The sequence below is a fragment of the Patella vulgata genome, chromosome 4 (genome assembly GCF_932274485.2).
Source record: "Patella vulgata chromosome 4, xgPatVulg1.2, whole genome shotgun sequence".
Lineage (NCBI taxonomy): Eukaryota > Metazoa > Mollusca > Gastropoda > Patellidae > Patella > Patella vulgata.
This window is the reverse complement of record NC_065882.2, coordinates 54,517,877-54,630,008: the sequence shown is the minus strand read 5'-3', so window position 1 is coordinate 54,630,008 and position 112,132 is coordinate 54,517,877. Positions and strand designations below refer to the sequence as shown.

General features: G+C 34.5%; 8 protein-coding genes across 9 annotated transcripts; 5 read left to right on the top strand and 3 right to left on the bottom strand.

The window, feature by feature from the left end:
* Positions 1-7,184: 7,184 nt before the first annotated feature.
* Positions 7,185-14,519, top strand: LOC126817595 (histone acetyltransferase KAT6B). Its single transcript, XM_050544666.2, has 8 exons — positions 7,185-7,895; positions 8,423-8,612; positions 8,955-9,067; positions 10,162-10,243; positions 11,570-11,665; positions 11,761-11,827; positions 12,032-12,203; positions 12,410-14,519. Exons 1-8 carry the CDS (start codon positions 7,284-7,286, stop codon positions 12,539-12,541), a joined length of 1,464 nt encoding a protein of 487 aa, XP_050400623.1. The 5' UTR covers positions 7,185-7,283; the 3' UTR covers positions 12,542-14,519.
* Positions 14,520-18,813: 4,294 nt separating this feature from the next.
* LOC126818721 (histone acetyltransferase KAT6B) lies at positions 18,814-26,977 on the bottom strand. The gene is made up of 8 exons (XM_050546261.2): positions 26,305-26,977; positions 23,776-23,944; positions 23,200-23,312; positions 22,931-23,012; positions 21,418-21,507; positions 20,836-20,902; positions 20,056-20,212; positions 18,814-19,813 (listed from the first exon to the last, which is right to left on the bottom strand). Exons 1-8 carry the CDS (start codon positions 26,860-26,862, stop codon positions 19,679-19,681), a joined length of 1,371 nt encoding a protein of 456 aa, XP_050402218.1. The 5' UTR covers positions 26,863-26,977; the 3' UTR covers positions 18,814-19,678.
* Positions 26,978-33,003: 6,026 nt separating this feature from the next.
* On the top strand, positions 33,004-52,319 carry LOC126818725 (uncharacterized). Of its 2 annotated transcripts, none has more exons than XM_050546265.2 (12): positions 33,004-33,110; positions 36,952-37,054; positions 37,816-37,888; positions 38,355-38,458; positions 39,184-39,265; positions 39,515-39,725; positions 40,360-40,427; positions 40,746-40,807; positions 40,987-41,096; positions 45,728-45,837; positions 46,201-46,386; positions 48,502-52,319. In XM_050546265.2, exons 2-12 carry the CDS (start codon positions 36,989-36,991, stop codon positions 48,603-48,605), a joined length of 1,176 nt encoding a protein of 391 aa, XP_050402222.2. In that variant the 5' UTR covers positions 33,004-33,110; positions 36,952-36,988; the 3' UTR covers positions 48,606-52,319. The 2 variants fall into 2 exon arrangements, with proteins under 2 accessions (XP_050402222.2, XP_050402221.2); XM_050546264.2 differs by having other exon boundaries at positions 38,307-38,458.
* A 7,835-nt stretch (positions 52,320-60,154) lies between these two features.
* LOC126818722 (splicing factor U2AF 50 kDa subunit) lies at positions 60,155-62,459 on the top strand. The gene has a single exon (XM_050546262.2). The coding sequence runs from the start codon at positions 60,304-60,306 to the stop codon at positions 61,645-61,647; it is 1,344 nt and encodes a 447-aa protein (XP_050402219.1). The 5' UTR covers positions 60,155-60,303; the 3' UTR covers positions 61,648-62,459.
* Positions 62,460-65,582: 3,123 nt separating this feature from the next.
* On the top strand, positions 65,583-84,884 carry LOC126818717 (uncharacterized). The gene is made up of 17 exons (XM_050546252.2): positions 65,583-65,929; positions 68,234-68,369; positions 68,969-69,215; positions 72,227-72,385; positions 72,566-72,653; positions 72,867-72,991; positions 74,526-74,584; positions 74,907-74,979; positions 75,637-75,721; positions 76,004-76,079; positions 76,600-76,671; positions 78,555-78,674; positions 79,176-79,345; positions 80,443-80,593; positions 81,229-81,302; positions 82,305-82,409; positions 82,726-84,884. The coding sequence occupies exons 1-17, from the start codon at positions 65,669-65,671 to the stop codon at positions 82,858-82,860; spliced, it is 2,136 nt and encodes a 711-aa protein (XP_050402209.1). The 5' UTR covers positions 65,583-65,668; the 3' UTR covers positions 82,861-84,884.
* Positions 84,885-86,760: 1,876 nt separating this feature from the next.
* Positions 86,761-87,734, bottom strand: LOC126818730 (COMM domain-containing protein 10). Its single transcript, XM_050546274.2, has one exon. The coding sequence runs from the start codon at positions 87,678-87,680 to the stop codon at positions 87,078-87,080; it is 603 nt and encodes a 200-aa protein (XP_050402231.1). The 5' UTR covers positions 87,681-87,734; the 3' UTR covers positions 86,761-87,077.
* Positions 87,735-88,003: 269 nt separating this feature from the next.
* LOC126818729 (uncharacterized) lies at positions 88,004-99,022 on the top strand. The gene is made up of 6 exons (XM_050546273.2): positions 88,004-88,234; positions 89,336-89,519; positions 89,786-90,004; positions 94,799-94,880; positions 95,224-95,334; positions 96,181-99,022. Exons 1-6 carry the CDS (start codon positions 88,142-88,144, stop codon positions 96,260-96,262), a joined length of 771 nt encoding a protein of 256 aa, XP_050402230.1. The 5' UTR covers positions 88,004-88,141; the 3' UTR covers positions 96,263-99,022.
* Positions 99,023-106,677: 7,655 nt separating this feature from the next.
* LOC126817940 (transcription factor Sox-7) lies at positions 106,678-111,437 on the bottom strand. The gene is made up of 2 exons (XM_050545112.1): positions 110,969-111,437; positions 106,678-107,537 (listed from the first exon to the last, which is right to left on the bottom strand). The coding sequence occupies exons 1-2, from the start codon at positions 111,129-111,131 to the stop codon at positions 106,678-106,680; spliced, it is 1,023 nt and encodes a 340-aa protein (XP_050401069.1). The 5' UTR covers positions 111,132-111,437.
* Positions 111,438-112,132: the final 695 nt, after the last annotated feature.

Here is a 112,132-nt window from a genome sequence, read left to right as displayed (position 1 = left end):
CCCGTCATACATGTTTAGATATTGTACCCACCTGAAATTGAATTAAACCTACAGCTTTCATTGACTTTAAAGGTATAAATAATTACATTGTTGTTGCATGATTCATTTTCTAAGAGAAAAAAATGATTAACTGTACAGCATTAACTTAATTATGATACATTTGTAAAAGCACAGTAAAGTTTTAAAATATCCAGTCATCCCGTTAAAGTCCGCATCTAATGTAATGAATTTCTAATAATCTTCAGGTTTAGTAAGACTATTGTAGTAAAGCTAGAGCGAATTGTGAAATGATTTAAATGCAAGCTTGTTATTAAATAAACGATAAAATGAAATGGGGTTTAAAATTCAAATTTTCTGCGGCGCCGGGGAGGGGGGGGGGGTCAAACCCGGTCAATGGGGTGCATTTGCCCCCCCCCCCCCGAATTCGGGTCAGTCCTCTGTTTGCCACCTCCCCCTCAATAATTTAAAAAAAATTAAAACAATTATTTGTGATATGTTTGAGGAAGAGGGGGGGGGGGGCAAAGGCTTCGGGGGGCGCCATTATTCCAATGGGGCTTCTGGGTGTGCCGATGTACCTACACTTGACGGTTCACGGCGAACGGTATGCTCTCCCCCAAGAAAATTTTGGAAAATAGGGTTTGCACCTGAAAATGACGGAAAATTTCAATTTTAAGACTAAATTTGCGATATTGGCGTATTATGATATATTGATATGAACATTATAAAAATTTGAAGGAAGGAATACGACTTTAACGTACCTATAATAATTTATGGGAAAAACGAAAAAATCTGAATCCCGCTAGAAAGCGACTTGTTTGAATTTTGAAGATTATCACGCCGTTTTGGGCGTCCAATTCATTCGTGGGTACCTAACCAATCTCACTCGGCATTATGGGCGCCCATACTCTCGTCGTGGTCGGCCCACAAATCTCTGCATTATGGGCGCTCCTCCGGGATAAGACACCCCACAAATCAGGTCGTTTTAGGCGCCCCATTGATCAAGTCGAGGTTCGTTTGACACTTTCCGCTCTGCTGGTTTATCTGATTAGATCTATTTATTTCAACGATCTGTGCCTGAAATCCTGTCTCACCGCATTTCGGAGAGTCTAGTCTGGTTTTTTTTAAATATTTTTGGTGGGGGCATGCAGGGGCATACCCCTGGTTGAAGTTCGCGCCTTTGCAAACTTAACCATGAACTTTGCCCCAGCTTTGCCCCTCCAATCACCGGCGGCTAGCGCCTCCAGCCCACCACTATCTGCACGAACCGGAATAATGAAGAAGGGGTCTGATTGATGTATCAACGAGTATCAGAACAATTAATTCGGCCCCTTAATAATTAATTACGCATACATCTTCCGCTAATAATATGGTCAATTTCTCTACGATCTGCAAAAGTAGGATTTGTAAATGAACTTATCTGAAATTCGACTTAGTTTGTGGTCTCATATCCGAAAAGGCCCGGACGGGAGGCTTGTAATAGTTTTTAATTCACAAATTTTTACAAAAAAAATGACATACAGAACCCGATTCTAATCCTATCCACGCCACTAGATACCCACTTTCTGAAAAGTCACCGGTTTTCTTCTACTTTACGATCAAGTAACATGTATTTTTTCTTGAACGGGTCCTGCGTACGTATTTTCACTATTATCAACGTAATTGGCGCCAAATTGATTGACCCACAATTACATATTTGTATTGATGATAAATTATTGTAAATGTTATAGTTCTTAAACCTTCGGTCTAACATGCAATTTATCGTGTATTTATGTAAATGACCAACAATTAATACCTATCGGTGTCAAAAGTGACAGCAGCATTATTCAATAAGGCAAATATCACGTACTTGTTTGGTTATTTAATAGGACAGCACTTTTGGCATGAATATATTATATTAGTCATGGTTGCTTAGGACTAAATTATTAAATTCCTATGGGTTTTACTTACCTGCATGGCTATAGACTAATGAGGGCGGACGTAGACTTTTCCAATAAACTGTTCACTGTTTCCCCATTCAATGCCAATGTTTGCATGGGAAGTACATATTAAAATTTACAGGAATGGACTTTTTTCCCACCAATTGCTTAAGAGTTGACAGAAAAAATGACCAGTGTTCATGTTCATGTGACAAAGACGCCTTTCATCTTTAATGATTTTCGATAACCCAAACAGATAAATTCGTCATCATAGTATATTTTTCGTATAATAAAAGTTAGCATTGGACATGATTCAACTGATGATTACTTCATCAGTTTTTAGTGTCTGGTAAATGCTTCCATTTCCCATGTGGACTGCGCGGACTGCCTCTGGAACATTCACATACTTTGTAAATATTTCACATTTTGCGTACAAGGCCGGGGACATTTCTCTGAAACGAAAGGTCTGATGCACAGTTCTTTTGATCCTTAACACATATTTCAAGTTTCATCTAAATCAGAAAAGAATTGTGCGGCCTCTACACGCTAAACCCGCGAAACGCTAAAATGAACTGAAACAGGAAGTATGCAAGTTTATACGTCTTGCTTTCAGCCTCCATCACATAATGTTCACAAAAAAAAAAAGATTTTTAATTATAAGTCTGGCGTTCAACACAGAACACGTCATGTTCACAAAAAGTAATACTAAACGTTCAAATCTGAACAGTGATGGACGCGTTCCGTAATGAACACAAAAATGAAGCAGATTTTGAACACTAGAAAGCGTCCATTTGCTGTTTGCTAACACAATGAACGCAAGAAAAATAATCGATTTTCATCTTACAAATATTATCAAAATAAGAGAAAGATAAACATTTGAGGGTTTTTTTCTTTCGTTCTGCTTGGAGTGTCAGATTATTGAGGATGTGCCATTTTTTATTAATTTTTTTCAGAAGAAATTTAAATTTTTGGTTCGTTGATATATGAAATACTTCTTGTAATAATCCCAATATTGACGAATCGTTTTTGGGGTAATTGATATCGAAGATATAGTATAAAAACAATAATTTTCTGAAACACCCCTTTCACAATACAATTTATTTTGCAGGTGTCGCTGCAAATAAAAAGTTCCACATACGGAATCTCCAGTTTTAAACACTTTTAAATGAAGCGATTCTCCAGCTTTGTTGCAAGGGACCTCTGAAGTCATATTCCTGAAATTAGAAAAAACATAAGCCCGTAAATAAAAACATATTACATTGTTGAAACGCAGCTTAGATAAAAATCAGTAATTATTGACTTGCATAATAAAGCGTGGGGGGTTATGTCTGAATGTGCATGGGGTCGGACTTATATTGAAACGGATTGGGGGAAAAGGGAGTTATTGACCACGATGCCCACCCCACTGACAGAGGAGTCCCCACTATACTAAATATAATAAAGTTTAAAAACTGAAAATTGTTGAATAAGGCGGCTTCTGTTTGTAAAGTTATTTTTTCTACTTTTAATGTTAACAGGGCCTGCAATGCTCTGAGCCGCCAAGGTCTACTATCTACCATTAGGTTTTTATTTTATAGGGGGTCGTGGTGGCTCAGTGAGTAAGACATTGGCTCGCTAACCATAGGTCTTTCGGGTTGGCCTAGAATGTTCCTTGGCTTTTTCCGACATGTTTTTTCTTGTCAGTGTGGCTAGGACAGAGGGCCTGACAAGGAACAGTGTCCAGTCATTCGAATGGGACGAAAAACCGAGGTCGCATGTACACATTCTTATATCGAATTCCAACTGTCAAGGAATCTTTTACGTGCACGCCAATGTGTACACGGGGCCTCGGTTTTTCGTCCCATCCAAACGACTAGACAGCTGTCCTTGTCAGACTCTCCATCGTGCATCACTGACAAGGGGGACCACGCCGGAAAATCTGGATGAACTTTCTCGGCCAATGCAGGGATCAAACACCCGACCTCCAGGCTAGCGAGCCAGCGTAACCCACTTAGCCACCGTGACCCCCAACTTTAGTTCGAAATGGCAAAGAATCCTTGGACTTTATCCAGTATCCACGAAAGCATCTGGACCTCACTGATTAGTCACATGACAAAATGAATTCCCACCCAAACCATTCAACCTGATCTCGAGATTCTGTCCCATTGGCTCACATTTTTGGTCCTCTCGTCCTCAAGACTTTCTCCCAGCAATAACCTCATATGCTAGGATATTGACTCATTTTTCAAAATTTTCTCAGGTTGCTCAGTAGGCACAATCATCATATATGACATAAACTTTATGTCAACTTAAATGAAACTGCTTTCCGGCGAGACAACGATTGGCGAATTGTGGATAGCGCCATAGATTTGGAACCACCCCCACCCCACCCCTATTCCCAGCTTCTAGACCCGCTCTGCACATGGCCCCTAGAAAACTCGCACCTGTGGTGCGCGGTTCCTGACTGCGTCACTCGTACTGGGGGTATGTGCATCAGTCGGTCGCATTTTGGCTAAACACCCCTCCCCAACAAACAAAATCGTTATGTACGCCCCTGAGTAGAAGTATCAAAATTCTAAATTTGTTTGACTTTCATGCTTAACATGTAAAGCGACAACCAAGTAGACATTTTTCGTCTTAATAATAGAAATAAGAATAGGGACTACATGAATAGAAGTTAATATTTTGAATCTAATAATATAGCCTACCGCCATAGAACGGACTTGCCAACCTGACAACCTCAACGAAGCCCGCGAAATGCAGTCTGGCAGTATTTAAGGCACTGATCGTCGAGATATAGAGCTTACCAGATAGGCCTACCGCCTGGCGACAAATCACTATAGGCCTAATAGTTTATCCGACCAGAGATAACGAACGGAGACAGTAAATCAAGGTGAATGAATATTTTCGCCACGATATTTTGAGAAATAGATTACCGGAAATGCAGCTTGGCAAAATCACTAGTTTATCTGACCAGAGAGCAAAGTGTCCAACGAACGAAAGGAGTGAGTGAATAAAAGTGAATGAATACTTTCGCCACGTTATTTTGAGAAATAGACTGCCGGAAATGTATGTCGCCAAATCACAAGCGAATAAAGAGAGAAAGTGAATCAAAGTGAATGAATAGTCTTGTCGCGTTGAACCTATACCCCAAAACTGAGGATCGTAAAAAGCACTTCTCAAGTTGTTCAAGTATTGATTATAGTAAGTTAAATTTACAACTGGGACTCTACAACATGCAAGTTTATGACTGAGTGGGAATATGGGATTTAATCACCGTAGAGGGTATTGATTACCGAAACATATCACAAATATATATACATGTATATATATATTTTTTATTAATTATTGGTTTGTGGGGGGGGGGGGGGCGGGTGGCAAACAGAGGGCAGAGCATATTTAGTGGGGGGGGGGGGATAATTAGCTCTCTGTATTAACCTTATTTTAAAATACTTCTGAAAAGGTATATTTGTTGGAAGTACAAATGTATGTCTGGATAAAAAATATTTCCTATTTGGTGTAAGAAGTAAAAGGCACGTACCGATACTTCCCTGAGCAGTTTGTGTTACTACGTCCGATTGAAAACAACGCGCGTGTTATCGAAGCCGTATGTGACGTCACACGTAGACTTAAGCTGCATTTCCTTTAGTGCGGATCCGTTCCGGCTCCGGTCCGATTGCAGATACGGAAAAAATCACTTTCATAGAACTTAGTAAGAAGTGATCCTTATGTGCGGGTGTGGATACGGTTCTCTATGCGGCGTCCGGTACGGTTATTCGAAACGGGCCATGTCGCGATCGGTACGGAAACGCATGCGGAACGTGTCCGTAAACGCACATAAGGAAACACAGTTTGGGAAGCCCGCACGGCAAAAAGCTAAAAATAGGTAGGGAAATTCCAATTTTCGCCCTTTCTTATGGACACGTGTTCATGGAATCTAGAAAAAAGAAAAGATGAAAATCGAAAGAAAAGGACATAGAGAAACTGATTGAACTTGTAGCCTACGTGGCCATCGATGCCTGTATGGTGCAAACTGTGCAGACTATATGTAATTCCTGAACGAGATTATTGAATGCTCCTTGTTCCTTTCGTCCTTCCAAAATAGGGTGCACCCACCATCGGTGTTTCCTTTTGTTTTTCCTTTTCTTTATGAGTATGTATGCTGCAGCCAATTATCAATGTTTTTCTTCTTCTACGAACCTTGACAATGTCGGTGCCATGTTAAAAAGAGAGCCCTTCCTCTTGAATAACCACATAGGATACACAACCTGCCGTATGTGTGCCATGTCTGCTCCCGGACCTGCAGAGCCGGACCGGAGCCGATCCGGATCCGTAGGCCTACTAAAGGAAATGCTGCTTTATGTAGACCTACATGTCAGTCATCTTGTACATCTTGTAAAAGAAGGTTTTCGCATTACCACTGTGAAAATGATGGACTTTTTTTTTTCTTGGAATGTTTTTTAAGAAAAGTTCCAAAGTAATTTTTGCATTGTGCAGCGCTCGACGAAATTCTACTTTACACCCCCTCCCCTTTTAAAAATTGTTGTTGTTAGTTAGTTGTATTTTACGTCCGCTTCCACCGAGGTGATATCGCAGACTTTTAAAAAATCCTGTAGGCCTATATATATCCGCCTCAGTTATTTTGCGGTTATGTCTGTAGGCCCTATTGGCTAAATACTTTTATACCAACATAGATAATTAATAACGATACACCACCCTGCTTGATGTCGTAATTAGTCAGATTTGTATTATAGTTTCGTTTTCAGCACACTCAAGTTGTGTAAGGCATTATTATTCGAAGTGTTCAATACGGTACCACCAATTAAATGGTATGCGAAAGTGACCCAGCGAAAATTTACTGCGGATCAGTTTGGGCGTTGCTATGAACTTAAACTTAATTGTGCGAAATTTGAGGATATATATCTAGTCAAATATATATATATATTAAAAGTGTGGACTTTATGTGGATCTGACAGGAAAAAACTTCTGGTACGATCCTAGACCTAAGTCACGATTATCCAGTAATATTATTAATTTATTTTTAACAACCATACACAGAACAACTTTTCGGGGAATGAATTAAATTTTCTTCTGTCAGTAAGCTAATGGTGGATATTTAAATTCTGGTTTCATATACTTTCTGCTTTTGTGAAAAGTGTGTGTATTTTGAGTGTACATGTCCATTGCCGAAAATCAATCAAGAGCGTCTCTGACATAGTTGTAGAAAGACAGGTTACCGAAATATTACCCATAATCCACCACTTTGACCTATTACGCCTGCGCATTAGAGATTTTGCGGAGAAATTATAGACAAAATTTCTTCGGGTTCTTTTGATTTAGCGATAAATTGACTGAAAAGCTACAGAAACACATGTAAAAGATATACAGATGGCACCGATAAAGCATAAGGATTGGATTCTTTCCTCGATTGACCAGCTGAGGCATAGAAAAGCCCGACCCGATCTCAATCGCATTTGCCACATGGTGCGAAGGAGGTACGGGTTGAGTATTCAAGAAACGACGGCAAGTCTGGAGAATTTAGTTGATGCGCGTATTGTTGTGAAAGTCGAATACAAAGGACACACAAGCTACAGAAATGCTGCAAAATGGAAGAAGAGTGCAATGGGAGGACAAGTACTTAACTCAAATGCATTCATTCAAGATATCCAAAAAGCTGTAGCAGAAATATGCAAAAATAACTCCAGTGGTGAGCGGGGGGCAAATATACGCGATATTGAAACATGGCTGGCGGCTAACGGTTCAGAAGAGACGGAGAAAGAATCGGCGAATCTCGAAGACGCCCTCAATAGGGAAGTAGAAAATAAAAGATTGAAAAGACTTTTCTTTAATGGTCACTATATCATAGCCAAGAAGAACACAGAAGATAAAGAAAAGTCCAGACCAAAAGGAGCGATTGCGACAACAAGTGCGAAATCTACGGCCGAAAATACGAATCCAACAACAGTGAAGAAACGCGGCCGTCCCCCTTCAAAACGAATGGTGTGTTAACTATTGTAACAATAAATATTGAAAACGTCTAGATCTAATGCAGATAGCAACACATTTTGTAATTTGTTTTGCTTTAAGTCATAATAAATTTTTTAAGTAGGCCTGCTATTAGACAACGGTACCTCATTTGACATTGCAAGTTTTTGTTATAGGCCTAATACAAGGGTCTCCAATTAAGTAGGCTAGGTGCATTTTAGAATATGAAATGATTGTCACTAAGTGACAAAAATGTTTATTTTATCTTAGGAAATTCATACGCAATTTTTATGAATCTACGTCAAACGTGTGTTAGAACTTCTTTGAGTGGCATTTAGTAACTGAACAGTAACACACTAAAAACTATTTATAAAATGACAATTACTGGTTGATAAACATGCGAGTACAATAAGCAAGTAATTGTTGTTCCATAAATAGTTTTTAGTGTGGTACGTGGAGCGGTCTCAACCATAACGCAAAAACAAAACAAACTGATAAGTCATCTGCCTACAAATTGTAAATGGTTTTGATTTCTTTTGTAGAAATTTAAAAAGACTCATGGACCCGATTTCGAGATGCTTGATCTGGTTGGGAAAAAATCCAAGAATATTGATGCTGGTTTTTATGACGACGATGTGAATGCTGTTTGTGATTTTTGTAAACTTACTTCTTCAAAGAATATAAAAGGAAAACCAGAAAGACTATTATTTTGTCATGATTGTAATGCTATAGGTAAACCTTGAATATGCCTTTTTGAAGTAATGATTGTCATATTGCATCCATTCGTCACAATACCAAGTATACCAAGTTCAAATTTGTAGACAATGAATTACTATGTGAACTTTGTTGTTATCAAGGCCATAGAGCCTGGGTCAGGAAAAAGGTCCAGGAAAAGAGGACACTACCCCCAACCCAGCAAAGGCCTACCAGTACTGAAATTTATTATCTTCATTTTGCCAACATAAAAAAGAAGTTGGCTAGACAGTGAACATAGCTATTGATAGATAGCTATTAATAAATTGGCAAATAGATTCTTTCACTCCTTTTATTTTATTGAAAAAATTTTTTTTGTAGCTCATCCATCTTGTATGAAGTATTCACCTAAACTTGCTAAGAAAGCATATAAAGGAGAATGGCAGTGTATAGACTGTAAAACATGTTGTGTTTGTGATGATGCAGAAGCTGCAGTAAGTATTCAAACATTACTTTCGACCAGAAAGTAAATGAATTAACTTGCCTTAATATCAACAACCAGTTGTGAGTCTCAATGATGGATTAACAGAAATGAAAAGGGGTTAACGACTGATTTTCTGCTCCATCCGGGCTAACGAGGACATGCCATACGGTGTACTATTGAGGTGAAAATTTTCATTCCATGACAGCGATGCTATGAGTTGCTCATATTTCAAATTCCCACTATACACAGAAAATCCAAAATTGTTTGGCTAGGCTTTAGAATATGTCCACCACTCACACTAGCTGGATTGACAATGTACAGTGGTGACCTTAGGTCATAACTGAGAAAAACAATCAGGATCTTTCAAGACCCAAGTCCCACATCTTTAGGATGAACACCTGTGGGGTGACAATGAAAGTGCTTTTGGTAATGCACATAAATGGTCTCTTGAACCATTTATTCTGTGAAGATAAGGCATAATCACTGCTGTAAGGGAGAAATATATTTCCCTTTTATCACACATTAAAATAGAAATAAAATGTGCCCATGTCAGTCTCCAAATGAGCATTGTGTTGAGGGAATCTGGTATGGAACACTTAGACATTATGATATCCTCAAAATATATAAATTGGGTTGTAGATTGCCTTAGAGAATGAATAAACAGTTCACTGATTAATATACATTTTCAAATTGTTAGTTTTGTCATGTAACTTTTCACCCTAATTGTAACTAATGATTTGATAATCATGTCAAGTTAGACCTATCACTTTTCTTTTACTCACCTTATTGAGTAAAATCCAAGCACTGAACTACTTATAGTAGTGTGTTTTTCATGAGCATCTGTTAAACTCCTTGAAAACCACTGAAAATCTATATCCTAGCTATGACTTGGCAGATTTATCTCAAAAGTTTCCTTACAATCAAATTTGACAATATTTGATGTAACTGTATATTCAAATTGATAATTACTTTTGATCAATCTTTGAAGCACTGATAACTCTAATCTTTTCAACAAGCAACATGTCCAAATGCCATTTAGTGATCTGGATGCTTCAGTTTGGTTACTGGGATATTTTGAATAACTGTTTCATGTACATTTTTCAGACTATTATGTTATTCTGTGATTGGTGTGATAGAGGATATCATATGACGTGTCATAAACCAACACTTAAAGATAAACCTAAAGGTAGTTTTTACTTAACATCATCATCATAAAACTGATGGATTTTTTAAAAAATTATTTTACTGTCACAAATCAGCCCAGAGAAAAATTTGAGTGACACGATTTATTTTTTTGCTTTGTAAGATGACAATCTGTCTGTTTAAAAACATATTTACATACCAATGTTGAGATCTAGCTGATCAAAAGTTGGCAACTTTAGACAGAAGTAAAATTAGGATAAATGAACAAACAGCCTCCGCTTAAAATGTTCGAAATTAAAATATAGACGTTAATGTCTGATTTATACTAACCAAAATAACACCAAATTCAACAGTTTATTTTAACTTTAACGAAAGAGCTTTAGCTCCCTTAATATCAACACAAATTATAGTTAACACACTGAAAAGTGTTGACTTGTCAACTTAAACATGCATTATGCAAGAGCTAAATCTGATTATTGCAAGTCTTAATTTAGGCTTCAGATGTTATAGAAATTATAAATTAGATCTTTATTTAAACAACAAGACCAAAATCAACACTGTAGACCCACGGATGGCTCGGCTACAGCTCGGATTTAAATAGGATTTCACTAATTGATTAAATCAGATAAGGGGTAACCTGATGAAAATACGTCAGTTAGATCGAGGCTAAATGATAGAGTGTACTTAGCGAGGCCGCTGTAGAGCGTTTCTGCAAGCCATTGAAAACTTTACTTGATAATCGAGATATGTAGGTGGATTAACGTCTGTCAATCAAACGTTCGGCGAAGGTGAAGACACAGTTCGCTACCATTTCTAGGCAAATATTACAACGATGATAACTATGTTCAGAATAAAGTAATTTGACTGAATTTTTCAATATATTCTTCTTTCATCATCTACTTTTGAACTGTTATAGCAAGAATGGCCAACTCTCTATAAATATCTCCCATAATGTATCTTTAAGTCCGGTGAAACTTAAAGCTTTAGAGTCTGAAATAATAGTTAAAGGGAGATAAGTCATTTATCCATACCTTCTTAATTAACTTCCAACTGTTTCATTCTTTCAACCATGCAGGTCTCTTAATTATTTATGATTATGTTGAATCTATTCTTTGCCAAAAAAAGATACACACAGCAAAATGCAAAAATAGATCTTAATGTTGCTGTCAAATTATACAAGTATACACTGAAACTCATATAACCAAGAGTTAGTTTCAAAATAAGCTTTGTATAGTGTTGAGTTGAGACCATTACATTGCATTCGTAGCCGTTTTTCCATAAGTATGTGTTATATTTTATTTATCGACCCAGTTACTAAATGCAACTTAAAGAATACATTAGATTACTTTAAAAATTTCTTGTTGTTCAGGGAAATGGATGTGTTCTGATTGTGGAGGAGCAAGTGTTTCAAAGGTTCAGGAAGTAGAAGAAAGTAGTGGGAGTGAAAGTATCTGTAATGATAATTGTAAGTATTTCTCGACGAAAGCACTAAGTAATATTTCAAAATCATGAAAAAAAACCCAATAAACTTTTCATTAAAATATGTTTGCTTAATTTTAGATGGGTCTTTTCCACCGACACCATGTGATTCACCAGTTCAATGTGATGATGAAAAATATAGATATAAGTAAGTTTTAATTTGGGTATATACTTTTATTATGATTAAATGCTGTTCCACGAAATTGTATATTCAGAATGAGATTTGTTTTAAATAAAGGAAAAAACATTAGATAAAAAACTGTATTATAAAAAACGGTTCAAGAATTATTGCATAGCACAAAGAAACTATATCAAATTAACACTATTTTATTATGAATTTTTTTTTTTGCAGGTTGTATAAAAAGAAACAATCATCGAAAGAATCTTTAGCAAGAGAGCTATCAAAGGATCCAAAACTTGATGGCCAATATTATCCTGATGCTTCTGATTGGACAATAGATCAAGTAGTCCAGTTCTTCCAGTCACTAGGCTATTCTGATCAAGTAGAATGTTTTAAAGATCAAGTAAGTCATCAGGTTTTTTTTAATTAAATAATACTTTTTACTTGCCTATGTCATTATCCATCTGTCAATATTAAAATAAAGTAATTTAGACTTATTATGGCTTGGATTTTTTTTTTATTCCTCTTTTCATTCTCTTATAGAGTCAATTTTCCATAAATTCTAGCAACTCTTTTGTAACAGAATGTCCATACTTTTTTATTTAAAAGGAAATTGATGGTAAATCTTTATTGCTGATGAAGAGAGTGGATGTTCTAACAGGACTTTCTCTAAAACTTGGACCGGCTTTAAAAATCTACCAACATATACAAGGTTTACAAACAGCTGGTTTAGAATTTTAGAAGAGAAGATGTTATGTGAATGTATGATTGAGTGATATGTGATTTATTTGATTAGAAATTGTTTTATTAACGTTGCTGATTGTTGTGTCCATTTTTGGCTTGATCCATGCTAAAGTCTACTTACATTGATTTTTTAAAATTTAATTAAGAATAGAAAATTAAGATATCAACATAAGATAATATTACGTCTTTGATTCAGTAGCATTAATAAGAGGCCATCAAAGACTTTCACGAAAATGTTGGTGGCTTGCTTTGATTATTTCCCCTTTTATTGTCGGCAGAGGATGCCGAATGTTGACATTAGTTTCAATTCATCATATCTTTGTAAATTCTGAATGGAATTGAACCATTTCATTGATTTTACAATAGTGTAGTTCACTAGGGATTCAGAGTCCATCAAATGGTGAAAAGAATCTTTAAAGACTGATATTATTCAACTTGAAATGTAGAATGGATGTATTCACCAAATTATCATATAACAAATTACCACTGTAATCAAAATTTAAATGTCGGTATTTTTCTCTCGGTACTAAAGAGTACTTACTATTGGTTGAAATAAATGTATAGATAGTTGATATTGCTAAATAAGATCAAAGTATTTACCTAGTATATGTGCTGCTGTTGTCTGTTGATTTAAATGACTAAAATTGTGCCAAAGGTAATCTTCCAATTTAACCATTTATACAAATGTGCAAGTTAATGTCTTGATTAAATTTGAACAGTGTGGTTTGTTATGGGTATATTTTAAACTATTGTACACAGTTAAATATTTTGTATTTGTTTTTGGTTGTACTTGATGTTTTGAATATTTTTTAATTATAAGGAGCTTTAATATACACGTATGATAATAAATGTAGTAATGGTCATTTAAAACATATCAAATTTTTTAAAGAAATTAATTTATTTTTTTGAATAGAAGTATTGTTATGTATATGTAGGTTATATGTGATAAGAATACCGATTGTTAACAGATGTAAATATTAAGAATATAATAAATGTAATGAATGAACATTATAGGTTAACAAATTATGTTTCTAAGATAATTTCATTAAAGATGCATTATTCAAGAACTAATTCTGCCTAATACATATCTTTTATTTGTTGTCAAATGTTATGTAAATCATTAGACATTTATTTACATGTCAAGCCCATAATCAACTCTTTAGAACTTCGGATGGTTTTGGTTTTGAACAGATGTAAATATAATTGGCAGTTAATGATGATTTGATCTAATTAAAAAATGGATAATCAAGACTTTGTTCATTATCATAGCAATGACAATCAAGACTACACTGTTTTTCCAACGACAACTCCGCTCAGAATGAAGTAATTTGACTGACATTTTCAACATATGTCAGCTCGTTATCTAAATCTTACATAATGCATCTTTAAATACCATGTAAATATTTGTTTTGGTAACTTGTAAACAATGTTAACAATTATGAAATGTGATGATGAAACTGAATCCTGTAATACTTGTACAATATGTCAATATCCTGTAATAATTGTCAATATCAGTTGTATGAAGCTTTTGCTAACATGATGATTCCTATACTGTTTCAATGGCATTTAGTAACTAAATTGGATATTTACACATGGAATACAAATACTGTTAATTGTGAGCAACATTTTAACTAGGATTGTCTTGTCTTTATCAAGCCTTTACTTTAAAATGTTGCTCAAGAAATAAACATTTATGACATGTGTAAACTTGTTTATTTGAAGTGAATTATTAAAATAAAGACATGCCATATGTTAATCCCCGAATAATAAGTTAGTTTTGAGTCGAAATTAAGTTCAATTCCCTTTATATGACAAGGGAACATAGGTAACAGTTTAAGATTCATTTGAAAATAAATTTGATGGGGTTTAACAACCAGGATTAGTATAAGTGTATTGGATATCTACTGCTTTACTATGTTCATTCTTGTTCATTTATTGTTTCTGTATGCAATATTAAACTGCTTTTTTATTTTTATCATATTGTTATTAATTTTAAAATATACGGGTACCGAGAAGCAGTGAAAGCAAATTTGATAATGCAGCTGAAATGTGATTTTTGTCATGATTGTGCCAGACATTTACCCACACAAGAAAATCAACAACCTATTTAGGCCATAACAAATTTACAGTGAAATGTAGGCACAAAGGGTAAAATGGGGACCATGAGAGAAACAACGTCCAATATTCTGCCACATATGCTCGATTGATAAGAGTGGGAGAGAGGGCTAGCAATTAGAGTACTACCACATTGTTTTGGTTCAAGAAGTCCATGCAAACACATGCTATATAAAACGTTATTCTGAAATATGTGCAGATACGTTGTCCCTGTAGTACTGGGCGTTCATTCTGCCTCATGAGCAGCTCTATTCGGTGATGGTAGCTAATGCCTCTGTACACTTCCTCCAACGCAAATGATCTATTTTCACAATATGCAGTCACAGCTGTAACGTTCAGTACTTTGTCACCACTCAAGCCTTCCTGTCCGTGTTTCTCTGGTGTACAGTAATATGAATTCATCCGAGAAGCAGACACTGTGCCATTGTTATAATTGTCAATATCAGCACTGATGAAGCTATATGAACAGCAGCAGTAGTATAGGAAGCTGGCCCCTTATGATCCTTATTCAAAGCATTCACCCAAACCAAGTGTGAGCATTCTACCTCAATTAGAAGCAGAGTCATTGTGTTCCAAAATTGTGACAGATGGACAGAACCATCTTAATAATAATGGTAGCTCCCGGAATGTTAAACCATAACTATAGATCAAAGAATATTAACCGCCCTAAGGTTGATGGATGGACAGACAATATCACAACAATATGACAACATTATAACTTGGCCATTATATATCAATATTAACCATTGATCTTCACAATTTAATAAAAGCAGATATGCAGGTGGCACATTATAGATGTAGAGTGAAATGGTTGTATCTCAGTTGTGGCAAATTGTTCAGGAGAGCCAAAATATGCATGGAGGTTTAGAATCATGATATTGTATAGAAACATCACATCATAATGTATACCTGAAGATGTTCTAACCTATTTCTATAACAAATATATGTGTACACATTCAAACAACAGTAACTGTCTGAGGATATCCAGCTTAACATCCATGCCCAATATACAGAGTACATGTAATTGAGTAATTACAGTTTTATACAGTAAAGACACATTTTGGTAACGGATTCACCTCCACCTTTTTATTTCAAAGATATCACGCAGTAGAGGCACAGCAATAATTTCAACAGATATTTAAAAATTTCAACTTTAAAAATGCTTTGGTAAATCACACAGCTGATTTTAAGGAAATGCAGCATGTTTGCATTACATTTTTTTGGAACGCCTCACATACTACATCTTGAAACAATATCTATAAAATCCTGTGCACCCTTGTACACAACTGTTTTGACTGCAAAGAAGATTACTAGATGAAAAGATTTGAAGAAACATACAACCACATTTCCATGTGGACATATAAAGATAAGTTCCCAGGCAACAAAACATACGCCCACAGCAGTAGAAGTCATCCGGGCAGTCAACAAGGGGTGTCGCATATATTTTCTTTTGTCAGTATTTAAAACATTTACAACACGCTAAAATCTGATTACAAGTAACAACCCATTAAATAATTATCAGAAATCATTAGAATTTGTTTTGACTGTTTGTCTAATGACCTTAAACACTGTGTATAAATTTATATAAACATTAGCCTCTATTGCGTCCACAAGATATCTCAAGTGATCAAGGGCCATAACTCTTACAGAAATTTTTGAACTATAAAAAACGAAACGAAATAGGACCAGTGTTTTAATCAGATTGGCGGATGGGGGCGACGGCTATATACGACCATATTTCAATGTGGGCGTATAAAAAGTAAATTTCATTAAATATGCCAGATACGAATCTTTGACTGCCAACAGACGATATTCTACAAACCTGCATACCCCACATTTTATCTTAAGTAAATGAGATTTCAGATTTGTGGGATTCTATTTCTTCGTAAAAAATACAATTAATATTCATTATATTCAGATTTAATAAAGGCAATGAAATAAATCATTATCAAGGATGACATTTATTGCCAAAAATTTTGAGCATTGATCTAACAATTGTATTCTCTTAAACAAGCACTATGCAAGAACTAAATCTGCATAGGGCAGGTCTTTCTTTATGCCTTTAAATAATTTATTAATTAGACATTAATTAACATACCATGACCATAATCACCTCTTGATGCCATGAGATTCTGGAGAATTTCAACATATTTAAATACGAATGACAGTTAATGATTTAATTCAAAAATGGGTAATCGAGACTTAGTTTATTATCTACAGTAGCAATGACAATCAAGGCTACACTGTACTTTTAACGGCTATAACTAGCCTCAGAGTGAAGTAATTTGAACGAAATTTTCAACATATTCCCTTTTAATTATCTATATCTTAACTATTATAGCGTGAAATGTCAGTTCTTTATCTAATCTCACACGATTCCCCTTTAATAAATGTAGTTTAACACATTAAATCATCATTCAAGATCTTTATAAATATTTCAAGATCTTTATGATAAAGTATTTTGAGATAAAAAAAACAGTGGCAAACTTCATTTTATGATAAAGCCATATAAAATATAACATTACAAAACTCAAATGCTACTTTGAAAAGCATATCATTAAATACATAACAATTAGGCATAACAAATATATAACAATTTTTTTTACAAATTAACAAAATATATACAATTCAACAACCAGTTCATTAACATACTTAGCTTAGATCACTATTAATGCATGTTTCATCAACAATAATTGTTCATATTAGACTATATTTTACTTTTGAATACATACCTTTAAAAACCCTCTAGTAACCAATATGTTAATACAAGGCATGCAGGTGCTAACAATCCTATATTTAGTAGAATGTAACAGAGGTGTTCAAGATTATGACTGCAACGTGCTTCAAGACAGATTAATTCAAGGTGCCCAGGATCTTGACACACAGAGATGGAAAATGAATACTTCCAGGATACACAATGGTGCTTAAGATGGTGTTTGCATATAGACCCAAATAATCAATTTTACACATTATTTTTGCTACCTCTAGATATTATATAGATAATCATTCTGTAACTTTACCCCATTTCATTCATTAAATCATTTATTATATAGACACAATTTCATTTTAAGGAAAATCCACTACTTGGCACAATTATTTACAATTCATAGATGACATATACATAATAACACTGGGATGAACATTTTTATATAAATAATACTTATATTATATAAAACAAACTGCTACATAACTTCCAGAATAGAAGTCAAGCATTTAAATGTACATATGTGTGTGATGCAAGCCTTAAGAAATTTCTGTGATACAAAAAACAAATTTATACATGCATAAAAATACATTTAGTACATGCACATTTAATATAATATAGCTTGCAGATACACCCAGTGTCCCTAAAATATTTCATCTTGTGATATTGGGGTGGGTTTATTTTAGTCATACACCCATAATTAATGAAAATCATCCAGCCACATTAATTCCAGTACACAAGTAGTTATTCTGTAGATATGTGGTATTGTCAAACGTAACACCACTCAAAACAAGTAGTCTAATAAGTGTTGTTGAAAACACAATTATGATGTTATTATCTTGTAATTGTCAAGTTATATATTAAAATTACAAGAATCTACTCATTTCTGGCAAGGGTATGGCTGCATAAACTTCAAAAAAAAAAAATATAAAAATGCAATATACATTTTTGTTAACTCCCTTCTGGTTGCATTAAATTCTTGACATTAATTTCGTGCATTGCAGTACTATGTAGTATACAGAGTATAAATTAAGAGTTTATTTTATAAAACATCAACCTTCAAGCTATCTACATTACCTTATTATTTATAACCTATATATAAATCCAATATTAGACATCACAATATTTACAACCACTTAAAAGCAAATTAATATTAGTGTGTAAAACTGTCTGCTGACTAATTATAGATACATGGATTTCTATATAAACAAGAAGAGATCTAATATAAGGTCATACAAAAAAATGTCTTCTTCTCAAGACAAACATTTAAAAAAAGTCTGATGCAGGTTTTACTTTTTTTTCTTCTTTTTTCTTCAAATGCAATGAAAATAAAATAAGGTTAATGATGACGGGCATATGTCATGCAGTGTGCTTTGAGAAAAATTTTGCCTTACACTGGAGCTACATTCTATTCTTATTTCCAATCCAATCTGTCAAGGGTTCTTTAACAGAGCCTCCGGGTTTTTTTTTTGTCCCATCCAAAGGCAGTGTTAGTGTGTTCTAAAGTCTTAGACTAAATAGTTTATTTCTGCTTAGCCTAAGCATCAAACTCACTTGAATTAAAAGCTGTTTTATTGTGCCCCAAAGTCTCAACCAATGAAATTGCTTAACTCTGCTCAGCCACAGCTGAAAATGCTTAACACAGTCCTCTACATCTAGTTTGAACATTCTAGCTCAATTAGAAGCAGAGTTATTGTGTACCAAAAAGTTTGAGAGACAGACAGACAAACCTTTCAAATAGACCCTGATTTGATGGTTGCAATGTCCTGATAACAATTTGTCAGTTTACAATTATCAAGTGTTATTTATGTCAATAAAATTTATCAGGGTTGTGTACTTGATAATTAAGCCCACGGTTTAGTTTCAGTATCTGATAACCAGAATATGTTTCTATTAATATTTTCTATTCAAGTAATAGAATGAATTTACTGACATCAAGGAATTATTTCATATTTGAAAAAGCTTTTCTGGAAAAACAAGTCAACGGCCGTTTCCAGTCATGAATGGTTGATTCTAGTGATAAACAAACTGTTCACAAGAAGAATGCGAAAGGCAATTAGGCCCGGTATGTGGTATAGCACCATGGATAGGGTAAAAATGTTTACAATGCTTTGCCTCAGAAAATATTCAATGCATAAATAACAGGGTATATTCAGTTTATCGCCACAAGACTTTCAAGTAGAACAAAAGAATTAGCAAAGGAAAGCAGCACTTCGACACAATTTGCTCATTGCGTAAAAACTGTGAAATTTCTCATTACATCTTTGTAAAGTTCACTTTGTCAAGACATGATCTCCATTACAAGAAATAAAACACTATCTGATATCTTGGCTGGCTGTTTGAAGTTTCTGTACATGTTTGTATATTTTTAGAGCTGGCCCCAGTCTGATAGATAATCCAGTTAAAACATCACTCCTCTTCATCAATAACAGAGATTTGCCATCAATTTCCTATAGAAAGTAATCCACAATTACAAATAATCAAGTCAAGAGTCGTCAACAAACATAACAAGAGCATAATTATATATGGAACAAAGAGATGCCGGATATGCAAAATGTTCCAATACAGTCCAATAAAACCTGATAAAACTTGCAACATAGAACATATTAAAGGGATACTCCTTTAAGACACAGCTTTAGTCTGATGTTAGGTAGTTAAAAAGAAATGACCTATGTACCAGACAGAAACATACCTGTTCACGAAATGCCTGTGACTGTTCCAAGAATCCTACAGAAGCAATAAAGCTAACAACATCTTCTATAGACCAATCAGATGCATCTGGATAATACACACCATCAAGTTTAGGATCTTTAGACAATATTTTGGGCTTCTGAATGTGAGGTACCGCCCTGAAAATTACATAAAATACAAATACCGGGTACATTATTATTCTATAAAGTATCCTTAAGGACCAGGTATTTAAGTCCTATCTAATCCATTACAACTCAATCCGAGCTAAAATGTACCCAGATAGATTATGTAATATTTAATTAAGAAAAAAAAAATTAAAATATCAATGGTAGACAATCTCCCAACTTGGATTCAGTAAGATTAGAAAAAGGACCAACGAAGATTTTCAAGAAGATTGAAGATTGTTGGTGGCACTGTCCTGCATTGATCATTTTTGGTTTACATCTTCTACAGGAAGCTGTATGTTGACAAATTTTCAATTTATCATACCTACGTAAATACTGAACAAAACTGAACATTTTTTTAACTGATATCTCTTTTAAAGATCAAACTTTCACAATATTGTAGTTTATAAGGGAATAAACAATCAACGGTCACAACGGTCACAACATTTCAACAAATGTTCTCTTATTGTTATCAAGTACAAAAGCAATGTCGTTAGCTGTCATTTGTTATCTCAAATCAAAGGTCTGTATTCCACTGTATCATTCCAACCACATCATGTTCAATCTTGACTTGTGCAGACAAGTATTGCATAGTAAACACTCTACTGAATATTTACCTGTATGTTGGTTGATGATCAAATTGTGGTGACTCACATGGTGTCAGTGGTAAAGATGTTTCACCAACTATATAACATAAAAACATCAAACTCAGTAACACAATTTTGTAATCAAGTTTTAGCTAGTTTGACTAAAGGCTCATCATTCCATGTCAATTCAATACACAGCCTAAACCTGACTATCTCAGATTTTGATCAAACTGGGTACATAGGGTTGTTGTGCCAGAAAAACACTGAATTTTAAAGTTTTTTGCATGCTTTCGATAACTCCTGAACTACTGGCTCAATTTTCATGATCTAGTTTAGTTGTTGTTTTGATCTGATAGGATGAGGAATCATCTTCCATAATCAGATCAGTCACCAAAACATTTTTAAAATCAATAACCTTTTGACATAGTTTTGATCTAGAACTTGACCCCCTGGAAGATGCAATTTTGAAATGACATATAAAGTTCATCTCACTAACTACAACTTACAGGAAAATAAAGAGGTATTATTTCTAGTTGACCTCCTATAAGTAAATCAATGGATTTCATATGAAAAATAATTCTGCGTCAGTTTTTAAATGCTAAATGTCCTTACCATTATTTTTATTGGCAAGAATTCTCTCCTGCAATTCTAATATTTCCACAGATACTCCTTCAATTTCACATTCAGCACAAATCCATTTTCCTAGAATATGAATGTGAATGAAGACAGAAATAATATAAAGAGAGAGAGAGAGAGAGAGAAATGGGGTTTACGGTCCACTGACACAAACTAGGTCATTTCGGGACTAACATATGGTTAAATTTTATTTCAATAATTCACTTGCGCTTAGGGATCTTTAGCAGTGGGAGGAAACCTGAGGACCCGGAAAAAACTCACGAGGTTGGACAGACGACACTACTAATTGTCACGTACAACCGGAGAATCGAAACCACAGCAGTTGACTCAATGACAGACCTTATGATACAGCGTGCACATGCTAACCATTCGGCCATTCAACCTCCCTAGTGAGTTTATAGTTTTGGTGGTGGATTTTATATTGTATGGATCTGGAATTGTAATAGATGTATTATGGTGTGTTATTTTAGTGCCTGAAATGTTTTAGTTTTTATATGGGTTTAGATCTTAATATTGCTGGTATAATTTTAAGGATAACTCATTGAAATCTTTCAGTTCTGAAGGTGGTTTCTTCTGAAGGTTGTTTATCAGGTGATTTGTGATTCTTTGGTTATTTTTAAGTGCAGCTGGGATAAAACTAAATTACATTTATGCATGTCACACATCAGCTCTTTTCCACAAATGGGTAAGCTAATTATTTTATAAATATTTCATTTAATTATTTGATTAGATAATTTTGAAAGTGAAGTGTGAGAATGGTCTCATGTTCGTTTGAAATATGGTTATCTATGTACGTGAATTTGTAATACTGTAATGCAATGTTGTAAGACATATAGGCAATAGAAATATTAGTTATGTACACATGAATAATGGCAACAATTGTATGTATTTTCAGGACCAAACATAAAATATGTTTTTGTGTTTGTAGCTTATGATACAGCACGCACGCACACACTAACCATTCCCTCCCCCAGAAATAATATAAAACATCATGACATCTTTTACATTTACATTGCAGAATGACAATGTCAAAAGACACTATTATTCCATATAGTAATAAGTGAAAAGAACGAGTTTTGTAAATGAAATCTGTGTGGATTGCATTTCCACGCCATATTTAATTCATTCTAAATTAACTTTTAATGTACATATTAAATATGTTAAGTTGGGAATATATAACAATTAGAATATAGAGCTAATAAGTTCACCATGTTTATAGAACACAGGCCAGATGTTCACAAATATCAGATGCAATCATGTGTATTGCACGTGATGTGACATGACCATCCACTCTGATATTACTGTGATATGTAAATAGTCATATACAGGCTAATTCCGATGAGATTTGTGCGAAATTGGTGTATATCGCAAGTATAATTAAACTGGTTTCATGCACATACCACTTTCATGTTTGTTTTATACGCTCTTTAAAGATTGTAAATAGTAGACTAGATTTTTTTTTTTTGCTGAAAACCAGACTTGTACAAACCTTGAGGTTTATGTGGTACAGGTGGCTGATGACAGTTCATGTGATATCCTTTATCACATCCATCACAAAACAACATCAGATCCTACAAATATCATACATGGTAATGAGGGAAATAGCACATCAGTTAGCACTCTTAATTGTTTTTATAACAGTTGCATGTTTATTCCTTTCATCTTATGTCCAACACTTTATTCCTTTATTCAAGTCTAGTCATGTAATTGGAGAGTGCAAGGTAAACTGTATGTTGCAAGAAAATTACTTATACTCACTGGATCTCCAGAATCATCACACATACAACATGTTTTACAGTCTATACACTGCCATTGTGATTGATAAGCTCTCCGAGATAATTCTTCTGTATATTCCATACATGATGGATGAGCTGAAAATTTATTTTTCAAATAATTCTAGTATTAGTACACTTTCACAAAATTAGTCAGAGCAAGAAAAAGTTCAAAAGTGATTGAAAATATCAGAAATAGCAACTTGTTTGAATAGGGTTTAAAAGAGTTACTCTTCTTTGAATTAGGTCAAAATAAAATAATGAATTGGGCAAATTTGACCAAAACGTTATTTCTATATTTCAAGCTCTATCCGAATAAATTAATTTTTTTTTTTAAATTAGCTGGTCGACTTGTTCTATAATTCTAGTTTTGGCTTATGGTGTCCATAGTCAATCATAATATTGGTTATAAATGTATCTTAACGCTGGCTTTATCTATAAATGTAAAATTTTCAACATATAAAATCCAATGAATCAACAGTTTTTTGGTTTGTTTTTTAACCAAATTAAGGAGACAACTTTTTAAATGATGTAAAAGAAAACAAAACAATACTGCAGTTACCTTTAGCATTGCAGTCCTTACAAATAAGTAAAAATTCAGGAACACCAAGTTTGTTGAACTCTGCAGTTTGGCTACAAAAATCACACTTTTCCTCACCATACTGTTTCTTCGAGGAACAGGGAGGCTCATATTCCATGTCATCTTCATAGCTATAATTTCGCTTTAACTTCTGGAGATAAGACAATAAAAGAATCGTGACTTAAGACACACCAACAAAAATAACTGTTGAGAATTAGTCCCCCAATAAATTAATGGATTACTGCGGCTCGTCATGTCTTGAACCATTATCCAGGAAAAGTTGGGTTTTTTTGTTTTTTTAAAAAAAATCAAAACTTTTTAAACCTGGTAAATATTTTGACTCTTATGGATAACAAAATGTTAACTAAGAAACTGTTAGGATTTATTATTAATTAATATAGCTCAATATTCTGATATATTTAATCTATTCCTTTTGGCACAGCTCACTAATTAGAAATCACAATTTTCTACAATTTTTTTCATTATTTCAACTAATGAATAGTTTTGAATTGTTTTGTGCACCTGTGTACTCTTATAACAGACAAGGTTGTTTTCGTGAAATAATGTCAATATCTTGTTATAAATGTACAAGTAATAATCTCTCTGACACATTTAGTAACTGGACAGGTTAATAAACCATAGCACATAATAATGGAAAACAGCTACTTAAAGCGACATTAGGTAAGATTAGATAAAGCGCTGATAGTTTTTGCTATACTTGTTCAAAACTAGATAATGATAAGAGAATATGCTGAAATTTTCAGTCAAATTAACCGTTGTTACGATAATAAACAAAGTCTTGATTATCCATTTTACGGTAATCATATCCACAAGTAAACGTATTGGAATCCACTAAATATCGCAGGCACCGAGGGCAGCGAGAGTTGATTATGGTATTGGTAAGTTAATTAATGTCTAATTAATAATTTTGACATTATTTAAGGAGTAAAGATAGACCTATAATGGACAGATTTGGCTCTTGCATAATGCATGTTTTAATATATTCTGAGTCTTTTTCGATAGCTTTTTTTCCGTAAGTATGTTTTATAGTTTATTAAGTATACTGATAAGTAGATTTATTACACTATTCGAATGTAAAATTGTAAATAATTTTAATGTCGACAACAAGCTGATGGTTGGCAAGAATGTTTTATTCCTAGCAATTCTTCAAATTGTCACCTTCTACATTAATTTATTTGTAATTGTAGATAAGAAACCCCTTTGAAATTTTTTACCACCTAATACAGATAGGGGTCATTTTAAGCTTAAAATAACTGCGGCAGAGATTGTTCACTTTCAAATTATACCAGTATAGGAAATGACACTTAATTTCAATATACATGTACACACAACAGATATGCTATTTTTCAGGTTATTTTCAAAGTATGCACAAAAAAATCTGGCTTACATCCCATTGTTCTTTCGCTTTTGAAAACTTACATTTATAAGGAATACAGTACACATCTTCTAATAATAATGAGTTTTCTTTTCTATGACAATTTATAATTTCAGGAAAACATTTTTTTTTCTTCAAATTTGCATGTAGTGCATAGATAACAACATGTCAAACCATTCATTTTTTAATATGAATATATTATAATTGGTTGTGTATTCTGGAATTTACATGATAATCTCAAAAAGCCCAATTAGTTTCCTCAATATTTTTCTATATAACTCTTAACTAAACCCATTTATCTCCATCCATAAACAAATATTGAACTTTATAATAATTCTCTATTTGACCAATATCGTTGTCTGTGTTACCGACATAATTAATTGTTCTAATCTAGGTATAATACACAAAATAATAAAAACTGGACAGGGAAATACAGACAAATCTGAGTAACACTTTTTAGTGAAATTACAATTTATTTTTGAAGTTAAGTATTCATGTAGGAACCATTAACATTAACATAAAAATATAAAACAAAAACCCTCCAGAAGAATATGCATGGTAGGCCTTCTGTGAACGAACAACAATCAATTTTTTAACAGTGGCCTTTTATAGCTTTTTATCAATTAGGCAACATATTGGTACACAAATCAAAATTGAACATTCAAAAGAAATCAATGTAGCATATTTGGATTCATAAAATTATATTAGAGGCTCAATACAACTCTTGTTGTAACTGAATAATATGTCCCAATCTTTATTCTGGTCAACAAATTGTACTATTTTAGAATATTTCAATTAATTGATGATACAAATTTCATCTTAACACACCTTATTTAAAAATTTTGAAAAATTCAACATAATGGTTTGAAACGTCTAACGTAAACCTTTTCAAATGAAACTTCGATTTAAAAATATTTTTGAACCCTCTGGACAAGTAAAATAGGATGTAATGGATAATTTACACAACAGGTAAGACAGTTAAACATCTACTACTTAGATAGAGATATTATTTATTTTCTGGAGCTTTCAAGCCAGCAAGAGTGTTATTGTCCCTTTAAGTAACTTTTGGGAGAAAAGATACATCTGTGACACAGATGAAAAAGTCATAAAATCACCTTTTTATTTTTGGGAGGGCGACCTCTACGACTAGGAACTAATTTATCAGATTTAGTTGTGTTCTTGGGGGTTCTAGTTTTACCGATACGCACAGAATAATTCCCATTATTTAATTTTTCAATTCTCCCTGCGTCAATTTCTCTTTGCAAAGCAACATTTATTGGACATTTGAGTCTCTCGGTTTCATGAGTTTGAAACCATAGTTCTATGTCGCGAATGCTAGCACCGCGACTGAGTTCGTCTGTATTGCTCGACTCGCAATCCAACACCGCCTCAACTAAATTACGACTGGCTGATGTAGAATTCATGACAACACCCTTTAGGTGACTTTTTCTCCATTTGGCTGCATGCCGGTAGCTTGTATTACCCTTATAGTCCACTTTCATAACAATTTCACTGTCAACAAGGCGTTCCAAACAACTCTCTGTTACCGACGATGACAAACCGTATTTTCGTTCTAGCATGTGGCAAATGCGCTCAAGATCCGGCCGGGCTTTTCTGCCTCGAAGTTGGTCTATTGTATCTAGAATCCACTCCCGGTGTATAGGATTCTCCATGCCAATATCTAAGTTACATTTCCTTTGGTGGGTTGCATGATATCATGCCATTTTGAGCGAGTTTACAATAAAAATGTTAAAGTTATCTTCCTTCTCGAGAACGATTGGGGACACAAAATGGAAAAGTGCGCATGAGCGTATGCGCTGAAAGTTGCATTATGGGATGTATTCGTTAATGGAACTTGTGTTATTGGGGAATTTGTCTCTAAAAAATATATTGATCGATTCCTTTTCAAACATAATATTAACAAGAATGATGTTAAATGAGCAGTTTTATATAAAATTAACTTTACATTTAGACTGAAATCATTTGCATTGAGATGTATAAGCCGCGAAAAGCTTTTAAAAGAATACGCATGAATTTAATAGACCGGTAAATGTGGGTTATGTCTAGCCTTTCATACAGATTATATGGAATGTTGTACACCAAGATAAGGAAATATATTTCTTTATGTTAGGAGATCAGGGTGTTTTAGTTATCAAAATAGTGAATGCAATTTACATTCAAAAGTTCACACAGTATATGATAATACAAGATGTACTACCATGTACTGTGTGAAAATATTGTTAGCGGACACAATTATTGAAAATAATAACGACGAATGAAAATGTTAATGCAATTATATATCGGTATTTTTTCCTTGAAAATTGGAATTCTTTGAAATTTTCTCAAAATGTCTTCGGAGAAGTTATTACCTCATAGTCCTCTCTTTTTCTTAATAAAACTGGAAGGAATCTTGGCAAGAGACGGGTTATTGGGGTTTTTTTTCCATAGGTCCCAGTTGAAATTTCTATCATTTCAGAATTTTATGTATTAAAAAAGATTGAGAACAGGGGTTAACACAGTTGTACGTTCGTTGTATTAAATTGTAAAACAATACTCTTTATGAGAAAAGTGTTGTGTGCTTTATCCTATATCATCAGGCGGTGGGATGGGATGGGTATATGCCATTCAACGCGCGAGATAATAATAGACATACGTGATATAACAATTAATGGTTAACGTGTGCGCGCTGTATCATAAGGTCTGTCATTGGGTCAGCTGGCGTGGCTTCGATTCTCTGGTTGTACGTGACAAGGAGTAGGGTCGCCTGACCAACCTCGTGGGTTTTCTCCAATCCCCTGATTTCCTCCCACTGCTAATTAAAGACCTCTACGGGCAAGCGAATTATTGAAATAAAATTGAAACATTATGTTAATCCCGAAATGGCCTAGTTTGTGTTGAGTGGACGTTAAACTCTCTCTCTCTCTCTCTCTCTCTCTCTCTTCACAACTTTCGTTTATCTACAAATATTGTCAGTAAAGCTAATCAAGCGGTGTGTATAACAAAATTTGATCGGCAATTCATAATGACGGTGCATTAGCCGAGACACGCAGGGCCGAGAATGAGGTTTCTTATCCAGGTGTTGAAAGTCCTACTTTTCTGCGCTAAGTATGATATATAGCAATATTGTTTACCAAAGGCCGTGCTACTAAAACAATGGCTATGGGCATATTAATGAGCTGACAATTCACTATTCGGAAATATGTCAAATAGCACGCAATACCTTGTTCCAACTTATCTGTGCATTTTGTTGATACTGAATTGGAAACATATAATAATTATTTGAGATTAACCGAAGCACTGGAGATCGAGAAACGCAATCACTGAATGCACCATTTACTTAAAAAAAAAAAAAAAAAAAAAAAAAAAAAAAAATACCAAGCAAGGTGCAGGGGTAAGGTATCAATGTCTCAAATAATACAGAAAACATTTGAAATAATAAAAAAAATATTAAAATAAATTTGCTCATTTTATTTCGAATTTGAAGTCTTATGGGATTGGTGAAATAGACATTGGATCGAAACTCTAGAATGGCAGATGAGTTTCATCTAAGCCGTAGGACATTTCGGTACAATTCTTTGAATTAGAACTTGAATTAAAGAAGCTAAATCTCTAACTCAATATTTTCCACAATATTCGAAATTAGAATTCAATATTGGTCAATTTAAATCAATATTGAGGTTGTTATCTTGCCGTGAAAATATAGGATCGTAATATTTAAGACAATTAATTTTCGAACCATTTTCGTCTATTTCGAGGTTCCAACGAAAATAAAAGAGTCATGTCTACGCCCTTTAAAAGGTCCCAAGCGACGTCTCATTCTTTACTAGACAGAACAGCCAAATAGAATAATATGACTAAAGAGTACAAATTGAAGATGCCAGGATGGAAAACTTTCTTAACAATTAAGTGGCATAATGTTGTATTTTTCCAAATGCAATATTATTTATTTTTAAATAATTAAAATCGCCACATAACCATGATGTATTATACTGTACATATATTAACTTGCATATTTTTTAAACCATAAGTATAAGAAGATTCCAAAGACACTGGCTCACTAACCAGAAGGTCCGGGGTTCCATCCCGGTATGGCAGAGAAAGTTCCCCGGGATTTGCCAACGTGGCTTCCCCTTGTCTACGCTGGCAACCCAATAAGTAGCATCTTGCAAAATGACATTCTTCTAATTTTATAAAACAAATAGATCATATTATTTCAAACGATTTCTTTCTTTCCTGCCAGACAGACCCAGTACCGATTCAGTATTAGTTTTAAATTTGAAACATCATATTATATAAGATTATATAAATCGTGATTGACCTAGCTTTGTGATGGTTTGACGAGAGCTGAAAGTCATTTGTGATGTTTTGAGAAAGAAAAAACGATGCAACAATATTAAAGATACATTATGGGAGATAAGATAAAGAGATGGCAGTTCTCGCTATAATAGTTAAAACCTAGATAGTGTAAAGGTAATTTGCTGAAAATTTCAGTCAAATTGATCCACTATGATCCGAGCTAGAAGCGGGTGAACTTTTTTGCATAGTCTCGGTCATCATAACAAAAATCATTAATATAAACAGCATAGTCTCGATTATCCACTTTTTCTGAATTAATTATCAACGGCCGTTAGCGGCATATAGGAATGTATAATCCAGCCAACATCGAAGGCTAGCCTTGACATCGAGAGTTTATTATGGTCTGGATAAGTTAATTAATGTCTAATTGATAATTTAGATAACATTTCAGGCCTAAAGAAAGACTTGTAATAAGCAGATTTTGCTCTTGCATAATGCATGTTTAACTTTTAGTGAACAATATGGAAAAAACAAAAAATTAGAAAAATCATATATGGGGGCGCGGGGCCGGATGAAAGAGGGAACTAACTGGGCTGCTGCAGCCATGGGTCCCAATATTAAAAGTGCCTCCAAATTAGTTCTAAAAAACATTTTGTACCATAAATATAGGGACCAGTTCAGTGAAAATTGGACCGTTTACAGACTTTTGTATTACCTGTGCACTTTTATATAAAGCATATAATTTTAGGATTTTTTTTTTTTTACTGTTGTACAGTCTGTTCTGTGCCAATACATTTTCTATCTGTGAGTGTGACGGACAAAACCCGAATTTGCCCCCTTTTCACTGTTCATACAAGGGTGCTGGTGACATTTTTTAGCCATAGGGACACCATTACATACATACACGCCTAATCTGGACGGACGCAGGATTTTGATTGTATCTGGTTCTGAGAATATTTTGAAAAATTGTGGTGTCAATGGTGATTTGTGTCGTATATCTGGACCCGAATATAGCATTAAATTTTATCATTATGGTAAGGAAGACCATTAGGGTCAATCAAATGAAAAAAAAAAATATTCTGATTATCTTATAATTACAAAATAGCGTATCTTGTTATCAGCCCCGTATCCAGCCGACTATCGTTCTAAAAATACCCACGGTTTGTAATAGACAGCAGTCAGGAATCATCATGTGGAGTATTGATTTGTGGACGTGGCACCTTGCACTCATATTAGCCTATTGGTTATGTTCTGACATCTATCTGCCATATATTTTGTACTGACTTGCCCAATGGCCCACTGTCGTGGGGTCTTGTCACTATGTTTATTGTTCAGAGTTTGCAAAAGAACGATTTTCTGCAGGCTGAAAGCGCGTTTGCGGCCGTCCAATTTTCAAAATTTTCCGGGGAAAGAGCAGTGACGGATTATGGCGAGGGCAACAGAGGCGAATGCCTTGGCCCGGGCCCGCCGATTTGGTGACAAAAAAAAATATTTTTTTTTTATATTTGTTAGAAAAAAATAATGAAGACCCATTTCCCCAAAATCGTGAAACATAGTGGCCTTTTCTCCATGAGTTTTGAAATTATTAGGTAGTTGATATCAGAAATGTTTCCAAAACCTGAAACCCAAAATATTATTTCTGGTTGACAGGTAGCGGTCTTGTTAATTGTCCAATATTTCCGTCGGGCCCCCCGTTTCTCACTCAACCAGCTCGCTTGACAAGAATCGCGAATCGATAACATTGGGTCCGGTCTGGCAGTGGGACCCCTTAGGGTGTCATCTTGACAGCCTATCTTGTAATTACAAGATAATTTTCTTGAGGCTATCTTGTAATTACAAGATAAGGAGAAGCTCATTAGGGTCAATCACATGAAAAAAGTGTTTTAACTAGTTTATTTCAAGGTCGCCCTACACTAATTTATCGGATTGCTAGGCCAGCGAAGTACTTTTATATGTTACGGTATCGACACATTCAGGTCATGCTCCCATTGATATCATTCATTATTTCGTGCCCTCATTAAAAACCATTCATTAAGTTCATACTCTCATTAACTTCATAGTCCCACCAACTTCATACCCTCATTGATTTCATTTATTAATGATTCATTGATTTCATGATCTCCTTAAATATACTTTCCCGCGTGCAAACTGTGTGATTTAATGACATATTTGGTCTAAAAACATATTCATACTATTTAATCTATCAAAAATTTGCTTAAAATCCCTCACAAAACTTTGTATTCGTCGGGAGATACCGCACGCCATGTCAATCAGCTCATTTCATTGAGGGAGGGTCCATTTTAAAGAATGTATTTTTTGTTATTTACTGTCCATTTATCGTACATATTGAGACCTAAGTAAATTCTTAAATTATTTTCTGTCAACTACTTTTTCCGCTGTTTAATTACAGAGTCTTTTGTACGTTGATACCCTCAATGTTCTCAAAACCGACTAATCAAATCAAATTTGCTTTCCTTTATCAAGATTACTTATTCTAACATCATAAATTTCTTAAACTTGATTTATTGTAGAATCGTTTGGTTGAAAACCAGACTGATACTTATATAACAGGTTATTTTCTTTTATAAAATTATATAGATTTTTGAATAAGATTTTCTCTAATATTTTACATAATGAACATGTTAATGAAATTGGTCTATAGTTGTCAGGTAGTACGGATCACTCTTTCCTTTATACGCTCCAATGATATGTGAAGTCTTCCAAAAATCAGGCTTTTTTGAGCAGTTAAGAATTAGTAACTGGTCTTTTACTTCTTGTTCACTTATAACAAATTTCTGTAATTCGTTTTTACTGTGAGAAGCAAAGTTTGGAAGGTCGGGAACATCATTTAATTTGGAGATCGAGGCAAAATAAGTGTTAAGGATATTTCCCTTATCAAGTGGGTGTGTGTATACACAGTTTTCATATAATAATGGGGAAATGACTACCTTTTTATTATCAAAATTTGTAATACATTTTGCTATTTTCCACCATTTATTTGGAGGCAGGGTTTTATTTATTATTTATTTGTTTTTCTATTTTTTCTTTAAAATTATTTTCAGCTTGCCTTATTAATGTTACTACTTCATTTCGTATTTTCTAGATAATAGCCAATGATTAGGATTATTAGGAGGGTTTTTTTTGGCGCGTTTGTGTGCTCTATTTCGTTTTCGAATTTGTATATATATAATACGTATGGCCTTATTCATAAATGGCTTACTTATAGTTACTACTTTTGTTGGAATATACTGTATCATTGCTTTATCTAAAACATCTAATAAAAACTTGCATAAACATTATTGATATCGTCATTATTAAAAACATAATTTGTCCAGAAATTATGTAATGTTGGATTCTTTGTGGTTATAATGAATGAGGTTTTCGGGAATTTTTAAAAAAAAAAAAATAAAAAAAAAAGTTTGTAGGCTAATACAAGAAATGTCATGGATATGAAATTGAAGAATCACTAGTCTGTCTAAATCCAGAACCCTTTAACGTTATCTCCCTTGATTTACGACCTCTCTAATTCGCGAAATAAAAACGGTGCATCGGTTTGGAATAGCAACGAAACCATTGAACTGAACAAAGACGCCGATAAATGTATCGTGCCTGATAAATAAAAGGGGTAATTAACCTAAAATTTAATATGAGTTCATTATTTTGTCTAGTCCATGGGTCTAAACCATTAGTGGACTCATTTATCAAAAATGTAAATTTCTACTTAGTAGATTATACTACTAGCTTAAGGATAGGCTATTTTGTTTGAAATAATAATAATAGGCTAATGATGAATTGAAAGGAAAGGTTTTAGCCAGTGTGAATAAGAAGACGGGCAGTGTGCTGTGTGAGGGAAATTTTACCCTAACAACGGCGCTAAGGCCTACTCTTATATCGAATACAACTGCCAAAAGATCTTTTACGTGCGCCAATAATGTGTACATTGCAACTCGTTTTTTTATGTCCCAGCCGAAAGACTAGACAGCTTTAGGTCTTGTCAGGTCATCCGTCCTGTGCCCCTGGTAAGGGGAAACCAGATGAACTGTCTCGGCCAATACAGTGAGCGAATTTGAAACCTCCAGGCTAGCGAGCCAGCATCTTACCCACTTAGCCACCATGGCTCCTGAAATAATGATAAGAAACCGCCCCAAGTATAGTCTAACATTACATTAAACATTAGGCCTAGTGGTATTAGTATCACCCAGGCCCCGTGAGAGTGGTGACAGCTAGGACACTTGTCCAGGGACCCGGAGCCAAGAGCGGCCCAGAGGTATGCTGGGTAATGTTTTAAATAAAAGATTGTTGGTATAAATTAATAAACAAAATACACTGTTATCCGTGCCCTAACAGGTAATCAGGGCCTAGTTAATCTAGTTAATGATTTTGGCAATTTAATGAATAGTTTATGTGATGAAAACATTTTCTTTTTGATATTTTGGTGTCTTGTGGTGATGGTTTTTGTTTTTCTGTTTGTTTGCTTCCTTAAAATTTCTTTTAAAAATTATGTACCGTACATCTGATTATTATCACATCAGTAAATCTAAAACGTAGTACATATTGTGTAAAATCTCAGTATCTGTGTTTTAACAAAGTGACTTACAGTCACACTGGATGAATGAGGCTAGAGACCATGTATCTTTGAAGAATTTTTGAGCCCATGGAGACTTGTTGTCCCCCGCCTTTCGAAAAAAGTAGGGGACTATTAAAATGAGTTTGTCTGTCTGTCTGTCCGTCACACTTTTTGGGACACCATAACTCTTCTTCTAATTGAGCTAGAATGTTCAAACTTGGTGTAAATAGGTTGATGTCTTGATGGAGTTTGAAGATGAGCATTTTCTTCTTAGGGTAAGTAGGGATAAGCAATTTCATCAGTTGATGCTTTGGGACACAATAACATTAGTTCTGATTAAGTGAGAGTGATCAAACTTGTTGTATAGTTTCATTACATCAATACCTTGACTAAGTTCGATAATGAACATTTTCTGCTCTGGGTAAGCAGAGCGATAAGCAATTTGATTGGTCGATATTTTGAAACACAAAATAACTCTTCTTCTAATTGAGCACTTGGTGTAGGTGTTTATTAGGTGAATGCCTTGATGGAGTTCGAAGATGAGAATTTTCTGCTAAGGGTAGGCAGAGATAAGCCATTTAATTGGTTGAAGCTTTGGGACACGATAACTTTAGTTCTAATTAATTGAGAGTGATGAAACTTGGTGTATCGCTCGATACTTTTGAATAAGTTAAACATGCAATTAATTAATATGTGTCATCTATTTATTTTGGGATTTCGGCGGGAGACATCAGCCTCACTGTTGGCTTGTTTCACAGGGGTATATATGATTCCAATTGTTCCAATAAATATTGAGGAAAATAAGGTACAGAGTGAGGAAGAAAAGGTACATGACATAAGAAAAAAAAACAATTTCTCTAACTCCTTGAAAAACAATTTCTTTATCCTTCGACCATGACAACGGATATTATTTTCCTCACTTGGAACACAATAGACATGGTATGCAAAATTACCTCCAGTTACCCCATATATAATGCCAAAATGACACTAAAGACCATGTATCTTTTAAAAAATTTTGGCCCACAGAGGCATAGATGTGAAGAAGAACAGAAGGCATATTGAGGAAAAAAGGTATATTGTGGAATAATATAAACACTTGATGTCCCAGGGCCTGGAAGGCCCTGTCATAGGCCGTGGTATAACCTGTTATGGTACCTTTCGGTAACATTCATAGTAGCTTTTGGATAACCGATGAAGTCCTTGGACCATTCCTGTCCGTCCTTATATGAAGCTGAAATACATAATAAATAAAAATACTGGTACCACTCTGCCCCCACCTGGGGGGGGGGGGGGGTTGGATGGCTGAATGGTTAGCGTGCGCGCGCTGTATCATAAAGTCTGTCATTGAGTCGACTGGCGTGGTTTCGAATCCCCGGTTGTACGTGACAAGGAGTAGGGTCGCCTGTCAAACCTCGTGGGTTTTCTCCGGGTCCTCCGGTTTCCTCCCACTGCTAAAGACCCCTACGCGCAAGCGAATTATGTAAATAAAATTAAACCATATGTTAGTCCCGAAATGACCTAGTTTGTGTCGAGTGGACGTTAAACCCCATTTTTCTCTCTCTGCCCCCACCTCTCTAGTCCTAGAGTCTAACACTCTTCTAAGGCTATTTTAAGTCAATCCTTACCTTCTTGTTTTCTTTGTTCACCAAAAATAATAATTTCTTGGCACACCTGACACAAATTTATAATAATCCCCAACACTATTGTCAAGTGGAATTTTTAGATTCAAAACCTGTATGCTGTATTTAATATGTATACGTGTACTAGATCTGACTGGCTGTGATACTGATTATTCCTTAGTTTAAGAGCCCTGAGTAACCTGTTCAAGGCTGGCTAGGTACTGAAGGGATTGGCAAGTGTTAACCCCAGACGACCTGCGCTTTCTCAGACATGAATTGCCTTGAGACTGCAGATTTGTTATCAAGATTAGCATTCCAACGTTCCCTTTTCCTTTGATCTTTGGATGGTAACAACTGCAGGTTGCCACGACCTTCTTATGGACCCTGTCTCTGGGATTTCCTATTAAACAGGGTACATTTGAGTTTGACTGTTTTCTGACCATACAATGTTTGGCAGGTCCAAACCAAAGTCATGGGGTGAAGGTTGTAAGTCAAGATCAAATGTCTGAAAACTGAATTTGAACTGTATGAGTATAAATGTGCATTTTTCAATGCTTTGTGGCTCTTCGAAATTCTTTTATATTTTCATGTCCCTTGAACAAAAAAGTAACCTCATATGATTTGGATATTCTAAATATAATAAATACCTCGTGTTAGGTCTGGCCACCAATTCTTAAGGACAAAGAGGGATAAAAATATTAGTTTGATTATTAGTACTGGGTAGTTGATCTAAGTTTTGTTATTAATCCTTAGGGTAAGAACCTGCATGGGGCATAATCTGATAATTGACTAGTTATATAATAATAATCTTTCTTAATGGCTACCTTTTGACATGATTTGTATAGCTTACCTTTCCTTTTGGCTTGATAAAGGTTGTTGCATTGATTTTGAGCAGATTAATAGTTAATGGGTGGTTATAATTGGGTATGATCCATGTCAGACTACCGTATCTTTTTCATACTTTCGCCTGTTCAACCTCGTGGGTTTTCTCTGGGTCCTCCGGTTTCCTACCACTGCTAAAAGATCCCTACGTGCAAGCGAATTATTGAAATAAAATTAAACCACATGTTGGTCCCAAAGTGACCTAGTTTGTGTCGAGTGGACTTAAACCCCATATCTCTCTCTCTCTCTTTTCATACTTTAATCTGTTGGAATTCCACAGTGTTTTTCATATTGTTCTTCCTGGCAACAGTTTTCTTCAAACTTCAAGCTGTTTTTATTTATTTTCAAACCATTTTCCCTCAAGAAGGTTTAAGTATTGATAGATATTCTTATTTCAGATTTTGAAAATTTGTGAGAATCGTCGTTCAATGCAAGATGGATTGGGAACATAAATTTTCCTCAATCTTAGGTGAAACCGAGGAAAATTTAAACAGAATAAAGGTAAAATTCTGTAGAGTTGTATATTATATTCTTATACAGAATGAGGAAAAATCTGAAAATAAATATGACTATCAATTTCAGTTGAAGGAAAGTTGCTAAGCAAATAAACTGTTAACAATGATTAAACAGGTTCTAACTTGTTTGCAAGCTTGGACATAAGACACATGCCACAGATTCTGTCAAGTACAAATTATCACATAACATATTATAATATATAATACTACATATGTTGTATGATAATTTGTGTCTTAACAAAGTAAATGGCAGGTGCCTTTTGCCTTGCTTGTCAGGAGTAATGAGACTAAACGAGACCAATCTTTAAGGGAACCAATTTTTAATATTTCTCATATTGATATGAACAGGATACGGCATAATCCTTATCAAATGCAGTCAACATCCAAGTTTTCCTATTTGTGCAATTGATTAATATGTGTCATGTATTTATTTTGGGATTGAGATAGGTAACATCGACCTCACTTTTGACTTGTTTCATACTGTAGACAATGCAGACTTCATTAGGAGTCTAATATCTCTATAATTCGTCATAATAGAACTTCGACAAATCACATTGAGGCATGTAAACATATTCTGATGAAGAGTGAATATAAATATAATAACAATTTCGGTCTTCGGACTCAAATATTCCAATTTTATCGGGGTTTTATTAACCATTTAAAGGAGCTCAATCGCTAATATTTGTTGATAGATGATATTGACTTAACTACTTTAATCAGATAATCTTGTTTTTAAAATTTAAATAGTCCAAAATGAGATGCAGACATCCAGTTGGAAGTGCTAACAGAACATTTGATGATGAATTCTATTCAACAAGATGTAAGTTTGTCACTATTGTTCTTTCCCAATGTGAATGAAAAACTGTGAATGAGTTACTCTGCTGTAAGTTACACTAGTAACAGTATATTTTCAAATATGTAGATGATAGTCTTGTAACAGACCCTCTATCCATGGATAGAAATATTGGATTCCAAATTGGTTCCAGTCATCTTTAAATACCAAAAGTTTACCCTGTTTGCGTCCATTTACAAGTGATATTAGTTTTTCGAAAGATAATTTTCATTACCATATAGAGAGAAGAGAATGTTTGACTTAGTTGTAGTTAGTTCCTGAATATATTCATAATTTACTTTGAAGATAAATTAGAAAATATGACAAATTATCTCATGTGAATGATGTTAGTATTGATGAAGTTTCTACCACCACTCATTTCACTTTTTTATGTATCCGTCTTTAGATTCATCTCCTGTCAAATATTCATCTTTATCAATGACTGATTTTCCAGTCTCTTCAACACCTAAAGCTGTCAACTGGGAAACTACCTATGGTGGAACATCACAAGGAGCTGATACATATGCTTTATGTAGTAAACTTGAACAGCAAAATAAGGTAGAGTAGTCTAACAAATTACAGCTTATATTTCAATAATGTTTTATGCATTCTTGAGGTAGGAAGGTTATTAAAAAGTGTTCTAAGTTCTCTATTATAGCCTTCTGATCATGTAATAAACTTAAAACAGTCTAGTCAAAACAGTCTAGTCTCTTCTCTCCCTCTTAGAATCGACATAATTCCTGACAATCGCCCACTGCTCTGATGGTTTTCTACTCTTGGGTTTCGGCTATCTATTATTTAATTGGCCAAATATGACGTAATTAATTATAATGATTGGCTCTCGCTCATGCTTAATGATGTGAGTGCTATCCTTAAATGGACAGTAGGAATATTCCCCTCATGAGTGATCCAGACAATAGAATTTATATTTGGCCTTAGACCCCATGACCTGTTATTCTCACAATATTTCATAAACAATTTAATTTGTGTTTTCAAATTAACTCATACCATAGCTAATATTTCGACAATGGAGAAGGCAGATAAAATATGTATTTATCAAATTATAAATTATGTATCGTATTATCACAGATTTCCGTTGTTTTGCTTGTCTCTAAGTCTGTAACAATAATTATTCAAGGCCATAATATTACAATACATATGTGTTGCCCTGCACAAATCTCGCCATCAATATTATTACAACATCTTTAAGTTCTATATTGGGTTTAACCAATGGTACTACTCAGATCAGTATTAATTTGTTTTCATTTTTGTTGGGTGTACAGACAATAGACCAATTAAGTAATTTAGTACGAGTGATGGAAAGAGAACGAGATGAACATAAACAGCAGATAGCTGAATTACGGTGTAAGTATGATTTATAATTAATGGACAATTAACATTCACAAATTGGATTTAATTTGACTGCTATTTTGAAACGAAAAATGGGTATTTATTTACATGTATTTATGCAAATATATGTGTAACTTCTATTAAGTACACATTTAGTGATATTTTTTTTAGCATTAGGGATTGTGTAGAGTTGGGATTGTTTGATTATATGGGAAGCTGATTCTAATTTGTATAGATTTATTAACATTTTATTATATAAATCAGATGAGGTGCGAGAACTTTCAAAACAAGTGTCTGGTAAAGAGAGAGATAAACATTTACAACACCAAATAACAGTATTAAAGAGTGATATTTCTAAGGAAGTTCAAAGTATACGAGACCAAGTACAGCATTATAGAAATAGATTAGATGGTGAAAAACTACAGCATGACAGAACACTACTCCCTAGATCCTACAATACAGATATATCAGATATGTAAGTTGTATGTACCAGTAAGTCTTCCATATATTCTTTACAAATGGTATTGTATTAAGCTATTTCTACTGTTCAATACCAGGTTGTCTTCTGAATTTAAAGTCTAAACTATTTATAATAATAAGTGTAAGAAGACCACACCACATATAACAATTAAGTAAAATTGTGTCAATGTGTTTTCCTCATTAAGTTACTAAGTTATGCAGCTTAAACAAATTAAATAGAAACCAACAGGACAAAAAACCGCAGACATTGTAAGCCATAAGAGAACATCAAAATAAGTTATGGATATTTTTCACAAGCCAGGGTAATTGTGCTTTTTCTTAAGTAACCGCCTGATAACTTTTTACTGATTTCATAGGGTAGCAGTTTTTATACACCTACATGGATATGTGGGCGTATATTGCTGTCGCCCCTGTTCGCACGTCCATACATTTGTCCGTCCGCCGTTCACAATTTTTTGTGAACACTCTATAGACTACATATATCATCTGATTGCTTTGAAAATGTTGTTCACATTAATGAGATGCAATCTGTATGAAATTTATATGTCTCGTTTCCTGGCAACCTATCTTATTGTACTTTTGTTTTGAATTTATTCAAATAATCAATATTTATTGATATTGCATTTCAGACGTCAGGTTATGCGAGATGAACTGGAGTATGTACGTACAGATTTAGATGTTCTTAGACGTAGATTAGGTAAGCCAGAATCAAATTTTTATTCTGGTCACAAACTTTTCCTTCATTTCTTGATAACTGAAGTTTGTCTGCCTCTCCCAATAGCAAAACAGTTAAATAAATAGTTATGTACCTCCAATAACTATATCGTCTTTAAACACTTTTATTATGCCATTACTTTCTCCTAAACCACTCTCTTCACTCCTGCCATATTCTCAACTACTGGTCCCCACTTCCTCTCGCGCATGCATACACCTTTCTAGCAGACGACATACACACCAACAGTTCTACATGTAAACAATGCAGTTTTTGAACGTTAACAAGTTATATATTTTTCAGGTACATTAGAATCACAAGTGAAAGCTAGAACAAATGACGGAAATACAGAAAAATTGCACAGGGTAAAGAATAACATTGTCAATATATTCCAAACTACATTAAACATGATGGAGAGATGGGAGCGCCAAATAGCTTTTTTGTTCATGATGGTTCTGAATAACCCCATAAATTTAAGTTGAATAATTAATATTTTGATTGATTGCTTTCACATTATTTTCAGTGTTAAATTTTTGCTTTTTAGGTAATGGAGCGTTTGTCTGATAATAGACGGTTACTCCATGAAACTAGAGAAATATTACCTGATGTTATATCAGACAAAACTTTAGATCGGTGTGAAATGGAACAACTTAGGTTAGTATAAGTTATATTTATAGCACAGCTTTCAGGAGTTAACAGGTTTAACCAGAGGCTGAAGGCCGAGGGGTTAAACCTGTTAACAAATGAAGCTTGCTATAAATGACTTGTAACATTGACAACTGCTCAACATGCTTATTGTTATTGCACAGAAAACCCACCCCACTTCTCTATATGATTTCTACTAAAACTAGTGTAAAACCAGCTAAAGTGTGCAATAACATTGAACATGCTAGTTATTGCACGGTTAAGCTCCACCCAATCTACCAGAGGCAAAACAATCTGCTTATTCAACGAAAAGAACAAAGGAAGATTTCCCATCCATGTTACAATTAGAGCTTAACGACATAGCTATTCATGCATTAAACCAACAAAAAAATCCTTTAGATTACAGCTGATGATTACATTTTTTAAATAAATTTGATTGTTCCCATATCTCACATCACAGAACATTAGAGCTTAACGACATAGCTATTCATGCATTAAACCAACAAAAAAATCCTTTAGATGACAGCTGATGATTACAATTTTTTAAATAAATTTGATTGTCCCCATACCTCACATCACAGATCTAGAACATGTAAAGCTGTTAAATTGGGTCTTTCATCCATCCGTAACACACGCTAAAATACAGTAACTTTATTTCTAGTGAATGAATTAAAAATCATACCTGTAATCAGGTTGGTTGATTGTGTGAAATACAATAACTTTACTTTTAATGAACTTTACTTGGTAAAACTAGGTCATTAGCAAGATTATCCAGTCTTTTACATTATTGTGCACAAAATCTAAGGGAGGTACACAGCCCTAAAACAAGATGTTGAATCTCATGAAATTAATTCAAGAATTGCTATTTATTACCATTGCCTTTTCAATCCAACTCTTCTAATTCTTGTATTGTAAAATTTCTCTCTTCAAGGACCACATGTATGGTTTTTATTAATCCTAATTCATTGTGCTGATTCATGTTTGTTTATAATAATGCATGAATTATGGGATTTATTTTTGGAAGGGGTGCAACTCTTTCTTGACTTAAGCTAAAAAGTTCCATTGCCCATGCATAACCGGGAGTTGTTTTTTTTTTTATGTGATTGATTGTCCAGTAAAATTTCGCCAAATGTTGATAACTGACCCAGACCCTCCATACCTTGTAGTCTCTATCATTCAGACAAATATTCACCGAATAATAGTCTGGATGGGTTGTCAACATTTGAGAATAACTAAGTCATTGGCTAGATTATCCGGTTATTTTACATTATCATGAACAAAATCTAAGGGATGTAACTAGCCCTGAAAAAAGATGTTGATGCCCATTAAATTAATTTATGAATTGCAATTTTAAAAAATTCATTTGCCTTGTCAGTTTAATGTCCAACACTCCAATATCTATGGTTTTTTTTTTTATTAATCTGAATTCGTCGTCATGATTCATGTTTGTTTATAATAATGTATGAATTATGAGATTTATTTCGGGAGGGGAACAGCAGCCACAGCTCTTACTTGACTTACTGGATAATCAACCACATAAAAAAACCCCAAAAACTCACGGTTACACATGGGAAATTGAACTTATTAGCTAATGTTGACAACTGACCCAGACCCTCTGTATGTTGAAGACTACAAGGTTCTAGGTGACCAAGACTACATATGTTGAAGACTAGGAGGTTCTAGGTGACCAACACTACCATTCACATAAGTTCAAAAATCTGATTGCTTGAAACTCAATAACTTAACATCAAGTGAATGGATTTTGATGAAACTCCTAACATACATTCGCTATCACAGCCACTCACCAAAATTCAAACATCAATGATGTGTACATTTTTTTGATTAGTTTGCTGGGATGTTATGTAATAACTGTTGCAGACCTACCCTTTCCGTCACCTGCAATGGTGTGGTAAAGTAGTAGTTCGGGGGCAATAGTCAGACTTCTTGATTGAAAACAAGAGAAGGGGTTTTAGATGACTTATATAATCCACAAACAACACGATACAGTTTTATTACCTGTATATAGAGTGATGTAGTAAAACACATAAATAAATGCATAATAAGATGCTGGTTAATCTATCTACACCATAATCTGCTATGTGGCAAGGAGTAGGGTCGCCTGTCCAACCTTGGGGGTTTTCTCCGGGTCCTCCGGTTTCCTCCCACTGCTAAAGACCCCTACGCGCAAGCGAATTATGTAAATAAAATTAAACCATATGTTAGTCCCGAAATGACCTAGTTTGTGTCGAGTGGACGTTAAACCCCATTTCTCTCTCTCTCTCTCTCCATAATCTGCTCTACCATTTACCATAAAAACCATTAAACACAAATTATTATGACATTACTCATAGCTACAAACACAAAAATGTATTTTAGGCGACTTTTAAGAAAGTGGTCCTGACAAACTATTAATTAGATATATATTAAAATGACACAAAACACTTATTTTTCCAAAAGAACATATTCATTACCATTTTAAAATACCAAAATGTTATTGATAATTCATAAATTTCATAAAAATAGTTCATGATGGAACTGGATTACCCAAAATACCTGTTTTTACCATATTTTATTAAACATGTCTACAATACAAATTATCTTTTCCAAACAAACTCAAATGTAATCCCTAACAGACTTGGAGTTTTGTCTAAAATTCATTAGGTAAAAAGTACATAAAAGAAAATTATATTTTTAATTTTTTTGTAGATAACTGAAAGTTTCGTGTCACACACGTAACGATTTGGTAGAACTTTCCTTTCTGATGGATCTTATGATTACCATAAATCTATAATATTTGTTTTGATTACAGATTAAACTGACACAATAATTATATTTCAAGATATTCATTTCAGTCTAGACAATAAAATTGTAACGTTACATGTGTGACAAAATTTTAAAAACACAATTTAATATCACTGTTTTATGAAAGTAAAGCAAAATATGATAAATTACAATTCATTAACCATGTAAAGTTACTGTTTTAAAATATAATATCCAGGTACACATATTCAACATGTAAATTGCAATTCATAACTACTGGTACAAGAAGTCATATGATGCGTGATACATTATGCTTAATAACTATGACATTATAAGCCATATGTGATATTATTGATTTTTAACCAGTGGGATATTATTGATATTTCACTTGATAAGCATATTCTTTCAACAAAGTAACACATACTTTAAACTGGACTATCCTTAAAAACTGCACATACAAATAAGAAGAGTCTATTATAACTATACCCAATCTGGTTAAAACACAGATCCTATTTCGTTTCGTTTTTATAGTTCAAAATTTCGTTTTACTTGTCTTTACTACACTTGGATCTGGAAGAGTTGTTATTTAACTCGTGTTCTGAATGGTGTCGGGGATAAGCCAATGAAACGGTTTGTCACGGCGAGCTTTAGGCGTGTTTTGCACTGAACTGTGGGTAATCCACTAGTAACATCAATGCTGATTGGTTAATCAAATGTCTGACATCATAGGGTCATAAGTCGGTCTTTTGACCCGTGACGTGACCTATCGCTATAACTTGTCAGATCTTCATGTAGTGTAGGCCATCGAAAGTATAAAAAAACGAAACGAAATATAGATCTGTATTTTAATCAGATTGAACTATACCAGCAATATTAAGAACTAAACCCATATAAAAACTAAAACATTTCAAGCACTAAAATAACACACCATGCATACATACAATATAAAATCCACCACTAAAACTATAGACTCACTAGGGGGGTTGGATGGCCGAATGGTTAGTGCATGCGTGCTGTATAATAAGGTCTGACATTGAGTCAACTGGCGGGGCTTCGATTCCCCGGTTGTATGTAACAAGGAGTAGGGTCGCCTGTCCAACCTCGTGGGTTTTCTCTGGGTCCTCAAGTTTCCTCCCGCTGCTAAAGACCCCTACACATAAGCGAATTATTGAAATAAATTTGAACCTTATGTGTGTCTCGAAATGACCTAGTTTGTGTTGAGTAGACGTTAAACTCCATTTCTCTCACTCACTATAAACTCCTTAAATCAAAACTCCAACTACTAAAGACACTGTCCCAAAACACAACCCTAATACATAACTTTACATGTAAAATATGGACTAAATTTTGTTTCACATTTTTGTACCCTAACATGTTATCTGCACCTATTATGTGTTGCTAAAACATACATTATGCAAGAGCTAAGTCTCCCAATTGCAGGTCTTTCTTTAGGCCTGAAATGTTATCTAAATTATTAATTAGACATTAATTAACTGATCCAGACCATAATCAACTCTCTATGTCATCACTAGCCTGCGATATTTGCTGGATTATAATCCAATCTGCTGCTCAACGCTCATTCATGATTAAATCCAAAAATGGATTTTTAGTAATGATGACCAAGGCAAGGCCCAAAATTCAATCGCTAAATTCTCGGTTCAGAGTGGATCCATTTGACTGGAATTTTTAGTAAATTCCCTTTACATTATCTAGTTTTTAACTATTATTAGACTAAGGTATTGTTCACTAGTATTTATTTCTATAATATTTATCCATCTCATAAAATTTTAAGCAATCTGTATCTCAACAGTATGTGGCAAATTATTTGGTCAGAATTTTACATAAAGGCTTGATGTAACTATACAATTTTCTCTCTGCAGGATGAATGTAACAGCATTAAAAGAAAAGTTAGATACAGTTGAAGATAAATTATGTCACAGTTTATCATCTTCTGCATCCTCTAGATCTTCAAATAGAATCAAATTAAATAGTGAGTAGAATAAAGTGATTAGTATGTAATTCATTAATGACTAGGTCTGGGTTGAAATTGATTAATGAGTTAATTCAAATATAGTTATTAATAGATTCATATTTCTAGTGAGTAGATTCAAACTTAATAGAATGAGTAGATTTAAACTGAATAGAGTCAGTAGAATCAAATTGAATAGAGATTGAGTAGAATCAAATTGAGTCAGTAGAATCAAATTAAATAGTTAGTAAAATCAAATTTTGCAGAATGTAATTAAATGTTAATAGAATGAATATAAGAGAATAGCCTTTAATGTTAAACCTCGTAATATAAAATAGTTTGTTAGTATCTTCAGATACACATGCATTCTGTTGTGTTTTCAAGGTACTACTCCTACTGTCAAAGTAAAAAAAACCAGTAAATTCTATGAAGATGATGATGACGATCTTGTTTTGTCTGAAGATAAATTTGAAGACAGTGATGGTCTCGATTCAGATCTGGATAACCTTGTTGAAGATGGTGCTCCAGAATTAACATCAACAAGAAGAAAAAAAATTTCAAGGAAAACAGGTAATAATATGAAATACTGAATATAATACAACACCGATAGATTTCCTGACAATAATTAGATACAAGGGTGATAAGTTGTTTATAAAACATATTCTTTTTGGTTCCTCAGAATAACTGTGCCCAAAGAATATTATAAAGATGTATTATATGCTTTTAAAATAGAATATAATTATGAAGAATCTTGTGTACATGAAAAAAGCCACAGCTTAAAATGACTGAACCTCTTTAATTTGGGTACAAAATAAGTTCTTAATTTCATTGGTTTTAATTGCTGATAAGTGTTGTGGGATGACAATCTGTCATCATTGAAAATTTTACATCTATAGACCAAGCCAGGGTTAAACATATACTATTCAAAAAAAGTAGGGGATATTTGATTTTGGGGGCATAATACTAAAATATGCAAATGACTACGAAAAAAGTCACTATAGAACCTAACAGAAGAAACATTTCCAGTTACATGTGACGCCCAAACGCACCAATAGCTACCGCATGGAATGCAGGTGATGCTTGGGATCATCATGGGGGTCCAACCCAAGATTTGCACGACTCTGACTTTGAATGTTACAGTCATTGTGGCATTGAATTCCAGGGTGGAAACATCAGTTTAATTGTTTTAGTGACCAGAAAACAAATTTTGATATGCGTCGGCTTACCCAAAATGAAAGGTTACGTGCCCTTGGCATGCTACAGATCGGCACAACACAGGCGTTTGTGGCGCGGACGATGAATGTTTCTCAGTCTGTCATAAGCAGGCTATGGTCCAGATACCGTGATACACAATCTGTACAGGACAGACCACGCTCAGGTCGACCAAGGGCGACAACTCAAGCCCAGGATCGATTTATCTGTACCTTGGCCTTGAGAAATCGTGTCATCACAGCAAATCAGATCAGCGCTCGTCTTCAAACAGACACTGGTGTGAGAGTGAGTGGCCAGACGATTCGGAATAGACTGCATAGGGGTCACCTTCGCGCCCGACGTCCTCGCGTGATCCCTTGTTTGAGAGATCATCACATTCAGGCAAGACGTCGTTGGTGTAGGGATCGTCAACACTGGGATAATCGACGCTGGAGCAATGTGATGTTTTCAGATGAGTCAAGGTTCACTGTTGATTTTTTGGACAGACGTAGGAGGGTGTGGCGTCGTCGAAACGAGCGCTTCCAAGACGTTAACGTCATCAGACATGATCGATTTGGGGGTGGTTCTGTTATGGTGTGGGGAGGCATCACTGTTGCTGGAAGAACGGCTTTACATGTTGTTGCAGGGCGTGTTACAGGCCAGTACTACCGGGACAACATCTTGGCAGTCCATGTTGTGCCGTTCGCATGACGTCATGGCCGCCGTTTCATCTTCCAGGATGACAACGCAAGATGTCACAGGGCCAGGATCGTTACAGGTTACCTCCAACAACAGAACATCACCACATTACCTTGGCCAGCACTGAGTCCCGACCTCTCCCCCATCGAGCATGTCTGGGACATGCTTGGACAGAGGTTACGTCAACGTCAACGACGTCCTGCCAATGTCCAAGAACTTGCTGCTGCGTTGCAACAGGAATGGGACAATCTGGACCAAAATGACCTTAGACGTCTCATTAGGAGTATGCCCCGTCGGATCAATGCTTGTTTGGCAAACAGAGGAGGATTTACCCGTTACTGACTTGGTTGTGATGCTGTGGTAACTTTGCTGTTTGACCCCGGGTATCATTTTACCCTTATAATGGTCAGTCTGTGCCTTACTTAGTCTAACGATCATTTGGAATAAATCGATGAATGTGAACTTCATTTCATTTTGTCATTTGTTTCTTCGTCAGTTTCATTAGGTGACTTTAATAACACTTAAAAATCAAATATCCCCTACTTTTTTTGAATAGTATATTATGTAACCAATTTTATATTCGACTGGTGACAATAAGCAGATATGTAACTATAATTAGTAAACAAGTCGACTTCTATTAATCCTTCAAAAGAAAACTTTAATTCTAATAATCTTGCCCCATTATTAGTCAAAATACCATATCAGCTGATTAACCCAATTCAATGCTTTATTTTGACCTAAATCCATGAGCTCATTTAAAATTGCACAAACAGATTATGCCCATTTTCATTTCAGTTGATGAATTAGATCTAGATGGTTTAAATCTTAGTGATGATATTAATACTGATATATCAATAGATAGTGATGATGATTTAAATGATATTATTGATGATCTGTAACGATGGAGAGTGACTTTAATAAATTACCATTACATATTAATGACAGGGGTCAAATACAACGGTAAAATAGAATAACATCTGTATATCTTAATTAATATTATATTTCAATATTCAGATGATATAATTTTTTGATGGAGTTTGTAATGTTAAAAATAACATTTTAGACAGAATTGACCATTGTGTACATTGTGTACATGTGCAAAATTCCCCAATAATAGCAATCAGGCTAAGAACACCAGGCATGGAGAATATGAGTATTAAACATTTATTAAAACTATTGACTGAAATTCAAATATATATCCGTGTCTTGCAATTCATATATATCTTCATTTTGATAGTCAGATCATGAACAATATACAGTGTAGGCCTAAATGTTTCTGTATAAATTCATATATTTTAAATCAACATTTTTCCATTTAAGATTCATATATTTCCAAATACTGAAAATTTTTAATTTCAAGTAATGGTTTGTCCATAATATAAAATTCAGATTTTTCCATTTATAAAAATTAAGATTTAACCGTTTATCAAAGTTTAGATTTAGCCATGTATAAAAATTCAGTTATTTCCAAATGGAAATGTAGTTGTATTGAAATGTAGACGTATTCTGTCTTCACCCCTTTCCATTTCAGTTAGGCATCCAAATGACTTGGAATTCAAACAGTGAGATGTAAAATGCCTATGGATTTTTCAGCATTACTATTAATTAGTCAGAAATTCTAACCCTTGATCACCTAGAGCAATCTTGTGGACCCTAAACTGATCATCTGATTTGACTTGAAGTTAATACACAGTGTTAATTTTCATGAGAACATGATCTTTTTTGATTTTTCAAAAGATTTCTGGTAATTATTGTTAAAGAGTTGATCACTTAATGTAATTATAGATTTGAAATTTATACACAGTGTTTCTGTTTCTGAGACAACAAGCCTATTAATTTTAAAGTTTCTGATAACTCAAACAGCACATTATGGGAGATTAGATAAGGAGCTGGTTGTTCTCACTATAATAGTTTAAAACTTGATAATGTAAAAGGAATTTGCTGAAAATTTCAGTCAATTTGATCCACCCTGAACCAAGTATTTAGTGATTGTATTTTGGGCCTAGCTTTTTACTAAAGTCGGTACGATAAAATACATAGTCTCGATTATCCATTTTTTGATTTAATCAGAAGCAGACCTGGTTCTAATCCAGTAAATATCGCAGGCTAGCGATGCCATTGAGAGTTGATTATGGTCTGTATAATTTAAACATGCATTATGCAAGAGCTAAATCTGCCTATTGTAGGTCTTTCTTTAGGCCTGAAATGTTTTCTAAAGTATTAATTAGACATTAATTAACTGATCCAGGCCTCAATCAACTCTCGATGGCATCAGATTTTTCTGATATTAAATAGATTAGAATGGTTCAGCGATACTTTGATTTAATCAAATTTGGAGGACCGAGACTTAGCTTCGATCAACCAGTACGATGGTTGAAATTATTGCACACGTCTGTCAAACCTTCAAAGGCTAATATCTTCGCTTGCAATAGAGTAATTTGAATGAAATTTTTGTCCCCCGCCTTTCGAAGAAAGCAGGGGACTATTAAAATGGGTTCGTCCGTCTGTCTGTCCGTCTGTCTGTCCGTCCGTCTGTCTGTCCGTCACACTTTTTGGGACACAATAACTCTCTTCCTAATTGAGCTAGAATGTTCAAACTTGGTGTATGTGTTTATTAGGTCAATGCCTTGATGGAGTTCGAAGATGAGCATTTTCCGCTTAGGGTAAGCAGAGATAAGCAATTTGATTGGTTGATGCTTTGGGACACGATAACTCTCTTCCTAATTGGGCTAGAATGTTCAAACTTGTTGTATGTGTTGATTAGGTCAATGCCTTGATGGAGTTCGAAGATGAGCATTTTCCGCTTAGGGTAAGCAGAGATAAGCAATTTGATTGGTTGATGCTTTGGGACACGATAACTTTTAATTGAGCTAGAATGTTCAAACTTGGTGTATGTGTTTATTAGGTCAATGGGACACAATAACTCTCTTCCTAATTGAGCTAGAATGTTCAAACTTGGTGTATGTGTTTATTAGGTCAATGCCTTGATGGAGTTCGAAGATGAGCATTTTCCGCTTAGGGTAAGCAGAGATAAGCAATTTGATTGGTTGATGCTTTGGGACACGATAACTCTCTTCCTAATTGGGCTAGAATGTTCAAACTTGTTGTATGTGTTGATTAGGTCAATGCCTTGATGGAGTTCGAAGATGAGCATTTTCCGCTTAGGGTAAGCAGAGATAAGCAATTTGATTGGTTGATGCTTTGGGACACGATAACTTTTAATTGAGCTAGAATGTTCAAACTTGGTGTATGTGTTTATTAGGTCAATGCCTTGATGGAGTTCGAAGATGAGCATTTTCCGCTTAGGGTAAGCAGAGATAAGCAATTTGATTGGTTGATACTTTGGGGCACGATAACTCTCTTCCTAATTGAGCTAGAATGTTCAAACTTGGTGTATGTGTTGATTAGGTCAATGCCTTGATGGAGTTCGAAGATGAGCATTTTCCGCTTAGGGTAAGCAGAGATAAGCAATTTGATTGGTTGATGCTTTGGGACACGATAACTTTAGTTCTAATTAAGTGAGATTGATGAAACTTGGTGTATAGATTTATTATATGAATACCTTAACTAAGTTCGATAATGAACATTTTTTGCTGAGGGTAAGCAGAGTGATAAGCAATTTGATTGGTAGAAACTTTGGAACACAATAACTCTCCTTCTAATTGAGGTAGAATGTTCAAACTTGGCATAGGTGTCTATTAGGTGAATGTTTAAACTTGATGTATATGTAGATGTTCATTAGGTGAATGTCTTGACTGAGTTCAATAATTAACATTTCGAGCTGAAGCTAAGCAGAGCTAATCGATTTCATTTGTCGATGGTTTGGGACAAGATAATCTTGATTCTATCTGATAGAGAGTGATGAAACTTAGTGAAAAAAATAAATGTGCGATTAATTAATATGTGTCATCTATTTATTTTGCAATTTCGGCGGGGGACATCAGCCTCACTGTTGGCTTGTCAAATTATTCATTTTACATCATCTACTTTCGAACTATTATAGCAAGAATGGCTAGTTCTTTATCTAAATCTTACATAATGTATCTTTAATTAATGTCTAATTAATAATTTAGATAACATTTCAGGCCTAAAGAAAGACCTGCAATTGGCCGATTTAGCTCTTGCATAATGTATTATCAGATTAATGTCTTGTAAATGCTCCAGTTACACACAAAAGAATAAAAATGTGACAGCCTTTATGGACTGCTCAGATAGATACATCCATATTGTAAAGATATGGTCCTTGATTTTTAGATTATTCAGTATTTAACCATGGATATGGCTATACATGTACTGGAAAACAATATTCATGCATCAAACCAAATATTTGCATCGAAGTAATTTCTATTACAAATCTAAAAATACGTGTGTAATATTCTGGCCTCATGTTAATATTTTTGTACCTGTAAAAGTAAAATCATCATTGATAATAATGTGTGTTTTTCTATTTAATATGTTTAACTAATTATTAGTTGTATATATATATCATCTAAAGAGTGCAAATTTTAAAAAGAAACGCAATGTGTAGTAATATGTATTAATGATAAATAGCTTTCATCATTATATAAAGTAGACAGTATTATCACCTAATAAAGTATTTACTTTATATCTCATATTATAATATTTGTTGTTGAAATTATTCCATCGATAAAAATAGTATAGTGGATATCATGTTATTTAGGGCTCTCCTTTTGGTTCATGAAATGAAATGGGGTTTAACGTCCTACCCTTTTGGTTCATCATTGTTGGTCAGATTACATGCTATTATACATACTAATGTATTATGTGTTTTTACACCAGATTATTCAAACTAATTTTAAGCCATCCCTAAGATATAGGTAGAGGCAGTTACTTTAGTAATGAAGTCTTAGATACCCCAAGAGAGAGCACTAGGGGTCTCTAAGACTTTGTTACTAAAGTAACGAAGGTAGAGGTATATATGGCTATTATAAACATAATTTGGTAGGTGCAATGCTTTCATATTAACAAGAGTGTTAATTACCTTTCAACTCAATCTACTGTACTGCCTGCGTATATCTCAAGGAACTGGTATATTCGTGAATTTTTACCATTATATTACCACGATAAAAATTGTTACCATTATATTAGAAAATAACAGTTTAAGACATATTAGTGCAAAGTATATATATAATAGACCCCCCCCTTTAAAAAAAACTATTACTGTAAACATACTAAAATATCGTACACTAGACTAACTGTGCACGCAGAAAAAGGGTATGTTCACCTTGCATCAAAAAGTATTCAAACTAGCTTTCAAGGGATGAATAAACTGCGTGACTGCAAAATTTCAGAAGCCTCCTATGTTGCATTTTCGAGATATATATTACCGTAAACGTATTAAAAATATGCGGGAATCAGGTTGCTCCCCAATACTTAATACTTCTGGAAGCTGAAGGAATTGACATACTGAGGATTGGTGCATTTCCAAACATTGTACTTTTGACTTCTAGGTTTGTATTTTTATTTAATGAAACTGAAAATCCCCTACACAGATTTGTTTCTCTATATTATATTATGAACACTTGGTGACTTTTATTAAATATTTGCTTCTTAAAAACATGGGTTGTAAACTAAGTAAAGCTGTAAGAGATATGGGTATAGAGGATATGTGAGCTATGAAATGAAATGAAATGAAATGGGGTTTAACGTCCTACTGTTCTGCTCCTCACCTGGGCTAATGAAGATGGGCATACGCCATACAGTGTGCTATGAGGGAAATTTTGCCCGGACAGCAGCACTACGGCCTACTCTTAGATTGAATTCCAGATATGTGAGCTAATAATAATAATCATACTTTCAAGATACAAACTGTGTGATATTGAAACTAATTAATCTATCAAAATTTTGCTTTAAATCCCATTCAAAACATTTAAGAGCGTGTCCGCGAGAACACCGTGCAGAAGGTGCTAAGGCGTCAATCAGAGATTTCGACCAAATGTGGTTTGTATGTTGGGATAGTCCCAGAACACATAAATGTGCAATATCAGATAAATCTTTCAATTCCTGACTGAGAAAATTGAAAATACATTTTTCATATGGTGAAATTGCCAAAATCCGTCTTTTCTCAAATACTAACTTTGGCAAGTCCCCACACCTTTACTATACGTAGCAAAAAGACCAAACTCATACAGTTTGTAGATGACCTAGTGCTGTTACCACAAAAGTAATTTCAGACGATTCTGGCCGAGATCTGTATCTGTATACGGACTGCATATCAAAGCCTATCTAAATTCCCCATTTTCCGTCAACCGAAGTTTGACGCCCTATAGCTAAAAAAAAAAAATAAAAAAAAAACACAACACAGTTTATATGGAAACTACTTCTTTCATGGGGTGGGTTATTATATGCTCGTGTGAACAAGCAACATCCCAACATTTGATACAAAAAGTAAAAATGCCCGGAATCGACTTGATAAAAACTAGGTAAAGGAAACAATAACCCAGGAAATTAACCTGTAATTTCCCTATTTTGGAGATAATTAACTGTAGTAGATAAAAAAAAACCTAACCTTTTTTTTTCATTTCATTCATATGGTGTTACTACCAGCCCCTACAATGCATTAGTATCTGTTTTATAAAAATGTGTGGTTCCCCTTGTCAGTGATGCAGGATGGAGGGCCTGACAAGGACAGTTGTCTAGTCGTTCGGATGGGACGAAAAACCGAGGTCCCGTGTACACATTGGCGTGCACGTTAAAGATTCCTTGGCAGTTGGAATTCGATATAAGAGTAGGCTGTAGCGCCGCTGCCCGGGCAAAATTTCCCTCATAGCACACTGTATGGCGTATGCCCGTCTTCATTAGCCCAGGTTAGGAGCAGAACAGTAGGACGTTAAACCCCATTTCATTTCATTTATAAAAATGTCTTGAAAAACATACTTAAAAAGGCCTGTAATCGTTCATGGTTCATCTGGCGCCGATGGGAATTAGCTTCCGCAATTGTCCATGAGCTTCCATTGTAGTATCGACGTGCTCAATGAAATGATCTTAACAAAACATATCCATTACCCTCAAATAGACATTATTTTAAATAAAATAATCCAAACAAAAATGAAAAATTCACCTAAAAGTGAGATTCGAACCACCAACCGCACGATTGCCCCCGACCTACCCCCACACCGAGTTGCTTGTCCCAAGGTCCATGTCGCGGGCCCTGTTCAGGAGGACTGCCTAGGGCCTCTCTTATCATAATCCAGCCATGAAGGTGTAGCTGACGGCGTAGATATACCATGCTACACTTTTCAACGTCGCCCACTTCGACGCAAGGCTGCGTTGCCGTTAAAATTTAAGCTTCCACCTTTCTGTATTGTAGAAATCAGTGGATGTGTCCTAAAATGATTAGTGGAAGCATGCTCTGAAATTTAAAAGTTTGTAGCCATTTTCGGTAACCTATTGGAAAATGAAACCTTAAAGAGACAATAAAACAAATATGTTAAAGGGACAATACGACAATACCAAATATACAATAAATACAAATATACACTTATATACAGTACCACATGGTACAAATGATGGCTATGGATATGATAAAAACGTATAAAAGTAAAAAAAAAATTATTTCTCTAATTAAATTTGCAAAAACATGTATCACAAAAGCTTATTTTTAGCACTTTCCAATAAGCTGCATATTTACGTTATGTTGCATTCCGGTCATTTTTTTTACACCTATAAATACTATGTGCTTAGCACTTCAAAACCCGATGAAATTCTACTTGCGACCATGAAAGAAAAAGTTACAGTGTATCTTTTTCTGTATACTATAGGGACAAAAAAGTGAATATGGTACCCTAAAACAAGTCCACAAAAAATTAGTATGGACTGATTTTTATTTTCAAATTAGTGCTGGGTGGAATTTGCCACCCGCTTTATCAGACAGTGTCAAAATTAGAAGGTTGCTATTGAACCATAGAATGCAACCTGTGCTTGAAAGGGGTGATAAATGCACCGGTGAAAACCAAAATTTTACCCATAAAATGACTATTTCCAGTACAGTCCTGTATAGCGACACCCGGTTGTAACCACTTCAGCATGTCACCTCTTGCCCCTAGGGGGTGTCATACCATAAGTTTCATCAAAAACTTCCGACCCTCCATCTTAGTCACCTTTTGCGATTTTGGCCTGGTCTTCTCGCGGATACACTCTTAAATTTCAAGTCATAACAGTATATTTGAAGCAGTCATTGTTTGTCACGTAAATTGATTGAGGGGGGATCCATTCCAAATTGCTTTTGTCGTTACTCGCAGTCAGTTTACAATAAATATCGAAGCCTAAGTAAATTTTAAATAAGCCTCTGAAAACTTCCTTTTCTGCTTTTTATACGTCCACATTTTCGTGTGGACGTATATTGTCGTCCGCCCATTATTTATTTATGGGCACTCTACAGGTCTCAATTCGAATCCGATTTTGACGAAACTTGAAATATAGGTCACGATTTTTTCCGATTTAGATGAAACTTGAAAAGTATGTTTATAACCCAAAGATCTTATTTCTTTTCGATATTCGCGCCCAACGGACCTCAACTTCCTGGATTATGGCCACTGATTGTACAAAAAATCGCGTTTTTAGCTTGTTGTCCCCTGTCACAAGTTTTATCTAAAAAAACGTTCAAATATATCACTGTTACACCACAATGATAATTGAGTTCGAATTTCGTGAAAATCGGACCGAAACTGTCGGACAAAATGGCCGCTCTATGTACGCAAATTGGTTAAGTATGTAATTTTAAGGCTGTGTATACCTCTAGAGGTCACAATGTTGATTAAATTTTGATGAAACTTAAAACATGTGTTTACGTCCCAAACTGCCCAACAAAATGATCGCTCCTTGAAAGCAAATAGTGTAAAAGTATGTAATACCAGGGTTGTGGATCCGCTATAGGTCACAATGTTTTTACGATTTTGATGAAACTTAAAAAAATTTGTTTATATCCCAAAGATCTCTTTTCCTTACTATATTCACGTATATCGGATTGTAATTTCCTTGATTATGGCCCCTGATTGTACAAAGAATCCAGTTTTTAGCTTTTGGACCCTCTAGAGAGGTCAAATCTTTTTATCCGATTTTAAAAAACATATAACTATTTTAGTGTTACAACCTAATGATGGTTAAATTCGAATTTCGTGAAAATCAGACTGAGGCTGCCCGACAAAATGCCCGCTCCTTGTACGCAAATATTGTAAAAGTGTGTAATGCCTACCAAGGTTGTGGACCCTCTAGCGGTCAGCAGTTTTATCTGATTTTGATGAAACTTAAATAACTGTTTATATCCCAGAGATTTCGATTCCTTTTGATAACCGCGCATATCTGACCATAGCTTCCTGGAATATGTCCCCTGATTGTACGAAAATCGCTTGTTTTAGCTTGTTTTCTGTCCTCTTGCAAAATATGGGCGTATCTTGCATGACAACCACTTGTTATTCAATGGGTCTACTGCGCATTTGAGTTTATAGAAATGTCCACACAACCGCTAGCCATTCGGTCACTCGAGTACGCAACACAGGGACATGTTGCCTTTTTTTCGTGTGGGGGCCCCATGGACTTTTTCATTTCAGCAAATCTAGTACATATCCGGTAGGATTGAGTCTCTACTTTCCATAAATACCAAATATGGTATACTTTCATTTGAAATGATTACCCTATAAATACCTATAAATACTTTTGTAGAAATACATTTTTAAATCAGAAGTCCAGCGGTCCTACGTATCACCGACAAGGACCGACAAGACAAGATCCTTTTTGGTCAGTAGCGTCCAATGTATTGCAAAAAGTGACCGACAAGGAAAGGTATGTTATAGATATGCAACCCGACGATTAGGGATGTCTGCTCGAGTGACGTCAAAGGTTGTACGCGAAGATGGTCTGATTTCTTGGCGTTAGTGAGCGCTTATTGATAAACTAAAAGGTGAGCTTAAGCGTACAACAGTTTTTGAGATAAAAAAAAACACGGAAAAAGACCTGAGCAGTGGATAATCCGAGAATTTTATTAGGCTTCGATATTTATAATAAATGAACAGCGATTACAAGCAATATCGTCTTGTAATGCAATGAATTCTCCTCCGGCTTCGTACCCGATGCAAGGGACCGTGTCAGCCAAGTCACGTGACATAAACATGACCTCTTTCAGTATATTTTTATGGTGGGGATATTCCCTCGTGAATACAATGTGGTTTTTTTTTGTGTTTTTTGTTTTGTTTTTTTTTTGGGGGGGGGGGGGGCGCAATCCGCCCCTGACTCACACAAATACGATTTCTATGTCATTATCGTAGATATCGGTACATATGGCCCAAACATACACAACATAGTAATTGACATGACATATTTTTTTATAACTAACTCTGCAGATTAGCCTCACTTTCCCACTTATAAATTAAATTTTTAAATGGCGAACTGTTCTGATCTAGTTAAAATCTCGAGTATCCGATGCCGTCGAGAGTTGATTATGGTCTTGTTTTGTGAATAAATGTCTAATAGTTTACATCAAATTTCAGGCCAAACTGCACACAGCCTAAGTTTGGGATGATTTCGGGCCTTCAGAAAGACCTGCAATAGGCAGATTTGGCTCTTGCATTATGTATGATTAATGCAAACTTCTAAGAACAATGTTGCAAATATACAACTGAAGGATAACGATTTAGAAAATGTTTGTATTTTGTGCTTCATAGTGAACTTACAATAATAAAGTTACGGGTAATACCCAAAATAATATTTTAGAAAAGTCGACCGATGATGTATCAATGGGTATGGATCATAGAGTTATATACGGTTTAAATATAAAAATAGCAATACCATTAAACCACATACAGATGGCAAAGTCTAAAGAAAGTAAAGGCAATCGTATTTTTGTAGTATATACAATTTTTATCATGAAGACTGGAAACAGGAATGGGTGAAATATTTACGAATTCTTTTTACACTTATTTAAAACCTGATTACATGATATATATCCAGTCCTAGAAACACACTGACCAGAGTAAGACTATCCAGCATCTAAATGGACATATGAAATCAAATTCAAAACATGATTTTTATTATAATATTAAGAATTCATATAACATGGAAAATTATTTATGTGCAGATGAAAGGGGTACACTCAGTAAATTTAGACTTAGTGCACATAAACTGAAAGTTGAAACGGGAAGATACAGTAAACCCTTTATTCCTGGTAATGAGAGATTATGTAAAAACTGCAACCTTCAATTAGTAGAAGAGGAAAAACTTTTCTTATTGTATTGTCCATTTTATAATAATTAGCGACAACAATATCCCACCATTCATCAAACCTCATATAACTGAGTCAATTCAGAATAAAGAATAATGAAAAATCATTAAGCGTGTATAGAAAATGTTGAAGTTTTATATTTAATGCCTTTAAGAAAAGAGGAATATAAATATAGCTTTGTTAATTGATATGTAACATTAAATAATGACGATTATAATATGTACCACTCGTCTTGAAAATTATGTTATTTTGTAAGATATGTAGTTAGATATTGTTATGCATAACAATGTGAAATGTTTGTTGTAACTTCCATACTCGTACATCGTCACGATTTGGGCCAATTTTTTTTACGTGCGTGAAAGGTTACTGCGCATAACTTGCATTTCGAATCCATGGTCAAGGGCAATCTGTTTCACAGAGGTATTGTGTCGTGACAGCGGTGATTCATTGCTGATCAGTGTGGCACTCGGCAAACCACAGCAGAATCCAGTTCCCTACATCCAGCACACTGATCCGCAGTGAATATTCGCTTGTACAATCACTGATAAGGATGACATCGATGCGACTTAATGACTACAAAATATTAACTTTTTTCTTTCGACAAATTAAATTCTGAAACATTTTTTTTTAGTATTAGAAAAATAAATAAAGGTGTTTGAAGTATATCTTGATAAAAAAATATTCCATAATTAGCGTAAATAGGTACAGAAAATAGTACGCGGAGGCGTAAAATGGGTAAAACGATATAATTCTGCCCGTACCAGTTCATATCACTACGTTCGATGTAAACAACGCACGTGTGACCATCAATTTGACGTTTTTTTCTGTTTGTTTACTCTGAATTCTTTCAGAAGTACATTGTTTACCGTCTAATATGATTGACCTGCTCGTGTTTGTTACAAAAACAAGCCACAGAAGTAATCTTTTTTGGCGTTATCGATGCCATCTTGCTTTGTTGATAAACATTGTGATGTGACGTCACCCTTAGAACTATACAGCGGTCTGACTAAAAGGTCAGTCATCTTGGACAGAGATAAAAGACGGATGTCGCATTAGGTCTGTAAAACAGATTGTACATCCAGCTGCATGTTGAGCAACGGAATCTGCCGAGGTTTGCCGAGTGATCAGTGTGGGTCACGGACTGGGAGTTGGCGTCTTTGTTCTCGATAAGCAAGTCTACGCTTTCTTAGTTCTTATTATCCAGTACTAACCGGACGTAAATTCAAAACGAGGCCAATCGTGTCTTTCTTCCGAGTGTGCCGCCATCATGGTTTAATACTGAAATCTGTACAAAAGGTTGAAGAAGATTATAATTTAGAATTATTTACAGTCCAAGATTGTGATTCCTTAAGTATTAAAATATGGATCCCGACTTCGAAAGGGAACAGAATTTGAACTTTGATTCCAATAGATCTAAATCGGCTGATAAAGAAAAAAGTCGAGACAAGAGACGATCGCGTTCTCCACGAGCAAAGAGATCAAGAAGCAGGGATAGAGACCGAAAACGTTCCCGATCCAGAGATCGTACACGTCGCAAAAAGTCTAAAAGTCACTCCCCTAAACCGCCAAAACGAAAGAAGCCATACAAGTATTGGGATGTTCCACCGGCTGGCTTTGAACACATGAGCGTACCCCAGTATAAAGCTATGCAAGCTGCGGGTCAGATTCCACAAGCTATGCCAGTTATGCAAGCACCACAGGTTCCTGTAACTAACACAACTGTTCCGTTTGCTGGCAGTACAATAAGTCGACAAGCTCGACGTTTATATGTTGGTAATATACCCTTTGGTGTAACGGAAGAAGCCATGATGGACTTTTTCAATGGGCAAATGAAAGTGACGGGACTAGCACAAGCTGATGGAAATCCAGTTATTGCAGTTCAAATTAATTTAGATAAAAACTTTGCCTTTCTTGAATACCGATCAGTCGATGAAACGACACAAGCAATGGCATTTGATGGTATCAATTTTCAGGGTCAATCATTGAAGATTCGTCGTCCCCGGGATTATCAACCTCTTCCTGGTTTATCAGAACAGCCTTCAATAAATGTCCCTGGCGTTGTGTCCACTGTGGTTCAAGATTCGCCACATAAGATATTTATAGGTGGGCTACCAAATTATCTTAATGAAGATCAAGTTAAAGAACTCTTGACCTCATTCGGTCCACTGAAAGCGTTTAATTTGGTTAAAGATAGTGCTACAGGTTTATCCAAAGGCTATGCCTTCTGCGAATATGTAGATATAACTGTTACTGATCAGGCATGTGCTGGTTTAAATGGTATGCAGCTAGGAGACAAAAAGTTAATTGTTCAGCGAGCCAGTGTTGGTGCTAAAAATGGTCAAAATTTACCTGTTCAGCTTCAAGTACCAGGCTTGGATATGCAAATGGGTGCAGGTCCACCTACGGAGGTCCTATGTTTGATGAATATGATTTTACCAGAAGAATTGGATGACGAAGAAGAATATGAAGATATTGTGGAAGATGTCAAAGATGAATGTGGAAAATATGGTGTTGTGCGAAGCTTAGAAATACCACGTCCGATAATGGGAGTTGATGTACCAGGCCTCGGAAAAATATTTGTAGAATTTAATTCAATTATTGATTGTCAAAAAGCACAGCAAGCTCTGGCTGGTAGAAAATTCTCTCAACGAGTAGTTGTGACTTCATACTATGATCCTGATAAATATCATCGACGCGAATTCTAATCTTTTATTCCATTAGCATTTATTAAACATGTTGAATGAATAAAGATTTTGTTTAACGATTTAATCAATGATTCATCCGAACATCCGGTATTGTATGTTTATGTTTCACTTAAATTAAGTGAACAGTTACAATTCATTATCATTTTTAAATCATTATAATATAAAGATTGTTACTCCATATTGTATATTAACTAGTTTCCACCCTTTCATTTGGAAAGGACATGGATTTAAACAAAAAAGAAAATCCAGTTTCATTTTTTTGATCACATTGTATGTAAATACTATTCTTTAACTGTTTAAATTGTTCTTTTCCTTTCATTGAACCATGATTGTATATTTAGAATCAAATTGCATTTGATATTTTGACATTGTGTAATTGATTTACTCCAATTTTATATTCCTAGTGTACAAGAAAAAGTGTACAAGAAAATGTGCTTTGAAAAACATTTAAATTTAAACTGTTTAGTTTGATTTCTCAGATACTTGTAATATTTCATTTCAGTATGTGACAATAATGGCTAGATATTTTGCTGATGTAAATTTGTTCTGATATGACCAGACAAAACAGTAAAACAACATTCTTTTAATATTTTAATTTTTTTGTTTCTAAGGTTTTTGATTAATTTTAATTTTAGAAAATTTGAATGCTTTAAGTATCTAAAATGCAATGTGTGTATAAATAGAATCTTTAATTCAATGCTGTTCTTGATAACAAAAATGTATACTGTTGGTTTTAATCTTATCTGAATTTCAGAATAAATAGGCTTTAGGCTATTGATATTTCAGTATTCACTAAATCATAATGTACTTTGTATAGTTATTTTTGTTGTTGTTATTAATAATAGGTGTAAGACATATCACTTTCTTTACCTTCCAGGCCTTCTAGTTAATGTTAATTGGTTAAGTAAACTGACTTTGTATATTTTGGAAATACGCTAGAATAGTAGACCTCTTCCAAATTTTAGGAGAATTTCATGTTGTGTGCATACATGTACATGTTTTCTTTTGTAGGCACTTTCTATTTTAGGCAATTTTATTTTTAGCATTTAAACCATGACCAAAAGGCTGTGTGTGAACACCACCGCATGGAAATTCGGAATTGAAAGTCTCCAATGAATTTTCGATTTTTCAGTTGTCAAAATAGGCTTTTTCGATTTTCAGCCAAAGCCATCTTCTTACCAAATTGTTGCAAAGACCATTTTTTGTCTATGGATTCTCTTTGGCTTTTCAAGTCGATAGCCAATAGTTTTTCCTTTGCAGATTCTTTTTTCTAGGGCTGCACAACAGAATCTTTATTTTCTAGGGTCTCATCTGCTAGGAAGCCTGAAGTTTAGAAAATGTGTGTCCTACTACAATTAAGTGTGTGGGATTCAAACATGATGGGAACAATATACAACATTCAAGTTGTCAAATTTATAAACATAGTGATTTGGGTTGGGCAGGAAAACTGAAAGTTAAAAGAACATTTCACGGTGCACACAGGTAACTATGACATAGCATCCTGAATCCTGAGGTAAGCAAATGAATAAATAACTTTTCAGGAAAACAGAAGCTCACAAATATGCAAAATTTGACCTTGATGACCCCCTCCACCCCCAATAACATTTTTTGTGGGATACGAATAAATCAATTTCCGCATTGAATACCCGTAACTTAACGGTAGTGGTTCCGTCCTTTCCCTAAATTTGCTCAATGATAATATAACCCTCCCATGTGGCAGGAATGATTCGGTCATTACGTTAGGTCATCAAATTGACTTCGCGTCTGAGCAGGTGTTTTTGATGTCAGTCTTGACAAAATCGGTTGCCCTTAGTTTACTCTTGTTGCTTTATTTAGTGAAACCATTTTAGTTTTCAGGAAATAAATTTTAACCAATCATCGCTGATCTTTTTCTTTGCTTTAAATGGACATGGACAGTTACTTATGACGGACCTTAAAAACTGAAACGTTATAGTGTATTACATACTTGAGGTCCTTTTCATGAATACTAAATCTCAAAAATTTGATTAGAAAGTAACATTCGTGATATAGCATTCAAAATAACCATTTTTAATAGGTAGTTAATTTAAAATCGAATTTTAAGATATTTCGTTTTGATGAAGTCCTCAGGTTGTTAATTACTTAAACGTCTGCAACACGGTGGATGGTATACCTTTGCCAGGGCATTATCGCGTACACTGTCCTTAATCTTGGGTTTTAAAGAAGCCTTCTGTCCGTTAACGATAGCTGGACGATAAAGGTATTTATTGTATATCTGAAATCAGATGTATGTTTAACGTCATTACCAAAATCGACATGCGACACGACGCAACTTGCAGAACAGCGTCTCCCAAAGTATTATATAACACACCCAGAGGTAGGTTTGGCAACTGCCGTCATAATTGCAAAAACAAAAGAAATCGGAAATGGTTGGTAACGCTCGAATCCTGTGAGATTTCCTACCGGGTTATAGTGTGTGACTGCCCTCCGTTCGAATAAGTGCCCTCGAATTTCGAAAGCGTTACCTCAAATACTTGTGCCGCCCCTCCCCCCAGGTGTTTTAAGTTTGGTCTGCCTACCCTCCTTCGCAAGCCACAGCACATCTCTGAACACACCGGGTTGACAAGCAGCTTGGGAGAGAGTTATTCGACTTCCCAGATGGGAAGAACGGATTAAAGGACAGGCCCAAGTGGCTGGGGTTCCAGAACCCTACCATAGAATTTTACATAAAATCGGTTCAGATACAAACAAGAACACATGATCTTTATTGTATTTAAAGCATTTGAAAATTTCAGAGTTGCAAAGGGTATACAGGGACGAAACTCACGCAATAAAAAGAATATGGGAAACTTCAAATTCAAACTGCGATCAGAGCAAACAATTACTTTCTGACAAGGGTTTCCAAAATTCAAAACCAGTACGGCGTTTATAATTATTTTATATTTTTGATCAAATGGGTAAATCGCCCAAGTTGACAAGCGAAAAATGACATTCAAAATGCCAGATGTCCCTAATTAATTATAACTTGTAACAGTTATTTTGCATAAGTTTCCTTGTGATTTGGGTAAGTGAGCAATGTTCATAACTTCATAAATATCGACCAAAAGCAATATCTCCCCGCAACAGTCACCGGTATTATGAGTCAATCTTGAGAACAGTATGGAATGTTCATATGGAAATGGGGGGGGGGGGGCGTCCTGTACTATTCAGCTTCGACTGGGCTAATAAAGACGGGCATACGCCATAGTACGTACGTGTGCTATGGAGTCGGAACAGCGGTGCTATGGCAAATTTCGAATTCTAACTGGGCGCTACGGCCTACTCTTATATCGAATTCCAACTGCCAGGGGATATTTTACGTGTAGGCCCTACGCCTATGTGTAGCCTACACTGGAACTCGATTTTTGTTCTCCCTTGCCGTGCTCTCTGTTCTGCACCACTAACAAAGGGAAACCCCTATGAACTTTCTCGGTCAAAACAGGGATGGAACACGGGATCTGTAGATTAGCGAGCAACGTCTTACTTCAACTCCCATAAGGACCACACAAACGAATATCCATACACCGAATTCAGTGCACTGCACGTGCATTCCCTAGCCAACAAAACAAGGACCCTTTATGGGACTTTTGTGTGTGTGTGTGGGGGGGGGGGGGCTTCCACTCGGGCCTTAATTATGGGGTCAGTCACTCAGTGTCAATGTTCTACATAGCCTCACTTTATTTTTTTACATTTTAATTTTTTTTATTTTTCGGAACACGTTTCTGTTTCAGTGTTTGAATGGGTAAAATGGGGGTTTTGTTTAACACTAAACCGTATGAATCATTGAAATATATTTCTATGGTAGGCCTATAAATAGCAGACTCATAGGCTTGAATTGTTACTGCAAATTACACAGCAAATGTGGGTGGTTCGCTGAAAATTAACCTTTTAGATTTTTCGCATCGAAAGTGTGGTCTAAGGGGAGATAACTGTCGATTATTTTTCATAAGTTATCTCCTCTCAATTGCTTGACGATTTTCTGCTGAACTGTAATGTTGATAATATGGCCGACAAAAACACTAAAGTTCCAAATGAGAATGGAATATCCTCAAATTTATCCGAACTCGCTAAAGATTTGTTACATCTGGACGAAGCCTCATCACTACCAAGTATTCGCCCTGGTTCCCAACTTGCAGATAAATTAGAATTCAAGGACAGAAGCGGTAATACTGTATCAGGATATCCAGTTATAGTAGACTTCCGTCGTATATTACAACTTCAGAATAAAACAAATCCCTGCCATGACAGTGATGTTATTCAAGGAGTAAGTATATGATTACACAGCATACCATGTATGTTCGGTGGAGGCTAATAGATGTGTTATCACATTCACCAAAAGAAAATAGATGACAATTTCAAAGCTTAATTCAAATAAGCTCATAAGCTTAAAACTTTAAACTAAACTACCGTAGGCCTAGCTAAGAAGTCTCTAACTCAAGTCAATATCATCAAAAATCTTCGACATTGAAAACAAGAATTATTTGTCAAGTCAAATCAACATTGTTCTTGTGATCTTACCGGGAAAAGATGGGCTTCTGATATCCAATATTCAAGACAAAATAAACATTTTACCATTGCCAAATTGGTACACGAATCGTGTACCATATCATGCCATATGCGTTTTAGCGCAATTTGGAACAAGGGACTCAAAGAACGAGGCTAGACATATTCCACAAGTCGTGTCAAATGGTGACGCTATATTCTTATCTGGAGAGCATGTGCAATAAATACCATCAGCGTAGACTGGAATAACCAGACGCTAAAGGTTGTCATTTAATTGAGACTTATTTGGCGCATTTGGCCAAATGTAAATGATTAGAAATTACAGTAAAACAGAAACAATTGAATGTAAATCAGTTAATATACATTAATATTACATTATTATATGCGTTGCGACCCATTTGTGTCAATTTCTAGGTCCCAAATATTAGCGATTTAGCTCCTTTAAACTTAAAGTACCGTAGCTGGCATAGCTACATGTAAGTGTCTATCTTAGTGATTCTCAACCAGTGTGCGAAATTTTGAACGGCACACTAAGAAAATGTGAAAAACCACCTGATCCCAATTGAGTATTCACTGGTGTCTACTGATAAGTTCATACTGTGTTTTTGTTTTCAAGAGTCATTCTATGTGTCTATGACCTGTCTACGGTTGTATTCCGTCTGACTTGCCATGTTTCTATTTTTAAAAATTCAAATATTTTTCATATATATTTAGCCAGGTGTGCCGTGATTTTTTCATGTGTTCCAAGGTATGCGGTTGGCAAAAAAAGATTAAGAACCACTACTCTAACTCAATATCATCCACAGTCTTTGAGATTGAAAACACGAATTATTTGTCAATTTAAATCAACAGCAAAAGATATCCAATATTTAAGACAAAAATAAACATTTTACACACTAGGGACTCGAAGAACGAGGCTAGACATATTCCACAAGTCATGTCAAATGGTGATACCATATTTTTTTTCTGGAGAGCATGCACAATAAATACTATCAGTGATCAGTGGTTTGGTTTTAGTTTATCTTGAAGTTTGCATTCAATCAGTCCGAAAAGGTGTAGGCCTATAGCAGTATAGCTCTTATCCAAATCATTAAACATCAAAGACAATGGTATGAATTCAGTACTGGTCTACAGTCATTGTTTTTTAAGGCGAACGATTGCTCTGGAGCGCCTGTCACGTACCTGAATGTCGACCAAGGGGAGATTTTTCTCCCTTGTAAAATAAAAATTGAAAATCGCTCTCCTTTACAAGGTCATGGGGGTTATTTTATCATTTATGAAAGCAGGAATGATAAAATGGAAAATCAAGTATTAATTTTTCATTATCTATTTTTAAACTATTATAGCAAGAACACTCATCTCTTTATATAAATCTTACATTTAACAAGAACACTATTATCTATGGCCCTGAGCTCAATTTGTGATGAAAATATTTGAAGAACAAAGCAAAACAATAAAATTTTAACAAAAACGAATGTAAATCAGTTTATATTACTGCTTTTCTACGTATGTTTTCAACTTTTCGTCTATATTAAGGTTCCAAGCAATAGAGTTACATATGTACATGTATAAGCGTCAGATCATGGCATCACGAACCTTGAAACAGTAATATTTGACCGGGGTTGATTGTGTTGACATGATTGAATAAAGTGATGGTAATGTTTCAACTAATCTTAAGCGGCCTAAGCACGTTCAATTTTTTTGTCAATCAATTAATTGACAAAATTGACCTTGCCCACACACGATCAATGTTTTAGCGTCAATTTTCATTCTGATCGAAAACTTCGAGATGAAAGCATCTCTGGCACTATCACACTTGGTCAATTTAATTGACGAGTCGGCAATAAACATCAAAGGAACGTTGATCCGTCAATTAATTGATTCAATTAAATTGATTCAATTAATTCGCCGCCAATGTCTTCCATACATGTTCGATTTCTTTGAATTATTTGACGAAAAAATTGAACATATATGGACTGCTCAAGTCTTTGAGGCCATTCAATCTATTAGTTAAATTTTAATCAAATCATCACAACATTGATCAGATAAAAATTATTTGTTGCAGATATCAAACAGTGATCTTCTACATGCTGTGGTTGGTCTTTATGATATTGCTTTATCAGAAATGACATTAGATGTTTTGTATGCAACAGTTTGTGAACGATGGGCTCGTACAATTGTTTTAGTTCAAGATGTAAAAGGTAATTTATTACCCTTTTTTGATATTGTATAGACCTAACTTTTGATAAACAATTATAAAAAAGACTTTGGAGTAAACTTAGTAAAAGGAATGAATTTTACAGTAGATAGGGTGGAGTGACATGATCACCTTGAGAGTTAAATTGATTTTATGTAGTATGAAATTCATATGAATTGCAGACCAACTTCATACTGTACACTGCAGCTAACTTGTATGATCAAATACTTCTTTATAAATAATGCTTTATCTTTCCCAACGCCAGCAGAAATAACTGATTATTATTATAATGTAACAGGGATCAAAATTTTATTTGCAAACATTTTGTTGGGATTGACCGATTTTCATAATTTGACTTTTACGAAGATTGTAAGTATGTTCTATTTTTTGGGAACTCATCTGTTAGGCAGTGTAATGAGGGTGCCGGTATAATGACAGCTTCAGTAGCTTTTTATGCTAGGCAATAAAATGACGGCTTCAGTAACTTTTTTTATGTTAGGCAATATGATGACGGCTTCAGTAGCTTTTTATGGATTTGGGCTGCAAATTCGTGTTATAGAGAAGCCTTTGTTAGTTTTAAACAATGGAAATTTATTATTAAAGATGCACTAAATGATGTTGAGGAAAGAAAGAAAAAGAGACTGCTGCACAAAAACTCAAAAGATGGAACATTATTAAATGAAGAAACAGCAGTAAAAGATAAAGAATTGAAGAAGGAAAGTATTGAAGACTCCATTGAAACTGAAAATGAAAAAGATATTTTTGAAGAAGAAGAATCCCAGCCTAGTAAATTTGAAGCTGTATTTAGTGACACTGATGATGATGAAGATGAAGAAGAAGATGAAGACAGGTTAGAATTCTGATTGTTACAAAACTACTACCAGGGAATATGATAAGCGGTTTCGCATCAGAGTTTGCTAAACAAAAACAAATGTAAGTGCGAATCAAATATTAATTTGATTAGGAGAAAGTTATCAAATTTAAGGGAATCTGTGAATCAAGTTTCTTGTCCCAAATTAAGCGTGAAAAAAATGTTTAACAAACGTGATTTACTGTTCCACTGCGTACGAACATTTTTATACGCCCACATTTTCATGTGGACGTATATGGACATCGCCCCCGTCTGTCTGTCTGTCGTCCACAATTTGTTTGTGTACACTCTACAGGTCACAATTTTTATCCGTTTATGAGGAAACTTGAAATATAGGTCTATCTCCCAAAGATCTCGGTTCCTTTCAATATTGGCATGTATCGGACCATAACTTCATGGATTATGGCCCATGATTGTACGATAAATCACATTTCTATACGCCCACATTTTCATGTGGACATATATTGACGTTGTCCTTGTCCGTCCGTCTACAATTTGTTTGTGGATACTGTACATGTCACAATTTTTATTTGATTTTGACTAAACTTAAAATATAGGTGTATCTCCCAAAGATCTATGTTTGTTTCGATATTGGCATAATATCGGACCATGACTTTATGGATTATGGCCCCTGATTGTATGAAAAATCACATTTTTAGCTTGTGGACACTCTATAGGTCACAATTTTCTTCTGATTTTGATGAAACTTGAAATGCATGTTTATAACTAAAAGATCATGGTTTCTTTCCATATTCATGCATATTGGATCTTAACTTCCTGTATTATGTCCCTTGATTGTACGAAAAATCACGTTTTTAGCCTGTAGTCTCTCTTGATTTACAATTTTTTTTTTTTTAAAAAAAACGTTTGAATATATCACTGATACACCCTAATTGTGGTTGAGTTTGAATTTTGTAGAAATCAGACCGAAACTGTCTCACAAAATGTCCGCCCCTCGTACGCAAATAGTGTAAAAATATGATATATCAAGGTTGCGGACCCTCTAGAAGTCACAATTTTTATCAGATTTTGATAAAACGTAAAATATATGTTTATGTCCCAAAGATCTTGGTTCCTGTCGATATTCACGCATATCAGATCGTAACTTCCTTAATTATGACCCTTTCGCTATATGCGTATATCCGAACATAACTTCCTGGATTATGGTCCCAGATTGTACAAAAATTCGCATTTTTGTTTATCTTGTTCTCAGTCCATTTCTTGCAAAATGTGGGCGTATCCTGCCTGGCAACCTCTGGTTTTTGTATTCAGAACATGATATGCTACATAACATAAAACTATTCGTAGTTGAAGTCTGTTAAAGGGAATGGAAGCCCCTATACACACATAAACATTAGTTGTATATCAGCAGAAATTAATGGCGTTTAGAGATCGTTGAATACAATACTGTGAAAATTTACTTATTTAATCAAGAGGAACTGCTAATCAAATTTTCAGATTGATCAGCACTTTTTTTTAAACATCCAATAATTGCAAATCAATTTTTTTTTCTTATCATATTCATATACCCTGACTACTACAAATAGAATACAGTCACTTAAAAATCTGGACTTATAACATTGATAACATTGTTACCATCCTCAATTTTTTGCAAACACTCATGCGATTACATTTTATAGCAGGCAAGCGTTTTCTATTGCCGCCCCTCATCTTAGAAATGCCACACCTTTAAACATCTGTAATGCACTGTCACTTGAATCTTTTAAATCCCAACTAAAAACTCATCTTTTTACCATAGCTTACTGTCAGTTTTAATTATTATATTTAAGTCATTTAAGCAGTTTTAAATTTTTGTTTTGTTCTTAGAATTTTTTTTCAGAGTTATTTCTTTTAAATGCCAACTAAAAACTCATCTTTTTACCATAGCTTACTGTCAGTTTTAATTATTATATTTAAGTCATTTAAGCGGTTTTAAATTTTTGTTTTGTTCTTAGAATTTTTTTTCAGAGTTATTTCTTTTAATTGTGGATCTACTTTTTAACGTAAATGTTCTTTAAATACATATCTCTGTGATATTTTATTGTTTTTCACTTTATATTGTACCGCCTATTGAGATTGATGTTGATGTAATTGGCGTTAAATAATAAATATTATTATTGTTATCTCAGATCTGTTTATATGCCTTCTGGATGTAGTTCTATATTGTTGTACAACCGCTCTTGGCATTAAAACTATCAAATTTGCTAAGGATGAACTCTATTGAAATTCATTGTCATGCATCAGCCTTGTGAATGCTTTAGTGACAAAAGATATCATCTGATCTGCTTGAATGTTATACACGTTGATTTGGTTGGTTAAAATGTCCATTACCTGGTACTTTATTCTAGAGTGATTGTCGACCTTACTACCATTGTATGATATGTGAACATACCAAAAGTTATTCACTCTGCTTGAGATTTCTATGCATTGTTCAGATTAGTGAGATTAGAAGTTTAACATCCTACTTTTCTGCATCAACCGGGCTTAAAAAGACAGACATAAATCATGCAGTGTTCAATGAAAGAAAATTTGCCTGAACAGTCGCTTTTACATTGGGTCCGTCCTCCTTCCTGTACCATGGACGAGTGGAAAATCCCAAAGAGTTTTCTCGGCCAACGCCGGATCCGATCCATTGACCTTTTTTATTGAGCCAATGCCTTACTGACTGGGTAACTTTCACTAGTTGTAATTTTGGCTATTTTTTCCTACAGAAATCACAGTTCTACATTTATTGATTTATTCATTCGGATGGAAAACCAAGGTCCCGTGTACACAATGCCATGTGCGTAAAAGAGCCCTTGTCAGTTGGATTTTGATATAAGAGTAGGCCATAGCGCCGCTCTGTGTGTAAAATTTCCGTCATAGCACACCGTATGGCGTATGCCCATCTTCATTTGTGAGTGCATATCATTTCATTTCATTTCATTTATTGACTGACTGGATAGATGACTGGTGGTTTTGATGCCTTATAATTTTTTTTTTCTTTCTAGTGAGGATGAAGATGATTTTTCTCATGGAATCAATTCTTTTATAAAATCAGCATCAAAGAGACGGAAAATTAGAAATGAAAAAGAGGAACAAATAGACAAAAATGACATTGGTGTGGAAAATAGAATTATTGGGTGTTTAACATTTGAAAAGAAATATGTGTAAGTTAATCTTTATACATCAATTTTTAATGTGTTGTCAATTGCTGGCTGTTGGGCATGCACAATAGAGGCTGCAATAATATATAAATACAAAACGTACTTGTGTATGATGAAAAGCACCAATGACTAGAGTTTTGTTATATTTTTGTGAATGTACTTTAATTGATAATGCTGTTTCAGGAGACACAGAGAAAGAGTGATTCATTTAACAATATTGACAGTTAGACCAAGATATAGGAAATATGGAATTGGAAAATTTCTTTTATCAGTAAGTACATTTCCAGTAAATTGTACAAGTCATTAGAATGCTGTATCATACATTCATCTGGCAAAATTTTAGCAGTGCTTATATAATCTGTGCAGAAAATTTACCGGCCTTGTCATCTCTTTGACTTACAACTTTGATTTTGATTATTTGCAAAAGTCATTTTGAAAATTAGCTGATAAATATTTGATCTGTTTTTGACTGTTTTTATTTTAGCAAGTAGTAGATCCAGCTGTAACAGGTCAATATGAAGCTGTAGTTGTACATGCTGATAATGGTGCTGTAGACTTTTTCCAAAAATTTGGGTTTTCTGATGATCTTGTACTAAATAGTAGATGGAGGTAAGAATGTTGGATTTTAGGGGTGCACCAGATCAGATCTGATAGAATAATTCGGTATGCAGATTATGGATAGTCTGTGTAATCTAGGTGCATAACTGTGATCTATCTTTTTGTACCTCCGTAACACTCTTTCTTTATAGTGAAAGATTTTGATCAAACTTTTAATATAGCTCTTTGTTATCACAGTCATTCAAATAAGTTGTTTAAACATATTTCATTCGTCTGCTGCTATTGATTCTTTGAAACACAATAACTTTACTTCTAATGAATGTATTGTGATAAAAATAACCATGCAATGTATGGAAATACACTGCACAGCAGGATTTCTCAACAACAAAAAATTAGCCATTATAGGAAGAATTTGGTCTATTTAACAATATGCCAAATTGTTGTAGAGAAATGAATATAATTTAAATGAAATATGGGTATGTGAATCTTGGGTATACAACTTGTACATGTAATATAAAGTAATAAATAGCTAAAACTATTAAAATGGGTCTGCCTGTCTACCTGTCTGGTCTGTCAGTCTGATCCGTCCGTCGGTCCGTCTGCCTGATCGTCAAACTTTTGGGGGAAACAAAAACCCTCCTTCTAATTGAACTACAATGTTCAGACTTGGTGTAGGCGTTTAATAGGTTAATGCCTTGATGGAGTTCGATGATGAGCATTTTCTGCTTTGGGTAAACAGAGATAGGCAATTTGATTGGTTGATGCTTTGGGACATGATAACTTTAGTTCTAATTAAGTAACAGTGATGAAACTTGGTGTATGGTTTTGTTACATCAATACCTTGACTAAGTTCGATAATGAGCATTTTCTGCTCAGGGTATGCAGAGCGATAAAGTGTGAATATTCTAATTGAGCTAGAATGTTCACAATTTGTGTAGGTGTTTATTAGGTGAATGCCTTGATGGAGTTCGAAAAAGAGCATTTTCTGCTTACAGTAAGCAGAGATAAGCAATTTGATTGGTTGATGCTTTGAGACACGATGACTTTAGTTCTAATTAAGTGAGAGTGATGAAACTCCAAGTATAAGTTCGATGATGAGAATTTTCTCCTTAGACTCTAAGGAGCAATAAGCACTTTGATTGGTCAAGACTTTGGAACATAAATACTCTGATTTTAAGTGAGGTAGAATGTTTAAACCTGATGTAGATGTTCATTAGGTGAATGTTTTGACCGAGTTCAATGATTAACATTTCGAGCTAAAGCTAAGCAGAGTTAAGCATTTTCTTTTGTCGATGCTTTGGGACAAGATAACTTTGATTCTACCTGATAGAGAGTGATGAAACTTAGTGTATAGTTGATAATCAGTTTGATTGTTCAATACTTTTGAAAACAATAAATGTGCGATTAATTAATATGTGTCATCTATTTATTTCGGGATTTCGGCGGTCAACATCAGCCTCACTGTTAGCTTGTTTATGTTTTATATGAATTTTTCTCTAAAATCAAAATAAGCAAAATAAGAAAACAACCCAAACTAAATGTTGTGGTTTACAGGTTATGTAATATGTTTCTATGTATATTTCAGTGAATTAGCAGAACAGTTTACAAATTGTACTTTAATGTGTTATTTACCAGGTTTTACAGGTCAGTCAAAATTCCAAATTATTGGTCAATGATTAAAAATATTGTATCATTGATGGTTACATTTCAAGACATATTATAAAGAATTGATTCTCATACAATGCATAATCTTGTCATGTAAAACTCAGTTCCATGCTGTTAACCTTCAAGAATTCTATGTACATATCCGCCAAATCCACAATTTAGAATCCTTACAGTTTTACATCTTATTATAGCTTATTTTCCAAAAAGAAGAAAATGTATGAGCAATTGCTGTGAAAAGATGGGGAACATCAGAGTATTACACAAATAAGGCAATTACATTGATTACCGGTATGTATTTCAGGTCATTCTCTTCTAAGTACAGTTAGTCTACCAGGTATTGAAGCATTTGAAATGGAACAAGAATTAAAGAAATGGTAAGTATATTGGGGTTTTTTTTTTGAAAAAGTAATGTAAAATAGACAGTTGAAAATTAATTTTATCCAAATTTTTTCCTAGTAGTTTCTCATAATATCAAACATTAACTAAGTTCAACTGAACAAAATTGTAATTAGGTCTACTTCCGGAATTGAAAATATTACATTTATGCATTTTACAATCTGGTTAAAACACAGATCCTATTTCGTTTTGTTTTTATAGTTCAAAATTTCGTTTTACTTGTCTTTTCTACACTTGGATCTGGAAGAGTTGTTATTTAACTCGTGTTCTGAATGGTGTCAGGGATAAGACAATGAAACAGTCTGTTCCGGCGAGCTTTAGGCGTGTTTTTCACGCAACTGTGGGTAATTCTCTAGTAACATCAATGCTGATTGGTTAATCAAATGTCTGACATCATAGGGTCATAAGTCGGTCTTTTGACCCGTGATGTGACCTATCGCTATAACTTGTCAGATCTTCATGTAGTGTAGCCCATCGAAAGTATAAAAAAACGAAATGAAATATAGATCTGTATTTTAATCAGATTGTGCATTTTATGGAATTGATGAAATAAACTATAGTTTATGTTACACAAGTAGACCACATAGTTTTGTCCTGGAAATGGAATCTTTCTTATACCCTGTATCTGTTTTCAGGAAAGATAAAACCTTAGAGTCCTATCAAGCACAGATGTCATGTATTATGAGAATGAAACACGAAATATTACAATTACAGAAAAAGGTAATCAGAATTATTGGCAGATCATTCACCAGTGTCTTCAAAGTCTTCTAAGCTATACATTTTGGGACACTCACAGTTTCTGAGATTTATTGTTGAAACTTTCTGCGTAGTTTATTTTTTCATGAGACAGAAATTTCATAGTTCATCAGTAGATTTTTACCAAAACATTCAAATAGTGACATTCTTTATGGACTGCTTGGACAACTTATTGGCTGTTGGGCAAATATTTTATTGTCTGACAATGTATATTTATTTTATTGTCTGGTATTGTACATTTAATAGGTAAAATCACAAGATGAAATTATTAGCACGTTGGCATTAGACAATGAAAGAATCAAACAAGAAAAATCTTCTCTAGGTATGTATAAATATCATAGTAGTTGTAGATAAGATAGGTTGTATCCCAAAGAGACATTTTATTGAAAAAATATGTCATTATTCCTGTTATATTGCCTGTATACTACAGGCTACAATAATCAGCATTTATCACCCAATAACACATTCTACAGTAGATATCGCTTGTGTGGTAACTTTCATATTCTACATTAAATAAAATCTATACCAAAGAATTCAATTTATTTATTTGTGCGTGTAAAAAAGGTTTGGGTGATAAATAAGATCTTCTACTCATCTTTTTTGATATCAAAAAATATCAACAAACATCGATATAGTAGTAATATTTTTTGACATTAAAAAAGACTTGTAGGAGATTCTCTATATTTTTTAAAATTGATATTGGTTGTTTTCATTGAAATTAAGAAGTAAATATTATTTTAAGAACTATTTTTTTTTTTTTTTGCTTCACTTTGCTCTTTTCTCAGCAGTTATAATTTTATACAATATACATTGATAAGTTTGTGGGTTTTTTTTTTTGTCAGAAAAAGAATTACGGACGTTTAGAATATGGAAAGTACAGCAAGCAGTCAATAGGCAGATTGTTTCTAGTGGAGGTACTGTGAAATTGCTACAATAATACAATTTGAGATATTAATAGTATATCTATCATTTCTTTGATGTTAATTGTTGACCAGTGATTGTTCTACAATCAACACAACATTAGACAGTGATGATTCATCTTTGATTTATCTATGGTTAAGGTTGGAACATTTGTAGCATTCAGCTTATATGCCACATAAACATACAACCATAAAATTATTGTATGCAATATGGGCTCTATTCACATGTTGCTGCTACATTCTTACTAGTTTTAATATTTTTTCCGGGTAAAACATAGTAGAATCATTTGCTTGTGGTCTAATAATAAAAGTATTAATCTTGCTGCGGAAATTGTTCTAGGTTAATCATTAGTAAAATCTTTATGACATTTAGTGTCAGTTGTCATATATCTTTTATACGTCCACGTGAAAAATGTGGACGTATATTGTCATTGTTCTAGGTTAATCATTAGTAAAATCTTTATGACATTTAGTGTCAGTTGTCATATATCTTTTATACGTCCACGTGAAAAATGTGGACGTATATTGTCATTGCCCCTGTCTAGAGGTCACAATTTTTATCTGATTTTGATTAAACTTGAAATGTATGTTTATTACCCAAAGATCTTGGTTCCTTTCAATAATCGCGCATATCAGACCGTAACTTCCTGGATTATGGTCCCTGATTGTACGAAAAATCACTTTTTTAGCTTGTGGTCCCTCAAGACTCTAGAGGTCACAATTTTTATCCGATTTAAAAAAATGTTTAAAGATATCACTGTTACACGCACGCAAATAGTGTAAAAGTATGTCACATCAAGGTTGTGGACCCTGTAGAGGTCACAATTTTGATCTAATTTTAATAAAACTTTAAATTTATGTTTATATCACAAAGTTTTCAGTTCCTTTGGATAATCATGTATTTTGGAAGAAAACATCCTGGGTTATGGCCCATGATTGTTTGAAAAATCAAGATTTTAGCTTGTGGACCCTCTAGAAGTTACATTTTTGATTCAATTTTAAAAACCATTTTAATATATCACCGTTACACCTCAATGAATGTTGAGTTTGAATTTCATAAAAATCCAACCAAAACTACCAGATAAAATGGACGCTTCGTGTACGCAAACATTGTAAAAGTATGTAATACCAAGCTGTGGACCCTCTAGAAGTGACAATTTTTATTTGATTTTTATGAAACAACTTGCAATGTATGTTTATATCACAAAGATCTTGGTTCCTCTCGATAATCATGCATATTGGAATGTAACTTCCTGGATTATGGCCCCTGATTGTTTGAAAAATCACGTTTTAGCTTGTGGACCTTCAAGAAGTCACTATTTGTATTCAATATATCACTGTTACACCTCAATGAAGGTTGAGTTTAAATTACATGAAAATCGGAGCAAAACTACTTGAACAAAATGGCTGCTACTTGTACGCAAATAGTGTAAAAGTATATAATACCAAGGTAGTGGACCTTCTAGAAGTCACAGTTTTTATCCAATCTTGATGGAACTTAAAATATATGTTTATATCCAAAAGATCTTGGTTCCTTTCGATATTCATGCATATCAGGCCGTTATTTGATTATGGTCCCAGATTGTACAAAAAATCGTGTTTTTGCTTAGCTTATTCTCTTTCCATCTCTTAAATAGTGTGGGTGTATCTTTCCTGGCAACCGCTGGTTTAAAATAAAAATGCACAATGCATTCATTAGTATGTTTAGTGCATGTTGTGATGTTTTTTCTAACAAGAACATTTCCATTGAAAACTTTAATCTATTAGGATCTTTAGTACATGTAGTTGTATATTTTCACCTTATGCCATTTGAATCTCTAGTATGTGTAGTTATATATTTGTTTCTAACAAGAACGAATGACTTGTACATTTTATAGATATAGATGATGATATCACTACAGAAGATTTAATTAATGAATTACAACAGCAAGTTGACAAAATGGACATCCACAAGAACAGATTATTAGAAAATGGTGCACATAATACAACACGTTTTGGTGAGAGTTTTAACTGTTTATTACTAATCATTACCAATATGTAGTAAAAAACCAATTGATGATAATTATTCAATTATATTTTTGGAAATTTGAATGTGTAAATGCAGCTGAAGATCTTTCGACCAAGCAAGATTTGGAAATAAATAATTTCATGACTCCATATACTTGCATATACAGTTATTATTTCTTCATAATTTGTGTTCACTTCAGAGCATAAGGTCTGTCATTGATTTACGTGGCATGGTTTCGATTCCATGCTTGTATGTGACACGGTGTAGGGTCGCCTGTCAAACCTTGTGGGTTTTCTCCTGGTCATCTGGATTTCTCCTGCTGCTAAAGACTCCTACATACAACTTCACAAGCAAATTATTGTTAATCCCAAAATGACCTGGTTTATATGGCGTGAATGTTAAACCCCATTTCTCTCTCTCTTATACTCTAGTGTATTTCATTGAAAATAAGGGTTAGTTCCCTTCTAATATTACTTTCTCTGTCTAATAGGTGATGGAAGTTCAATTGCATTTCCTTATATGCGTGTGCGTAGTCAACAAGAACCATACGACCATATGATAGACGCTGCTTTTTTCTACGATACAACTCAACAGTTTAAAGATGCTATGCATTCCGATCCCAGTATTAAAATACAATTTGAAGTCACATCAATAAACAAGGTAAAATGTATTACATTAGTAAACATGTTCTGTATTACTGCCACGGCCATACATAAGCATTTTAGTACATTATCTCTTAATATGGGTTTAACATCCTACTGTTATGCTCTGAACTGGGCCACTGAAGACGGGCATACGCCATACAGTGTGCTATGAGGGAATTTTGCCTGGGCAGCGGCACTACGTAACAGCCTACTCTTATATCGAATTCCAACTGCCAAGGGATCTTTTACGTGCACACCATGTGTACACAGGACCTTGGTTTTTCATCCCATCCGAACGACTAGACAGCTGTCCTCGCAGGACTTCCGTCCTGCATCACTGACAAGGGGAAACTTCGCCGTAAATCTGGATGAACTTTCTCGGCCAGTGCAGGGATCGAACACCCGACCTCCAGACTAGTGAGCCAGCGTCTTACCCACTTAACCACCGTGACCCCCCTCCCATAATCATGTGTGAATGTGCACAGTCAGAACATGTATGAAGAAGATAGTTAAGGGTGTAGTCATTGATACAAAAGCTAATCCAAAGATAAATATTCACAGTTATAAACATACCCCTTCAATATTTATGGAGACATCTTTGAGCAATCCAAATGATGATTGAATAAGATCATTCCCATATTCTGTTGATCCTTTATATATTTAAATGAATGATGGAATGAAGTATTTTTATTAAAGAGGAATATTGTGTTCAAGTTGGATCTGGTCTAACCTTCTGTTCTATTCGTTTGAGTATTAAACTTCCACCATATAGAAACTTGAACTATTTCTACAAAATCAAACTGGGGGGTTTGATGGCCAAATGGTTAGCGCCCGCGCTCTGCGCCATGAGGCCTGTCATTGAGTCAACTCGTGTTGTACGTGACAAGGAGTAGGGTCGCCTGTCCAACCTCGTAGATTTTCTCTTGGCCGTACTGTTTCCTCCCACTGCTAAAGACCTGTACGCGTAAGCGATTTATTGAAATAAAATTGAACCCTGTTAGTCCCGAAATGACCTAGTTTGTATCGAGTGCAGGTTAATCTCCACAAAATCTCTCACAAAATCAAACTAAAAGTGAGTTTTTAATAAATGTTAACTTTTCTTTCCTTCATCAGTCAATATTATCCTCAGATGTTAAAGATTCCTATCAGAGACATAACCAGACTTTACGTGATCCAAGTATGGTAACACAGTTATATTATTGTGGTGGATTAATTCGACCACAAAGATTACAAGATATCATACTTACTGGTTTTACACAAGATGGTAATTATTTTACAACATGTATAAACATAAAACATCTTCTCATGTCTGGTGTGAAAAATATTACAATCCTTGTCTGTTCTTCTGAAAGTTAGTGACATGTATCTCATTTATGAGTTGGGTGGCCGAATGGTTAACGCGTGCGCCATGTGCTTTGGATCACAAGGTCTGTCATTGAGTCAACTGGCGTGGTATCGATTTCCCACTTGTGCGTGACAACCTTGGAGGTTTTTCTCCAGGTTCTCTGGTTTCCGCCAACTGCTAAAGACCCTTTACGCACAAGCAAATTATTAAATCAAATTAAGTCATAGGTTAGTCCTGAAATTACCTAGTTTTGTTGAGTGGACCTTAAACCCCATTTCTCTCTCTCTCTCATTTATTAGTTAATCCAGTTAAAAGCCTCAGATTGTTACACAGCTCCACAGCGGTCATCAAGATACCCAAATTATACCCTATATTCTGGTTGTAACTGACCAATGGATAGCATATACCGGTTATAGTATTGTCTCTTTTTCTTGGCTGTGTTGTACATGTTGCACCTCTCTTTAAAGAATAAATTTAAAACAAATTTCATTTGTTCTGTCAAATTCTGAGAATGAAAGAGGATCTTACTAATGTTTTCTTCTTTTTTTTTTCAGATTTTACTCATGGAGAATTTGGGAAAGGAATATATTTCTCTAAATATCCATCAAAGGCAGCCCAGTTCTCAGCTGTAAGTTTTTAATTTTCTTTGATTTATTTGCTATAGTTGGCTAGGAACTTGAGTCAATAGCTGCATGTCATTTCTATTTGGCCATAATTTGTTATTTTCATTTCAGTCCTTACCTTCCAAACCACAAACTGTGAAAGTTTGAGCTTTAAGAATTAATTAGTATTTGATATTCAATCATCTAAAGATACTGCAAGTCGTGGTAAAAAGTAAGCAAACCAAAGGCCATCCAAGCGATTAGAATGCACCACATGACCAGAATTCTGACATAATTCATTGCCATAAATACTTTGGAAGTTAAAGGACAATATTGGTGCCAGTCATTATCACATATGTGATAGAACTGGTTAAACACACTCCAAATATTATTTTATCACAGAGATCATTGCGACGATAGATGAGTAATCAATGTTTCAACAATAGGAAGTGACGAATGCAAAAGGAAAACACGAGTTATCCCTCTATATATTACCCTGGATGCAATTTAAAATGCCTTTTCGACTTTGGTCTGTAAAAATGGGTGCATCTTCCTAATATTTTACTGTTGTAGGTAAATGGTATTGTTTCGATTCGTAATAAATTTAAAACTGTGGAGATGTGGTTTAAATCAAACCAACGCAGCAGAAGGATTTACACGTGGTCGTATATTGTTGTCCTTAAAGTTACCCTCCCATCAAAATTTGTATATGTTTATGTGGCAAAGAAACCTGTTGATTTTCAAGGATTTTTTAATTATTCATCAGTGTTATTACTAATGGAAACCTTTATGGACTACTCCCATGACTTAGCTGCTATAGGCATATGTTTTGTTGCCTTGGAACTTATGTTTGATATACATGTACATGCCTACATTTCCTTTAGTCAACTTGCAATACTAATAATAAGGTTTTTTTTATTGTTTATAATAAGTGGGCAAGAAGGTTGTGAATATTGTTTACTAAATTTATAACAATGCTTGCCAATCGATCACAATACATATAATTTGCTTGATACATTTTTTTATAGCTAGGAAAATTGATTTTAGCAGAAGTAGGATTAGGTGCTGTGCAAACGGTCACTAAACCAGATAGAAGCAGACTGGAACCTGGTGATGGATGTGATTCTATTATTGTAAGTATAATATACATGTATTTCATAAATGTCCCAAATTCTTGGGACTAACGATTTGTTTATTTGGAATCAGTTAAGTAGTGTGCACATTTCTTCCATGACCATGTTAAACGCTTACCGGTAAACTCTTATTTCCCGTATCCCAGACTCACAGAAAATACCAGACATTGTGTTCTGGTGTTATAAGTTTTGCCCTAGGCTGTTTGTGAACGTTGTTGTAAATAATGGTCAGATTTCATGAACATTAGTTTATATTAGACTTATAAATGTCCAGTTTTAATCAACTTATGGTTTGGTTTTTTTTTTTGTTTTTTAGGTTCCTGGCAGGTTATATAAACCTTGTGATAATGGAGAAGCCATGTTTAGTCAGGAATATGTTGTTTTTAGTTCAAATCAGATTTTACCATTATGTTTAATAAATTACGAGACAGTGAAAAAAGATGATAGCTAGCTAGCTAGCTTGAAAAAAAATGCTTCATTAAATCCTTCCATATATGTGATGGATCAGTTGTGATATTTATGTAATTTATTTAAATTAAAATAATACCTCTTTGATTTGAGTGAAAAATAAAGTGTTGATATTGTTTTGTTGATACATTTTGCATTGTTTGTATCAATGTTGAGATACAACCTATTTTTAGTTGAACTAAAAACTATAATTAAAAGAATTAAGGTTAGATCACCACAATTCAACACTTAGTTTGGCCTAAATCAAAGAGGTAAATTCCATTGTGATATTTGTGAACAGATGATTGATAGAAAAAGCAGATAATTTTGTATGTAAATATTAATGTCAGAATACAGATCATTTTTATGCTAAGAAAACATTAAGAAAAACTTTTAGGACAGGATGGCATATTGTGTGATCGGTTTAGTTTAGTATATTTTTAAAAAATTATACCAATATTTGCCAAATGTCAAGTATGGATGTATGAATATATTATTGCCAAATAAATCACTCTGAGAATCTTATTTTCTTACTAAGATATTGTATCTGTGTAGTGTATTATTATGTTAAATTGTTTTCCTGCATAGCCTATTGTGACCTGTATATTATTATGTTGTTTTTTGGGTTTTTTTTAAAATTGTCTCTTTAAGTCACATTATATAATCAGAGTATTACTTTACTATTATACTGATTAATTTAATGTAATTTCTTTTATTTCAAATTTTTGATTGGTCGCATAACAGTGATTTATAAAAGAATTGTCCATATCCTTAAAAGATAGGTTGCAGGCAACGAAACATAGGTCCATATCAGCTAAATCATCCGAGCAGTCGTCAAGGGTTGTGTAGGTAATTTACAAGACACAGATGTCAATTTCATACAGATCGAAAGTTGACAAGGATCAGCAAAGTGTAACAAGGGCCATAACTGTGGAAATTATAAACTGAAATTGCTTAATTTTAATAGGCTTCTTCATTTTACTAATCTCAATAATGCATTTTAATTTAATACAGATCGGATGATAACTTTTGTAGTTAGAGTGTTAACACGGTTCAATTGTTAGAGCATTCAGAAAGTTCAACAAATGAAATAAAGGCCATTAGTCTCATTAATGTAAACAATACATATAAATTTCAAACTGATCAGATAATAAATGTGGTCTGTAGAGTGTTTGCAAGAAATTGTAGACGACGGACAGTGGTGACAGCAATATCACCACATTTCCCTGTGGGAGTATAAAAATGACTTTTTGGTAGTTTGTTATAAAGTAGGTTGCTACAAAGTTGGTGTTTAATTTATTGTGGGCTTATCAATCAATCAGAGCCTAATAATTTCCTGTTATTAGAAATAACTATATTTCAGAGAAAGATAAATTTTTATACTCATAGGACAATGTAATTGGAAATCATTAATAAATTGGCACAATATTTGTAATGTACATCTATTATACATTGTTAAAAATCAATAGGCTTGTCTTCTATTGATTTTGGATCTGACTATGATATTACAGTATATTCCATCATCAAAATAATGTCTAATTTATTGTGGGCTTATCAATCAATCAGGGCCTAATAATTTCCTGTTATTAGAAATAACTATATTTCAGAGAAAGATAAATTTTTATACTCATAGGACAATGTAATTGGAAATCATTAATAAATTGGCACAATATTTGTAATGTACATCTATTATACATTGTTAAAAATCAATAGGCTTGTCTTCTATTGATTTTGGATCTGACTATGATATTACAGTATATTCCATCATCAAAATAATGTCTAATTTATTGTGGGCTTATCAATCATTCAGAGCCTAATAATTTCCTGTTATTAGAAATAACTATATTTCAGAGAAAGATAAATTTTTATACTCATAGGACAATGTAATTGGAAATCATTAATAAATTGGCACAATATTTGTAATGTACATCTATTATACATTGTTAAAAATCAATAGGCTTGTCTTCTATTGATTTTGGATCTGACTATGATATTACAGTATATTCCATCATCAAAATAATGTCTAATTTAAACTACATTGTATTATTTTATAATTTAACTTTCAAAAATATATATATATACATTTTAAAATTATTCTATTTTTATGTATCAGTATGTTAAAAATATAAAATTAAAATAATTAAATTGATTTTAATTACATTATTATCACCATCAATACTTTAAACCATAAAAGTATTGAGTGCACATGACCCACTCTGTTGTTGATTTCCTTGCCTTCAAAATACTGTATGTTGAATACATGATATAATATAGATTCGGTTTCGGGTGGGATGCTGGGAACTTGTTAAAAGACAATCTTATCACAGTCATCGATGAACAAAAAATGTGTACGTGTATTTCTAAATTTATGACGACAAATTATTCTGTCTGGCATAGACTTATTACCATGTTTCCCCCAAAAAATTACTCTCACTTGTACTTAGTAGTATGACAAATTTCATCTTTATACATCTACATGTTTGTCATTTGCACAAATCGATGACCTCTCTTAACTATTGGCCAGATCTAAAGATTATCTTTGCTGTAGTGCTGCCATCAAGTGTTCTTTTATACTCTAACCGCTGGTTAAACCTGTATTATGGAAGACATTTGTCTAGCAGAGATGATGTAGTTACGTATGTCCAGTATTTGCCATTTATTATTTTGCAGTTAGAAACAGTGGCAGGCTCATTTGGAGGGCATGTATAGGTTATAGTCTACAGAAGTTATTCAAATAGTCCCAAAGGGTAAGGAGAAACCCTATCAAAAGTGCAAAGAGAGAAAAGCCCCTATTAGTATTACTGATCACCAAAACCTTGTAAATGCCCTTCAGGTCAATGTGGAATCTGAGATTTTTCATTCAAACTTATGGATTGTTCTATTCCTATGGCGGGAGGAACCATATTGAAATTGATTTTTTGCAGCTACCGCATCTGTCATTAAAACATACACGCTCTTAAGATAACAGTTTTTGAGATTTTTCGGATTATGTTAGTTCTGTGGAGAACACTACAACACATAGATTTTGAGATTTGTTTTCCTAACTTGCTGGGATTTATGGTTAATAATCAGAAGGGACCCTATCAAATTTTAGAGCCACACTTCAGTTCAATGCAGAGCTATTGCCCCATTCACTTCAAAGGCTAGAGGACTTGATAATATTTTTCCTAACTGCTGGAATTGTTCAATTATTCAGTCGTAAGGAGAAACCACTTCCTGCCTCATCACCAAAGCTTTTGAGGGTTTTTGTTCGGCTAGTCATAACAGGAATTTCTTGCAAAATTCAGAGTCACTTATCAATTTTATAATAGTTATTGCCTGTCCCCCCAAAAGTTGAACCCCGATTAAAATGGCGGTCTGAAATTTGCTCCTGGAATTGGTCGAGATTGTGATTTTTCAGAATGGTTTCTCTTTGTCTGTTGTGCAGGGCATAAAAGAACCAGATGGTCTGAATTCAAAATAATTATGCCATAATGCTGCTGTCAGGGCAAGATTTTACTCATAGCACACTGCATGGTATTAGCCCAGTCGGTGCAAAAAATAAAAGTAGGCCGATAAACACCATTTCATTTCAAAATGCTGCTGGTGTATATGTATTTGTTGCCTGACAATGGTACATTTTAAGAATCAATCTGATTAAAACACAGACCCTATTAAGTTAAGTTTTTTATAGTTCAAAATTTTGTTTTACTTATCTTTTGGTCGTGTTCAGCGAGCTCTTGGCGTGCCATGCATGACGGAACTGTGTGTATCCTACTAGAAATATCAACGCATGATTGGTTAATCAAATGTCTGACGTCATAGGGTTAAAAGCTGCTCATATGACCCCTGACACAATCTCCCACTACAACTGGTCAGATCTTCATGTAGTAGAGGTTATCGAAAGTAAAAAAAAAAAACGAAATATAGATCTGTAATTTAATCTGATTGTTTAAGAATAAGATATAAATATATTGAAAAACATTCTTTAATTACTTTGTTAACCATGCATTAATTGTCAAGTTAACTAGAATAATTGATAAACCTTGGTATTGTATTGCCAAGTAATGCAGGCTTTGCCATTATTTATGTACTCTAATGATTAAAACATTGGTCAGGATCCACCACACATGATTTCCTCAGTTCTTATAATGCGTCAAGAATTAGCAACATAGGAACATCAATTTGTCCCATAAATCAGTTTTAACTTTAGCCGAGTTGTGATTGAAAATATATATCCCATTATTTAAAGAGTGTGTCGAGCTGTTGTTGAATAGTTTCTAACTGTTTGTAAAATTGATAAAGTTCCTCATGGGAAAAGTCTAAGCGAATTCTTTCTTTTGATTCATCATCATCACTTTTCAATGCCAATTCTAATAACGTATTTGGTGCTTTCAGTTTGACTTTGGTTGACTGAGCTAGTTGAAGATTCAATCTCCAATTAATATCTTCTAACTTTTTACATGCCAGTCCTTTACTCTTCAATCTATTAATCACACCGTAAGCACCATTTGTCCAAACTTCGGCAATACACTCAACTTTATCATCATCAATTTGAAGTTCTTTTAACTGAGACGATAAAACTTGTGGCTTCGCAGAATGATAAGCTGCTTGCTGGACAAAAAATTCTAATGTTTGCAAAACGAGTTCCAATTCCTCAGAGGAAACTCCCAACGCCCCTTGCAGCTTTTCTTCTTCCTCATCAGTAAATGGTCGACTCTCCACAATGTAAAGCTTTGACAGAATTCTTGTTAACAGCAAAGATATTTTTGATTTTTCGATGTTGTTTATCAAAGAAACTGCTTTTTGTATACTGGGAGTAACTGTAAACATAAGAGCCGCCATTTTGTCATCACATGACCATTAACATTGTAAATGAACCATGACCTTAAATTAACCGTTAACCTTATTCTCTCTCATCCAGTCGCAAGGCGTTCTATCATTTGTGCCATTAAATCGGCCAGCAAAGAATGTTTCCCTGACAAAATGAATTTATATCTGCTGAGAACAAATCAATAAAATTAATCTATTTTAGTCAATTAGAGAAAAGTATTGACATATAAATTAACCAGTATTTTTTATTTTATCCGTAGGCCTAATCAAAAAACTGTAAATGTACGTAAAACGTGAAGTTGCAGAATTTGCTCGTGAACAACCTAGTAGTGCGGGCCTGTAACTGTAAACAACATGGTTGTTAACCAGCCTTGCCAGAAGTGTATATCAAAACATGATTATAGAAAGTTGTCATTAAACTGACGAATTCGAGTTATTTATTTATATACTTTTCTATGAAATAATTAGATACCATGGGAAATGGTGTCAGCAGTAATCCAAGGGAAGGGGCACCTGCTAACCCTCGTTTAGTATATTCAGAAAATTTGTCGCACAATAATAAAAAGGTAGATAACATTTCTATATGTTCAAAATATGATATTAAAGGTAAATATGATTCTATGTGTAGAACATACAGTTTGTGCATTATAGCAAAATCAGATCTATTCGATTTCTACATAATATTTAAAAAATACCATGATATATGTTTCTGTATGCTTACAATGTGCAGAAAATACAACTTTGTTTATAAACTATTTGTAACGTTTAATACAATTGTATACAATGTTGAATGTGTAGAAAATGTTATTTATTATTTATTGTGTGTTGATTGTGTAATACACAATGTGTATGATTGAAGACATGTCTGTGGTTTCAGATTTATACAATGTATAGAAAATGTAACTATTTAAAAATGTATATAATTGTTCCCTACAATATACAGACAGGCAGATACTCACAATTTGTAATATTGTAATAGCAAATTCAAGGGACAAAATTAAATTGTGGGGAGAAAAAGTGCATGAATAGTCACTACTAAAAGGGAAGTATGTATACACATTCAGACCATACTCAATAAAGGGTTTTCAAATCAATCAACCCCAATTGAAGTTATGTTTAAAAGTTTCAGTTACTTTCTAAGCATTTCATGCCACAATTATTTCTCATGCATTGCCAGCTGACCACGAATCATACTCTTGCTTAAAGACCCATTTTAAATAATACTGCTTACAAACAGCAAAGGAAAGATTAATATACAAACACACTGTCAACATAAACAATCAGAAAAATAGATTTTTGATACCGAGTGTAGTTTTCTCTTCGCAATCTGCATTTCATGATCAAGACCCAATAAAAGGTTAGATTCTTAACCGACAGTATCCATATATAACAATATACTGGAAACTCAAAACCATTAAAAAGAGTGCTTTTTTTTTCATGCAGTATTTGAAATGAAGGGCTTTTAACACTGCTAAAGATTCTTACGTGCAAGCGAATTATTGAAATAAAATTGAACCATATGTTAGTCCCAAAATTACCTAGTTTGTGTCAAGTTGGCTTAATCTCTCTCTCTCTCTCTCAAATGAATTGTGTCTACAATTGAATCAACACTATGGACTATGGACATGGCAATTAAATAATAAATGAAACAATGTTTTATTTGCCAGCCAATGATTTTAGATGCCCCAGTATTAGTTGATGTTGATCACGGTTCTGTAAGATACAGATATGGTCCCTATACTGATGAACCTGTTGATAAACGAAAGAGAATAGAAAGACCTTATGCTGGAACAGAAACAGTGGATAAAAAGCATTATTTTTATCATGCTAGGTTAAAATCACAAGATATTAGTAAGTATTAGTGTTATTTCAAAATAACTTGACCTTTTTTTATTTGAACCAAAAATAAAATTATACATATTTTTAAGAGGGGACCACAGTGGTTTAGAGAGTAAGGTGCTAGCTCACTAATCAGGAGGCCCAAGGCTAGAATTATGATGCATAAGTATATTTTGCTTGGGCAGCATTATTGAATTTCTTTTACAGAAAAACACTTCTTTCATTATACTGCTGTTAGAATTTTTATTTTAAATGATGTAATATTTGAATATTTTCAGATGGCAATAATGAAGATGACTTTAAAAGACTTTATGTGACTAAAGGACCAGCTAAATCTAAACAGAAGTTTTTATATTATGTTTATGGTAAAGGTTTAGATGCTGAAGATGGATTAAAACTTCACCCTACTCAAAATAAAATAGACAGAAAAGATTTTGCCTGGCCAGTCACAAGAAATCAGAATGATTTATATTATTGTTTACATTTTTTACCACAAGGTAGGTACATGTATTGATATGTCCTCTACCTTAATATGAATAGATCATGGATAGATCAGTTATTGTCACCCCCAGCAATGAATTAGTCTACTCTTGCTATAATACCATTCTTAATTTGATAATAATTGTTATGAATCTGAAAATTTTCGTATTCAAATTGTAGATGAACCAGGAGATACAAGTAGTGGAAGTCAATTCCTATATGATATTCTTTAAAAGGGCATTATGGGAGATTATATAAAGAGTGGACTGTTCTCGCTATAATAGTTAAAAATTAGACAACGTAAATAGAACATGCCGAAAATTTCAGTCAAATTGCTCCACTCTGAACCGTCATATTTGTTTTTGAATTTTCAGCATAGCCTCGATCATCATTACTTAAGTCGGTACGATTATCCATTTATCGATTTAATTATTTTTCAAAAAATGTATTCCAATCCGCTAAATATCACAGGCTAGCGATGGCATCGGGAGTTAAATATAGTCTGGATAACTAAAATACATTTCAGACAGATTTGGCTCTTGCATAATGCGTGTTTAATTTTTTATCCCGCGTCGAACGAAATTAGGGAGAGATTTTGAACTGGGATCCGTCCGTCCTTCCATCCATCCGTCCTTCTGTCCCGGTTTTGTTTCCAGAGCATATCTCATAAACCATTCAAGATATCTTTCTGAAACTTTGTACACACTTCAACCTATTACATTAGTTGTGCCTTTTGCTATTTAGGAATTTCTGGAATTTATATTTTTTGTTTCCATGGAAACAAATTTTTGGTGTATAATTTTGTTTCCGGAGTATATCTCATAAACCATTCAAGATGTCTTTGTGAAACTTTGTGCACATATCAACCCATTAAAGTAGTTGTACCTTTTACTATTTAGGAATTTATATTTTTTGTGTTTCCATAAACAAATTTGACTTTTTGGTATACAATTTTGTTTCCAGAGCATACCCATTATCTGTTCAAGAAATTTTTTTGAACATCAAACTATTATAGTATTTTATATTCTGATGTACAAGCTTAATGTTTAACATACAGTAGCTGATTAAGGTAGACAAAGGTTGTTGTGCAAACCTTACAGGGAGTAGCGACCCTGCCTTGCTGAGCTACTCTGATCAGGGTATGAATCTTCTGACCAGTCCTAGAAGTTGTTTTTCTTTATGCCTTCTAAACAAGTGCAAGGGTGTGGGATTGTGATGACTAGTCATTTTGTTTTACTTGAATTTTAGAATCATTTTTGACCAATGTTTAGAACTATTGATTCTTTTTATTTCAGTTAAAAAATATTTTGTTTAAAGAAGTTTCTTAATGTATGAATAGTAAAATACATAAATATGAGAAAGGATACAAATTTTTTGAACAAAATGGCCTTTTGCATACTTTAATGCCTGTTTATATTTCTTATAATATAAAGCAGAGAAAAGTTATGAGTCAATTTTTGTAAAACTCGCATGGCTTTGTCATATGATCATAAGGAAGAACTGGCACATATCGTAGAAAATTGGCACTTATCAGTGATTATTTTTAGAGTTATTACCCTGGGGTCTAATTCATGAAAACTTACTCTAAAATATTTTAAGGACGAAGCTTTTTCATTGGTTGAGAGTTAAATTCCTACTGCAAGTTTTAGCTTTTAGCCAATGAAAAGGTGGCCTTTCTTTAAATATTTTAGATAAACTTTTGTGAATAAGGCCCCTGGCTACATAAAAGAGCCAAGTATTGATGAATTTTTCAAAACTTGCACAACGATGTGCACATAAACTGGCACATTTTTATACGCCCACATTTTCATGTGGACGTATATTGTTGTCGCCCCTGTCCGTCCGTCCACAATTTGTTTGTGGATTCTCTACAGGTCACAATTCCTGCACAACGATGTGCACATAAACTGGCACATTTTTATACGCCCACATTTTCATGTGGACGTATATTGTCGTCGCCCCTGTCCGTCCGTCCGTCCGTCCACAATTTGTTTGTGGACTCTCTACAGGTCACAATTCTTGTCCGATTTTTACGAAACTTGAAATATAGGTTTATCCCCAAAAGATCTCGGCTGCTTTCGATATTGGCATGTATCGGATCGAAACTTCATGGATTATGGCCCCTGTTTGTACGAAAAATCACGCTTTTAGCTTGTGGACCCTATAGAGATCACAATTTTTATCCGATTTTGTTGAAACTTGAAATGTAAGTTTATAACCCAAAAATCTCGGTTCCCTTCGATATTCGCGCAGATCGGACTGTAACTTCCTGAATTATGGACCCTGATTGTACAAAAAATTGCATTTTTAGCTTGTGGACCCTATAGAGGTCATAATTTTTATCCGATTTAAAAAAACGTATTATTATATCACCGTTACACCCTAAGGACGACTAAGTTCGAATTTCGTGAAAATCGGCCCAAAATTGACAGACAAAATGGCTGCCGTTCGTTCTCAAATAGCGTAAAAATATGGTATATCAAGGTTGTGGAGCCTATAGAGGTCACAATTTTTATCCGATTTTGTTGAAACTTGATATGTAAGTTTATAACCCAAAGATCTCGGTTCATTTCGATATTCGCGCATATCGGACCTTAACTTCCTGAATTATGGCCCCTGATTGTACGAAAAATCGCGTTTTTAGCTTGTGGACCCTATAGAGGTCATAATATTTATCCGATTTAAAAAAAACGTATTATTATGTCACCGTTACACCCTAAGGACGACTGAGTTCGAATTTCGTGAAAATCGGCCCAAAATTGACAGACAAAATGGCCGTTGTACGTTCTCAAATAGCGTAAAAATGTGGTATATCAAGGTTGTGGACCCTATAGAGGTCACAATTTTTATCCGATTTTGTTGAAACTTGATATGTAAGTTTATAATCCAAAGATCTCGGTTCAATTCGATATTCGCGCATATCGGACCGTAACTTCCTGAATTATGGCCCCTGATTGTACGAAAAATCGCCTTTTTAGCTTGTGGACCCTACAGAGGTCATAATTTTTATCCGATTTAAAAAAACGTATTATTATGTCACCGTTACACCCTAAGGATGACTGAGTTCGAATTTCGTGAAAATCGGCACAAAATGGCCGCCGTACGTTCTCAAATAGCGTAAAAATGTGGTATATCAAGGTTGTGGACCCTATAGAGGTCACAATTTTCATCCGATTTTGTTGAAACTTGATATGTAAGTTTATAACCCAAAGATCTCGGTTCATTTCGATATTCGCGCATATCAGACCGTAACTTCCTGAATTATTGTCTCTGATTATACGAAAAATCACGTTTTTAGCTTGTGGAACCAATAGAGGTCATAATTTTTATCCGATTTAAAAAAACGTATTATAATATCACCGTTACACCCTGAAAACAGCTGAGGTCGAATTTCATGAAAATCGGCCCAAAATATACAGACAAAATGGCCGCCGTTCGTTCTCAAATAGCGTAAAAATATGGTATATCAAGGTTGTGGACCCTATAGAGATCACAATTTTTATCCGATTTTGTTGAAACTTGAAATGTAATTTTATAACCCAAAGTTCTCGGTTCCTTTCGATATTCGCGCATATCGGACCTTAACTTCCTGAATTATGGTCCCTGATTGTTCTCTGTCCATCTCTTGAAAAATGTGGGCGTATCTTGCATGGCAACCGCTTGTTACAACTATTTACAGTCTTGTTGCCTTTGCCCTGGAAACCTTGTGAACAGTTCGCAAGAAAAACTATATTTATAAAATTTGTTTGTGTTATTCATATCAAAGTATGGAAAAGGCAGTAGAACCATAGGCATACGGTCTTGATGAATATGGTGGGGGGGGGTAGAACCTTAAATGCCCACAAAATTTCAGGTTAACAACGGCGGCACCTGTGGTCTGCGTGAGGCTAAGGAGCAGAGCTAACCGTGTAGCCCCCCCCCCACCAAAGAAAATGTGGAAAACTTGATGGCCACAAAGATGTTTTCCTGCTATTTCAGCCCGCAAGTACAGCAACTTCAAACTATGGTCTAATATAGTCTACCTTTGGTGGCTGACTCGGATTCCCATCAAGCAATTAATCTTTCACAGTCCACGTGACAGGATTCTTGAGAGAAAATTTTGAAATTTTAACTGCCACAACTGCTACTCCAGCCCATGAATGCAGCAACTTTATTGTGGTCCAATATAGCCTAACTTAGGTAGCTGACCTGAATCCCAAACAACCAATCAATCGTCGCAGGGTATGAGGGCTGGAATAGCAGTAACCTCAAAGTTTCCAATCGTTTTGCAACCAAAATCATGCTGATTTGAATTCCAGCCATCCAATCAGACTGTTGCAGCTGCGTTCACAAATAAATTTAATGTCCGACAAATGTAGCACAAAGTAAAGTGGCTCCAGACAAAATGTTTTAATCCATAGTTAATTCAGTACAAATTCATAGTATTCAATTAAAAGAAAAGTAAAATTAGTGTTTCATTAGATTTCGGGCACTTTATTTTGCCAACTAGATAAAATTATAATTTTTGTCTTCACTTTACCCGTCTGCCCGAAAAGTCAGATTGCACGCCTATGAATACGAACATTAACGCATTTGTGCAAATAAATTTTGAGTTATTGTCCTTGCTTCAAAAACTTAAATGACCTTCAGATATTGTGTTAGCATCAAATAATATTCCAAAAGTAATTTTTGTCTTTGACCAGAATTTCTATTTAAAATCTATGTCTTTAATACAGGTTAAAAAGTGCAGATCAATATTCTTGGTCTTTGTTTTTCATTATCCAAATATTTCTTCTTCTGTATGTAATGTATCTATATTGTTTGTTTTATAGACCAGGAATTGAAGACAGAATCAAGTGATGAAGATAAACTTATGTCAGAATTAGAATCTACTCCTGATAAATCTTCTATTGTGTAAGTATACATTTAAATTGTTGTCTCTAATTGAGATCAAAATTTCTAAATTTTAATTTTGGTGGAAACAATGTATTAGCCTACTGTTGTCAAATGCTACAGTATGTCCATCAGAAATTCTGGGATAAAATAATGAAGTATCTGCATATTTTTTATCTGCTTGGCCGAAATTGTAGACTCATGAAAAAATGTTTTTCTATTGGGCCAAAGTCATGAAGCCATTTGAAAGTCATTATATCATGGTGGCTTTAATTATGCTGCCACTTTCAATTTTGTTTATTTTAATCTAAAATTTTAATTTAATATTACTATGGACGAAAAATAAAAGAGGCATTCTTTATAGATTACAGATTAATGAAAATGACAAAATTTCTACATTGAAAGCTACACTAGCTGTAAAGTTATTGAAGGCTGCTAGTAATTTGCATGTTTTTGATAATAATAGGGAAATGAGGTGAGTGTATAAATGTACTATGTATAAGACATGTTATATGTAAAAAAAAAAAGAATTAAAATATTGAATGAATTTATAATATTTCTAACCTTTAAACACAGACAATAATTCAATGAAATATGCTACAGTCTTGATTTAATAAACCCTTTTACATGGACAGCAACATATTTTTGCCCCCCTGCCTTACTGGGGAAGCTACATTTACACATATCGCTTAAGCATCTGACCAGTGACCAGCCACTCACCGTTTAATCAATTGATAATTAAGATATAATATTTTCCTTGCATTGTGATACATACTGTTATTTTAGGGAGAGAGAGAGAGAGAAATGGGGTTTAATGTCTACTCAACACAAACTAGTTCATTTCAGGACTAACGTATGGTTTAATTTTTTATTTCAATAATTCGCTTGCGCGTAGAGTTCTTTAGCAGTGGGAGGAAACTGGAGGACCCGGAGAAAACCCACGAGGTTGGTCAGGCGACCCTACTCCTTGTCACCTACAACCGGGGATTCGAAACCATGCCAGTTGACTCAATGACAGGCCTTATGATATAGTGCGCACGTTACCATTCGGCCATCCACCCCCCCTCTGTTATTTTAGTATAAGAGCAGTTACCAGTAATTCACTAAAAAACTTAAATTACTAGTATTTCTTTCTACTAATACTATATTGTTTTGTTATATTCCATTCAATCAGTATAAATATGCATTAGGATGCTCAGATACAAAATCTAGCATTAACAAAACTAAAACAATCTGAGTTAATAAGTTACTGTAACCTATCTTCAAAATAATGTAGTGTATACTCTATGAATGAATTACTTTATAATTATCTTATTTACAGGAATGAAGATGTCATTGGTGATTTACGAGATGACAATCAAGAAAAGTTCAAGGTCTTCAAAGTTCAATTATTAAGAATCTGATTTAATGTTGATATTAAATTGAGAAGAGTAATGTTGATTGATAAATCTACTTGAACCTTTATACAAAACATGTATGAATTAAAAGTGATAAACTTAAATATAGCCAATATCTTGATAGGTGTATACGTAATATTTTATCAATTGTTATTTTGCTTTGAAATGAAAAATTATTTTTACAATTTTGCACTTTTGTATGGTAAGAAATGAATGATCATTTCACTCAATTTTACATTTAGTGTCTGCCGTCTTCCAAAGAAAGCAGGGGACTATTAAAATGGGTCTGTCTCTCTAGTGAAGATGTTCATTGGAATTTATTGACTGCATCCAGTCATGAGCTAAGAAAATTGATTTGTCAATGCTTTTGAACAAGGTAATTTTGAGTTAAGTGTTGAAACTTGGAGTATAGTTTTATCATAACAAAGCCTTGACCGCACCTGATAATTAGCGATTTTTGCACTGATTAAAGGTGCATTATGTAAGTTTAGATAAAGAGCTGACAGTTCTCTCTGTCATACTTAAAAAATAGATAATGAAAAGGGAATATGTAGAAAGTTTTCGGGGGGGGGGGGGCTGAATATACTTGGACCCCCCCAAAAAATTTACATAGTAGGCGCCAAACTCCTATTATTTACAACAATTATTAGGATTAGTTAAGATTCTATCTGTATAAAACCTGTACATATCCCAATATGGTTTACATTGCTAAAATAAAACACAGAGAGAATCATCCTGGAAACATGTGTGAAGTGAAACGTAACTGTGTTCCATAAAATTATGTCTAGTTAGTCTGTTAGTGTCAGTAATATTTTGTTAATTTTTTTCTGCCACTTATCAGAGTGAATCGCATGTAGGTATCCAAAAACATTATCGCCTAAACCAAATATTTATCGCCCGCTCAGCCAGCAACGTAACAATAATGCTTTGCACGCGGTGTCTTCGTAGACAGCATGGCCACATGGTGTTTGTTTATATTTTTTAGGGGTTTTAAAAATGGGTTAGGGTTAGGGTTGCGGACCCCCCCAATATATATTTCACAGCTACGCCTCTGGTTGCATAATGCCTGTTTAAGCAGAGTGATAAATAATCTGATTGCTTAATATTTTGTAAAAACACAAATGTCATCTATTTATTTTTGTATTAAGGTGGGGGACATCATTCTTTCTGGCGGCTTATTTCATTAAACATGCATTATGTAAGAGCCTATTGCATGACCTTTTTTTAGACCTGGAATGTTACATAAATTATTATAACAAGACCATACTCAACTCTCCATGCCATCGGATGCGTGCAGCAATATTTAATGGATTCAAATACGTTTTGTGGTGGATGAAATAACCGTAAAAATAGTTAATCAAGATTTTGTCTATTATCGTAACAGCAGTATTAATGACAATTGAGGTTAGCCTAAGATTAAATCGCCGATACCTTGGCTCAGAAAATTTGACTGAAATTTTCAACATATTTTCTTTTTGTTATCTATTTTCAACTATTATAGCTAGAACTGTCAGCTCTTTATCTAATCTTACCTAATGCCGCTTTAATATTTTCAAAAATATATGTTTAAAAATAATATATTTTAAATCAGTATTTCAAAAGTAAGTATTAAGGATTCTAATCGTCATTTGTGCGATTTTGAATCTTTTTCTGTAACATTATTGATCTCTAAAAGTGATTGAAAATTCCAAAAGTTGGTCAATTCTTTTCAGTATTTACAAAGATACGATAAATTAAAAAAAGTTGCAATGTTCGGCATCCTATTCAAAAGAGATGTAAACGAAAACTTTCAAAATTCAAACCCATGCATTTGAATTTTTTTTACGACCTCTTTTGTCCCTTTTGACTAAATGCTATGGCCATTTTGACTATTGATTATGGTTTTGAATGGTTTATGACCATATGTTTAGATTATTGAAGCTAAAGTCTTTTGATGGACATCTTTTTAATAATAATATTATGATTGAATCCAAACAAGAAGATTACCGATTCTTGATATTTTGATTTTGTTTTCTTCATCCATTATCAAACAATCAATCTGAGTAAATTTTAGCATGGAATAAGCTTGGGTGACTAATGATATATTTGGACTAAGAACATATTCAAACTAATTAATCTATCAAAAATTTGCTTCAAATCCATCTCAAAGCATTGTAGCCTATTTGCGAGGAAATACCCCAAGCTATAAAAAAATCTATTTTTAGAAGCCATGCTTTCTGGTAACTTGATTGAGAGAGGGTCTATGTTCAGAATGTATTTGTTGTTACTTACTGTCCATTTACCATTCATATTGAAGCCTAGGTAAATTCATGGATTGTCAGTCTGTTGTACATTTAAACCCATCAATGTCTCCCAAACCTCCTAACCATTCGATCAAGAAATAACAACCGCTCCCTAAGTTGAGCTGGCAGACAATAATCCATGGGGCTGCCAGTTAGTGATACCCTGATATTTTTGCCCAGTGCTTTCCCCACAGGTGTTTTTCAGGGAATCCAGTAATTTTCCTAGTAAGATGAGGCGTCTCTAGTTTCCATACTAAATTTGCCATACTGTTATTGGAAATAACTTTCCTATAAATGCTTTTGTGAGAATGAAACTTTAAGCACTGGTGATTTAATAAAGTCATATTTAGCAGCTTGAACAATAAATGGAATTGAAACCTGTTCTTGATTATATCTATTCTTTATATATTTTATAAACTTACACATTATAATGTAAAGTGCAATATAATATACCTATATGTGGTTATAAAAGTCTTAAAATTTGCCTGGTTGTTGGTTGTATTTTATTAATTATTTTAACTCAGTTTTCCGTGCAATAAATCTGCTTATTATTTTCATTTATTTACATAATTTACTTTCTAATAATATACACCTGTTTTGCATTTAAAGGGAAACCACACCAAATTTCGTATATTTATGTAAGAATTTTAAAACTGTAATTACAGTCTACTTACACTTATTTATGGCTAAAAATAACATTTAAAATACCTTTTAAAGGGGAAAAAATCACCAGGGACCAATTCTTTCAATGCAATGAAAAATGTAGAGTTTGTTATGAAATTATGTCTTTTGGCAAATCACAGTTTTAGTCTCAAAATGACCATAATTAAAAGCATTATTATACAAGGATCATAAGTTAGTCATAACACTCAAAAATTGCTTTATTGTTCAATTGGTAGTCCTTTTTTGCAAAGTGTAAAACAGAGCTCCTGTACACTTTGCATGTTCAAAGAGGCAATTATGCCACTACCCTGGCAAAAGGTTCTCCAGTGCTATACCTGTACACTTTGCATGTTCAAAGAGGCAATTATGCCACTACCCTGGCAAAAGGTTCTCCAGTGCTATACCTGTAATGATGATACAAGAACATATATTTGCAATATCATTTGATTTCACTTTTGTTCCAAAATGGCTGGCAGCTTTCCTTTAAATTCACCAGGAGATTTGTCAGTAAACCAAATGTTTCCATGATTATTATATATTCCAGTCATAGAATATCAACACCACCCTGTCTTCTTAAAAAGATGCCCAAAAAGCTAATCATTAAGACAGGTGGACACACCCGTCAACTGATTGTTTTGTTTGGTAAAGTACCAAATTATTGTTTTCTCAGTTGCCATAGATTTACTAAAAAACTACAAAATTTGACATGTATTTTTAGAGTACTTGTGATATCTCAATGAAATAACTAGACCTGGGCCGTGTTTAACGATAATATACGTGTAACGGTTTAGACGCACCCCCATGACTTTATACTGATTATTAAGCTACATTTGAACAGTATTATATTATTCTCTTGTTAGAGTGTTTCAGATCATTGCAACACACAATGCTTTCTTCAAATTGATTGTGTATAGGCCTTGAACATTATCTTCACTTAATTCCATCTGGATTTTCCGACGTGGTTTCCCCTTGTCAGTGGTGCAGAACGGAGGGCCTGACATTAGTGACAAGGACAGCTGTCTAGTCCTTCGGATGAGACGAAAAACCCGAGGTCCCGTGTATACATTGGAATGCACGTAAAAGATCCCTTGGCAGTTGGAATTCGATATAAGAGTAGGCGATAGTGCCGCTGCCCGGGCAAATTTTCCCTCATAGCACACTGTATGGCGTATGCCGTCTTCATTAGCCCAGTATAGGAGCAGAACAGTAGGACGTTAAACCCCATTTCATTTCATTTCATTTCATTTTACTTAATTCACCTGTTTATTTACAACATCGAAGACAGCGTAAGTGCTTTGTCTGGTGGTTAGATGGTTAAATACCGATATTTTTCTAATTTAGTCTACAGATATTCCACCGGGTTTATTAATTTATTTATTTCATATACTAAGGTATACATACATAAGTACAAATGCGATAATAATAATAATAATAAAATAATAATAAAAGATTACAATAATTTACATATATTTAATTAAATTAAAATATATATAAATACTCTCTTTAATCTCGTTTTTTTGGTCTTTATCACAGATTACACGAGAATGTTTCATAATTAACATGTCATGTATAGCCACAGCAGTTTGCAGGTCATTAACTTTATATTTGTTAGTGGTGACATTTACCATCCTACTTATTATTTCAGTTTTTTTCATTGAACACAATCAGACAACTTTGATAACAACTGATTTGGTAGGATTATATCAGATATCCACGCCTAGTGAATTATTAATAATATCTAGTCATGAGAGGATGTTGTTAGGGTAATTAAATTTTAATTTATTGGACTTAATCCTCCATGTAAAGTTTGTTGTCTCGTAATTTTTAATGACAATCACCAGTTTAATTTCAATGTATATATAATATACACCATTTTATCCACTAATACCCAAACTCCACCCCCGTGAATTCCAAGTGAAATACTTTTTATTTCCGTATAAGCAGCCGTAGAAAACGAAGTTAATGTTACTGCTGGAAGACCAGTGAACCGGGTGCTCTCACCACTCTGAAAATATAGATTTTCATGACTTGGCGAACTTAAATCAACACGTTCTTGAGTGGAGTCTGATTACTGAAAATATCTAGATGCGTTGTTTCTGTCCCTAGAAAACTAGCAAGATCAATGTCGATCGAATATGTTCTGTTTCGTCTCTATTCTGGACGTACATAATACAAACCCCAAATTGTCGGTTTACGCGACCATTATTGTAATTATGTGAAAATTTTATCTGTGTTCGAAGCCTATAGAAGGAATTCCTTAGAAATGAAGAAACCTAGAAATCACATTGTTTACAAAAAGAAAGATCAATGCAAGGTCAGGCAAACATCCGTTGAAAGGCGCCATACTAATAAACTTCTGATAAAATATGTAGAACTTTGTCTGATTACTGCGAAGAGTCAACAATAAATGCCCGCTTCTGGAATCGTTTCACTCCACTGCTTGATACATTCTCACAGCATTTTCATAGTTATGTGTTGACCATAATGGGTCTCATTTGTTTTAGTATACTGGAAAATAATTTATTATCTCTATTAGCATCGAACTAATTTTCATTAGGTTAAATGATCACAATCTAGTCGTTCATGTAAACATGTTTTTCAATTAATTGAAAATACAATGTAAATTGTCGAATCGAATTCCAATGACCAGGACTACCAACAAGGCCAGCGAAGCTTTTAATTTGTATAAAATAGGGTAGACAGCAGAAAGTGTTTTTGACTGAAATATCCTTCGTATTTTACCCGATAAATGGCAAACTATCACATTGAGCACTTAGTTGTCCAGATGTGCCCAAGTCGCCCATTTGTAACTTCAAGCTGCCATGTTTTTGGTTAAGATGGTAATTCTTTTCAATCAACGCCTTTTTCTGCCATCTGTGGCTGTATGTTTGCTTATTAACTTTTTAAAATTCTGTACTGAGCTCATTTAACAGTAAATGCATTAGAAATCAATCATTTATATTAAAGATACATCAGCTCTTTATGAGTTTGGTCCGATATGGTTAACGTTAATTTTCGATTTTGTCGTGATTTGAAGGGGATTTCATTCAATATCTACCAATTATTGCTGGGATAGGTTTTTAGATTGGGAGGAAGGGCAGGACGGGACATCTAACTGCAATATTTACTATTTGTATAATGAAGTTAAACGCCCTTTCTGAAAGAATGTACAGTTATTTCATAACAATCAACAAGCAATGTAATTTCGGACAGTATAATTTTGTTGGAATCGACTTTAAAATAGAAAGAAAATGGCCTCTATGCCAATCCTGCCCCAAATTTCCTATCGGCATAACTTTGTATGTGTATTTGAACATCCATTACCCAAATATATTTGTTTATTTTCGAGATAACTTGCAGGGAAAATAAGTGTGCTGACAGGCGTGCGTAATTCTTATCAATAATTAAACATCTAGTTGTAATGAATTATCGGAAGCCCAATGTTACATCCAGACCCATATTTATGCTGCACGAATGTTAGCATGATTAATACAGCTTATCCTTACAAAACAAGAATTGTTGATGTCCTGTAATCTTCAGGAATGTTCTTTGAAATTTCTATAGAAGAAAGAGAATTAATTCAATTGTCGATAAAAGAGCGTCTTATTTATAGCTCAAGAGATACAATCGTTTTTGTTTTACTTCGCATTCATTACGATCTAAACCCAAAGAATGATCAATAGTCGAATCAGAGCAAATAAACTTATAAACAGTTATTTTCGATCCAGTTTGATCTTCAAACACGATCTGTATATTCCCTCAGTTCTGTGCCTTTGCTTGACTTAGTCGATAAGCTTTGCACTGGATGAGATAGAACAACTTTGATCGTCACGAAATAGACATCATGCATCAGAATAATGTCTCCCTAAACATAGCTGGGTTTTAAGTGGAATAGATTTATTACACTGACTATATGAATTCCTGTTTTTACTAATGAAAACCAGGCGATAAAATAACAACTTGTTTTATTGCCTTTAAAAATTGTCGTCTGGGTGTGTACATCCGGTTGTAAGGCCATGGAATAGTTCAGTATGTTGCTTGAAACACGTATGACAAAAACATGGATTTTTCTACTTAACCACAAAAATACTGATACACGAATTTATATATTTAGTTTCCATGACACAACACAAAAAGTAATACTCATGTATTCCTGTCTTTTCTCTAAATGAAAACATGTTTTTGTCGCCTGCACCCGAAACGAAGTGGGGGAAAAAAGAACCTAACGGGTTTTTTTTATTTTTCTATGGACTAGCAGAAAATTGTATCTTAATCATTAGTCAACTTTAGGACAGACATAGAAAAACTATTTTTGGTTCTGACTAATCAAAACTTCTACGGATGTTTATTCATCGATTGAAACCCGTGGGCTGAAAAGAAAATTATTTCACGCTATACATGTACTGTACTTGGAACTACACTTTTTATATCAATTGGTGTAAAAATCTGATTGACATAACCGAATCTTAAATCCATGCGCGGACGCTTCTTCTACGGTTGGCACGTCTGAAGCGATTGAATAATTCCCAAACATTTTAGATATAACCAAGGTGTCGCGAACCACTCCGTTCTATTTCCTGTATTACATTTTAATAACCCAATTAATTAATGATTGATAACGTTTTATGATTAAAAAGATTGTCCACTTTCGAGGCACTAATTTCCTCATTCATATGATTTAAAAAGTGCCAAATGCGATCGGCATGGTAGTTCCCTGCATATTTTATACATTTCTCATCCACCTGGAATACAATTTGCTGATAATGGGCCCACAGTCACCGAGAAATTAAGCCGAATACGCTTCGAGAAATCGATATTAGGTTGTTTTTGTTATGTAATATTTTTTTCGACTTTTATTACCAGGACTTGGATGGGTCGGAACCCCAATCTGTATTATAGAGGGACATATTAGAAGAAAGTAGGGGCCTATTAATATGGGTATGCCTGTCTGTGACCTTTTTGGGACACAAAGCTTAGTTTCTAATTGAGCTAGAATGCCCAAACTTGGTGTAGGTGTTTACTGGGTGAATGCCGTGACTGATTCTATAATGAACATTTTCTGCTTAGGCCAAGTAAAGATGAGCAATTTTATTGGTCGATGTTTCGTGACAGATAGCTTTGATTATACTTTGTATAAGTAAGGGTGGTGAAATTTCGCCTATATTTTCATTACATCAATATCTTGACGGAGTACGATAACGAACATTTTCTGATCAGGTTTAGCAGAGTGATTAACAATTTGATTGGTCGAGACCTTCGAGCACCATTACTAATTAGGTGAGAGTGGTCAGTCATGATGTATTCATTACATCAATACCATGACTACGTTTTTTGTAAAAATACTTCTTATGAGAAAAGTGTCACGGTCGTGTGCATTCAAAGGGCGGGATAATGATATAAAAGACATGATATCACAATTAATGCTTTGCATCGATGAAATTTAATCATAATGTGATCGTATTAATTATAAAAATTATCATCACCCCTCCCGCAAACATTCCTAGATCCATCCCTTAGGGCTAAGCAGAGATAAACAATTTGATTGGTCGATGCTTTAGGGACTCGGTAATTTCGTTTCGAATAATAATTGAGCGAGAGTGGTGGATGGAACTTGGTAAATAGTTTCACAACATCGACAAAATGAACAGCTATAGGCTAAGCATTTAGATTGGTTAATGCTTTACAAAAAGATAAATATACAATTAATTAATCTGTCATCTGTTTATTATAGGGGACATCAGCCCCACTCCTGACTTTTTTTTTATTACAGTCTTATAAATTTGACTGCTTGTATCGAATTGAGTAAGTCGGAATTTAAAACGCCCTGCATGCCGATCTATAATAGAGGGAATTAATAGCTAAATAAAAACTGATACTAACCACGCAATGTAAATTTTTTTGATTACAGCGCTTTGATTTATTTGGCTGTTGTTATATAAATTAAAGGATAGCGTCGATAAATCAATGTAAATTATGATTAACTGTATTATTTACGTGTATTTAGAGTACGGATCATTAATTCATTGATTACTACAAGGTTTTATTATTCACAGCATGCCATGGTTGCTGATTAAACTTGGTTTTTGTCGTCTGTTTCTCGTCGCCATATCACCCTTGACAGATCACATTGCCCAAGCCGTGTGAAGATGACTCAACAAGATAAATTTTATGAACCATGGTTTAACGTCCTTATCTGTTCTGCTCCGATTGGGCTAAAGAAGACAGGCATACGCAATACAGTGTGCTATGAGGGAAATTTTACCCGGACAGCGGTGCTACGGCCTGTTCTTATATCGAAATCCAACTATTATATCAAGGGTTTTTCTTTTACGGACACTCCAGTGTGTGCATGGCACGTTGGCTTTTTGTCCGATCCGAACGACTATACATTGTCCTTAGACAGTCACTCTGTCCAGCAAGTTAGACTTGCAGGTCTACAGCCGATGTTATATTGAGAGCGCTGGGATACATATTTATAAAGGACAGTATCATGGGACTTTTTACGGTGAGGGGGGGGGGGGCACTTTTGGTTAACTGCACTGACAAAAGAGTTGTTTTACTGTCTGGACCATATAATACCATTTACATGACTGACTGTCACTAATACAAAATATATCTCTCCTATTTTAAAGTACCCCCCCCCCACACACACACACCCGCTACCTTCGCGCATCAATCAGGGTGTGGTATACATGTATTATGGATGTATTTTTTCCCTGCATAATAAAATCATCGAGGGCAGATTAAATCTTAAGGTACGTCATAAACAGGATAGCTTACTTGTTAAGACATTATAGGTATTTTGGTTTATGATGTAATTTATAAATTATAAGGTCTCCGGGTACAGTGGGCAGAAAATTTCTAAATTATTCTGCAGAGAGGGAAAGGAATAATGAGAACCATCTGATGATATGTAATCAACACGTAAACAACAGGCACCCGGTATCAGCATTGATGTGTTGGATATTGTCAATTTCAGTTCGCTATATTAATGTCATTATAATGGGTCATCTGGTTGCTAACAACAACCGTTCTCCCTTTATTATCCCAGGACATTAGTTCAACCATGTGCGTGTCAAATAATATTGTCACTTTCCATATTTACACCCTTTTAAAATAATATCTGGCAGCAGGTCCTGATCAAATTCCTTGATGGCAAAACAACGCGGTGATAAATTAAGACCTTGAGCATCTGAAGTTACTTCCACAAATTGAGATGTCAAAAGATGTTTTGAAAAACAAAAATATTTAATTGTTTGACAAATTGAGATGTCAAAAGATGTTTTGAAAAACAAAAATATTTAATTGTTTATTTATTTCATGTACATATATAAGTTTAAATATTTAGGTAAATATCAAATACAATAGAATTGAGATATATATTTTGGTATAGTTAAATTAATAATTTTCTTTTTAAAAAAAAATATAGAAAAAATATATATAAATTATATAATAATGATAAAAATATATAATTTGTTATGGAAAATCGTGAAGATATTGGTCAAATTCATTTCGATCCACATCCGTTAGTTTTTCTACGGCCGCGAAATCGTTTAAATATTCCTCTCTGGGAAACAGTTGTGTATTCATACACTTAGTTTGGCTTAGTTTTTGAGTTGTTGGTATATAGGGCGGTTTTAGATGATGATTAAGTAATTGATCCTCTTTAAACTCAGTTTTCAGATCATGCTGATCGACTATGTAAGCATTACCGGCAAGTCGTAAAGAAGCACTTATCATATTACTGGCATCGTAGCAGAAAAGTTTAGGGAGATTTTCAATTAAATTAACACTTTCGTGTATCAGGTGTGTTTTGTCACTGCTGTTCGTGTAGGTGAAGGCATCTTTGGTAGAAAATGCCTGAATGATGGTAGAACATTGGGTAGTTCCATACTGAAATCCACTTTCACTCACTTGAGTATGAGAAGCGTCAGATGACCGAAGTCCGTTTCCAATCACCGAGACGGGGGCGATTGTGTCAGTAGTCGAGTAATGACATGGGGTTCCAGAATTCGAAACAGTGGCTGAGCTGTCATGACTTTTGGCGTTGACGATGGGCGGTAATGGTGGACAGACGGTGTTTTCAGGTAGTTTTTGGTTTTTAGGGTATGAGTCGATTACGTTGATAGTGTTGTAGCCATTATAAACCCACTTGCGATTTGATTCTATCGAGTTGTTATTATACGGTGCTATCTGGCAAATTCTTTTAGGAACTTTCTTCCGTCTAGGTTTGTATTTATAATTGGGGTATTTCTGCATGTGTTGTAGACGTAACCATTCAGCTTCATCAATGAACGGTCGTTTCTCGTCCTTGGTCATCACCTTCCATTTCTTGCCTAGAAGAAAAAAAAATGCATTTGAAAAAAAAAATAGAGAAGAAGCAAAATACTTGAAACACAAGGATACGGGTGCATACAAAAGGACGCGCAAGGGGGTTGGGATGGCCTAGTGGTCTAGAGTGTCACGCTTCGACCTCTAGCTGGCCGGTCACCTCTGGCTTGCGTTTGTGGTTTCGACCCCTGGTATGAGCGTATGTGGCTTGGAGATTGGAGCGTCTTCTCAACCTGGGTACTCCGTTTTCCTCCCAAGGGAAAGAACAACAAGCATGCAGACCGTAAGGTGGTTCAGTGAGTAAGGAACCGGATGGTCTCGCGTTCGCTCCCTGCTCCCTGTGATGGCAGGGAAAGGTCTTCGGGATTTTCCGGCGTGGCTTCTCCTTGTCATAACGGAGCGCATGAGAGCTGGAAATCGAAACAAGATTCCGTCGTATCGCCGTCGTATCGCCGCTGTCCGGGCACAATTTGCCGTATAGCACACTGCGGTTGGTGCAGAAAAGTAGGGTGTTAAACGCCATTTCATGGAAGCCTATAACTACTATTCGTAATTTCTACTTTTCACCCCTTTAGAACGCGAAAGTCGAAAATCGAAAAGTAGAAGTTACGACAAAAAATGAGCGACAGCCCGCTACACAAGCCAAATACTCGAATATAAATAGGAAATTAAGAAATAAACACACCGTGTAATTATTATAGCGCCCCGCTTTTTGTCGTGACTTCTTTTTTTCGAATTGCATTAGGCTTATTATGTCAACTTTCAACTTTGTCATATTTTTGCATTTATTCATGTCAGTAAGCACATCGCGATATTAGCGACCTATCGTTTTGGCTTTAGAGGCCATTACCCCGGTTAATGTAAGACTGCGATGACAAAGAAGTAGGCACAAAGAAACTTATCCCCCCACTATTATATCATATTCGACAGAATTGGCTGTTCTGATTTGCGATCAGCATTGATGACATCGACACACAAAGTATGATTGATATCTTGCTGTGGTTTATCTCTTCATTTTAATTTTTATGTTACCACACGGATGGGATTTAAGTTTACAACATAACGGTGATATTACAAACACTAAATTTGGTACCGTGCCAACTAATCATAATTCCACCATATAAAGATCAGTGACTAAAGGGTGTTTAAGTGCATCATGATCTTTTTTTAAAAACATTGCCTTGTGTTGTGCTGTAACTTTGATCGATATGTCCATATTATCTGTTAAAGATATTCAATAACAAGACGTCTTTACTAACGGCGTTAACCTATCAATCTCACACTTATCAATATCACTATCGACATAAATATCAATATCATCAATACTAAAATTACACATGACATTTCCCGCCTCGTTAAGATCACGGGAACAATGCCGCCAAAAATTGTATCTAGACAATAACATTATGAATTTGAATTACACAGAAACATTAAATAATATGGTCTTGAAAAAATATTTTTTACGAATATGGCTGGCAGTGACACCATTTCTCTATCATTGTAAATAGAAAGTAATATATGCACTTTTGGCCGTGAACTCAACCAGTAGTCATTGTTTTATCATGATAATATAGCTTCGACTTGTGAAAATAATGCAGACCTAAAGCTACTTCCTTTAGGAACGGTGTTTGATCAGAAGGACATCGTATGATCAGACACCGTTAACAACGGAACTATTCTAAACCTAGACGGGTTGTCTACTTTTCTAGAACAAACACCTATTACTTATCATTTAATAGGAATGTGATATAGCTGGCCGTCTGTAGTTACTTGGTTGGCGATTGTTGCTACCCACGGTATCACATATCAAGCAGCCTCTACTTCCAAACCAGTCTAAATGCAGGATGTCGGTGACTATGCATGGAAAGTGATTACTGTCATTGTTGACTCAACAAACGATAATTTCTGTAAGCTTTAATCGACTATCCAACCTCTTGGGTTTTCTCCGTATCCTCCGGTTTCCCCCCGCTGCCGCTAAAGACCATATGTTAGCCCCGAAATGAACAAGTTTGTGTCGAGTGGACGTTAGACCCCATTTATCTCTCTGTGTGTCAGATTATGCTACAATCGACTCCTTAAGTTCCATACAGCCCAAATCTTCGCGGCACCGGATTAAGAGACACACCCCTCCTAGCGATATAAATATTGTGTTTTTGTGCCCACAAGGGATCTTGTTCCTCATGCAAAATCAACAGTCACCACGTCCCTGATTAGATAAACCTAAACAAGGCATGTGTTCGGCATAGATAATTGGTAAAATAAGTCTATAAATTGAGCGTGGATTTAGTTTCACAACGTAAATTTAATACAGGTTTTTCAGGAAGTTGGAAATATATCTGCCCCGTGGACTAGTTTGTGTAAAAGGGAACCTAATCTGATACTAGAATATAGAGTTAGAATTCCGTGTTGGTAAGACATAATGTGGCTAGGCTAAATCTAACGTTATGTCGCCGGATGATCACCCGATTACATAAAACTCCAAACGCATCATTGTAGAAGTTTATAAATAGACATACTTATATGGTCCTATATAAGGTAATAAAAACAGGCGGTAGTCAAGTTCAAAAGCGCATCCTGCTAACTTTATGTGCAACCTGACACGTTACAAAAAGCTGGTGATCATTTACGGCTTAAAAGACCTCGTATAATTAGTAAAAGATATTCTGAAATTCTCTGATAGGGTGGATAACAAGGTGCAGTTATAATGCTTTTAATTAATGAGTTTTGTATACCACTCCTTATCCAATCAGATATAAATACGCAAAAATAAGTATTTAATTGAAAAAATATGTCTTGAATCTCATAATTTACAATAAAGTATCCAATTAAATGTTGACATTACTGATTGCAAGAAATTCGGATACAATATTCAATGTTTCCAACAATGCCTTGAAATTGTTTAATTTTAAAACCAACATATCTTACCAAATGAATGTTGGTGACTTAACATACATACCAAAGACCAACATAATAGTGATTTACAAGATGCATGAGATGTGATATCAGAGAAAGACGTGTATCCAAACAGTTACGCTCTGTTCAGATAAAAAAAAATATCACTGGACGAGATTACAGACCAAACAGCAACCTCGTTTTTATATGCGTTCTGGCGTTTGATTAAAATGTGAGCAAAGGTTTATAGAATTTTTAAATTAAATTAAATAAAACATGTCTTTATGAAGATCAGGTATAAAAGCAAAGGAATTTGAATGATCAGACATTTGATGAAGTAATTAAATGTACTGCCTGACACCTGCTAAGACATGTTCAACACATTTCCAACATATTAAATATCTTTAGCGTTCTTGCTTCCCGAGGGAGATCTGTCGAGGAAAAGTCATTTTCTTGTAATTGAGTTTGTCTATACGATCTACTCGTATTAAACCCTCAAGGTATACACGTAAAACATGTTACATTTTTTCCGCAATTGACTTACCAAGAATTTTGCTCAGATCTGCGTTATGAATATCTGGATTTTCTCCGGCTAATTTCTTCCTTTCATTTCTGGCCCAAACCATGAAAGCGTTCATAGGTCGTCTGATTCGTCGCTCGTACTTCTGGTTCATCACATCCATAGGAGTAATATAGCCTTGATCCATGAGATCTAATGTAATTTACTCAAATTAGCGCCCGCTATCAAACATCAAAACATATTTCAAAGTACTAAATACTCCTGCCAAAAATATACCACCTTAAGTTCTCACGGGTTAATCAGAAACTAATAATAGCACACGTTGTGGTATCTTTTGCATTTAATGTTAAAGTCTAAAATGTCACATGTGTCGTAATGAACACCTCAACCACCACGCAACATAACCATGTCAAATTGGAACAATATACAGTTTGTCTTCGTACTATAACTAAGATTACTTAAATTGGCTGGCCAATCATTTTATATTTTGGTGACCCCGCCAAACGACAGGAGCTATATGCAAATTTGGAACCGTATAAACGATTCAATATTGAAGTACCGGTGAGGAAAAATCCCTCTGTGCTCGCTTGGTTGGAGTCGTATAGCGGGCAGCTGTATCTAATGATAAGTGGCAACTAATATAAACAAGACTGATATTGTGGAGAACCGTCGCAGGAGACGGTTAACCTAAATCTTATAAAAGTAATACTGCGTTTCCATAGTAACACGACACTCAGATAACAGTTTGTGTGCATTTAGAGTAAGGTCAGAAACGGCACCCTCTTTTTTATGAAGAGAAAAACTCGAAATAATTATACTGTAACTTGATTCTAGGTAAAATATATGAGGCGAGATAAGACTGGGAGGTTTCTCTACTACACTGACACGATGGTGAAATAATGAGTAGCTATATATATAAGTAGCTATATATTTTCAATTTAATGTACATTGTACGTGTATTTCCTAGACGTCTTGGTGCTATTGTAGGATCGAAGGCATAATAACATCACAACGCATAGTCTTTCGGATAGGACGAAAAATGAGGTTCCGTGTACACATTTGCGTACACGTAAAAGAACCCTTGGCCGTTGAAGTAGACCGTAGCGCCCCCCCCCCCCCCCCCAAGCACTCTGTGTAATGGCGTGTGCCCGTCTTCATTAGCCCAGTCGGAGCAGAACAGTAGGACAT

Coding starts and splice junctions, on each gene's coding strand:
- LOC126817595 (XM_050544666.2), top strand. CDS start 7,284: ATGGCACCGATAAAGCATAAGGATTGGATTCTTTCCTCGATTGACCAG. Junction 9,068..10,161: donor GTGATGATGCAGAAGCTGCA/GTAAGTATTCAA, acceptor TACATTTTTCAG/ACTATTATGTTATTCTGTGA. Junction 12,204..12,409: donor TAGAATGTTTTAAAGATCAA/GTAAGTCATCAG, acceptor TTTATTTAAAAG/GAAATTGATGGTAAATCTTT.
- LOC126818721 (XM_050546261.2), bottom strand. CDS start 26,862: ATGGAGAATCCTATACACCGGGAGTGGATTCTAGATACAATAGACCAA. Junction 20,903..21,417: donor TCTTGCCAATAAAAATAATG/GTAAGGACATTT, acceptor TATGTTATATAG/TTGGTGAAACATCTTTACCA. Junction 20,213..20,835: donor GATCATCAACCAACATACAG/GTAAATATTCAG, acceptor TGTAATTTTCAG/GGCGGTACCTCACATTCAGA.
- LOC126818725 (XM_050546264.2), top strand. CDS start 36,989: ATGGATTGGGAACATAAATTTTCCTCAATCTTAGGTGAAACCGAGGAA. Junction 37,889..38,306: donor TGAATTCTATTCAACAAGAT/GTAAGTTTGTCA, acceptor ATCCGTCTTTAG/ATTCATCTCCTGTCAAATAT. Junction 39,726..40,359: donor AATACAGATATATCAGATAT/GTAAGTTGTATG, acceptor ATTGCATTTCAG/ACGTCAGGTTATGCGAGATG.
- LOC126818722 (XM_050546262.2), top strand. CDS start 60,304: ATGGATCCCGACTTCGAAAGGGAACAGAATTTGAACTTTGATTCCAAT.
- LOC126818717 (XM_050546252.2), top strand. CDS start 65,669: ATGGCCGACAAAAACACTAAAGTTCCAAATGAGAATGGAATATCCTCA. Junction 68,370..68,968: donor TTTAGTTCAAGATGTAAAAG/GTAATTTATTAC, acceptor TTATTATTAAAG/ATGCACTAAATGATGTTGAG. Junction 79,346..80,442: donor AAGTCACATCAATAAACAAG/GTAAAATGTATT, acceptor TTCCTTCATCAG/TCAATATTATCCTCAGATGT.
- LOC126818730 (XM_050546274.2), bottom strand. CDS start 87,680: ATGGCGGCTCTTATGTTTACAGTTACTCCCAGTATACAAAAAGCAGTT.
- LOC126818729 (XM_050546273.2), top strand. CDS start 88,142: ATGGGAAATGGTGTCAGCAGTAATCCAAGGGAAGGGGCACCTGCTAAC. Junction 88,235..89,335: donor TGTCGCACAATAATAAAAAG/GTAGATAACATT, acceptor TTTATTTGCCAG/CCAATGATTTTAGATGCCCC. Junction 89,520..89,785: donor GTTAAAATCACAAGATATTA/GTAAGTATTAGT, acceptor GAATATTTTCAG/ATGGCAATAATGAAGATGAC.
- LOC126817940 (XM_050545112.1), bottom strand. CDS start 111,131: ATGGATCAAGGCTATATTACTCCTATGGATGTGATGAACCAGAAGTAC. Junction 107,538..110,968: donor AGATCTGAGCAAAATTCTTG/GTAAGTCAATTG, acceptor TTTTTCTTCTAG/GCAAGAAATGGAAGGTGATG.